This window comes from Lithobates pipiens, unplaced genomic scaffold, assembly GCF_037356315.1.
Source record: "Lithobates pipiens isolate NorthernLeopardFrog02 unplaced genomic scaffold, aLitPip1_a1.2 Scaffold_23, whole genome shotgun sequence".
Lineage (NCBI taxonomy): Eukaryota > Metazoa > Chordata > Amphibia > Anura > Ranidae > Lithobates > Lithobates pipiens.
In genome coordinates this window covers 310521180-310665358 of record NW_027507785.1, presented here as the reverse complement: position 1 = coordinate 310665358, position 144179 = coordinate 310521180, and the positions used below count along the sequence as shown (strand labels likewise).

General features: G+C 44.6%; 2 protein-coding genes across 3 annotated transcripts; one reads left to right on the top strand and one right to left on the bottom strand.

The window, feature by feature from the left end:
- The first annotated feature begins 33299 nt into the window (after window positions 1-33299).
- LOC143926605 (methylcrotonoyl-CoA carboxylase beta chain, mitochondrial-like) lies at window positions 33300-69292 on the top strand. Its single transcript, XM_077450501.1, has 12 exons — window positions 33300-33529; window positions 41387-41583; window positions 44466-44644; window positions 44733-44813; window positions 46883-47061; window positions 53481-53673; window positions 55878-55969; window positions 56327-56483; window positions 59557-59679; window positions 60953-61098; window positions 63683-63764; window positions 68543-69292. Exons 1-12 carry the CDS (start codon window positions 33366-33368, stop codon window positions 68624-68626), a joined length of 1677 nt encoding a protein of 558 aa, XP_077306627.1. The 5' UTR covers window positions 33300-33365; the 3' UTR covers window positions 68627-69292.
- A 6524-nt stretch (window positions 69293-75816) lies between these two features.
- On the bottom strand, window positions 75817-142199 carry RPE65 (retinoid isomerohydrolase RPE65). Of its 2 annotated transcripts, XM_077450499.1 has the most exons (14): window positions 142062-142199; window positions 128222-128304; window positions 126439-126589; window positions 113860-113967; window positions 113528-113669; window positions 108158-108305; window positions 105014-105095; window positions 101595-101727; window positions 94758-94897; window positions 90487-90616; window positions 88774-88888; window positions 86584-86678; window positions 86390-86501; window positions 75817-76594 (listed from the first exon to the last, which is right to left on the bottom strand). In XM_077450499.1, exons 1-14 carry the CDS (start codon window positions 142070-142072, stop codon window positions 76443-76445), a joined length of 1602 nt encoding a protein of 533 aa, XP_077306625.1. In that variant the 5' UTR covers window positions 142073-142199; the 3' UTR covers window positions 75817-76442. The 2 variants fall into 2 exon arrangements, with proteins under 2 accessions (XP_077306625.1, XP_077306626.1); XM_077450500.1 differs by lacking the exon at window positions 128222-128304 and having other exon boundaries at window positions 142062-142163.
- Between the last annotated feature and the right edge of the window lie 1980 nt (window positions 142200-144179).

The window sequence follows — 144179 nt, the reverse complement described above, 5'->3', positions numbered from 1 at the left end:
CGCGAGATGTTAAAAGCTTGAGATATTATTTTATAACCTAACCGTGCTTTAAACTTCTCTACAACTTTATCCCTGACCTGTCTGGTGTGTTCCTTGGCCTTCATGATGCTGTTTATTCACTAAGGTTCTCTAACAAACCTCTGAGGGCTTCACAGTACAGCTGTATTTATACTGAGATTAAATTACACACAAGTGGACTCTATTTACCAATTAGGTGACTTCTGAAAGCAATTGGTTACACTAGATTTTAGTTAGGGGTATCAGAGTAAAGGGGGCTGAATACAAATGCATGCCACACTTTATTGCCACAAAATATTTATTTGTAAACAAAATTTGAAAACCATTTATCATTTTTCTTCTATTTCACAATTATGTGCCACTTTGTGGTTGCCCATCACATAAAAGCCCAATAAAATACAGTTATGTTTTTGGTTGGAACATGATAAAATGTGGAAAATGTCAAGGGGTATGAAAACTTTCTCAAGGCACTGTAGAGCTCTCTAACCAGCCTAATATACACATCAACCACTTTGAACTCATTGACCAATATATACTGTAGTTCTTCAACCAGTCTGATGCATGTAGTGATCGATAACAAATTCTCTAACTAGGGTTATACTCTCCTTGACCAGTGTAAAACTATCTAACTAGTCTTCACTGACCAATACGTCTGATAAGCCAGTGTAGACCAATGTAGAACTTCTACAATCCGTGACCAGTATGAGCTCTCAGGCTTCAGTAAAAGACTTCCAGGGGTGTAGTATTTCTACCATGGATTGATGAATTGTTCTGGGGGTTTGATGGGCTGTCAGCTATTGACTGATAACACAAAAAAATAACCTTCCCCTAATTATTAGCAATAAATGGAAACTACCACGTGGAACATTATTTGTGTTTGTAACGCTGGATGATAAACAGGAAGTCAATAATGTCTGAAGTGAGAAACTTGAATATTAATTCTATGCAAAACAAACAGTTTCAGTTCATTTTTAGCTTCTGTTTAACAGCAGCAGTGTCTCTAACTTTTTGGAGACGTATCCCTAAGCGCTAGGGTGTTTTTTTTAAATGACCTTGATTGTCATTCTGTTAGAAGCCCAACAGATTTATGGGACTTCTGGGTTTTCATAAAGTTTAGGGTTATCCCTTTTAATAATGGTTGGTTGGTGACCCTAGTTTCCAGGCCTGGGAAAAAAATGGCCTTTACCCTTTGCCAGGTTCAGGCAGAGAGGTGGCCCACCTAAGGATTGGATTATGGGGTTACGACAAAGCTTCCAAATAATTTGGTGGAGGGGGATTATGGTGTGTGGGGTTTTTTTTTTTTCGGAGGTTGGGCTTGGCCTCTAAGTTCCAGTGAATTAAACTCTTAGCCCCTGTACACACGGTCGGAGATTTCGACAACCAAATCCGTCGGATTTTGTCCGTCGGATTTTGCCCGTCGGATCTTGTCCAAAACTGTTGCATACACACGGTTGGACTAAGTTGTCGAAAAATCCGATCATTCAGAACGTGATGACGTAATTTCGTTACGATGGGACTACGTTCAGGCTAGTAGCCAATAGCTTTGATGTAGGAATTTGATCTGAGCATGAAAATTCTCTACACATGATCGGAGTATGTCCGATCGAACCAGTTGGTCAGAAAATATTTCCAACAAGTTTGAAAATTGTGTCCGACGGATATTCAGACGGAATCAGTCCGATGCAGACCACACATAGTCAGATTATCCGACAACACGGTCCGATAGGACACATTCCGACGGATTCTCTGACCGTGTGTACAAGGGCTTAAAGTGGTTGTAAACCCTTACAACACACTTTGACCTACAGGTAAGCCTAGATTAAGGCTTACCTGTAGGTCCAAGAAATATCTCCTAAACCTACACAGGTTAAGGAGATATTTGCCGAAAGACAGGCACCACTGTCTACGGCGCGTGCGGTGTAGACAGCGGCGCGCAGGCACACTGAGCGCACCGCCGTCAACGGCGATATGCGTGGCGGCTCCCGTGCGCATGCACGGGAGTGACGTCATCGTGGCTTTGCCAAACGACAGCGGCGGAGTGGCGAGACCCACCGAGAAGATGGATGCGCCGGACTACAGGGGACAGCGGTGACTTCTCTGGCTCCTGTGTCAGGTAAGTGACACATAATGGACTACTATGCGATGCATAGTAGCCCATTATGCTTTACCTTTGCAGGGAATGAAAGAGGAAGTAAACCCATCAGGGTTTACTTCCTCTTTAAGATGTCAGCATACCAAGACATTTTGGACAATTTCATGCGCCTAGGGCAGTGATGGTGAACCTTGGCACCCCAGATGTTTTGGAACTCCATTTACCATGATGCTCATGCACTCTGCAGTGTAGTAGAGCATCATGGGAAATGTATCTGGGGTGCCAAGGTTCGCCATGACTGGCCTAGGGAAAAGTTTAGGGATGGCCCCTTCCTGTTCCAACATGACTGTGCGTCAGTGCACAAAGCAAGGTCCATAAAGACATGAATGAGCGAGTTTGGGGTGGAGGAACTTGACTAAACTTGAACTTGATTCCTGACCTCAACCCGATAGAACACCTTTGGGATGAATTAGAGCGGAGACTGTGAGCCAGACCTTCTCATCCAATATTAGTGCCCGACCTCACAAATACTCTTCTGGAAGAATGGTCAAACATTCCCATAGACACACTCCTAAACCTTATAGACAGCCTTCCCAGAAGAGTTGAAGCTGTTAGAGCTGCAAAGGGTGGGCCGACTCAATATTGAACCCTACGGACTAATGCCGCGTACATACGATCGGAATTCTCGTCGGAAAAGCCTTGGATGTTTTTCTGACGAAATTCCGTCCAAGCTTGTGTTGCCTACACACGGTCAGACCATAATTCCGACCGTCGAGAACGCAGTGACGTACAACACTACAACGAGCCGCCAAAATTAAGTTCAATGCTTCCGAGCATGCGTCGAATTGTTTCCGAGCATGCGTTGGAATTTTGCGCACCGGAATTGCCACAGACGATCGGAAAAATTGAGAGCCTGCTCTCCATCTTTTGCTGGCGGAAATTCTGCCAGCAAAAGTCCGATGGAGCGTACACACGGTCGCATTTTCCGATGAAAAGCTCTGATCGGTCTTTTGCTGGCCGAATTTCCGATTGTGTGTATGCGGCATAAGACTGGGATGCCATTAAAGTTCATGTGTGTGTAAAATAAAATGATAAATTTTATAAAATTTATGTCATTTTGTTTCCCACAGATAGAGCTTTTTTTAGTGGTATTTGATCACCCCTGGGATTAGATTTGTACAAAAAAAAATTCTGCTATAAAACATCACCCCCAAAAATTTTAAAAACCGAATTTCTTCATCAATTTAGGCCAATATTTAATCTACTACATATTTTTGGTAAAAAAAATGAGAAAGCGCAGCGCGATTTGCGCATTCTCAGTAGGAAACTGGCTATGAGGCCCCAAGGCTTCACTGCCGGTTTCCCTTATCCAAGATGGCGGTTCCAGCACCTGGGAGCCAATTCAAACATCAGCTTTGGTGAACCCTTGGCAGGTAAGTAAGTGCCCTCATAGTAAAAGTCAGCAGCTCCGCTTTAACCTTTGGAATAATAAAACTGCAGTTTTATAGCATATTTGGTATTTGTTTGATCTATTCTTTCCCCTGGGGGAATTTATCTTCTTCTTGTATGAATATTTGGAGTGCGCAGCATCTTTTAATCGATATGTGGGTCTCCATTACAATATAGTAAAATGTGTCCAAATGCATTATTTATTTTGTTATATCGTAAAATATCATTGTGATTTTTTTTTTTTATATTATTGCAACTTGAATCGAAAGTACTGCCCTTGTAATGTACTGACCATGCTGACAGTTCTTCTGTCTCTCCTTGATTTAGACAAACTTTATGTTAAAGTGATTTAAAACGATCATCTTGTAAAACAACCCATTCAGTTTAACCACTTCAGCCCCAAAACGTTTGGCTGCTGAATGACCAGGCCATTTTTTTGCAATTCGGCACTGCGTTGCTTTAGCTGACAATTGCACTGTCATGCGACGTTGTACCCAAACAAAATTGACGTCCTTTTTTTCCCACCAATAGAGTTTTCTTTTGGTGGTATTTGATCACCTCTGCGGTTTTTATTTTTTGCGCTATAAACAAACAAAAAAATACAATATTTTATACTTTTTGCTATATTAAATATCCTCATTTTTTTTTTAAAGCAAATTTTTTCTCACTTTAGGCCGATATGGCAATGACAGATTGCGGTTAAAATAGAAATGAAAGGCAAACATTTTTGTATAGTTATATATATAAAAAAAAAATTAGAAATACCTTTTTTTCCCTTTTTTTTTTCTTCATAAGTGATCACATTCCCTCTGTTCTCAGCTGCATAAGAGCTGGAGGGAGGAGAAGCAGCAGCACACTGATCTTCATAGTGAATGGCTGTGCAGCAGGGGTGTGCCAGGACAAATCTGATCATTGGAGGAGAGTACACTGAGTTCCCAGCATAGCTAGAGAACTGGTAACAGTGTGCTCTCCTGCTTAGTGTGGTCAGTTTGTAATAGGAAAGCAGAGGGACTGGCAGGAACACCAGGGATTTTACATAAAGGAAGTAATACAAAGAGAACAGGAGACTTGGTACAGCAGGCTCATATCAGGAATATGAAGTGTTGGGATGACAAACGCTTTAAGATCAATGTCAGTATTGATGCTGCCAGCTGCTAAAGAGGAAGTTACTTGGGGGGTAGGCATGTGCATGACGAAAACATTTGTTTTGATTCGTAAATCTAGTTCTTTCGTCTAGTTAAATTTGGTTGATTCGTTCAATTCGTTTTTGGAATTCGTTTTCAGAATTCGTATTTGGAATTTTCAAATTTTCTTCTAATTTACCGTTTTTTTTTTTTCGATTCGAAACGATCAAATTGATACATTTTCGAATCGGTCGAAACAAAAATAAAATGTTACATTGTTTTCGATTCGAATGCAGCAAAGCATATAAACAAAAGAAAAATCTTCATAAAATGATTGCAATGACTCTTTAAATCACCTTTGGCTTAACCGCTTCCCGACCGCCTCACGGCGATATACGTCGGCAGAAGGGTGTGTACAAGCAGAATCACGTACCTGTACGTTGCCCTTTAAGGGGCGGTGGGGGCACGCCCGTGGGAAGCTCCGTGAGGCAGGTCGCGGGTCCCACGGATTCGATCGCCGCGGGGATACCCGCAATCGCCTCACGGGGAGGAAGAACGGGGAGATGCTAAAGTAAACAAGCATCTCCCCGTTCTGCCTAGCAACAGTGTCACTGATCTCTGCTCCCTCTGACTGGAGCAGAGATCAGTGATGTGTAAAACACAGCCACGCCCCCCTGTCAGGGCTGGCTTAGCCCTTCCTCCTCTGGGCTGGCCGCTCAGCTGTCGGCTAATTGCCAGCTCTCTTCTCTTTCCACAGTTACCAGCTGTTCCCGATGATGCTCGTCTGACCTGCCTATTTAAAGCCTTCCTGCTCACTTTTTTATTTGCCTTCGCGTTGGTCACATCACAGGGAACCATCTCCTGCTGTTTGTTTCAAGACTGGCTTGCTGACATCCCACCTGGCTTATCCTGCTTGTGGTTGCTCTCCTTGGATCCCTGACTCCCGGCCTGGTTGATTACCCGATTTGGTTAATGAACTTTGGACTGGCTGACTACCCGATCTGGCTACAGGACTCTGGCTATGCTTGACTACGCTTTTTTCTATTTACCTTTTTATTTTTATTAATAAACAAGTGTGATTTGATTGTACTTCTGTCTCAGCCTGTTTCATGGTTTCTGATAACCCCACAGTTAGCAACACGCCCCTAGGACACACTTAACCCCTACACTGCCACCTAGTGGTTAACCCCTTCACTGCCAGTGTCATTTACACAGGAATCAGCGCATTTGTATAGCACTGATTGCTGCATATATGACAATGGTCCCAAAAATGTGTAAAAAATGTCCGATGTGTCCACCATAATGTCGCAGCCATGATAAAAATCGCTGATCGCCGCCATTTAAAAATATATATATATATTAATAAAAATGCTGTAAAACTATCCCCTATATTGTAAAAGCTATAACTTTTGCGCAAAACAACAAATAATTGCTTATTGCAATTTTTTTTTTTTTTTACTAAAAATATGTAGAAGAATACGTATCTGCCTAAACTGAGGAAGAAAATATTTTTTTATGTATTTTTGGGGGGATAATTATTATAGCAAAAAGTAAAATATAATGTTGTTTTTTTTCAAAATTGGCGCTCTTTTTTTGTTTATAGCGCAAAAAAATAAAAATCGCAGGGGTGATCAAATACCACCAAAAGAAAGCTCTATTTGTGGGGAAAAAAAGGACGTCAATTTTGTTTGGGAGCCACATCGCACGTGCACGCAATTGTCAGTTAAAGCGACGCAGTGCCGAATCGCAAAAAGGGCTCTGGTCAGGAAGGGGGTAAATTCTTCCAGGGCTGAAGTGATTAACAAAAAACAGCATTATTTCGAAATAGTACTCTAATAAACAGTTTGTGTGAAAATGTAGCACCAATGTTAAATGCAATAACAATCAAACAGTGAAAATATGCAAATCCAAACTGTGAAAATGTATAAAAAATAAATAAATAAATGGAAATGAGTCACAACTATGTGAATGTGGGGACAATGGATGAGTCCCAAATGTGTCAGTCCAAAAAATGGTGAGTCCAACCAAACTGGATAGTAGTTCATATGAAAATGAAATAAACAGTTGAAATGGTATGAGATCCAAGAAAGAATAAAAATGGTTACTCTTGCTGGCATCCAGGTCCATTGGTTCTGGTGACACCAGGTCAATCAAGCATAGATATCCCGATCAATGGTTCATGCAGGAACGATCCAAGGGGTCCTCCAAGGCTAGGAAATCTCTCGATGGTAGAAACAGCCAATAAACCGTAAATGACCAGATGGAAAGGTCAAGCAGGTTGGCAAAACAAACTGTATGCAAAAAACGAAAAAGACTTCCAATGGTGCAGATCAAAAAGGATAGACTTTTTATTTCCACAAAAACCAACATACAGATTAAAATTGTAATCACGAATAAAAAAGCAATATGGGGAGCAAACCCTGCGCGTTTCGTCCTAGTAGAACTTCTACTGGGGCCACTTTTCTTCATAGGGTAGCGCAATAATTCATTTGCACTCTAAGGCCGCGTACACACGGGCGGATTGTCTGCCCAACTTAGTCCGCGGAACCGTGTTTCAGCGGACAATCCGCTCGTGTGTGGGCTTCAGCGGACTTTTTGAGCGACAGTCTGACGGACTTAGTCTTTCGGAATTTCCGTAATTTTGTCCGTCCAAACTTGGTTTCAGCGGACAATCCGCTCGTGAGTAGGCTAGTTCGACGGACTAAGTTTGGCGCATGCTCAGAAAGGATTTACACGGCGAAGGTTGCATTGCAGTGTATTGGACTTCGAATTTCTCGTCCCGTCGTACGTGCCGTACACGTCATCGCGCAAGCTTTCGGCGGACTGTCTGTTCATCGTGTGTGGTCAAGTCCGTTCATTCAAAATTACGACGGACTGTCTGTCGGATTGTCTGACGAACTTAGTTGGGCAGACAATCCGCCCGTGTGTACGCGGCCTAATTCTACTCTAATAAACACACACAGTCTTCGATTTCAGCAATATGTGTAGTGACAATTCGACTGGAGTTCAATGTAAATTTCGATTCGAATTCCAGTCTAAATTTCGTTACGTTATTCGGAGCATTCGATAAAATTAGTTTATATTGTAATTCGGGTATACGGAATTATCCGAATCTCCGAAATAAAGAAAAATTTAATTTGGAACGAAAGGAACCGCACTTGTCTTACTTGGGGGTCCCGATCAAAATTGTGCTATGGGGTGCCATGATTTGTAGTCACTCCCCTGTGCTTCTGAGAAGGTCTGACAGTCACGGAGTCTCCGGATGATTGCTGGATCCTGTCTGCAGTCCTGGGCATATTGGGTTTCAATCCTTGTCTTCCCTCCTGACCTGCAAGGCATGCTTAGGCTTGTAGTGTGCCAGCAGCTAAAGAGCAAGCGATGTGTGATCCCGACCATGCATGTCCATGGCGGAGTTTGCAGCACGTTCCATGCTGTGCACTCGCATTGTTGCAAATTTGGCTCACGTTACCGAAGGGCAGAATTGATGACTGTTTTCTAAAATATCCAGAGCGCTGCAATGAGATCATGTCTGAGACTTATAGCACACATTGTTACACAACACGGGCCGAGGACTCTCTCATCAGAGGTGTCTGCACCGATAAACGGGAAACGGTGTCAGAAAAAACGGTCATGACACGCACTTCAGCAATGTCATCCAACAGGAAAATGATTAAAGGGGCGCTGTCATGAAAGCAAAAAAACATCTGTGCAGCAAGGCTCCGATGGAAGCAGTAGCAAGGTTTCTACCTAGAACTTAGGTGGGAAAAAAAAAAGTAGGCAGTGCACTAAAAATAAATAAATAAATAAATAAATAAATAAGAAAAAGGCAGTATAAAATCACTGAGGGCGCTTCATCCTGCGTTGCATTAAAGCCGCCGAATTTTGAATGGGCCCCAATGCAGAAGAAAGGGTACTATGCCAAATGCTATTACTTCCATGCAATGATGTGAACTGGCAGAGAAATGGAAATGTTGCACAAATGTTTATTATATTTTTATTTTACAGAACACTAACTCTTACCATGGTTGCAAGAAAGGAAAGTTCTATGATTTTTTTTTTTTGTCAGTCATAAATGGTTGCTCATTTATTTTATTAAAAAAATTTTTAGAAATAAAATTAACAAATTTACAGGGGTAAGTACAGGCTGTCGTAGCAAAAAACAAAAAAGTACAAGATCATGTAAATTTATAGATTTTAATGAGTTTTTTCTTTTTTTTTAGAGATAAAATTTACAAAATTACAGGGGTAAAAACAGGCAGTGATGTAGCAAAAAAAAAATACAAGATCATGTAAATATATAGATTTTAATTTTTTTTTTTTTTTTAAAGATACAATTAACAAAATTACAGGGGTAAGTACAGGCTGTGGTAGCAAAAAAAAAAAAAAAGTAAAAGATCATTAAATATATAGATTTTAAAGAGTTTTTTTTTGTTTTTTGTTTTTTAGAGATACAATTAACAAAATTACAGGGGTAAGTACAGGCTGTCGTAGCAAAAACAAAACAAAAAAAAAAGTAAAAGATCATTAAATATATAGATTTTAAAGAGTTTTTTTTTTTTTTTTTTTTAGAGATACAATTAACAAAATTACAGGGGTAAGTACAGGCTGTCGTAGCAAAAAAAGATTAAAAAAAAAAGTACAAGATCATGTAAATATATAGATTTTAATGCGTTTTTTTAGACATAAAATTAACAAAATTACAGCGGTAAAAATAGACAGTGATGCAGCAAAAAAAAAAAATACAAGATAATTAAATAGATTTGAAAGAGTTTTTTTAAAGATACAATTAAGAAAAATTACAGGGGTAAGTACAGGCTGTTGTAGCAAAAAAAAAAAAAAAAAAAGTACAAGATCATTAAATATATAGATTTTAAATAGTTTTTTTTTAGGAGATACAGGGGTAAGTACAGACAGCCAATTAGCAAAAAAAAAAAAAAAGTACAAGATCATATAAATATCTAGATTTTAAAGAGTTTTTTTTTTTTAGAGCTACAATTAACAAAATTACAGGGGTAAGTACAGGCAGACATATAGCAAAAGAAAAGTAAAAGGTTATGTAAATTTATAGATTTTTTTTTTGCTACAACTTTATGAGCCTCTGTAATTTTGTTAGTTACCGCTGAACCCCATCAGTCATTTTTGTTTACTTTCAATAGCTTTGTATTGAGAATTTCTTAGGAGCAGTTTTTGTAGAAAAAAAAAAAAGGTACAATATCATAAAATGTTTTTTTCTTTGCTACATGACTGAAAAATCTTTTACATACAACAATATAAGCTCTGTTTTGTTACTGCTGCCTCAAAAGAAATACAAAAAATAATATATATGTATATATATCAATAAAAACATCTAGAAAGTTATTTTTGTTGACTTAAAATTAATAGATTCAATTTAGAATGTTTAGAGGAGAAATTATCAGAATTACACAGGTTTAAATGGCTGTAAGCACAGTTCTTTTGTAGTAGAAAATAAATAAATAAATAGGCACAAGATCATATAAAATTACAATAAATAAATAAACAATTATTACATAAATATAAATATATATTATATTTAATATATATATATATATATATATATATATATATATATATATATTACATATATATTTACCATATTGGCTTTTAAAATTTACAAATGCAGCAATTTAGAGATCAGATGAAAGGTTTAGCACTGGGAGACACTTTTAGAAAGATAAAAAGTGCATTTTATATACAAATATAGAGATCAGACCAAAATGAGGGACAAATGAGGAGGAAAGAGGGACAGAGGGACATTTCTCCAAATCAGGGACAGTCCCTCGAAATCAGGGACAGTTGGGAGGTATGCATTTACTACCGCTTTCATTTTATCTAAAAAAAAAAAAAAAAATGATGTTTAGGTCATTTTTATAACATTAAACTACAGAAACACTTGTGCTGAAATTGCGCGTTATATATGTTGATGTTACACTGACGATCTGTCACATCAATTATTTATGAAAGTAACATTTTTTTTTTCCCATAAAGTGAAAATTAATTGAAAAAACGCATTTAAAATGGATGAAATCTATTTATTTTCCACTTTAATATGCAAATTACAATTGGGTATATAGCGAGTGGCGGTCCTCGGAGACAGCATTGTATGAGATGAGCCAGGCAGCATTGACAGCAAAACGCCCTTTGAAATTATTCTAAAAAATGATAAATTGGCAGCTGTGGTGTGTTGAAAAGTGTCAGGCAATTCCTGCAGTGATCTGGCCTAATTCTCTCGGAATAGCCGTTCCTAACGATTGCGTTCAGCTAAAAAATACTTTTTTTTTTTAATAAAAAAAAAATATATATATATATATATTTTTTTTTTTTTTTTTTTATTCATTAGAACGTGTTGCGAGTTTTTGCAGCCAATGCAAAGTGATCTGTTTGCATTACGACATGAAGCTTTTTTTTTTTTTTTTTTTTTTTTTTTTAGATCTGTTAGCATTCCGGACCTGACTTTGCGCATGATGAGAGAATACCACGGCTCTGGACTCTTTCCAGGACTTCAAGAGGACACAGTGAGTAGACTCTGCCAAACATTTGCCATCTAGCAAAATTACTCTTTTGTTATATTAGGAAGACCGGCGTTAACCCCCTGCTGGGACGCACAGGAGCGGGAGAGCAGTTATGATTAAACAGAGCAGCAAATGATGAAGTTTTTTTTCTGGCTAATGAGCAAAAGTTGGCAGAGGAGACCTTTGCGGTGGCAACGGCTGGTGACAGCAACCAGACCAATTAGACTGGGTATCTTTGTTATTGCGTGGTTCCCGTCCTTACTTCTTTTTTAATTAAGTCATGAATATTCCCAGTCAATGAGCCCCGACAGAAATAATTACAAGGCTTTCTGAAGGCAAACGCAGAGGCACAAAAAAAAGCAAGGTCTTAGGGGAAATTGTAATTTTCCACTGCGCTTCTTGTTATATGCACGGTAGATGGCACTGCGGCTATATAAAGGCAGGTTGGTCAACCGGTACACTTAAGATTTATTGCAAAAGATGTAAAGCCAGACCTTTTTTTTTTTTTGCATTAGATAATGCGGGAAAGTGGTAGAGTGTCGGGTCTACCCCAACGCAGGTGGTCAGACACTATAGCTGGCTACTGTTTGCTTCACCTATAGCAGCCCCCTTTCCCGTAAGGCAGACAGGCCTACTGGTACTTGGTTGCCCCCCCAGGACTTATACACAATGCTATAGTGCCTGGCCACCACGCCAGGACAGATGTGAACTGAGCAAAGCAAATAGATACTTGCAGTTAGCAGACAGATAGCGTGGTTCTATGACAGTCTAGGTAAAGGGCCGGCTGAGTTCTGGGAATAGTCCAACATCTGATCCAAAGTCATACACAGGGGAATCCAAACTCGCAAAGCAGGACAGACAGTCAGGGAGCTTGATCAGGAACAACGCACATATCACTTTTTATCACAAGCAAGGGACTGAGCGTTTGGCTTGCTTATAACAGGTTACTGACCACATCAATCACGTCGCAGGTGGACACAGACAGGGAGAATGCAATAGCCAAAACCTAGATGCTGGAATGAGGAGCAGGAGCACTTAAAGAGGAAGTAAACCCTGATGGGTTTTACTTCCTCTTTGTTTCCCTGCAAAGGTAAAGCATAATGGGCTACTATGCATCGCATAGTAGCCCATTATGTGTCACTTACCTAACACAGGAGCCAGCGATCTCACCGCTGTCCCCTCTTGCACGGATCGTCCATCTTCTTTCTGGGTATCGTGGCTCCAGCGCTGTGATTGGCTGGAGCTGCGATGATGTCACTCCCGTGCATGCGCAGGGAGCCGCCACTAATGGCCTATTGCCGTTAGCAGCGGCATGCTCAGTGCTCCTACGCGACGCTGTCTACGGCTCATGCGCCGTAGACAGCAGTGCCTGTATTTTTGTAAATATCTCCTAAACCGCGTAGGCTTAGGAAATATTTATTGGACCTACAGGTAAGTCTTATTCTAGGCTTACCTGTAGGTCAAAGTGGTCTGTAATGCCGCGTACACACGACCAGACTTTTCAACATCAAAAGTCAGACGGAACAATTCCGGCAGACCATTCGATCGTGTGTGGGCTGCAGCGGACTTTTGATTTGCAAAAGTCTGACAGACTTTAGAAATGGAACATGTTTCAAATTTTTCCACCAGAACTCCGCCGGACCCAGTTCCTACCGAGAAATCCACTCGTGTGTATGCTAGTCCGATGGACAAAAAAACGACGCGAGGGCAGCTATTGGCTACGTCATCACGTTCAAATCCGTCGGATTTTGGTGTGATTGTGTGTGGCCAAGTCCGTTCAATTGGAAAGTCCGTCAGAACTCTGTCAGAACTCCGTCAGAACTCTGTCGAAAGTCTGTCAGACCTTGTCCCTCGAAAGATCCGGTCGTGTGTACGTGGCATAAGGGTTTACAACCACTTTAAGTGATCCTGACATAGAGGTCCCACCAAGTTTTTATTACTTGGGAAAGTGGATAGAAAGTGATGAAAGCTAGGGTTGTCCTATTGGTATTACAATCGAATAGCATGTATCACCCTCCTGAATAGGTTTTTAGGTAAATCTGGTTCTTTTTAGCTCCACTGTAACCAGTGGAGAAGGGGAAAAGTTTGTGATTGCTTTGGGCTGGTTCTGGGCTCTGCAGGCTGTGGGTTTGATTGCTGTCCACTGTTTTCTGGAGGATTTCAGAATACAGTAGGTTGGGAGGATGCAAACCAGCAGTCTAAATATTTATGTGGTCCCATCCAATCCCTGCGGGAGGGTGCCTAGTAGGTGGCTGAAGAGTAGATAAATAGTCTGGGGCTTGAGGCAGCCCTGTTCTTGTCCAGGAGGAGAAGTTCCCAGCCAGAAGGGCTGGTGCCGGTGCTCATCAAGGTCACAGCAGTGGCAGAGCCCGGTCTGCTAAAATCTCCGAAAGCTAAGTGAGAGATTTCATTGAGCATCTGGTCTGGAAGGTTCACTGAGCAATTGTCTGTCTGATATTGGAAGGAATCCAAGTATCCAGGGACATTGTGAGTACAGACAGTACTCACAGTGTAGGATCCTGGTGACTGTTGCTGCTGTTATCCCTGGCATGTCAATATTAGTGCTTGTCTGGCCTTGGACGTTTCTGAAGGTGTCTCAATGCTGTCCATTTTTCTTGGGCCTTTGCTAGAGGAACTGTCCTGAGAATTAGTAACATAGTGAAGAGTGTCCTCAATTTATTGCTGAGCATTTATGGAGTACCCCACAGCTCCCTTTGCCATATCCAAGTTATTCAGCAATACATTTAAAAAAAGGCAACCCCTAAATTGTTCATTGAGTCGGACGAGTGACTGTTGCAATGTGCCTGGCTGCTGTTACACTAAACTGGAAAAGGAACCTTGCATTAATCAGCGGGCCCTTTTCGGGGGTGAGTGCTACAAGTATTATAATGGTGTTGACATGAGTTGTCCGGTTACAAGGCTGGTAATATCTACACCCTGGAGCAGTCATTCTCAAACCAGGGTTCCACTAGAGCAGGGGTCTAACTTTCTAAACAAAGGGCCAGTTTATTTTCCTTCAGACTTAAGGGGGGCTGGACTGTGGGCATTGGGAGTAGAAAAGGTCCAGACGTTAGTGGGAATAAACAATGCCTCTTTGGTGTCAGTGGAAGGAATAGCGTCCCATTGTTTGTGTCATTGGGAGGAATTGGTCATTGTGAGGAATTTTACCGCTTCATTGGTGTCGGGGGGGAGGGATTATACCCCATTGTTGGTATCAGTGGATGAAAATAGTGCCCCAAGGGCCAGATAAAACAAAGCAAAAGTCCACATCTGGCCCTGGGGCGGCAGTTCGAAAACCACTGCACTAGAAATTGCTAGGGGTTCCTTGATCTGTGGCTGATTGATCCCCCATGTGATAGTGTCTGCAAAATTCCAGAGTCAACACCACTTGCTCAATCTTAGATATGCGGTTTTGCTCTGCAAACCAAGAAATCTGTAAGAATCCTCTAGAGCAGCTTCCTCAAACTTCTTACAACAGAGGAACCCTCAAAGTCATTTCCAGGTCTCAGGGAACCAGAATTAACCCAACGATCTTCAGAGCTGTCTATAAAGGTGGAATTCTGACCAGCACTGTAAGAGGGACACCAATCTAAAGGTCATTTTTCCCACTGACCACCATTGAATATGTTGTGGCAAAGGTTCACTGAGTCCTGAACATTATTATAAGGGTTCCTCTTGGGTAAAAAGGACCAGGAAGGCTGCCCTAGAGGATTCCCACAATTGTAGTGTATAAAATCAGATCTAAGATTGAAGCACCACATAGTTACATAGTTAGTCAGGTTGAAAAAAAACACAAGTCCATCCAATTCAACCAAAAAAAAAAAATAATAATAATACAATCCCATATACACAATCCTTCACCCACAGTTGATCCAGAGGAAGGCGAAAATCTCCAACAAAGCATGATCCAATTTGCTACAGCAGGGGAAATAAATTCTTCCTGATCTCCCGAGAGGCAGTCAGATTTTCTCTGGATCAACATTACCTATAAATGTTATTACCCAATTATATTCTGTACATTTAGGAAAGAATCCAGGCCTTATCTTAAAGCAATCTACTGAGCTGGCCAGAACCATCTCTGGAGGGAGTCTATTCCACATTTTCACAGCTCTTACTGTGAAGAAACCTTTCCGATTTTCAGATCTAAGATTGAAGCACCACATCACAGAACCACTTCAACTTCTTAGTTTCTTTTATAAAATTTTGCAAATAAGTAATTTTTCTTCTTCACTGATGTGCGCTGATGAAACTGGTACTGACAGGCTGCATGGCTGGGCACTGATAAGGCTGCACTGATGAGGCTACACTGATAAGGCAGCACTGATGGGCACTGATAAGGCGGCACTGATAAGCGGCACCGATAAGTTGCACTGATAAGCATTAATTGGCACTGATGGGGCTGCACTGATAATCAGGACACTGATGATGAATGTACTGAGAGCCTTGCCAGTTATCGTCTCTCCTTTCCTTACACAGACACAGTGTATAAGAAAAGGACTATCGATAACCGCCAAGCCTGTTTACATGTGATCAGCTGTGATTGGACATAGCTGATCATGGTAAAGGGCCACTGTGATTGGATCTTTATTGCAGTCTATTATCAGCTGTGTCCAAAAGGACACAACAGTCAGAGAGGTTGCCCCGGGGGGCGTAAGAGGTGGGATTCTAGGAGGACCTCCATACTCAATAGACACTACTTTGAGCTACTTTGTAGCTGCTTTCGGCTCCCCCTACTCCATCCACGTTATCATCCCCTAATAAAAACAAGCCAGGGACTGTTTTCTGAGTTGCAGTGAATGAAGGAAATGCTATGTGACTGGCTGTGCAGCAGTGGAGAACCCTAACTCCAGCAACTCCTACGGGGGTAGTGCTACATTTGTTTATAAATATGTTCTAATCTTCCTGTCCTTCTTATTGCTTCATATGGGGCACTACCATCATAGAGGCTGCTGGTTTAAGTAGTTTTCCCCCAAATAGCACAGAGGCCATCATCCACTCCACAAACAGTCCAGTCACTCCGGCTCTAATAAACAGTCTAGGGGTTTGTCTTTTTGTAATTTATTGCTTGTAGAACTTGTAACAGGAGAGATGGGATACTTCAAAAGGGCTATCAACATCAATGAGAGGACAGTCTAAACCCTCACAGCTGGTTACCATGAGATATCTTCCTGGACAGTCTCAAAGCCTCACAGCTGGGGACCGGGAGGCAAGTCTCTTTGGCACCTCATTACCCTGAACAGTTCCACAGCTGTAGGTAACCAGTGCAACTTCAAGAACACTGCACAGTATGGGAAAGCACTCTTCTCAGGGCTCACGGTCCAAAGACACCATTGAGAACAAGGGAATGGCCAGTGTCTGAGACCATATGAGAGCAGTCTCAGTCATAGAAACATCTGGCACTTATATCCCAAAAGCACACAGTCACCAGGAATCAGTAGAGGGTCATTACTCGCAAATCCCTAGGACAAGCTGCTACCTCTTGGCTTCCTCTGGACACTTTCCAGTGAGTGAGAAACCCTTCTCAAGACCAGATCCCTTTGGTGAAGCCCTGCTGTTCCAGGTTCCTTCCAGGACGACAGAACACATTGGTCCTGCTAGCGACTATAGCCACCAGGCAGTAATCAAATGCAAAAAATCCAACAGGTTGGTTGTGCCCAAGTCGTCCAATCAGCCTGCCCTTATATGGATTGGATCTCAGCCGGTCCTTGCTGAACCGGCCGAGTATCCATCAATGTCTGGTCATAGTCTGCATTAGGGATGAGCTTGGGATCAGCCAAACCTGGAAGGAAGCTGTCAGTGTTGGGCCAGTCAGGTGCAGCCGTGGTTGCCTACACAGGATGCACAGGTCCTCCATGCATTCCCGTGCAGGCAGTCCCATTCATGTCCATTGGGATGCAGTGGGTGTATGAACACAGCTGCTGCTCCAAATTTGACATCCATATGGGCACGTGCGAGCTGACTGTACAGCCAGGGCTGGTGCAAGGATTTTTGACACCCTAGGCAAAACCTCATTTTACCACCCCCCCTTTGGCTCCACCCTGACTCCGCCTCCTTTACCCTGCCCTTGTATACTCCACCTTTTTAATGACGCGCTTATCAAATGCAGCCTACCAGAGCCAATCAATGCTGCCTCACTGGCGCCCATCAAATGCAGCCTACCAGTGCCCATCAAATGAATGTTTGCTTGCTTACATTCATGGGGAATCGGGACACAGACACAGTCCTGCTGCTGTGCCTCTGACACAGGGATGCAAGGAACACCTATGAATTCCATGGGAGTAAAATACAGCCTTCACATGGGTGTACGCTTGAATAAGCCTGTGTGAACGAGGCCTAATACATATACATATATATATGTACACACATATACAGAGTCGGGACAAGGGGTGGGCAGGAGGAAAGGCTGCCCTGGGCTCAATTATATACTGCAGGGATGGGGGCACCGCCATTCTGACTAGATGCTTGACTGAAGTAGTGACAGCGGCATCACTACGCCTGTCAGCCACTGGGAGCAGTGAGGAGAGCAGTAGAAAGCCAGGAGGATGTGCTCTCTATCTCCTCTCTGCCGCCATGGACAGCCCTAGTTCTTGCAAATACTCCAATCTCTTAATAAAATTCCTCCAGTTGACAAGCGGATGACCGCTAGTAGGATGCCCTAAGCTCATATAAAATGGTAGTTGCAGTTTGCCATCTTTGCCCTGGGCGCTGCATGACCTTGCCCTGGCACTGTATACAGGTGCATCTCACAAAATTTGCAGATTATCCTAGATTCGATTTATTTCAGTAATTCAATTCAAAAAGTGAATCCCATATATTATATAAATTCATTACAGACAGAGTGATATAGTTCAAGCATTTCTTTATTTTAATTTTGATGATTATGGCTTTACAGCTAGTGAAAACCCAAAATAAGTATCTCATAAAATTTGAATATTGTGAAAAAGTTTAGTATTGTAGACTCATGGTGTCACACACTAATCAGCTAATTAACTCAAAACACCTGAAAGGGTTTCCTGAGCCTTTAAATGGTCTCTCCACAAGGAGGGTAAGTAACAAAAGGTCATTGCTAAAGAAGCTGGCTGGTCACAGAGTGCTATATCCAAGCATATTAATGGAAAGTTGATGGAAAGGAAAAAGTGTGGTAGAAAAATGTGCACGAGCAACAGGGATAACCACAGCCTTCAGAGGATTGTAAAGCAAAGGCCATTTAAGAATTTGGGGGAGATTCACAAGGAGTGGACTACGGCTGGTGTCAATGCTTCAAGAGCCACCACACACAGACTTATCAAAGACATGGACTTATCCAGGACATGGGCTACAACTGTCACATTCCTTGTGTCAAGCCACTCCTGAAACAAAGACAATGACAGAAGTGTCTTACACGAGCAAAGGAGAAAAAGGACTGGACTTTTGCTCGGTTGTCCAAAGTCATCTTCTTGGATGAAAGTAAATTTTGCATTTCATTTGAAAATCAAGGTCCCAGAGTCTGGAGGAAGAGTGGAGGCACAGAATCCAAGTTGCATGAGGTCCAGTGCAAAGTTTCCACAGACAGCGATGATTTAGAGAGGCATGTCAACTGCTGGTGTTGGTCCACTGTGTTTTATCAAGTCCAAAGTTGGCACAGCCCTCTACTAGGAAATTCTAGAGAACTCCATGCTTTCCTCTGTTCACCAGCTTTATGGAGATGCTGATTTAATTTTTCAGCAGGACTTGGCACCTGCCCACACTGTCAAAACTACCAATGCCTGGTTTAATGATAATGATATCACTGTGCTTGATTGGCCAGCAAACTTGCCTGACCTAAACCCCATAAAGAATCTGTGGAGTATTGTCAAGAGGAAGATGAGAGACACCAGACCCAACAATGCAGGCGAGCTGAAGGCCTCTATCAATGCAACCTGGGCTTCCATAACACCTCAGGAGTGCCACAGGCTGACCGCTTCCATACTATGCCACATTGATGCAGTAATTCATGCAAAAAGAGCCCCGACCACTGAGTGTATACTATACTGTGCATGGACATACTTTTCAGTAAGCCAACATTTAGAATTTGGGGTTTTCCCTAGCTGTAAGCCACATTCATCCAAATTAAAAGAAAGAAATGCTTGAAATATTTCACCCTGTGTGTAATGAATCTATATAATATATGAGTTTCACTTTTTGAATTGAATTACTGAAATAAATGAACTTTTTGATGATATTCAAATTTTTGTTGAGTTATATGAGTTGAGTTTTATATATATATATATATATATATATATATATATATATATATATATATATATATTTATATTACAGTAAAACCTTGGATTGAGAGTAACTTGGTTTGAGAGCATTTTACAAGACAAGCAAATATTTTTTTATAAACTTTGACTTGATATACAAGCAACATCTTGATATACAAGTAGCGTCATATCACAGCTGAGTATAAAAGAGAAGAGAGGCGCCTCTAAGTGTAGTAATATGGTTACATTTAATGAAGGTACAACATTTAGCAACTCACATGGTTGATGATTAAAACAGGCACATCTAGGTATGCAGGCATCCGGGGTAAAGTTGTCCACATAGACCATCCTCCTCACCGCCACCATCGTCATTCCCTTCCACGATGCGATCCAAAAGCGCTTCAAGCCTCGCTTTCAGATCACTTTACTACAGGGTAGTTAGTATTCTTGGTCATGATTGCACACTGACATCGGTGGTAGCTTGCTGTGAGGAGGACGGTCCATGTGGACAACTTTACCCCGGATACCTGCATACTTAGATGTGCCTCTTTTAATCAACAACCATGTGAGTTGCTAAATGTTGTACCTTCATTGAATGTGACCATATTGCTATACTTAGAGGCCATGGGCGTCCGCAGGTAGGGGCAAGGGGGGTCAAGTGCCCCCCCCCCCCTGGAATCAGGGATCAGATCTTAAATTCAACACAGTTCCATCGCTATCGGGGTGCGGGCAGCCCACACCCGTGTGAAACCCGCCAGTGGGGTGACACCATCAAGGTTCTCTATCAGTGTGACTGCGGGCTCTTTTTCCTGCTCAGTCCAGTAGAGAACTTGGCGGTGCTGTGACAGGAGAAAGGCGAGCTGTGGGCTATCAAGATTTCCCCCAGTCACCCCCCCCCTTCTGGGAGAAGAGATGACAGCTCTCACCAGATTCCTCGCCCAGCTTCCTGCCCGCTCTGTTCCTTCCCTATTGGCCATAACTGAGGGCCAATCAAAGGAGACTAGGAGAGGAGAGCATCATGGGACATGTAGTCCCAAAGATTGGCAGCCCCATTTTCCACAGGGAGGAGGCTACAGCTCGATCAAGAGAGAGATTGAGATACTGCAGCCTGGAAAAAAGCTGAGGGAGAGAGTGCTACAGGACAAAGAATGAGGAGTCTGCTGGGCAGAAACCAGAGAGAGAGAGCCACGCTGCCCAGTGCCACCAGAGAGAGAGCTACACTGCCCCGCACCACCAGAGAGAGCCATGCTGTCCAGCGCCACCAGAGAGAGCCATGCTGTCCAGCGCCACCAGAGAGAGCCATGCTGCCCAGCACCGCCAGAGAGAGAAAGATTGAGCCACTGCCAGGGTACAGACATGCTACACTACTGACCGGAATTGCCCCCGGGGAACCCAAAGTGAGCGATCGTCCAGCCGGAGGGATCACTCCTGTAAGTTTCACTGGGTCTGGTAAGAGGGCCTGTTGGCCATTATCAGTTACTTATCCTAGGGATTGTACTACGTCTGCAGTCTCTGACCATGATAATGTGATAATGACATTGTCGAAAAGGGTCGGCGCATGGGTGACCCTAAAATTATGCCCCCCCCCCTGAAAAAAGTTCTGCGGACGCCCATGTTAGAGGCGCCTCTCTTCTCTTTTATACTCTGTAGCTGCTGCTGGATTTTGCTTCTAATCCCCTTGTGGAGGCTTCCATTTATGGATGGACATTTTATGGCTACACATTGCTATAATCTTTTTATATAGACTATAAACTTATGAATAAATGGTTATGGAACAAATCATCTGAGATTCCATTATTTTTTATGGGGAAAATCAATTTGATATGAGAGTGCTTTGAATTACAAGCATGTTTCCAGAACAAATTATCAATTTTTAAATGTACAGTGGTATATCACCATTTTAAAACCTATATGTTCTATTTTCAGACAGTGAGGTCCGTTCTCTTTATTTGCTATCTGTAGAACCTTGACTGTATCCTGAAGAAGCCTAACGGTGAAACGCGTAGATGCACAAGGGCTCACTGCACATTATGTATCAATATACAAGATTTTTAATTTTTATGTACTGTTCTATTCATGTTGTGTATTTTCGAATATATAGTGTTCATTTTCATACCTCTTCGTTGTTTCCTAGTTTCCTATGCCTTCAAAGTCCGACCTAGGTTTACTGTTATAGTACACCTTTTCTTTTTTTTTTGTATTCCCTCAATTTACGGATATGGCTATGTGAGTGCGTTCTTTTCTGTTCATTACTATGGAAAAAATTATGCTCGCAATTCAAGGTTCTACTGTATGTATGTGTATTGTGTATATATATATATATATATATATATATATATATATATATGTGTATATATTTATGTATGTATGTATGTATATATATATATATATATATATATATATATATATATGAGATTTTAGTGATTGAGTTTACATATATTTAGACTTTGTCGCTACTTGGAAATGATCTGTGCTAATGACCTCACACCTCGACTTTGTTTATGTTTGTTGTGTCTGCAGTCTATACTCTATTCAGGCTGCTATATTACCCAATTACCCATAACATAACACAGCTATTTGCATCCTGGGAGCCCAGAGACAGCCGTGGACTGTGAAGCTGTGGTTAGCAGTGGGGAGGTGGATAATGTGCATGGAGGGGGGGTGGGGGGGGGGGTAGAGAATACCAAATAAGTGCAATTGACTCTGCTGGAATGTTGCAGTGCAAGTAATGATGATAAGATCTGACAAGGTGGCTTTCATGTACTATAGCAATATCCCCACTACCCGCTGTGAGGCTGAAAGGCAGAGCTTTCTGTAAAATTCACAGCACTCATCCTGATTAATCCTCAGACTTCCCGCTGTGACTGAATTCATTGAGCTAGGTATCCAGCCCTTTAATGTGAGATATATTCTGATTTTCTCTGAACCCCCTAAGGGCGAAGTGATACGGATAGCGAGGATAGCGAGTAGCTGACTATTGAAATGTTGCAGTGAAGTAGGACACCGGGCCTGCCATCTACCTAAACTGTCCTCCTTGCCTCTCTTTAAAGTTTTGATAAAAATGTACATACAATATAAAATCGCCATAAGAGATCTGGTGTCATTTATTTTCGCTAAACGTATATGGACCCCCCCCCCCCCCGAAGCCTATAAAAGGGTTTGGATGGCGGTGCAATGAGCACAGGCGCTCCTGGTGTCAAATCTTTGCTGCTATTGGAGCTTTTGTCTCTAGAAGTTTTGTATAAGTCAACATGTAAAGCCTCGTACACACGGTACGATCGTTGGACAACCGAGCGTCTGATTTTTGTCAAAAGGGCGTGTGCCAGGATCTTGTCTTGCATACTAACTTTACACAAATTGTTGTGCCACAAACACGCATGTAGTGACGTACTTCAAGGAATTTAAGCTCTTGGGTGCCACCCTTTGGGCCCCTTTTGCTAATTTTGTGTTTGCTGAGCATCGATTCCGAGCATGCGCGTTTCTACTTTCGACTTTTGTGTGACGCATTTGTGTACTTACCATCCAAAAATCTGACGTGGAGCTGTCGACTGACAAAAATTTATTAGCCTGCCATCCATTTGTTGGCCAAAAATTGGAAAACAATTGTTGAAAGGAGCGTACTAACGGTAAGAGCCTGGCAAAGTCAATCCCCTGTGTGCACGAGACTTATGCGTGTACACACGAGCAGAATTTCCGACAGAAAAAGTCAGACGGGAGTTTTTCATCGTATATTCCGATCGTGTGTGGGCCTCATCTGACTTTTTACATCGAAAATTCTGACGGACCTAGAAATAGAACATGTTCTAAATTTTTCCGATGGAACCAATTCCTATCGGGGATGCTGTTCCTATGGACCAAAAACAACACATGCTCTGAAGCAAGTACGAGACAGACGCTATTGGCTACTGGATATTGAACTTCCTTTTTCTAGTCCTGTTGTACGTGTTGTACATCACATCGTTCTTGACGGTCGTAATTTGGTGTGATCGTGTGTACGCAAGACAGCTTCAGTGGAATTCTGTCAGAATTCCGTCAGAAAAACCTTCAGTGTTTATTCCGACGGGAAAACCGGTCGTTTGTACGGGGCATTAATGGAAGTCACTATTAGGGATCTATTTTTTTTTTTAAGAATTTGCTTTACTAATGTGACTAATATTCGTACAGCTGCAATTAATCACTTAAGGATCGAGCCTCTTTTTTACACTTGTTTACAAATAAAATATATATTTTTTTGCTTACTTAGAACCTCCAAACATTATATATATATATATATATATATATATATATATATATATATATATATATATATATATTTATTTATTTATTTTTCTAAAACAACCTATAGAATAAAATGGCTGTCGTTGCAATACTTTCTGTCGCATCATATTTGCGCAGCGGTTTTACAAGCACACATTTTATTTAAACAAAATACACTTTTTGAATTGAAAATAAGACAACAGTAAAGTTAGCCTAATTTTTTTTATATTGTGAAACATAATGTTACGCCGAGTAAATTGATACCCAACATGTCACGTTTCAAAATTGCGCCCGCTTATGGAATGGCGACAAACTTTTACCCTTAAAAATCTCCATAGGCAATGTTTAACCACTTGCCGACCGCCGCACGACGATGTACGTCGACAGAATGGCACGGGCAGGCATATGGGCGTACATGTACGTCCCTGCCTTCCCGTGGGTGGGGGGCCCGATCGGGCCCCCCGCCCGGTGCCAGCGGCGGTCGGTTTTCGTTCAGAAGCGATCCGGGATGAGGGGGCAGCCATTCATTCATGGCCACCCCCTCTCGATCGCTCCTGACGAATGGAAGTGAGGTGTGACATCACTTCCTCTCCTGTAATGTAAACACAGGAGAGGAAGTGATGTAATCTCTCCTCCGTGTCGGTATTTTTCGTTCCGACACCGAGGAGAGAGGATCGGTGAGTTGCACCAACACGACACTTCACAGTAGAACATGCCAGGCACACTCACATCCCCCCTTTACCACCCGATCACCCCCCCAATCACCCCTGCCTCCCCAGTCACAGTGACACCAATAGCATTTTTTTTTTTTACTGTTTTTAACTTTTTTATAACTGTTAGGGCAGTTAGGGTTAGCCCCCTTTAGCTCTAGGGTACCCCCCTAACCCCCCCAATAAAGGTTTAACCCCGTGATCACCCCCCGTCGCCAGTGTCACTAAGGCTGGGTTCACATTGCAGCGGTTTATGAGAACGGATGTGATTCGCACCGCACTGCAGTGCAAATCACATCCGATCTCTGTGCGATTCGAGTTCAGCCATACAGATAGTATGGCTGAATTCGCGTCGCACCCGCCGCACCCGCCGCAAACTCGCACGGGACCCTTTTTTTGGTCCGCAGCAGAATCGGATCGCATGGGTGTTCACACCATGCGATCCGAGTTTGCAGATCGCACTGCGATATGCGAACTGATCTGGGGGTGTCATTAACATTTCACTGACACTCCCAGCAGTTCGCATAGGGCAGTGTGAACTGCCGCCGGGAGGCATGCGATGCGGGAACCCTCCGCGGATTCGTGGCGTTCCCGCATCGCTCCAGTGTGAACCCAGCCTAATAAGCGATCGTTTTTCTGATCGCTGTATTAGTGTCACAGGTGACGCTAGTTAGGCAGGTAGGTATTTAGGTTCGCCGCAGCTTTTTATAGCGCCAGGGACCCCCATATACTACCGCATAAAGCCCCCTGATTGCCCCCTAGTTAACCCTTTCACCAGTGATCACCATATAACTGTTACAGGTGACGCTGGTTGGTTAGTTATTTTTTTATAGTTTCAGGGTACCCGCCATTTATTACCTAGTCTCACTAGTGTACCCCTAAATTTAGGGGTGTCTACTTTCCAAAATGGGGTCATTTGGGGGGGGTTTGTGCCATCTTGGCATTTTATGGCCTTCAAAACTGTAACGCCCTTAGAAAGCCTGAAGGTGGTGCTTGGTTTTCGGGGCCCCGTACGCGGCTAGGCTCCCAAAAAGTCCCACATATGTGGTATCCCCGTACTCAGGAGAAGCAGCAGAATTTATTTTGGGGTGTCATTTCACATATGCCCATGGCATGCGTGAGCAATATATCATTTAGTGACAACTTTGTGAAAAAAAAAAAAAAAAAGTTTGTAATATTCCCGCAACTTGTGGCAAAATATAAAATATTCCATGGACTCAACATGCCTCTCAGCAAATAGCTTGGGGTGTCTACTTTCTAAAATGGGGTCATTTGTGGGGGTTTTGTGCCATCTTGGCATTTTATGGCCTTCAAAACTGTAATAGGTAGTGAGAAGTGAAATCAAAAATTTACGCCCTTAGAAAGCCTGAAGGCGGTGCTTGGTTTTCGGGGCCCCGTACGCGGCTAGGCTCCCAAAAAGTCCCACATATGTGGTATCCCCGTACTCAGGAGAAGCAGCAGAATTTATTTTGGGGTGTCATTTCACATATGCCCATAGCATGTGTGAGCAATATATCATTTAGTGACAACTTTGTGTAAAAAAAAAAAAAAATTTTTTTTTGTCATTATTCAATCGCTTGAGGCAAAAAAATAAAATATTCAATGGGCTCAACATGCCACTTATCAATTTCCTTAGGGGGTCTACTTTCCAAAATGGGGTCATTTGGGGGGGGTTTTGTACTGCCCTGCCATTTTAGCACCTCAAGAAATGAGATAGGCAGTCATAAACTAAAAGCTGCGTAAATTCCAGAAAACGTAACTTAGTTTGTAGATGTGACAACTTTTGCGCAAACCAATAAATATACAGTTATTGACTTTTTTTTTACCAAAGACATGTGGCTGAATACATTTTGGCCTAAATGTATGACTAAAATTGAGTTTATTGGATTTTTCTAATAACAAAAAGTAGAAAATATCATTTTTTTTCAAAATTTGCGGTCTTTTTACGTTTATATCGCAAAAAATAAAAATCGCAGAGGCAATCAAATACCATCAAAAGAAAGCTCTATTTGTGGGAAGAAAAGGACGCAAATTTTGTTTGGGTATAACATTGCATGACCGCGCAATTACCAGTTAAAGCAGCGCAGTGCCAAATTGTAAAAAGACCTCTGGTCATTTACCAGCAAAATGGTCCGGTCTGAAAGTGGTTAAACATTTCTACAGGTTACCAGTTTTGAGTTGCAGAGGAGATCTAGGGCTAGAATTATTGCTCTCGCTCTAACGATCGTGGTGATACCACACATGTGTGGTTTTCATATGCGGGTGCTACTCACATATGCATTCGCATCAGCACCCAAGCTCATTGGGACTGGGCGCTTTAAAAAAGTTTCAGTTTTTTTTCTTATTTTACTTTTAATTTTTTATATTGACTCTGTTTTTTTAAAAAGGACCTCTTAAATATGAGATCTGGAGTCAAAAAGACCTCAGATCTCACATTTACACAAAAATGCAATAAAAAAAAGAAAGTAACCTAAAAAAAAAAAAAAAATTCTCATTTAAGAGCTGTGGAGCCAAACAGTGGCCGTCTTCCCCTCAGTCGGCACCCCGGCATCCAAGGGACAGGACACGATCATCTCCGCCGCTACCGGCATGTCCAGTAAGCAGTGGAGATGACCAGAGCCTGGCAGGAGAGGAGTGGGCTCCTCTCCCACCATCGATAAAAGTGATCTTGCGGTGAACTCCCCTGCGGAGACCACTTTTATCTTTTTTTTTTTTTCCCTGTTTCAATGCGTTTATTGAGCTTTTGGGTAAACAAGAGAATCATAAACAAGCTTGTTGAACGCCTGCACAGGGGCTAGAAACATGTAAAAATTACCAATGATCAATATCGTTCGTAATAAGGAACACAGGTGATAAAAAAAATGAATACTGCATAAAATGTCATGTCCCCAAATTCTTCGCCGAAGGGGAGGCTCTTCTCCAGCAACCCTCCTCCATAAGAGGCAACGGTAGGAACTAGGATAGTGAGAAAGAAAGCAAGAAGATTGAAAAGACATAGATAGGAGAGGGAACGGGAGAACTCAGACTCGGACCCAAACAGGATGCTTGAAGTGTGGGGAACTCTTAAGATATCCATGGTTCCCAAATATTTAGAAATTTGGCGTGTGAGTCATTCACAATACTGGACATTCGCTCCTGAAGTAACATAGCAGTCATGTGTGTCCTCACTCCTTGGAAAGCACCAAGGGGAAGGAGGGGACAAGCGCTGCCAAAATAGAGCCGGATCTCTTGTGTACTCGGCTTGGCGTCATGCCCAGTCCCTCCCCTTTGCCCAGAACCTATGATGGACATAACGACGGTCCAATGCCGGGATGTCCATGCTAGGAGATGTACAGGGGGCGGGACTGAGCGTGACTGCGAGCCGAGCCAAATACATAGGAGATCCGGCTCTATTTCGGCAGCGCTCTTCCCCTCCATCCCCTCAGTGGCAGCATATATCGACATATAACACGCACGTGCGATTTTCCCCCTATTTTCAGGGGAAAAAGTGTGTGTTAAACGCCGATAATTATGGTACTTATTTTTATTATTTTATAATTGCTGGGAACCACGTGCTGTGGGATTACTGTGCATGCCCCCCCAAAAGGTATTTAAAGAGCCTACTTTCTGCCCCCCTTACAGCAGTGTTTCTCAACCTCCTTCAGTCAAGACACCCTTTAAAATTCTAGACAATCTCAAGACACCCTTTAAAATTATGGACCATCTCAAGGCACTGCATTCTAAAATGTAACAGCTATTCTAATGTAGCACTGCCCCCGTAGGGGTTGCCAAGTAAAGTCTTCCCTGGGTCTCTCTCTGATTTTCCTGCAGCCAGACACTTGGGGATTTTTACACTACACCCGCACACTCTTCTGCTCATTATCCAATGATCAGTCTATGGTACTGGGATTTTTTTTTTGTATTTATTGGTAGAGTGATAAATTTCTTCTAAACCAAGAAAAAAACACTGCGCTATCCAAATGTGCAAGATAAAGCTGCTACCACACTAAAAATTTATATTTTAGCAAAAAAGTGCAAATGTTACAAAAGAGAAGTAGCGCTAAAACCTTATATTAAAATAAAATATTAAACAGTTAAACATCTATGTACAAAACCACATAGACTTTACGGAAGAAAAATATTAGTGAACAAGTGAACACTAATCATTGTGCTCGTATATAAAAAACAAATAATTAGAAAGTGCAAATAAAAAGTATTTTTATATCCAGAAGAATATTCGAGTCCCACGTGTAAATGGCACTTCAAATTTGCCGTCTAGTCCCCAAAAGGGTAAACATGCAAACACCCATGTGATGATACCGCCACAACAGATGTAGGCTTACCAGATGGTTATGACCCAAAAGAATGTATATTCTGAGGGTCTTGCAAGCTTTCTATTGATCGTAAGACACTCGGATTTGCCGGTATTGGAATGCCCAATGACGTGAGGGGGGTTGGGTTGATGGCTGTGGGCAGTGTGAAAGAGTGTAACAGACACTCTTAGCTTAGACAACTGCAGCCAGAAACCCTGCTGGGAAGCCATAGATCAGTATAAATAATGTGTCTGAGTTTCAGGCAGTCTGAACCCTGAATGCATGATTCCAAACCCGAACTGTCTGGGTGAATCCTGGACAGGTGGCAACCCTAGCTGCAACTATGCCTATGCCTTCATTTGTAAGGTTTCCTCCCACTGACCAATAGACCACACCTTCAGGCCCTGCCAGGACTCCTGGCTGCAGCTGCCTCTCTCTAAACTGCCCATAACACCACAGTCCATCCTAGTGACTCTGCACCCATCTCAGACTGCAATCTCCCAATCTTCTCAGGCATGCCTCCCCAGTCCTCTCCCAACTGTGTCACCCACCAGCCCTCTTGGCTGCGACCTGTTGTTCCTCTCCTAGAGACTTTGCTTGGCAGTGCTTTCCCGCTGTCCTCTCTCTTGCTTCCATGCCACCTGTCCAGGACACCTCTGTGTGTCATGAAAAGGGGTCCTGTCCACACCCGAGCCCCAGGCCCAATGTCACCCCCCCTCCTCCAGACTGGGGAGCTCCCTCAAAGGCCCTGACAGCCTAGCACTCCATATCCAACTTCCAACCCAAACAACTCCTCCCCAGCTGACTCTGCCAATCCAGGTTGGGGATTTCGTCAGGGCTCGCCAGAACACTCCAGACAGCTCCACCCCCCTCTCCTCCTTCCATTCCAGAAAACACTAGAACATTCTGGAAAGAAGTGGGAGGTCTCGATGATGCTGCTTGTGAGTCACCCAGCTCTGCTCTGAGTAACTCCCAACCCAGATCTAGACCTAGAGGGTGCTACATATATGTGATTATGTGCAGAGCAGTCGCTCTGTAGCTGTAAAGCTGGTTGGGAAGTGGATAAGCACAGGTTGACACAGTCAACTGGCTGAAAGAGACAAAAGGACATTGCGCAGGATTGTGACCCGGATTTTTGCATGAAGAGTGTTATCAGATTCCATTATCCACCATCCAAGACATATAATTGTCAACTCCAAAGAGAATTCCATCCGTCTTGGATGCCAAAGGCGGTCCAACACCATATTAGGTACCAATTTAGTTTTTACCATACTTGTTGCCATTATTTTGTCCAACCCCTGTACATACAGATTTTGAGCCAATGGCTACAGTCTACCCTGTTTGTTTACATCTAGTTCCACAAATCTTCACTGTTCTGGCCACGCCTGCGAGGTCGGAGAATATCTGTGATGGTCTTAAGCCGGCCATCCATGGGTCAAATTCCTAAAGAATTTTCTTTTGAAAATCGTAACTAGGAATGTTCGTTCAAATTTCTGCCCATTAGTGGGCCGCCAGCAACAGACAAATTTCGAGCTGCCATCGAACTTGAGTGATTAGGCATGTTTTTAAATTAAAATTTTTTTTTTCTAATCAATGTTGGGAAAATTGTGCGAGAAATATAATTGAAAAAGAAATGTGCATGAGCTGTGACCTGGAAAGAGCAGAAGATTCCCAGGCACTCTTCTGTAGCCACATGAGGTGATATTGAAGGCTTGGTCGAGTTTAAGGCCAGGTTCACACTGCTGCGAACGGGAGATCCGGACGTAATTCGCACCGCACTGCAGTGCAAATCACGTCGGATCTCCGTAGCGATGCGAGTTCAGCCATACAGATAGTATGGCTGAATTCGCATCGCTCCCGCAGCAAACTCGCACAGGACCCTTTTTTTGGTCCGCAGCAGAATCGGATCGCATGGGCGTTCACACCATGTGATCCGATTCCTGTGCGAGTCGGCAGATCACACTGCGATATGCGATCGGATCTGGGGGTGTCATTAACATATCATTGACACTCCCAGCCGTTCGTATAGGACAGTGTGAACTGCCGGCGGGAGTAATGCGATGCGGGAAAACGCCGCGGATTCGCGGCGTTCCCGCATCGCAGCAGTGTGAACCTGGCCTAAAAATCAATGGTGGCACCATCGGATAACAAAATGAATTCTGAATTTCGACAGAAAAATATTTCTGAAATCGACCCATGTATGACCTGAATAATAGAAGTCTATAGAGCTGCAATGTGCACTGAAGACTTGTGGCACTGGGTGTAAACAGTGTAGGCCATAGCCGTCAGCTGGAGGTAAGTATGTGTCTGGGAAGGGGTAAGGTTGATTAGGGAAGATGACCAAAAGGACAAGTGCATTTTGTTTTCAAGTGCACTTATGCTTTTGACCCCATGTCCTCACCTAACTTAATCCAACCACCCCCTCCACAGATGTATACTTAACCTGAGCCGTTGGCTGCCTACACTGTTTACACCCAGTGCCACAAGTCCTCATAAAACCTGTGAGGCTGGAGAATATCCAAAATGAACTTATAGAAGTCTATGGAGCTGCAATGTGCAGGGAAGAATTGTAGTGCTGGGTGTAAACAAACAGCATAGACCACAGTCTTTGGCTTGAGGTAAATATTCATCTGTGGAGGGGGAGGCTTGGTTAGGTCAGGGGAAGAGTGCAAAAAATGATAAGTGCATTTTGTTTTTAAGTATACTTGTTCTTTAACCACCTCAGATCCACCCCATAGCAGTTTTACTGCTACAGTGCAGCACCTGTGCGCTGGATCGTGTGTGTGTGTGTGTGTGTGTGTGTATGTGTGTATATATATATATATATATATATATATATATATATATATATATATACGTGATCCGGCTCTTCCAGGTATGGGGGCTCGCATGTGGGAACTCAGCGATGATCGAGGAGAGAGGCAGAATGGCAGTCTGCCTATGTAAACAAGGCAGATCGCCTTTCTGATAGGAGGGAAAGCATGGATCCTGTGTTGTAAAGCGCTGCGCAAACTGTTGGCGCTATATAAATCCTGAATAATAATAATAATAATAATCCTGTGTCTCTGCAAAGCAGGGACCAGGATCCATGTCTTCCCCTAGTAAAAGCACATCCTGCACTGTACTAAAACACTGGCTAGGCACACAGTTAACCCTTTGTTCGCCCCCTAATGTGTAACCCCCCTTTCCAGCCAGTGTCATTCAGACATCTCAAGTCTTCCGCAAATCGCAGGAGACTTCCGCATTTGGATGCTGGCTCACGGACACCCGCAAGCGCCAGGTGATCGCCCGGCTGAGCCTTTCACTCAGAAAGGCAGAGCAGCCCGAGCGGTGGAATGTTACTGAGTTGACTCTCTGCCGCTTCCCTTTCCAATGTTGTCAAATGGACAGCACCCCTGGCTTCCCTCTAGATGTGCACTTCTCCGCCACTGGGTGCTGCTTGTATATGCAGGTGAATTGGAATGTGATTTTAGAGTATCCCCAGTTTGCTCTACCCAAGGCTGACTTTTCTTCATGTCCTACACCTAAGGTATGCCACTGTATACTAATGTATATTGCAAATAGAAGTTTTCAGTAGATTATGCCAAAAGTCTTTATAATATTTGATGTTACAATCAATACACTTATTGGGATTTTGTTTACCAAAAATATGTAGCAGAATACATATTGGCCTAAATTTATGAAGTAATTCAATTTTTTTTTCCATTGTTTTTGGATATGTTTCATAGCAAAGTAAAAAGTTGTATATATATTTTTTCAATTTGTTTATAGCACAAAAAATAAATAAAAACAAATACGGCAAGAGGTGATCAAATACCACCAAAATAAATCTCTATTTGTGGTAAAAATATGACATACATTTTTTTTTGGGTATAATTGTCAAATAAATGACCGCAATGCAGTATCACAAAAAAAAAAATGGCGTGGTTATGAAAGAGGGGTAATTCTTCTGTAGGTCAAGTGGTTAAAGCCCTCTGCTTAAAGTGGGGTACCCCTTAAAAAAATTAAATTAAAAGTCAGCAGCTACAAATACTGCAGCTGCTGGCTTTTAATAATCGGACACTTACCTGCCCCAGGGTCCAGCGATGCGGGGGAACGAAGCCCTCCCCCTCGTTCCCCGCTCTGCTCGCGGCGCCGTCATGCATACTGCGGGCACCCACTGCGCATGCGCGAGCGGCGAAGGGCGCCGTGATACGCCGTACAGTCACCTGGGACACGTGACAGGTCCCAGGTGAATGTGCGGCGCAAGGGGAAGTGATGTCACCAGCCCGGGCAATGAAGAAGGCAGACTACAAGGGACCCCCTAGCAACCGGTATTTAGAGGTGAGTAAAAATTTTTTTTTTTTGCCAATTTTTTTTTTTTATGAATTTTAAGCAGCTTTTCATTTTTTGGTGGCAACACCATTTTAAAGGAGAGAGCCATTGTATATAATTGTATATAATTATTTTTGTAGGTTTTGTAAGTTTCATTGCACAATGACCTCTGTGAAAGAAACATTCCAGCGCAGCCTCCGCCATCTGGCGGTCCCCTGAGGGAATGACAACAACAAGGAAGTGCTGTGACGAATCAGCTGCTGTGAATCTGCAGCTGTGTGGAAAGTGCTGCTCTGTGTTTGCCCTTCCCTGGGAGACTTTGCTCAGGGCTGCAGCCATTGCATTTGCTGGCTGATGGCAGCTCTGAGGCTGTACAGACACCTCCTGCAGCCGCCCCAGTGCTGCAGGCTCAGTAGCAGGGCTGCCCAGGCCTTCCCTGTCCTCAGAGGGGACATCCTGCCCATCCACAGACATGTCTATGAGGCTAATTCCAGGAACAGCGACCGCTGCAGGGAAAGGTGAGCCGGATACGACTTCTCCTCATAGGTGACCCTGTTAGGGGACGGCAACAAGGGGTTGCAAGATTAAGACTTCTGCAAACACTTGCAGGTATTACTTTGGTGGTTGAATATTGGAGTTCGCCGTAAGGCAGTGAAGGCGAACCTTGGCACCCCAGATATTTTGAAACTACATTTCCCATGATGCTCAATAGGCATGGGCTCCGGCGTGTTCGCACAGCCCACGTGCAGAGCCCGCCAGGAAGTTGGCACTGCGCTGTGCTAATTACAGGCAGTGAGACATTTTCCTGATGTGCGGCTGCAGATATCGGGAAATGTCTCACTGCCTGTGATTAGCGCAGCGCAGTGGCGACTTCCTGGCGGGCGCTGCACGTGTTTTGTGTGAACACGCAGGAGCCCATCCCTAATGCTCAAATACGCTATGAGCATCATGGGGAAATATAGTTCCAAAACATCTGGGGTGCCAAGGTTTGCCATCACTGTCCTGAGGGCTCATGCACATAATCATATGTGGTGCTATAATGTAAAATACGTGTGTATTTCACTACCCAGGAGCCTCCAGAGTTGTGTACATCCTCCTGAATGACAGGATGTGGCTGCACACAGGCATACTCAGCTCCAAAGGTATGGATATATGCCCCCTGGAAGCAGATTGTCTGTTTGCATCTGGGGATGCTCAGAGCTGGGTATACCTGCATACCAGTGTTAATTTCGTAGACTAAAACATTTTCGTTGAGTAAATGAATACTATTTTGGTCGACTAAAATACAACTAAAACAATTGAGATGACTAAAATACAACTAAAAGAGTATGACTTGGACCCCTTTCACACTTAGGCATTTTAGTGCTAGAAATAGCACCTGAAAACTGCCTCCCATTCATTACAATGGGTGCTTTCACACCCGGGCGGTGCACTTGCAGGAGATTCAGAAAAGTCCTGCAAGCGTTATCTTTGCGGCGGTGCACGCTCCCAAAACGCCCCCCCTGCCCATTGCAATGAATGCCTGAAAAGCGCTTCCGAAGTGCCACAACAAAGGAGTTTTTAACCCCTTTTTTGGGGCTAAAAGCGCCATTTGAACAGCGGTAAAGTGCCGCTAATATGAGCAGCGCTTTAGTGCTAAGGGCCGGCGCTTTCAGCGTGAAAGCAGCCTAAAGCTACTTTCACAATGAGGAGCTTTACAGGCGCTACAGCATTAAAAATAGCACCTGTAAAGAGGCTCTCCTGTCTCTCCAGTGTAAAAGCCCGAGGGTCCTGCAAGCCACATCTTTGTTTACACTAAAGCGCCCCTGCCCATTGAAAACAATGGGGCAGCGGCGTTTTGCAGGTGGTTTTAACCCTTTTTCAGCCGCTATCGGTGGTTAAAACCGCCCCGCTAGCGTCCGAATAGCGCCACTAAAATTACAGTAAAGCGGCACTGAAAATAGCGCTGCTTTACCACCGACGTACCCATCGCCCCAGTCTGAAAGTAGCCTAAAACTAAATTGAAATTTTGACATAAAAAATTAACACTGGTCTGAAGTGCATGTTCAAACCTAAATACCATAAATAATCGATTCGCCTTTTCACTCCCGCAGTATATAATGTGTTTGGAAATTGTAGAGAAATGCTTAAATAGTGCATTACAATTTAACTATATGCATTCGATTTTAGTTGACTAAAATGTATTGGAGATTTAGTCGACTAAATATGACTAAAAACAATGGCAGAAGACTAAAACTAAATCAAAATTTGCTGCAAAAACTAACACTGCTACATACAGCCCTTTCCTGCCATACTTTTGTACAGTACAGGCAGCGGGCACCAAAATTCTGCCGTATTTTACGTAATCGGCCTAGCAGTATAGGCATAGCTTCCAACTGTCCCTGATTTCGAGGGACTGTCCCTGGTTTGGAACAAATTCCCTCTTTCCTCCTCGTTTGTCCCTCATTTTGGTCTGATCTATATAATTTTATATAAAATGCACTTTTTCTTTCAAAAAGTGTTTCCCAGCGCTAAGCCTTTCATTCAATTTCTAAATTGCTGCATCTGTAAATTTTAAAAGCCAATATAAAGGAATAGTAGTGGTAAAAAAAAAAAAAGCACTTGTGGGTTTAATTAATCCATCCTTCGTCATCTTTTTTGTATAGTTCTCCTTTAAGGGGGTGTGTGTTCTATATTATTATTTAAGGTATTTATAAAGCGCTGTCAATTTACGCAGCACTTTACATATATATTGTACATTCACATCAGTCCCTACCCTCAAGGAGCTTACAATCTAATTTACCTAACTCACATTCATATACTAGGGCCAATTTAGACAGAAGCCAATTAACCTACCAGCATGTCTTTGGAGTGTGGGGGAAACCAAAGTAGCCGGAGGAAACCCACACAGGCACAAGAAGAACATGCAAACTCCAGGCAGGTAGTGTCATGGTTGGATTCGAACCAGCGACCCTTTTTACTGCTAGGCAAGAGTGCTAACCACTACACCACTGTGCCGCCTGCCTATACCTCAGTGGTCATCAACTTCTGTCCCCTGGGCCCACTAACAGGCCAGGTTTGCAAGATAACTGAAATACATCAATGGTGATATAATTTGCTGCTCAGTGATTGCAGTACTCTAGTCTGCATCTCCCCAAGATAATACATAAAACCTGGCCTGTTTTAGGACAAGGTTGATGACCACTGCTATACCTACATACTTTTGCTAATAGGTGTCCCTAGTTCCCATCTCAGAAAGTTAGGAGGTATGAGTGTAGGCCTGTGTGCATGAGCCAGGATAACAGGGGTAAAATGAAATGCTGAGTCCGGTGTGGTTGTACGGTGAGTCTGGTTAGTGCAGACCTGACTGGGGTTCTCGGTCACCCTGTGCCCTTAATAGACATAGGGTGACTTACACATAGGAGGGGCTGGGGGAGCTGGACAAGGAGTTTCCCGACCTCTCTAAGGTAAGCTGGGTTCCACAAGCCCCCCACCCAAAGTCACTCCCGTCACAAGCCCTTATAACAGTTTTCAGCATTTGTACTCTGTACCATTTGCACTGGCTGATGTTGCAGGTCGGAGGGTTTGGGCATACACCTGTGGCCAATATTAAAGCTAAACTCCCACTTTTAAAATGGTTAATTTAGACCACGCTGGTCCAAATGAACTAATACCTTTTTACTATGGGCTGTTTCACACTTGTGCCTTCTGAGGAGCAGTTTGCATTCAGATTGCTTTTCAGAGGGCATTTGGCAAGCAGTGAGGAGGTGCCAAATTTCTTTTAATTTTAGGCCAATATGTATGCTGCTACATATTTATGGTAAAATAAGTGTCTATTGATTGGTTTATACAAAAGTTATAGCGTCTACAAACGATGTGATATTTGTATAAATTTTTTTTTAAACTAGTAATGGTGGTGATAAGTGACTTATAGCGGCACTGTAATATTGCGGCGGACATTCTGACACTTTTTGGGAACCATTGACCCTGTGATCAGTGCTAAAAATATGCACTGTCACTGTACTATTGACACTAACTGGGAAGGAGTTAACATCAGGGGCGACCAAAAGGTTAAATGTGGGCCTAGCTTGTGTGAGGTGCTTTTACTAGGGGAAGACTTGGATCCTAGTTCCTGCTTTGCAGAGACACAGGATCCATGCCTTCCTTTCTGTCAGAAAGGCGATCTGCCTTGTTTACATAGGCAGATTGCAGTTCTATCTCTCTGGCTAATGATCGGACATGGTGCCGATGGACATTGAGTCTGCAATACCTGCTGATAGGCTCAGACCGAGCCACCAGTGGCGTGCATTCGTGCCCACCCTACCCGACAGAGCAGGACCCTGTGGCAGTAAAACTGCTGCTAAGTGATTAAACCTTACTCCCACCTAACATTTTTTTATTTTTTTTGCCAGGTTTTTATTTCCATTATTTTTTATCCTTGGGACGCTCGTTCCAGAAGAGGAGCGTTCTGTTGTCACAAGGACAAGATTTCGTAGGCAGCAAATAAAACGTTGTCAGAAGTCGTCACCCCCCCATCAAAAAAAACAAAACTATTTTGTCTGTGTCCCCATTGAAGAGATTGTTCATCAGTTTCGGTTCTGAGCTGAGAGAATTCCCTCCCAATATTTAGAGATTTAGACAGCAATAAAAAACCTGGCGGGGGCTCCAACCCTTTGCCTGTTTTATGCAAACAAAAAAAGCGTTGGCTGGAGTTGGGATTCAATTCATTTGCACCTGGAGTGGAACACTTTTGCAAAAACATTTTTTTCCGTCGGCTCCTAATTGGTGTCATCTAGTCATCTCCAGCAGGTCACCATTTATGACCTGATCTTGTAAATGTTGGCTGTAGATATATTTTGCAGTGTAAATAGCTGGAGTCTCTTTTCCTTTGATTGCACGTTGATGAAAGGTTGCCTATAAAATGATGATCATCTGGAATTTTGCTAATTTATCTCGTTACATCCTATTAAATGGTATGAGGAGGCCTGTGATGACAATAATTGTCGCACTCAGGCGTCTCGTAAAATTTACAAGTCATTCAGCAAGCTAAGCAGGTCTGGGGCCCTATTAAATCAATAACAGGAGCTTTAATAGTGACACGTCCCTCATCTAGATCAGGGGGTCTCTAAACTTTTTCTAAACAAATGTCCAGTTTACTGTCCTTCAGACTTTGAGGGGGCCGGACAGTGGGAGTAGGAAATGTTATGGCATCATTGGGGAAACATGTCATTACTTTGGTATTAGGGAAATTATTGTGTCCCATCATTGGTGTCATTGGGAGGAATAGTGCCCCATTGTTGGTGTCATTGCACAAATTATTACCCCATCCTTGGTGTCAGTGGGAGGAATAGTGCCCCATTGTTGGTGTCCGTGCACAAATTATTACCCCATCCTTGGTGTCAGTGGGAGGAATAGTGCCCCATTGTTGGTGTCAGTGCACAAATTATTACCCCATCCTTGGTGTCAGTGGGAGGGATAGTGCCCCATTGTTGGTGTCATTGCACAAACTATTACCCCATCCTTGGTGTCATTGGGAGGAATAGTGCCCCATTGTTGGTGTCATTGCACAAATTAATACCCCATCCTTGGTGTCAGTGGGTGAAATAGGGCCCCAAGGGCTTGGATAAAGGAAAGGAAAGGGCCACAGTTTGGAGACCATTGTTCTAGAGTGTAGAAACCTTAAAGCCAAATTCTGGAGACTTCTAGAATAATCTAAAATTGTCATTCCTTCCTAAATATCTATTGCTTATTTTTTCTTTGTATGCCCATTCATATCTGACGCTTGACGATTCTCTGGCCACCATGTCTACCATGTCTGATAAGCTTGAGACCTTTTTTACATAGAATTTTCTTTACATAGAATCTTGACAAACTTTTTACAAGGTAGGTCTTTCCTTAGTTCTCTCTAATTTCTTAGCTTGGGAGTGGCAAACAGGATGCATAGCCAATTTGTACACACATGCCAATTAACGTACCACCGTGTCTTTGGAATATGGGAGGAAACCCATGAAAGCACAGGGAGAACATGCATACTCCATACAGATGGTGTCCTGTCCTGGCCAAGATTCCAGGTGAGAACCCCAGTGCTGATAGGCGTAAGTGTTAGCCACTAAGCCACTTTTTTTTATTTTTTTATTACCCCTATGTGATCACATACTGTAAGTACAATGGAACCTTGGTTTACGAGTAACACAGTTAATGAGCGTTTTGAAAGACGAGCAACTTTTTTTCCTTTTTTTAAATTCTGACTCGGTTTGCGAGTGTCTCGCAAAACGAGCAGAATTCAAGCTAATGGGGTGTGCAGTACTGCGTTTGGCCAGAGGTGTGGGGGCGCCGTGGACACTCGGAACAGTTCAGTGCCGTTTGGAAATACTGAGAATCACTAGTAAATACCTGCATTTGGCCAGTCGCCAGGGACACTTGGAACGGTTCGGTGCCGTTTGGAAATACTCGGAATCACTCGTAAATACTTGTAAACACTAGGAATTACCAAGTATTTCCGTTCCCGAGTCTTTCCGAGTTCAGCCAAGCTGTCCTTGAGTATTTCTGAGGCTCTCCGGCACCCCCTACCTTTGGCCACATGCAGTATTGCATGCAATAGAATTATCTTCATTTCCATTGACTTCTTTGGGGAAACTCGCTTTGATATGCAAGTGCTTTGGATTACAAGCATTCCCCTGGAACAGATTATGCTCGTAATTCAAGGTTCCACTGTACAGGCTTTCTTTAGTCTATTAGACCCTTGATGTCTCCCCTGCTCTTGCCTTCACTGAAGCAAGTGAATTGCAGATCATTCACTAATAGCTTCTACCCTGGCTGCTGTGGATGGGGAGATTTACATTTGAACCCAGAAATGATGTAATACACATTGTTTCTGTGTTCTGGGCTTGAAGGTAGGGTAGTGGAGCCTGGAATCCATGGCGGGGCGGTCCGGTGGGACCTTTGTTGGGGTGTAGAAGTGAAGCCAGACAAATCCCTTCCACCAGAGAGCCCATCGCCTGCTGTACAAATGTGAACACTAGAGGCCTGGACTGCGTTTGTCTGTTCTACCAGCCGCCATTTATAAATGTCACTGGAAGACAAGGAGTTAAACATGGCCCCATAACAACTGGCTGTCTGGCGCTCTTTGCTCCAGGACATGGATGGTCACTCCTACATCACCAATTGCCATTCAGGATTACTGGTAATGACTTCACAGAGAAGAAAAGGTGACAAGACCAGTCAGAGACTGGCAAGATGAATGGCTTCAGGGTACCGGTATCCACAGCTGGACTTGTTCTTACTATGGGAGAGAAGTACTAGGCTGGAGGCAGCCATGAATGGGCCTGAGAACCCGACAGGGACTTTGGCAAAGGCAGGGCTGTTTGGCACCAAACGGGGCTGCACGGTGGAGATCACTGGAACAGGGCGAAAGGTAGGCATGTAAACAGGCAGGCTGCACTCAGGAGGGTGTGAGATTCATTAAATAACTCGTACTAACAGTAGAGTTGTCCTTTAATTATTCAAACATTTTATTATATTTACCTGGCAGTTGAAAACATGGGTACCCTGTAAAAAAAATGTTTCCTATAAAAGGTTGGTAGTTGATATATAATAGAAAAAATATGACTTCATCAGGGGATGATGAAGTCACGTGACTGTGACGAACACGCGTCGGGAACACTAGATACCGGAAGTGACGTGGGCGAGCGCGCTGCACGTTTTTTGTTGCCAGTTTCATAATGTATAATGTGAGTACCTGGTTTTTACTTTGTTGCTACTAATAAACATTTTTCAAAAAATACTACACAATCAATCTTCCCTATTGTTCCTATATCAACCCATGCCCTATTTGCGAGGTTCACCCGCTCCAGTGAGTTAAAAGGGGATGCCGATTGTAAACAGGACACATACACCAGCAGAGCCGGAGACGACAATTTGGGATGGTTACCAGGGGGCACACAACGGTTCCATAACAAAGATATATTTATATGCTGTTACCTTACAGCCGTAAGTTAAGGGGATACCCATATACCGTATTTAGCTTCACAGAGGATAAGAAGCCACCTATCACCAGCACTTCACTGCAGAAAGTGACCACCAGTACTTCATTTTTTTTTTATCTGATATACAGTCACTATATATGCTGCACCATATTATATTTTTGGAAAAAATGAATTCTTCACGGACACATTGACTATATTCACTTAGATAAAAGACTTTTATTTAATATTTTTCACAATTTTTTATTGTCGCTGCTATTAATCCTACTGCTTTTACTTAGGAAATAGTAATGATTAATGTGTGATACATGCACTTTTATCTTATATTCAAGTTGGTAGTTGATATATAATTACATTATATGATGGTTTCAGATTAAAATATCTTACAAGAAGTGTGATTGTGTCATTTTGTAGGTACCTGGAGCTTACGGAAAAGGTGAAGTTGGGAGGAGGCGAGAACGCCATCTTGCGCCATACACAGAGGAACAAAAAGCTGCTGGCGCGGGAGAGGTTAAAGCTACTTTTGGACAATGAAAACTTCCTTGAATTATCTCCATTAGTGGGTCTCGGTCTGCCGTACGGGGATGTGCCTTCTGCTGGATGCCTAGCTGGTACAGTTAGTCCTTAACCAGTTCAGCTCCCACTATAGACCAAAGCAATCTTCACATTTCTTCTATGGGCCTGTTTATTCTGCTATAATCTTGTCATTAAGATAACAAAGCAATACATACAATATTATTATTATATATTTTTTTTTAGGACAAACAAGGCTTTATTTTGGTGATATTGCCTTGCAAAAAAAAAAATGTATGCAATCCATAGACAAAAATGTAACAAAATCGAAAAAAAAAAAAAACACCATTTGTTTTTCTTAAGCCTCATACACACGGTCGGACTTTGTACAAAGTTTTCCGTGGACTTTTGTACAAAGGGCGTGGTCCACAAGTTTGTATTGCATACACACGGTCTGACTTTTTGACAATGAACACGAACGTAATGACGTCACAACGTACTGACGCCGCTTCAAAAGAGGACGTTCAATGACTCCAGCGCCACCTTTGGTGAACTTCTGTATTGTAGTCTGATCTTTTGCATTGGTTCTGAGCATGCGTGTTTGTACCTTGTACAAAAGTCCGATGCTTTTGCGTACACACGGTCGGACTTTGCTCCATCGGACTTTTGTTGCCAGAAAGTTTGTCCGTTCGCACAGCCAACAAAAGTCCGATGAAAACAGAAAAAGTTTGTCCGATGGAGCGTACACACAGTCGGATGTTGCTCCAAAACAGCTAATTTGCATGTTTGTTGTCAAAAAGTCCGACCGTGTGTACGGGCCTTTAGTTTAAAAAAAATGTAAGTATTTAACTTAAAATGATAAAATTATACATTTTATTTAGGGTTGCACTGATATAATTTTTTTTTTTTTTTTTTTATCCGCGAGTATCAGTACCAGTAGCAATACTTTCGGTCAAATACTCGCCAATGGCGAGTACCAATACTTTGCGGTGCGATTTGAGTCAGTACAAAATAAATTGGGGAAAATCACACAGGAAAGAATCGCATTCCATTTGAACAGGAATGTAGTAGTTCTTGTCTGAATTGCATGCTATTTCCTCCACTGCTACTGTATGTGCATAGAAAGGGAAAAGCGCAATCTAGTGGGCAGTTTGTTAAAATGTTAGGCTACTTTCACACTGAGGCGCTTTACAGGCGCAATAACGCTAAAAAAGGCACCTGCAAAAGCGCCTTGAAAGAGCCTCTCCTCTCACTCCAATTTAAAAGCCCGAGGGCTTTCACACTGGAGCGGTGCGCTGGCGGGACGGTAAAAAAAAGTCCTGCAAGCCGCATTTTTTCAGCACTGTAGGAGCGGTGTATACACCGCTCCTAAAGCGCCCCTGCCCATTGAAATCAATGGGTAGCGCCGCCGAACCGCCAGCAATGCACCGAAAATCTCCACAAAAACGGTAAATCCCTGCTTTAAATATAGAGGCGCTTTACTGCCGACGTCCTCGACGCCCCATTGTGAAAGTAGCCCTGGAACTCTGCTCAAAGGTGTCCCGCTCCTGCTGATAGAAAAATCACTCCGGCTGGAGGTGCTCACAGGGCTGGAGTAGAAGTTCCAAGACCCCGTATGCACAGGGTGGAAATGATTTCCTCCAGCCCTGTGAGCACCTCCAGCGGCTGTGATTTGCTATCATCAGCAGAGCCAGGACACTTATGCAGATTTTGCATTGAACTGAACTTAACTAAAAAAAATAAAAGATAAAATTCAGCAGCTACAAATACTGTAGCTGCTGACTTTTATAATAAGGACACTTACCTGTCCAGGAATCCTGCAATGTCGTCAACTTAAGACGATTCATTCAGCTTTGGGTGCAGGCACCGGCGCCGGCATTGCAAGTAAGGGAAAGCGTCAGCGGAGTCTTCAGGCTTCACAGTCGGTTTCCTACTGTGCATTGCACGAGTCGCGCTGCACTTTCTGAATGGTCCGTTGTCTCCTGGGACACATACAGGTCCCAGAAGGCAGCGGGGGGAAGGAGGAGGGGCCAGACCCACCAGTTACCCACTCGCCCCCCCCCCCCCCCAAACAGCGAAGCCCTAATAAGCAGAGCCTCCCCTTTTGGGTGTAGTTCCGCTTTAATGTGAGTTCTAATTTGTTTATTAAACTGCTCACTAGCATTGGGGGAAATCGCATGCGATTCGGACAAGAATCACACCGCATTCCTGTTCAAATCGCGTGTAATTTGCAACCATCCATTTTGTATTGGCGCAAAGAAGTACTGAAAAAAAAAAAAGTGGTATCTTTACCGATATCCCTAATTTTATTCTTTAATTTGTCCCATTCAAAATGACACTAATGCACACGGTCGGAAATGGTGACGGAAAAAGTCAGATCGGATTATGTTGTCGGAAAATAAGATCGTGTGTGGGCTCTAGCGGACTTTTTCGGTCAGAATTTCCGCCGGAAAAAGTTTGAGAGCTGGATCTAAAATTTTCCCACAACAAAATCCAATCGGACTTTTTCCGATTGTGTGTAGAGAATTCCAATGCACAAAGTGCCACGCATGCTCAGAAAAAATTTGGAGACGAAAGCTATTGGCTACTGGCCTCTACGTAGTTCCGCCGTATGTTACGAACGTCGCCTCGTTCTGAATGATCGGATTTTCCGACAACTTTGTGCGACCGTGTGTATGCAAGACTAGTTTTGGCCAAAATCCGTTGGAGAAAATCAGAGGGATTTTGTTGTCGGACTGTCTGACCGTGTGTATGGGGCATTGGATTATGATTCTTGAGCAAAGCATTGCAAAGGTATTTACAAATGGAGTAAAAGAAATAATAGTTGGAGAATAGGAAGAAGGGTTAAAAAAAAAAAAAAAACAACCAAAAAAACACGCCCCCTGCTGCTTATGTCTAAAAAGAAGCTACTGTATATACAGTGACTATGTTTTAATCCTTAAATACACATCTTATGTATGTCTTGCATTGTCTGTTGCAGGTATCGGGAAGATTTGTGGTATATGGTGCATGATTATCGCTAATGATGCCACTGTAAAAGGAGGAACCGCCTATCCAATCACAGTGAAGAAGCAGCTGAGGATGCAGGAGATCGCTCTGCAGAACAGGCTGCCCACCGTGTACCTGGTGGACAGCGGAGGAGCCTTTCTGCCTCTGCAGGTACCCCCTGTGCAGCCCCCATGTTGTCTGTGCTGCGGCCTACCCTGAAGAATGTCCTCCACTATCATGATTTCTCTTGTTTTTCAAGGCTCAGCTGTTCCCAGACAAGGAGCACGGTGGAAGGACGTTTTACAATGAAGCCATAATGTCAGCCCTGAAGATCCCACAGGTACAGCAGCAGATGTAGGAGTGATTTTGTAAGGGTAGGCTTGGTTAGGATTGACATTTAGGATTCATGTGTTGATGTGTGTTGTGTTCTGGTTGTGTCCCTGATGGGGAGATTATTCCTCTCTCTTTGGCTCTCTTTGGCTCTCTTCTCTTCCTGATGATCAGTGTCCCTAGTTCAGAAAATTGGAAATCTAACATTTTGACAACAAGTTATGACCAGATTGGGATCTTCCAATGGGGACACCTGTTTTGGTGACAACCATCTAAGCAAGGAAGTTTAAGCTTTTTTTTTTTTTTTTTTTTTGGGATTTTCAGCAGACAAATCAAACTTTTGGGGAGAAAAAGTCCGCTGGAGCCCACACACGATCGAATTGTCCACCAGACTAAGTGCGCCGGATAGTCCGATCGTGTGTATGCGGCATAACTGACACTTTTGATACTTTTTTGGGAACCATTTACATTATTACAGTGATTAGTGCTAAAAATAGGCACTGTTACTGTACTAATGACACTGACAGGGAAGGGGTTAACATCAGGGGCAATCAAAGCGTTAACTGTGTGCCTAGCTGGTGCTTACTAACTGTGTGGGGATTGCTCTGACTGGATGAAGACAGAGACCGGTGTCCCTGCTTAGCAGGATCTCCATCTTCTCGCCTGTCAGAACGGCGATCTGCCTTGATTACATAGGCAGATCAGCGTTCTGCCTCTCTGGGGAATGAGTGTGGGTGGGCGGCGGACATCTGGCCCACTGATTGGTGTCTCCCATGTCCAATCAGCAGGCGATCGCACCTCCGGTGGTGTGCGCGAGCCCCCCAGTGTCTAGTGCACGAAAAGACGTACAGATACATAATTTTGTGCAACAGAGTAGACCTGGTGCAGTAGGCGGTCGGCAAGTGGTTATACTTGTCTGAGCCTGATCTCCATCCAAAGATTTTCACAAGAATAGCAGCTCTTTTCCTCCTCATTGGTTCAGACACAGCAGCGGGAGCCAATGGCTCCCGCTGCTGATCAATTACAGCCAGTAAGGAGGAAGCAGGGGGCAGGGTGGGGCTGAGCCACTGTGTGTGTGTGTGTGTGTGTGTGTGTGTGTGTGTGTGTGTGTGTGTGTGTGTGTGTGTGTGTGTGTGTGTGTGTGTGTGTGATAAACATATATAAAAAAAAACTTTAGTAAAAAAGAAATTGACCTTACAATTGCCCTTTGTTTATGCAGTTTAGGGACGGGGTAAAAAGCTATAAATGAAAGGGAAAATAAAGGCAATAAACTTGCCTCCTCTCTAATGGTCCGGGTCCCTCACTGGTGCCAGCATCCTCTCTCTGAGTGCCGGTGTTCTGACACAAAGTGTCCGCCTATCGGATAGTGTCCGGGCCAAACTGCGCAAGCGCAGCGCTTGTGCAGTACGGGGGTCAAGGAGAAGCTGAACATCTCCAAAGAAGAACGGTGCCTGCGCCCTGAGTCCAGGTTGAAGCCCCACCATCCAAGTGGACATAGGGTTGCTCATAGTAATAGGGCCCCTCGTGGGCTCGCTTCGCTCGCCACACTTTGCTCGCCACACTTTGCTCGCCACGCTTCGGGCACGGCCTCGCTTCGCTTGGCTCATTTATATTCTAACTCTATGTCCACTTGGATGGTGGGGCTTGAACCTGGACTGGAACCTGGACCTGGCCGTTTATCTTCGGAGATGTTCGGCTTCTCATTGTCCCCCGTACTGCGCAAGCGCAGTACAGGGCGAATAGTATGTGATGGGGGACAGTATCTGATAGGACACCGGTCTTCAGGCATCTCTATTGGCCGGCGCGGGATGACGTAACTTCTAAGCACGTGCAGGAAACATTCATCCTGGTGTAAGCCGAGCTGCACACACACAGTTTACATGCTGCAAAAGACTGTAAGCATGCAGGTACTGTAGATGTATTTCATTGCAGAAGAGACATTGGGTTTAATTTATTAAAAAGGCAAATAGACTGTGCACTTTGCAAGTGCAGTTGCACTCATCTTCTGGCAATTCCTAATTATCACTTCAAAAATACTCTTTAAAAAAATAAAATAAAAAAACTTGTTTTTTGGATCAGGTGGCGGTAGTGTGCGGCTCGTGTACAGCTGGCGGGGCGTACATCCCAACCATGGCAGAAGAGACCATCATAGTGGACAGGATTGGAACTATATTTTTAGCGGGACCCCCACTTGTTAAGGCTGCTACAGGGGAGGACGTAACGGCTGAAGAACTTGGCGGAGCCAAACTTCACTCCAGGTAACACAGCCCAGCATGCCTAGGAAGAGATGGCTGACTTTGAATTTCAGATTGTTACCTCTTGACAGGCTTAGGTGTCCCTACCCACCTTTTGTGTATTTTAGCGCCTCTTTTTGAATACTCCATAACATAGAATAAAGTAAAACCCAGCAGGGATGGTGGTAGCCCCTTTATTGGAAACAGCAGGTGCAGACCTGAGAACTTGGAGAGTGTGTGTGTGTGTGTGTGTGTGTGTGTGTATATTATATTCTATACCTCACAAAAGTGAGTACACCCCTCACATTTTTTTGTTTATTCTATCTTTTCATGTGACAACACTGAAGAAATGACACTTGGCTACAATGTAAAGTAGTGAGTGTATAGCTTGTATAACAGTGTAAATTTGCTGTCCCCTCAAAATAACTCAACACACAGCCATTAATGTCTAAACCGCTGACAACAAAAGTGAGTACACCCCTAAGTGAAAATGTCCAAATTGGCCCAGTGTCAATATTTTGTGTGGCCACCATTATTTTCCAGCACTGTCTTAACCCTCTTGGACATGGAGTTCACCAGAGCTTCACAGGTTGCCGCTGGAGTCCTCTTCCACTCCTCCATGATGACATCGCAGAGCTGGTGGATGTTGGAGACCTTGTGCTCCTCCATCGTCCATTTAAGGATGCCCCACAGATGCTCAATAGGGTTTAGATCTGGAGACATGCTTGGCCAGTCCATCACCTTTACCCTCAACTTCTTTAGCAAGGCAGTGGTCGTCTTCGAGGTGTGTTTGAGGTTGTTATCTTTGTGGAATACTGCCCTGCGGCCCAGTCTCCAAAGGGAGGGGAGCATGCTTGGTCTCAGTATGTCACAGTACATGTTGGCATTCTTGGTGCCCTCAATGAACTGTAGCTCCCCAGTGCCGGCAGCACTCATTCAGCCCCAGACCATGACATTCCCACCCCATATGCTTGATTGTAGGCAAGACACACTTGTCTTTGTACTCCTCACCTGGTTGCCGTCACACACGCTTGACACCATCTGAACCTAATAAGTTTATCTTGGTCTCATCAGATCACAGGACATGGTTCCAGTAATCCATGTCCTTAGTCTGCTTGTCTACAGTAAACTGTTTGTGGGCTTTCTTGTGCATAATCTTTAGAAGAGGCTTCCTTCTGGGACGACAGCCATGCAGACCAATTTGATGCAGTGTGCAGCGTATGGTCTGAGCACTGACAGGCTGACCCCCCACCCCTTCAACCTCTGCAGCAATGCTGGCAGCACTCATATGTCTATTTCCCAAAGACAACCTCTGGATATGACGCTGAGCACGTGACCTCAACTTCTTTGGTCGAACATGGCGAGGCCTGTTCTGAGTGGAACCTGTCCTGTTAAACTGCTGTATGGTCTTGACCACCGTGCTGCAGCTCAATTTCAGGGTCTTGGCAATCTTCATAGTCAACTGTGTTGACTATGCTTCAGTTTGTGAATAAACAGGAAGCCACTCAGCACAGAGCGCTTCCCATTCATTCACTTCCAATGCAGCCGAGGCTGCAGAGAAAGGGACTGGGGTACCTCTGTCATCAATCTGCTTTTGTCTCAAAAGTGAGACATCAAGGGTCTGTTTAGACCTCTGATATTAAACGGTGTGTGTGTGTGTGTGTGTGTCAGTGGCGGCTGGTGAAGTTTTTGGATGGGGGGGCGCCAGACCCCGCCCATCATGACCCCGCCCATCATTTTGGTCCCTCCCACTTCTCATAAAACACGCCCCTTATGTAATCTGAAAAAAAAATTGACGTGGGTTCCCCCTCCGAGAGCATACCAGGCCCTTAGGTCTGGTATGGATTCCAAGGGGAACCCCCTACGCCGAAAAAACGGCGTGGGGGTCCCCCCCAGATCCACGCCAGACCCTTATCCGAGCACTCTACCCGGCCGGCCAGGAAAGGGGGTGGGGACGAGCGGGCGCCCCCCCCCCTCCTGAGCCGTACCAGGCCGCGTGCCCTCAACATGGGGGGGTGCCTTGGGGGAGGGGGGGCGTGCGGCCCCCCCCACCCCAAAGCACCTTGTCCCCATGTCGATGAGGACAAGGGCCTCTTCCCGACAACCCTGGCCGTTGGTTGTCGGGGTCTGCGGGCGGGGGGGCTTATCGGAATCCGGGAGAAAAAAAAACACAACACAGGGTTAAAATATTTTATTGCACAGCTCCGGGGGTCTTCCGTCTTCGGGGGTCTTCTCGCCGGACTCCTCCACTATCTTCTTGTAGCTCTTTTGCTAGCGGAGGAGTCCGGCTTTCTTCCTCCCCGCCGGCCTCTTCTTCCGACTTTGGGGGTCTTGTCCCCCTCTTCGGTTCTTCTGCCGGGCCACCACGCCTTCTTATAGCTCTTTTACAGGCGGTGGCCCGGTCTTCTGTCGCCGCCGCCGCCGCCTTCCGTTCTTCTTCTTCTTCTTCTCCTCCAGGAGATGTTGACTCGACGAGCTCTCCGGCCGCAATGCCAGAGCCGCGCTGTGCTGCCACTTATATAGGGACAATGGGGCGGTGTCACATGGGTTGATGTCACATGGACTGTCGCCATGTGACATCAACCCATGTGACCAACCCATGTGACATCAACCCATGTGACACCGCCCATTGTCACTATATAAGTGGCAGCGCAGCGCGGCTCTGGCATTGCGGCTGGAGAGCTCGTCGAGTCAACATCTCCTGGAGGAGAAGAAGAAGAACAAGAAGAAGAAGAACAAGAAGAAGAAGAAGACCGGGCCACCGCCTGTAAAAGAGCTATAAGAAGGCGCGGTGGCCCGGCAGAAGAACCGAAGAGGGGGACAAGACCCCCGAAGTCGGAAGAAGAGGCCGGCGGGGAGGAAGAAAGCCGGACTCCTCCGCTAGCAAAAGAGCTACAAGAAGATAGCGGAGGAGTCCGGCGAGAAGACCCCCGAAGACGGAAGACCCCCGGAGCTGTGCAATAAAATATTTTAACCCTGTGTTGTGGTTTTTTTTTGTACTTTTTTTCACAGGTGAATGGGTAGGGGTACATTGTACCCCATACTCATTCACATAGGGTGGGGGGCCGGTATCCGTGGGCCCCCTTATTAAAGGGGGCTCCCGGATTCCGATAAGCCCCCCGCCCGCAGACCCCGACAACCAACGGCCAGGGTTGTCGGGAAGAGGCCCTTGTCCTCATCGACATGAGGACAAGGTGCTTTGGGGTGGGGGGGCCGCACGCCCCCCCTCCCCCAAGGCACCCCCCCATGTTGAGGGCACGCGGCCTGGTACGGCTCAGGAGGGGGGGGGCCGCCCGCTCGTCCCCACCCCCTTTCCTGGCCGGCCGGGTAGTGTGCTCGGATAAGGGTCTGGTGTGGATCTGGGGGGAACCCCACGCCGTTTTCTCGGCGTAGGGGTTCCCCTTGGAATCCATACCAGACCTAAGGGCCTGGTATGCTCTCGGAGGGGGAACCCACGCCAATTTTTTTTCTGAAATTTGGCGAGGAGTTTCCCTTTCAGAGCTCATTCTCTGATTGGCCACGGCAAAAGTCGCCTGGCCTGGGGAAACCTTTCTGGCTGTGAAGTGTGAAAGCTTTTTTTCCATTCATTCAGCTAAATGCATGAACATTTAACAAAGTAGAAACTATAAGGTCTTTATGCGGTGACTTGACTCACCTCCTGCCTGTCTTGCAGCTCCGCTCGGGCTGAGGAACGGAGCTGCCGACGTCACTTCCGGGTTTCGTAAAGCAGCCGAAAGCCGGAAGTGACGTGCCTGTCTAAGAATGACAATGCTACCGCCCGTAGAATCACAGTGATTTTACGGGCGGAAGCCAGTCGGTGTTCTGCAGTGCGCCGCAAGGCGGGTTTTTAACGCGCAAATGAAGCGCCATGGATGCAATCTTGTGATTGCATCGACGTGGCGCTTCTCATAGTGCACCGTGACCGGCGCCACAGTACACTATGTCAAATTGTTAAATGACATTTTTTTTTTTTTTAAATGTCTTAAAGGGCCCGTTTTTTTTTTTTTTTTTTTTTTTTTTTTTAAACTTTTTTTTTTTTTACACCTGTATGTATGTATGTATGTATATGTATGTATGTATGTTCATGTGTGTGTTTGGCTTTGGGTGCACACCCTAATGAAATATGATGTGCACCAATATGCACACTATTATGATGAAGCAGTGTTTGTGAACTGCTGCTTTATCATGTAATTACTGTCAAATGACAGTGATCACCAACTGATTATCCATGTGGTGGGTTCCGAGCACCATCACTGTGACCATAGCCACTAGTTGCAGCTTTGTACACAGCAAGTATACAGCAGGGACATGTAGTCAGGGGAGGCAGATGAGGCAGAGCCTCACCTGCCATGAACATATAAAAAAAACCCCAAAGAATTACCAAAAAAAAAAAAAAATGAGGGTAGTAGCTCGGCAGCCTGGGGTCACAGAGACCCCAAATTTGGGGGGTAGGTAGCTGAAGTTATACCCCACCACTGGTCAAAATAATTACAAGATGACACACACTGTTTGCAACAGACTGAGAGGATGAGCTCACAGTGCCTCTAACTTCTTGTCAGAAGCACTGAGCTTAATGGACAGCTTGGAGCCCTGGACCAATGGTAAAGCACCATTGGAACAAGCTGTCAATAAAAATGCTGCAGTGGAGGCATGCCTCTCACTGCAGTGTCATAGAAGGGGGCATGTGTCTAAAAGACAAATGCTCCCTTCCAGCCCAGCCCTCTTAGAAGGAAAACGCATGGGTTTATGGGTATAAGATTTACCCATAATTCCATGTTTTTCTCGCACAGTTAAGAGGGAGAATGAGAATCTGCTGCCTACTGCAAAGTTTTAATCAAGCTAAATCATATATTATTATGCTATATGTTATAACATAATTGATCATTTATCTATTTACTGTGAAATTACTGATTGGAAGTTATAACTTCAAACTTCAGTAATTTGTCTGTTAAACCACCAAAATAATTATCATATATTATTTGTATTACTAATGGTAACTTAAAGTAGAGTTCCGTCCAAAAGGGAACTTCCGCTTAATTGCTTCTCCCCCCCCCCCCCCCTTGGGTGTCACATTTGGCACCTTTCAGGGGGGAGGGGACCTGTTTTTGACAGGTCCTCTTCCCCACTTCCAGGAGACCTTGCCCGATCTCCCGGAAGCTCAGCCCCCTCCTCCTTCCTCCACCACCAGAATGCGCTTGCATGTGCAGTAGGGAACCAGGCGCGAAGCTGAGAGGCTTCACTGCCAGGTTCCCTTATGCCGCGTACACACGACCAGACTTATGTCCGACAGACTTTCGAAGGAGTTCTGCAGGAGTTCTGACAAAGTTCTGACGGACTTTCCAAATGAGCAGACTTGGCCACACACAATCACACCAAACTCCGACGGATTCGAACATGATGACGTACGACTGGACTCGAATAAGGAAGTTCATAGCCAGTAGCCAATAGCTGCCCTAGCGTCTGTTTTAGTCCGTCAGACTAGCATACACAGGAGCGGATTTCTGGGTCCGGCAGAGTTCTGGCGGAAAAATTTGAAGCATGTTCAATTTCTAAAGTCTGTCAGACTTTTGTGAATCAAAAGTCGGTTGCAGCCCACACACGATCGAATAGTCTACCGGAATCATTCCGTCAGACTTTGGATGTTGAAAAGTCCGGTCGTGTGTACGGGGCTTTACATGGAATAATAGCGGCTGCACCAGACAGTTGACCCGAAGATTGGCTGGGGTGCCAACATCGCGTGCAGGACAGGTAAACATCCATATAGTAAATTTTTTTTCCCCAAGGCGGAACTCCGCTTTAACCACTTGCCACCCAGGCCAATTCTGACACTTCTCTGTTACATGTAAAAATCAGCATTTTTTTTTTTTTTTTTTTTTATTACTCAGAACACCCAAACATTATATATATTTTTTAGCAGACACTTGGGAATAAAATGGTGGTTGTTGCAACTTTTTATGTTAACGGTATTCGTGCAGCAATTTTTCAAACATGTTTTTTGGGGTTTCATAAAGATGAAAAAGAAAACACCACTAAAATAGATACCTAACATGTCACGCTTTAAAATTGCGCACACTTGTGGAATGGCGCCAAACTTCAGTACTTAAAAATCCCCATAGACGATGCTTTACTTTTTTACAGGTTACATGTTTAGAGTTACAGAGGAGGTCTAGTGCTAGAATTATTGCTCTCACTCTAACGTTTGTTGTGTATGTAACCTGTGTGTATCTGGCTCTGATACTAGCCAGTGCTTCACCAGCCACTGACCTCACCGCACTTCCCAGGTATACAGTCCATGTGAATATGCATACACAGTGAATGCTCCTGGCTGGTAGGAAATGCTGGAACTTGTAGTTCCCAATGGTTGCGTGCAGGTGTCCTATGTCCTGTGTACACTTATGACATTCACTCTTCTATTTTAAGTGTTGTCTCCATTCTCTGCCTAGAGTCAGCGGTTGTGTCGATCATTTTGCAGCTACAGAACAGGAAGCATACAGCTGCGCCCGACTCATCGTTTCTACCCTAAACTTTGATCCGCCACCCGACAGCTGTGCCGACTTCGAAGATCCTCTTTATGACACACGTGAATTAGGGGGGCTCGCACCGAGGGACTACAGCTGTACCCTGGACATAAAACTGGTGAGTGTATCAGATTTAGTAATATAAAATTGAGGAATTTATCATAAATATTATATTCAATGGGCACAACTTACTAAACTTTACTAAAACTGGAGCACTCAGAATCTGGTGCAGCTGTGCATGGTAGATAATCGGCTTCTAACTTCAGCTTCTTCAGTTATGCTTTGACAACAAAACCTGGAAGCTGATTGGTTTCTTTGCAGAGCTGCACCAGATTTTGCACTCTTGAGTTTTAGTAAATCTATTGCTCTGTGGTTCCCCTTAGGGGAGATTTCTCCCTACTGTCTGTCCTGGCAACGCCAATTGTGACAAGGTGTCATCGGGACAGGAAGTGAGGGGATATCATTTCAGTTACAACACAGACCATATTAGGAAACCTAACAGAGGCTTTAACCCTTCCCTACTATTTTCAGAAAAGAAATTGGCTTAAAGGGGAACACTAACCCACTCACCCAAAAACAGAAGTTATGCTACCCCCACCCCCCCTACACATTTGAAAACATTTTTTGAAGGGGGGGCGGCTACCTAGTTCTGACTGGTACAAGCTTCCATTTCCACTGCTCGGAGTGGAAGTTCGGTCCTCCCATCCCTGCCTGCAACCTCCTAGGATACATCACAGATCCCACCCAGGAGTCTGCGGGACCATTCAGATTGCGCAGTGCGGCTTGTGCATGGGCAGAACAAAATGAGAAAGTATCTTGGCAAGACCCATTTTTATGGCTACTAAACAAACCATTGTGAAGGCATGCAAAACCCCTCTCCTCTCTTTTAAGGAGGTGAAGCGACTGGTGCATGGCACGTTGATGTAAGAGAGGCTTATGGCAATACTTGCGGACACTAGGGACAATTATCTAAAAATTTGGTAGCCCTGGTTGGACCAGTTTCCAGCGATGAGCAGCCTTTGCACTTTCTGGACCTATAGGAAATGCTGTCGAGCCTACCGGCAATGGCCTTGGATTCCCTGGGGTGGGGCTTACCTTCTTCTTACTTTTTTATCTGTGACTCCTTTTCCTTTTGGCTTCTTCTTGTTTCTCTTCCTCTTGATGTTTTTGTGGGTTTTTTTCCCCTTTCTTTTTGTTTTTTATTTTCAGTTATTTACCGCTAGATGCCAGTACGCTTAATATGTTAAGTGCTCTCTGGCCATACTTTTGTGGTCAACATTTTTTCTCCTTTTGATGGTATAGCTTATCGGTCTTTTGGGTGGGGGTAGAGCCCTTTTGTGAATCAGGAGGCTTACGAGATGGTTTTCTCTCCTCCCCCACCGCCCTCTTCTTCCCTTTTCTTTTTTTTCCCAGTATTTTCAATTTTTTGGGGGTCCCTGAGAGGATCTCAGACTTTATCCTCATAAATAAACATAGGTCAATCTCAGGTACTGCATGGTATTTTCTACAGGTTTATTTCTAAAATACTGCTTGCTTAACGCATTCTTTAGGCTTTAACCATTCAGAGCCACATGATTCGCTATTATTACCCTATTAGATTGTAATAATATCGAGGTACCTTCACCTGGGTTTTTTGTTTTGTCTTTGTTCTTTCTGCTTATACCATGTAAGAGGCCTGTTAGTTTGTTGTCATTCTTAAACCACTCTTAGCTACTGGCCTTGGCGACTGTTCACTGTTTGTGAGTTTGCCTTTATTCAAAAAAAAAAAAAAATAATATTGCAAAAGAAAAGTCAGATTCTACAGTATTTGTAGCTGCTAATTTCATTTTTTGAAACCTGACTGAAGCTGCACCTCACATTAAAGCAAACATGGTTACTTACATGGGCACACAACAACCAATATTAGCATATGCCTGTAGGGCACAATGCTGGTTTTAGATGTTTCCATTGTGTCCTTGAAAAATTGAAAAGTTCCTCTGTTAGCTATCAATTGCAGGCTGTTGGGTATTGGCACATGAATGTGGGGCATGGAGTATGGCTATGCTTATGCTAACTTTGAGAAAATGGGTGCAGCAGAGGGTCAGAGGCTACCACTAGAGCACCTATGTGTATGCATTGTTTTGTGTGTGTGTGTTATATATGTATATATGTATGTATATGTATATATATATATATATATATATGTGTGTGTGTGTGTATGTGTATATATATATATATATATATATATATATATATATATATATATATATATATATATATATATATATATGTGTGTGTGTGTATATAATGTATAGTGGTTTCACTGAGTAGAACTCTTTGCAGATTCTGAGTCGCCTTGTAGACGGCAGTAAATTTCTAGAGTTCAAAGCCGATTATGGAACAACACTGGTGACCGGATTTGCTGCAGTTGAAGGGTATGTATACACATTTTTTATTTATTTTAGACCATGTTAAATGTGTGTGTGTCTGTCTGTTTTTTTTTGTTTGTTTTTTTTTATAGTGCAAGCGTTTGCAGATAATTTCAGTAGCTGTAGTTCAGAAACATACAGCACTTCATTATGTTTGAAAGGTCATGCCAGTACTTTATTGTTTTCCTTACTGCACTATACCCCCCGCGGGTGACTATTTGCAAAAATGTTGTTGTTTTTATTTTTTTATTACTACAATAAAAAATTCTTGTACCAGAAAGGACATACCAGTTTTTCTTGAGCTTGGTGTTTCACCCAGTGTGTCATGGTGTCAGGGTTGATTTTTTTTATTTTTTTTTCCAGATATTTGGTTGGAATTGTAGCAAGCAATGGTGCACTTACCCATGATGCCGCACTGAAAGGAAGCCATTTTGTACAGATCTGTAACCAGCGCAACATCCCTCTGCTTTTTCTTCAAAATACAACTTCTCAGGAACCCCTTCCACCTAGTCTGTCAAAGGTATGCATTTTGCAGTGCAGGGGTGGGGGCATCAGATTTAATGCCCCCCGTCTCACAGCACTCGGTACTTTCAGGCATAGAGGAACATATGACTTGCTCCCTTTCCTCTCCCAGCCCTCATGTGATAGCACTGGTACAATCACCAAGCACCAGGGCTGTCACATGGAGGTATAGAGACTATCCTCAGCCCTGTGTAGATGCAGATTTGGTGGGGTGATGTCGCAAACTCACTGTGCAGGCACTCTGGATGGCTGCTCAGCATCTTGGCTGTGGTAATGGGTTGCATCGCCCTTTCATTATGAAAGTGTGATTGATTGATATATATGATACATTATATATATATATATATATATATATATATATATATATATATACAGTGGTGTGAAAAAGTGTTTGCCCCCTTCCTCATTTCCTGTTCCTTTGCATGTTTGTCACACTTAAGTGTTTCGGAACATCAAACCAATTTAAACAATAGTCAAGGACAACACAAGTAAACACAAAATGCAATTTGTAAATGAAGGTGTTTATTATGAAAGGTGAAAAAAAATCCAAACCATCATGGCCCTGTGTGAAAAAGTGATTGCCCCCTAAACCTAATAACTGGTTGGGCCACCCTTAGCAGCAACAACTGCAACCAAGAGTTTGCGATAACGTGCAATGAGGCTTTTACAGCGTCCTGGAGGAATTTTGGCCCACTCATCTTTGCAGAATTGTCCTAATTCAGTTACATTAGAGGGTTTTCGAGCATGAACGGCCTTTTTAAGGTCATACCACAACATCTCAATAGGATTCAGATCAGGACTTTGGCTAGGCCACTCCAAAGTCTTCATTTTGTTTTTCTTCAGCCATTCGGTGGTGGACTTGCTGGTGTGTTTAGGATCATTGTCCTGCTGCAGAACCCAAGTTCGTTTCAGCTTGAGTACACGAACAGATGGTCGGACATTCTCCTTCAGGATCTCTTGGTAGACAGCAGAATTCATAGTTCCTTTTATCACGGCAAGTCTTCCAGGTCCTGAAGCAGCAAAACAGCCCCAGACCATCACACTACCACCACCATATTTTACTGTTGGTATAATGTTCTTTTTATGAAATGCAGTGTTCCTTCTATGCCAGATATACTTGGACACACACCTTCCAAAGAGTTCCACTTTTGTCTCATCGGTCCACAGAATGTTGTCCCAAAAGTCTTGGTGATCATCAAGATGTGTTGTGGAGAAATTGAGACGAGCTTTGATGTTCTTTTTGCTCAGCAGTGGTTTTCTCCTTGGAACTCTGCCATGCAGGCCATTTTTGCCCAGTCTTTTCCTGATGGTGGAGGCATGAACGCTGACCTTAACTGAGGCAAGTGAGGCCTGCAGTTCCTTGGACGTTGTTGTGGGGTCTTTTGTGACCTCTTGGATGAGTTGTCGCTGCGCTCTTGGGGTAATTTTGGGCGGCCGGCCACTCCTGGGAAGGTTCACCACTGTTCCATGTCTTCGCCATTTGTGGATAATGGCTCTCACTGTGGTTCGCTGGATTCCCAAAGCTTTGGAAATGGCTTTATAACCCTTTCCAGACTGATAGATCTCAATTACTTTCTTTCTCAATTGTTCCTGAATTTCTTTGGGTCTCGGCATGATGTGTAGCTTTTAAGGATCTTCTGGTGGACCTTACTGTGTCAAGCAGCTCCTATTTAAGTGATGCCTTGATTGTGAACAAGTGTGGCAATAATCAGGCCTGGGTGTGGCTAGAGAAATTGAACTCAGGTGTGGACAACCACAGTTATAGTATGTTTTAACAAGGGGGGCAATCACTTTTTCACACAGGGCCATGATGGTTTGGATTTTTTTTCACCTTTAATAATAAACACCTTCATTTACAAATTGCATTTTGTGTTTACTTGTGTTGTCCTTGACTATTGTTTAAATTGGTTTGATGTTCCGAAACACTTAAGTGTGACAAACATGCAAAGGAACAGGAAATGAGGAAGGGGGCAAACACTTTTTCACACCACTGTATATATAAAATGTTTATCCTCATACTGCAACTGCCATGCTCTAATATATTGTATGTGGATGCCTAACCTTCACACATACCTAATATGGTCAAATGTATGTTGACTGCCCACCAAATAATTGTGTTCAGGTGTTTCCAGTGAAGGGTACAGCATACAAAGATATTTTTGACGATTGTGTTCTTCCAACCTTCTACAGTTTGGGGAAGGCCCTTTTCTATTCCAGTATGAGTGTGCCCCTCTGTAGAAAGCCAGCTCCATAAAGACATGGCTTGACAACTTTGGTATGGAGGAACTTGAGTGTCCTGACCTCAACCATACCGAATGCCTTTGGAATGCCAAGTGCAAGACACCATACAAAGACATTTTAGAGAATCCAACCTTGTGCTAACAGTTTGGAGAAAGTCTTTTTCTGTTCTGGCCATGACTGTGCCTAGTTTACAAATCAGCTCCATAAAGACTTGGTTTGGTGTGGAGGAACTGAAGTGTCCTGCACAGAACCCGGACCTCAACCCTACTGAACAACTTTGGGATAATTGGAACTCTGATTGCGAGCCAAGTATTCTCATCCAATAACTGACCTCACAAATACTTTTATGGTTTAATAGGTACATAGGCCACAGACACACTTCAAAATCCTTCTCCAGAGAGTGATAGCCGATATAGCCACAAAGCGGTGGAAACTCCCTTCTAATGCCTGTAGTTTTGGAATGGGAGGTTCAATAAGCTCTTGTGTGTTTTTATATCATGTTTTTTTCTAGAACAGGGTTTCTCAACCAGGGTTCCATGGAACTTTAGGGTTCCTACAGAGGTTCCTAGGTGTTCCTTGAGTAATTTATGCCACTCAGTTCCAACTAACACCATTGATCTTTTTAGATGTCTGTAATTCTTCCCAATGACCGCAAGTGTAAGGAGCAATCTTCCCACTAACCATCACACTAAGGTATCATGAGTTGTAGATATGTCACTTTTAGCAGCGGTTCCCCAATACCTAAAAGATATTTTAGGGGTTCCTCTGTGTTGAAAAGTTTGAGAAAGGCTGTTGTAGAACAATACTATAACTGTTGTTTTGTTGTCCAGGCAGAAGTTTTGATGAACAGGCTGAAGGCTCAAGCCTCTATGATGGCTTCTATAGCTTGCGCCTCAGTGCCAAAGATCACACTTGTGGTTGGTGGATGCCACGGAGGAGAGAGCTTTGCCATGGTATGTAGCCTCATGATTTCCCAAATGCACTAAATGGTGAGAAATTATCCCCTCCTCTAGGGGGCAGCGCACTAAAAAAAAAACTAAAAGGCCACATCTTCTGTGCAGAAGATGGTGTATAAAAACTATTGCAAAAAAAACCTCAAGAAGAGTTTGGGCTTGTTCACACTTGACTAAATTTCGAATGCTTAACAAAGGCTCCTATAGCGCTTGTATGACATTAGACTAGCGTCAATGAGCTTTGCCAGAGAGCATTTGCTGAGCGTTGCCATAGACTTGAATGGGAAGCTTTGTAGGGCTTCAAATGCCTCCTGACTGGACATGAGACTTCAATTTTGAAGTGATGCTAATGCTTCATGGTTTTATAATGTGAACAATGCTATGTGCTGTCATGCTGTATCATTTGCATAGGCATTTGAGGGGCGTTTTTAATGCCTCCTCAAATGTCTGCTTTTAATGTCAGTGTGAACGCTGCCTTTATAGTCATCCAAAATTCGCACAGACATGGACAAACTCCATGCAGATGTGTCCTTGGTAGGAATCAGAGGATCATAGTGCTGCAATTATGGCTGCTTAAAGGGTTAGTTCACCTTTTCACAAGACAAGACAAAGTGAACTAACACCCTCATAACCCGGGTCCCTGTTGTACTTGCCTTCTTGGATGATTAGCTTTCACTGGCCATGCTAACAGATGTTGGCAGTCTGGGAATGTGAAAGTCGTGTTTTTAATTTCTTCAGGGATATCGGGATGGTTTAAAGAGATTCTCATTGGTCCACCTGGTCACATGACCAATGCCCACTCACCAGTGAGAGCATTACGATGCTACACAGCCTCTGGGTTATGCACTGCATGTTTCAGATGCCCAGGCTGCTACACCGGCTGACATGGGCAGCAAAAGATAATCAAGGAAGGAGATAAGTGCAGCAGGGACTGGGGGTGTAGGGCGGGTGTAGTGAGTTAGTTCACTTTTTCATTTTATAGTGACCACAGGTTGTAGAAAAGAAAAATCGCTTGATTCCCCCATCAACACAGTCCGTGTTAATGCGAGGATGCCTCATGCGGAGCTATTGTGTTCTCCTGGCAAGGGGAGCAGTCCCTGCCGGGAAAACACAATCAGTGTTTTTTTTTTTTGGTTTTGGCTAGAGATGCACCAAAATAATAAACCTTACTCTGTTTGACCAATTCTGTGTTGCCTGAAATCTTTATTCCGTAGGATGGAATTCCCGTTTTTATATAGTTTTTTTTTTTTTTGTTGTTGTTCTTTATCTGCAGTGCGGGAGATCATTTGAGCCAAACTTTTTCTTCCTTTGGCCGAATGCAAGAATTGGTCTTATAGATGCAGACTGTGCTCCACCTAGCAGACTGGAGGAGTGGGATAGGTCAGAAGATGGAGAAGAATTCACTGATTTGCTGACCAGGTATGTAACATCTGACAAAGTTTGACTTGGGATCCAAGAGTTACAACATTGTGTAGGTGGCAGGCACGGGATCTGCCATTCAGTCATACAAGAGATTTATACCGTATGAGCGTGGCATCTATTTTAACCCTTAGGGCAGGGATGTCCGACCTTTTGACTCTCCTGGGCCACATTGGAAGCAGAGGAATTGTCTTGCCCACACATAAAAAAACACTGGGACTCAGTCACACTTTGCAATTTTGAATTGCAGCCAGAATTGCAACGTCTGTAGTCCGATTTGGAATGGCAGGCAGAATTGCAGTGATTCTGCCCACGATTCAAAATCTTGGCATGTGAATAGGGCCTAAAGATAGCTGATGAGCAGAAAAAGTTGGGCAGATGATCAGGTTTCAACTATGTGCTGTGTATGTGCAGTGCAGGGGTGGGAGAAGGCCAGGCACAGTGCCAGGGGTAGAGTGGGGTCGAGGGCAGGGGGCTTTGGGTTGAGCACATCTGAAATACAGAGAGGGGGGGATAGCCCACCCTAGCACCCCCCTAGATTTCATCCTTCCAGATGTCCCTGGGCCCTGCTTATCTGTGCCGGCTGCAGTTGCTGTGCCAATCAGTGAATCCTCGGCATCTCTCCAATTGTGAACTGGCCGCATTTATAGCTGCAAGTTTACAATTTTGGGTTGGGCCCTTTTGGGCTGCAGGTTGGACACCCCTGTGTTAGGGCCTTTGGAAGACACTATGTGTAGAAACTAGGAATTTGGAGGACACAGGAGTGTCACCAATATCCGTTTATTCCATTATCAATATCCAAGGTAAGAACAGCCAACTTGTTTCTGGGGTTTATACACCCCCCCCCCCCTTCATCAGGACTTAAAGTGACACTGAATCATATCCTAATTCACCATACCTTAATGGCCCTGTAATCTCTTTTTCATGAAAGTGTTTCTAACTGTGTTCTCCATGAACTATCGAAACCCCCCTTTTCCCTCTTACATCCATTTGTTTGGAATGAGCAATGTACACTGCTTTGTGCACACTACACATGCCATAGACCATCTGGGGAGCGAGCAAGGGAGGGTGGCTACATTCGGACGTACAGTGGGACCATGGAGAAAGAACAAACTCTAACAGGAAGTCCAATAACCACAGCAAAATAAAGGAATTTGGAGGAGTCTGAGAGCAATAGAAGGGATATTCCTGATTTAAGAATGCAAAGAAACTTGGGTATGGCAAGAGCCAAACACCTACCCCACCGAGCACATATTTGTACCATTGTCAGACACCACAAAAGAGGATGTCGTTAACACCAAAAAAAAACACAGAAAAACCCCCAAAACAAAATGAAAACGCTATTCTAATATTCTTTGAAGATGTGATTTAATGATCTATTAAGTGAAAGTAGTTTGTATGGTTTTCCACTTTAAGGCTGGGTTCACACCATCGCCACATGCGGCTCCCAGCAGGGGTCCAGTGCATCCTGGTTCACCGTTTCAGGTCCGATTTCAGCCTGAATTTTTGGCTAAATTCAGACCTGAAACGGACCAAAAGATGCACAGGGATCCTGTGCAAATTCACACTTTGTCCTCAATCTTACTGTACCTGGCCCACTTCATAATTTGGATTTCAGTTCCTTCAAGCACAGCGGCTCAGCATCACATGTGGGCATTATCTAGAGTGGTTTCCTTCAGACTGACATCTACCCATTAAGGCATTTTGATTTTTGCATCACTCCTCCCAACAGAGGCATAACTAGAACCTTCAGGGCCCTGATGCAAGAAACCACGAAGGGTCCCCCTGACCATTGGGCCCCTTTCCATCAGTCCTGAGGTCCTTTCCTTGGGTCCTAGGACCCTTCCCCCCCCCCCCCCTCCTGAGCCCTTCCCACTGCTCCCGGGGTCCTTTACTCTCATTGCAAGGCCCTCATAAGCCCCAGTTCTCACTGCTGCAACACATAAAGTCACATGACAAGTCAAAATACTTTCATTTTAAGGGATGCCGACTCAAGTCACAGCGTCAAAAAAAAAGTTCCTTTTTTTTTTCTGTGACTTTGGTGGGAGTGCCATAGACTGCAGTGTTAAATCACAAAAGTTGCAAGGAAATCGCAAGCAAGTCACATTATTATGAGGTTACAGCAATGTGAACTAAGCTGGTCTTAGTTCACACTGCTGACTTCTTGGGGGCCCCCTATGGTGGCGGAATGCCAGGGCCTGGTCGCAAATGGTTGTTCCGCCACTGCCACCCAAAATGCTGTGATGTTTTCAGGAAGCTATGTACAGCACCCTGCCGGTCCTTGCCACCAGCCATGACCTGCCTGCTTTGCAAGAAGTGGTGGCCCAGTGAGGGTCTAACATAAATAAGATATATTGTGCAAAACTGTATTATTTTAATTAGTAGGTTATTAAGGGAGGAGAGGAGGAACCAGGGAAGGCATTATATAAACAGATTAAACGTCATCTTTAATTCAGTTATTGCCTGATAACTGAAGACAACATTTTAGGGTAATTGTCTAGCAATTTATTAACCCAGAATTTACAAAGAAGATAATATGCTTGTCATGCAATGCTTTTCTTAGTTTTTTTTTTTTTTTTTTTAGACTAAAGGAAGAAAGTTCAGCATTTTACTCTTCGGCCAGACTATGGGATGATGGAGTTATCCTTCCTGAAGACACCCGACAAGTAAGTTTAGATTCCTGGAGAGAAAGAAAAAATTACTGTTTGAGAAGCCTTTTTCTTGCTTAGACTTTAACCACTGGGCAGGTCTGAACAATTATCGAAAAAGTCCCATGAAATAGCCATAGCTTTCCTTCCTGTAGCTGCCAAGTTGATCCAGTGTTTAGTGACGGGTACAGGTCCATTGAGTTTAAAGTGAGCTTGTCACATGATCAAAAAAATGACCAAAAGCTAAAAGTTTAACTACATTTCTTTTGATGGTGGGGGAGCCTCCAGATCCCAGGCCTGTATTATATAGAAGTCTTTGAATCCTACTAGACCAGGAGATACATCACACACATTCTAGAATATTGGTTTCAGCCGATAAATTAACAATTCAATGTGAGAGCCTTTTATTGTGAGGCTTCCATATTGGATCGTTCAATAATGGGGGCAGAGCTCAGCTACAGGGTGGACAGGAAGGATGGGCTTTAGTCAATGCCTTTACTGTAAGCCTGAGATCCAGTGGTGCTCAAATTCACAGATATCTGTGGGCTCTCTTTACAGCGAGTGCAGAGAATAAAGATTTTCTTCCAAAGAGTTGGGATAGCAAAAAGTTTGGGGTTAGCACCCCTGACTTTTTTCTGGGAGGCCCATAATGCAAACGTTGGAGCATTGTAACCGATTCTCCTGGTCATCTGTTTTCTTTAACAGTAGAATCATTTGCTGCAGAACATGGTGGGTGCAGGCCACTTCAAGCCAGAGGGATTCCTCTAGGTCGCTGCCTCAGGACTCAACCTCCATTACACCACTACAGAGATTCTGTAGGTCTTGTCATAGCAGGGAGACACTTAATTTGACACCATCTATTTTCATAGTAAAGCTAGCTTGACAATTCTATATTGATCCAAAGAATCTTGTCTATACCAACAATCAGAGGTTGAGTTGAGTTGAGTTGGGTACAGTGTCAGCTTGTTTCATTGGAGATGGTGAGTCAGCGTCATGTCTGGAGTCGCCATCTTGGTCTTCGCATCCACTTGCCCACAACCTTAGAATCCCTTTTAGGGGACCTCATAGTTGGTCTGGCAGGATACGGAAGAGCATCTTGCTCCACAAGCAGCTAGACTCTGCTCCAGACTCACAGATGCAGTGCATCCGGAAAGTATTTGCAGCGCTTCACTTTTTCCACATTTTTGTTTGTTACAGCCTTATTCCAAAATGAATTAAATTCATTATTTTCCTCAAAATTATAAAAACAATACCCCATAATGACAACGTGAAAGAAGTTTGTGTGAAATCTTTGCAAAGTTCTTAAAAATAAAAAAAATAAAAAATCCCATGTACATAAGTATTCACAGCCTTTGTCAGGACACTCAAAACTGAGCTCAGGTGTGTCCTGTTTCCACTGATCATCCTTGAGTTATTTCTACAACTTGATTGGAGTCCACTTGTGCTAAATTCAGTTGATTGGACATGATTTGGAAAGGCACACACCTGTCTATATAAGGTCCCCCAGCTAAGAGTGCATGTCAGAGCACAAACCAAGCCATGAAGTCTGAGGAATCGTCTGTAGACCTCTGAGACAGGATTGTATTGAGGCACAGATCTGGGGAAGGGTACAGAAAAATTTCTGCAGCACTGAAGGTCCCAACGAGCACAGTGGCCTCCATCATCCGTAAATGGAAGACGTTTGGAACCACCAGGACTCCTAGAGCGGGCCGCCTGGCCAAACTGAGCAATCGGGGGAGAAGGGCCTTAGTCAGGGCGGTGACCAAGAACCAGTTGGTCACTCTGACAGTGCTCCAGCCTTTCTCTGTGGAGATAGGAGAACCTTCCAGAACAACCATCTTTGCAGCACTCCACCAATCAGGCCTGCATGGTAGAGTGGCCAGATGGAAGCCACTCCTCAGTAAAAGGCACATGACCGCCCACCTGGAGTTTGCCAAAAGGCACCTGAAGGTCTCTCAGACCATGAGAAACAAAATTCTCTGGCACCAGGCACCGCTCATCACCTGGCCAATACTATGCCTACAGTTGAAGCATGGTGGTGACAGTATCATGCTGTGGGATGCTTTTCTGTGGCAGGAATTGGGAGACTAGTCAGGATCGAGGGAAAGGTGACTGCAGCAATGTACAGAGACATCCTTGATGGAAACCTGCTCCAGAGCGCTCTGGACCAAAGACTGGGGCAATGGTTTATCTTCCAACAGGGCAATGACCCTAAACACACAGCCAAGATAACAAAGGAGTGGCTACGGGACAACTCTGTGAATGTCCTTGAGTGGCCCAGCCAGAGCCCAGACTTGAACCCGATTGAACATCTCCGGAGAGATCTGAAAATGGCTGTGCACCGACACTCCCCATCCAATCTGATGGAGCTTGAGAGGTCCTGCAAAGAAAAATGGGAGAAACTGCCCAAAAAAGGCATGCCAAGTTTGTAGCATCATACTCAAAAAGACTTGAGGCTGTAATTGGTGCCAAAGTTGCTTCCACTAAATATTGAGCAAAGGCTGTGAATATTTAAGTACATAGGATTTTTTTTAAATAAAATTTGCAAAGATTTCAAACAAATGTCTTTCACGTTGTCATTACGGGGTATTGTTTGTAAAATTTTGAGGAAAATAATGACTTTAATCCATTTTGGAATAAGGCTGTAACATAACAAAATGTGGAAACAGTGAAGTGCTGTGAATACTTTCTGGATGCAGTGTATCTAACGAAGAATTAATAGAGATTTCATTACCTTGGTGTCTGGTTTAGCTGATTTATTTTTCTAAGCTGCATTTCCTATGCAGGTCAAGTCACAACTTGCTTACTACCCCATGTGGAAGCACTGAGTGCATTAGTGGCCAATCTCCAAGCATCAGCGTGATTAGTGGTTACATAATTACATAGTAGGCGAGGTTGAAAAAAGACACATTAAGTCAAACCTATGGATCTTTAAATATTGCCATACACCATACTAAGCTACCAACAATAGCCAGAGAGGAACTGCTCCTGTTGGTAGGATCCAACCAACCTCAGGGCATGCTGCATGACTGGTCCAGGGTACTTCACAAGGAACCCCCCCCAATCAAACAGGTTAGAAGAACCTTCCAAAACACTATTGTTATCTAATGTTACGCAAGTGCCAGTAACTGCCCTACTCCTTTTGCCAATCTTCCCTACCTTTTCCCATCACCCATGCTCTTCTTCCCTATCGTCCTCTCTCCTATTACTTACCCTCTCCTCCCCTCTCCCATTACCTATCCCCTGCACCTCCCTCCACCTACTCTATGGCACATCTTCCCATCATTTATCCTCTCCCCCATCCTACTATCACCAATCCTTTACTCGGCTTCCTCCACTCTCATTGCTCAGCATCCCCTCCATCTTCTTGCCTCCCTTCCCCCATTGCCAATCCTTTCCCCGAGTCAATACTCCACTCTGCGTTGCCTTGCCTTCCTTCCATATTGCCCAGCCTTTCCCATCACCCACCCTCTTTATCCCTATCACATTGACCATCCTCTCCTACTCATCATCCACCTGCCACTCCCTTATTGCCCCATTCCCCTTCCTACCCTTCCCCGTGCCTACCCCCTTTTCTCCCTTACCCCTCATTGCCCAGCCTTTCCTCCCTTTATTGCCCACCCACTCCTCCTTAATCGCCCATATTATTATTTTTTATTCCTTTACCCCTTTTCCTCCATTGTCTAGTTCTCTTTCCTCCCCTTCGCATTGTGTACCCCCCCCCCCCCATCTCTCATTTCCCAGCCTCTCATCGCACCTAACCCATATTTTCTACTCCCCCCCCCCCCCCCATTCCTTTTTTCTATTGCCCATCTTCTCCCCTCTCTACATTAAAATAAACCTGTAAGTTCAGCTACCTTTTAAGAAATGAACAGTAGTGATTGGAACAGTGGCAGCCCGTAATGCAGGGCGCTAATCTACATGCGGGGAGCCAGACGCATGGATTCCAATGGGATTTTAAATTTTTTTTTTGAAGCATGTGATTAGAGCCAGAGGCTCTAATAGGCTTCAAAAAAAGGGTGGACTAGGGGTGCAGAGCACTGTGCTCCGGGCCCACCTAGTTGGGTGACAATAGAGAATGAATAAATGCTATTGCCACACTGATCCTTCACTGATGCAGGGGAGGAAGAGACGCAGGGGAAGCTGCTGTCCATGACCTAGATGGGATAAGTGCGGCACCGACCAACCGCGTGGGGGGGAGGGCGTGGCTGGCGGGTTGCAGCGAGTGACCGGACTAATTGGAGGGGGGTGCTGCTCCCCCCCCAAATAAATAAATAAATACCACAAGCCGCCACTTGATTGGGATGGATTTTCTAAGCTGTGGTCACTTCTCCTTACTGCCAGTTGATGGTGGGCAGCATCGGGTTGAACTCAGGGACAGCTAAATTCATCATCTCATAAACTGGCTATCTGTAGCCAGGCAGCAAATGCACCAAAGTGTCCGGTTAGTCTGATTGCAGTTACACTCTGGTTTGACCAGAAATGTTGGAATGATAGTAATAGAAGGCCAATTAAAGTCCAGCAAGTTTAAACTAATCCAATACAATAGATCCAGAATAACTCCGCAACACAAAAATCTGAGTGAGGATTTGTGCAAAATATCCTCCCTGTAGGAAGACTACAGCAAATATTGAAAGATCTTCCGTGCCCTTGTACAGATACCAGGACCTTGTAAGGAGGATGAATTAAATAGAACCCGTCACACTACACAGCGGAGGCCGCCGCATATGAGTACACTGCATTTGTATTCCTTTATGAAATTGTTTTTTAATTTTAATTCTTTTTTTATTTGCCAGGTTCTCAGCAAGTGCCTTCAAATTATTAATCAAAGGAAGTATGAAAGGGCCACCTTCCACTCGTCTCCGGTGCTGAGAATGTGACACACGTCTGTTGTAAATCAGGGATCTTTTTAAATTGTGTACATATTCTATATATACAAAAAAAGTATTTTCTAAACTAACAGGCAAGCTTTATTTAAATTGTATTAATTTTATAGATACCATAAAAAAAAAATACAGCTGCAATATAAAAAAAAATTGTCTCTTGTTAATGTTTTCATTCAGATTTAAGAAGGATTTCTGTTCTGTGGTGTGTCTGAGACCAGAGCTGTCACCTCTCACTATCCCTGATGTGCCCCTGCTGGTGAAAATGGGTTTTGCAGTTTGGCCATTCAGATTAAAGAATATTCAAATCCAACATATTCCTGATATGTAGTGTTAATTTTGTCGATGAAAACGTTGGCAAAATTAACACTATTTTAGTCGGCTAAAATACGACTAAAACTAAAACAATTCAGATGACTAAAATACAACTAAAACTAAATTGAAATTTGACGTCAAAATGAACACTGGTTATATATTACAACAGCTAAATCTGTGTCTGTAGTGCGTGTTCAAACCTTATTACCATAAATAGCAACATATTCGATTTTTACTCCAGGAGTATACGAGTTTGGAAATTCTAGAGAAGTGCTTCAAGAGGAACTGCAGTCTGGCTAACATAACTTGTAATAAAAACATATTTGCCATTCTGAAGCTTCCCTCCAATCACTTTGCATATTATTTTATATACGGTGATTCTGTACTTGACAAATATGCTGCAGAAATCTCCCTCCACTGAGTCTGGCTGTAGCCATTTTAACTGTGGGCAGCTGAAGCTGCTGCCTGTTCACTTCCTGGATTTACACCCCTGCAGCTCTCATTGCCCCTCTTATGCCTCATCACCCCTCACTTCTTGGCAAACTCTCACAAGAGTGAGATAGAGAGCTGTGCACGATGTCAAAAGCCTAGGCTTTTTACCAGACAAACAGGAAGTGGGCTGTATAAGGTATTTACTGGCAGAAAAAAAGATATACTATCCAAAGTTAAAACAACAAGGGCAGAAGATTTAATAGATGGAAAGATGACTGAAGGTCCAATTTAAATAATGCAACAATGGAACTTCTGCCTATTTGCTCCCCCCCCCCCCCCTCCGGTGCCACATTTGGCACCTTTCAAGGGGGAGGGGGGAACAGGGACTTCCTTCCTCCACCGCCCATTAGAAGGTGCAGCGTTTTTCATGCATGCGCAGCAAGGAACTGTCTATGAAGCGAAAGGCTTCACTGAAGGTTTCCCTTAGTGGAGATGGTGGCGGCAGCACCCGAAAGCCAATCTGAAGATCGGCTGGGGTGCCAACATTGCAGGACTCCCTGCACAGGTAAGTGTCCTTATATTAAAAGTCAGCAGCTGCAGTGTTTGTAGATATTAAGTTTTTTTTTTTTTTTTTTCCGCCATTCTGGAACACCGCTTAACTAAACCCATTCTATTTTAGTCGGCTAAAATGTACTGAACTAGTTGACTAAGACTAAAATGGCATTTTAGTCAAAAGACTATGACTAAAAACGAAATTGACATTTGATGTCAAAATTAACACTGCTGATTTGTGCCTGCCGTACCATGTACTTGTATGAAAAAAGTCTCCTGTTCTCTTTGTATTGCTTCCTTTGGGTGAATCCCCTGGTGTTCCTGCCAGTCCCTCTGCTTTCCTATTAAAAACTGACCACACTGAGCAGGAGAGCTCAACGTCAGTTTTCTGGCTGTGCTGAGAACTCGATGTGCTCTCCTCCAATGATCAGACTTGTCCTTACCTCCCCCCGCACCCTCACAGCTATTCACTGAGAAGACCAGTGTAGTGTTGCTTTTCCTCCCCCAGCTCGTATGCAGCTGAGAACAGGGGGAATGTGATCACTTATAAGAAAAAAAAGGGGGGGGGTCAAAAAGTATTTATAATGTATTTTCTTTTTCTTATATCTATGCACAAATATTTTGCCTTTCAATTCTGTTTTAACCTGAATGGGTTGTTTTACAAGGTGAGGGTTTACAATCACTTTAAGTGGAGCTGTATGAGTTTCCTTACATGTGAGCAGAGGCATCGCTAGAGGTTGGCTATTGGGTCTATAGCCCCCCAAATCTGGAGCCCAGAGTCTCTTGGGTCAGTGTCCCTGCCCAATCAGCGGGCCACAGTGGGAAGGCTGGCTGCATGATAGAGGAGAGGAGAGAAGCAAGCAGGCGGACGAACGAGCATAGAGGACATCATCTCTCTCTGACCGCTCCACATCGGCGCTCTTCACAGCCGGGCCTCTTCAATGTGGGAGCCAGGTGCAGAGAGATGACATCATCTCTCACTGCCCGCCACATATCAGTGCTCTTCCGCCCTCACAGCACCGGAAAGTGAAGATCACGTGCTTGCTGTCATTGGTGGAGCTCCACTCTGCAGCCACACCCCCTTGCTTCAATGTCGAATGAGATCATCTCTCACTCTCCGCCCCACCGCTCTCCTGCCCTCACTAAATGGACCAGTGCTGCCAGCCTGCCACCAGTGTAGCGTCAATGCACATTTGGTGGCACTGGCTGGCATGGCAAGTGACAACCGACATCTGGTAGCAGCCGACATTGGCAAGTGACACGCCCAGGGCTCCCACTGATTCTGCATTATGGTGAGTTGAACCACTTGCTTACCACCGGTGTGCATTTGAAAAAATGGTGCCACCTCGGCTGGGAAGCCGAGATCTATTTTTTTTTTTTGTTTTTTTTTGTTTTTTTTTGTTTTTTGGACTTCAGGCTTACCAGCCTAGAGGTGAGATGTGGGGACTTATTGTCCCCGGATCTCACTGTAAAGAGGACCTGTCATGCTTATTCCTATTACAAGGGGCGTTTACTACTAACGCTGTAAGCTCGCCTATGGAGTTTAAGTACTGTAGTTTGTTGACATTCCACGAGTGCGTGCAATTTTAAAGCGTGACATGTTGGGTATCTATTTACTCGGTATAATACAATCTTTCATATTATATAAAAAAAAATTGGGGTATATGTTTTTTTTTTTCCTTAAAATTTATTTTTTCCCCAAAAATTGCATTTGAAAAAACTGCTGCGCAAATACGCCATGACATAAAAAATTGAAACTATCGCTTTTTTATTCCCTAGGGCCTCTGCTAAATATAAATATATATAGATAGATATATATACACACAGTGGGGACGGAAAGTATTCAGACCCCCCTTAAAATTTTCATATTCTTGTTATATTGCAGCCATTTGCTAAAATCATTTAATTGACAGAAAAACACAGAATTGTTGACATTTTTGCAGATTTATTAAAAAAGAAAAACTGAAATCTCACATGGTCCCAAGTATTCAGACCCTTTGCTCAGTATTTAGTTGAAGCAGCCTTTTGATCTAATACAGCCATGAGTCTTTTTGGGAAAGATGCAGCAAGTTTTTCACACCTGGATTTGGGGATCCTCTGCCATTCCTCCTTGCAGATCCTCTACAGTTCTGTCAGGTTGGATGGTAAACGTTGGTGGACAGCCATTTTTAGGTCTCTCCAGAGATGCTCAATTGGGTTTAAGTCAGGGCTCTGGCTGGGCCATTCAAGAACTGTCTTGGAGTTGTTGTGAAGCCGCTCCTTCATTATTTTAGCTGTGTGCTTATTGTCATTGTCTTTTTGGAAGGTAAACCTTCGGCCCAGTCTGAGGTTCTGAGCACTCTGGAGAAAGTTTTAGTCCAGGATATCCCTGCACTTGGCCGCATTCATCTTTCCCTCGATTGCAACCAGTCGTCCTGTCCCTGCAGCTGAAAAACTCCCCCACAGCATGATGCTGCCACCACCATGCTTCACTGTTGGGACTGTATTGGACAGGTGATGAGCAGTGCCTGGTTTTATCCACACATACCGCTTAGAATTAAGGCCAAAAAGTTCTAACTTGGTTACATCAGACCAGAGAATCTTATTTCTCACCATCTTGGAGTCCTTCAGGTGTTTTTTTTTATTTTTTATTTTTTTAGCAAACTCCATGCGGCTTTCATGTATCTTGCACTGAGGAGAGGCTTCCGTCGGGCCACTCTGCCATAATGCCCCGACTGGTGAAGGGCTGCAGTGATGGATGTTCTACAACTTTCTCCCATCTCCTGACTGCATCTCTGGAGCTCAGCCACAGTGATCTTTGGGTTCTTCTTTACCTTTCTCACCAAGGCTCTTCTCCCCCGATAGCTCATTTTCGCCAGATGGCCAGCTCTAGGAAGGGTTCTGGTCATCCCAAACGTCTTCCATTTAAGGATTATGGAGGCCGCTGTGCTCTTGGGAACTTTAAGTGCAGCAGAAATTTTTTTTGTAACCTTGGCCAGGTCTGTGCCTTTCCACAATTCTGTCTCTGAGCTCTTCAGGCTCGGTTCACACAGGGGGCGACACGAGGCGACACGACTTGCCGCGCCGTGACCTGCCGCGACCTCAGCAGCGACTAGCAAATGACTTCTGTATAGAAGTCAATGCAAGTCGCCCGAGGTCGCCCAAAAGTAGTACAGGAACCTTTTTTCTAAGTCGGAGTGACTCGAGTCGCTCCTCTTAGAACGGTTCCATAGTACAGAACGGGGGCGACTTGTCAGGTCGCGGCACGGCAAGTCGTGTCGCCTCGCGTCGCCCCCTGTGTGAACCGAGCCTCAGGCAGCTCCTTTGAGGTGTGTGGCTTTCCTAATCAAGTCCAATCAGTATAATCAAACACAGCTGGACTCGAAGGTGTAGAACCATCTCAAGAATGATCAGAAGAAATGGAAAGCACCTGAGTTAAATATATGAGAGTCACAGCAAAGGGTCTGAATACTTAGGACCATGTGATATTTCAATTTTTCCTTTTTAATAAATCTACAAAAATGTCAACAATTCTGTGTTTTTCTGTCAATATGGGGTGCTGTGTGTACATTAATGAGGAGAAAAATGAACTTGGCATTTTAGCAAATGGCTGCAATATAACAAAGAGTGAAAAATTTAAGGGGGTCTGAATACTTTCCACCCCCACTGTGTGTGTGTGTGTATATATATATATATATATATATATGTATATATAAATTTGTTTGGTGGTTATAAGTCATTTTCTAGCAAAAATACAGATTTAAAGGGTAACTCCACTTTCCTGGAGAATTTTTTTTCCAAATAATGAAAAAATAATATAGCGCATATAATTGCGACCCAGTTATATTGTAATTGAATTTTATTAAAAATGACCTTTCCCTTTCAATCTGCAGCCTCTGTAACTTTCTGAGAATGCAATATGGCTACCTGGAGGTGTTCTGTACACAGAATGTGTACTGACCACTCCCCAGAAAACATAATTTCCTGCTTGTGTGATTGGTTCACCAATTTTCTCAGAAGTCTGCCTCAGATACAAGTTGGATTTCAGGCATCCCCTGCGACAAAACTTTCATTTTTGGACAGATACTTTTAATAGGAAAACGCCTAAAGAGATGCAGGCCCAACAGATTTCCTCATTAGTGCCCTACAGCTGATTGATAATTATGAAACCTCTCCTATTAGACCCACTCAGTACAGAGGAACAGAGAAACGCAGAGAGATTTCTTCAGAATAACAAAAGGTAGGAATCTGCAACAAAGGTTGTTATAATCCTTGCAATGTACAGAGATCACCCAGGGGGAATGTTTTTTTTTCCCCTCAACAAAAGTGGAGTTGCGCTTTAAATGTGTAAACAAAAAACGCCAAAGAGGGCCTGGGTCTTCATGTGGTTAATGGCACTCAAGCACCTCTGCTAACAGCAGTGTGCTTTTCTAGGCGGGTGTGGGAATGCGTGTGTTTGCACGCAGCCCTGCACCATAGCTCCCAACTGTCCCTGATTTGGAGCAATGTCCCTCTGTCCTCCTCATTTGTCTCTCATGTTGGTCTGCTGGTCTATAGTTGTATATAAAATGCACTTTTTATCTTTCAAAAAGTGTTTTCCAGCACTAACCCTTTCATCTGATTTCTAAATTGCTGCATTTATAAATTCCAAAAGCCAATATAAAGGAATAGTAGTGGTAAAAAGCACTTGTGGGTTTAACCAATCTTGTTTTTTTTTTTGTACAATTCTCCTTTAAAGGAGGTGTGCCCTATGCCTGCATACTTTTGCTGATAAGTGTCCCTCATTCCCATCTAGGCATGTACTGGCCATTGGGACTACCGGGAGTTTCCCGGTGGGCCGATGGCTCAGTGGGCCACTTTGAGTGACAGCATGTCAAAGTAATGGTTCCAACAGGATCACAGGAGGCCCCATGATACTCTCCTGTTCCCCCCCATGCTGCCCCCTCTGTCCCCCACCCCCCACTGTGTCCCCCTGTGTCCTCCTCCCTCACTATGTCCTCCACCCCTCACTGTGTCCTCCTCCCTCACTTGGTCCTCCACCCTCCACTGTGTCCTCCACCCCCACTATGTCCTCCCACCCCCCTGTGTCTTCCACCTCCCACTATGTCCAACTGTGTCCTCCACCCCCCACGGTGTCCCCCTGTGTCCTCCTCCCTCACTATGTCCTCCACGCCCCACTGTGTCCTCCACCCACACTGTGTCCTCCACCCCCCACTGTGTACCCCTGTGTTCTCCACCCCCACTATGTCCTCCCACCCCCCTGTGTCTTCCACCTCCCACTATGTCCAACTGTGTCCTCCACCCCCCACGGTGTTCAACTGTGTCCTCCACCCCTCCCCACAGTGTCCCCCTGTGTCCACCACCCACACTGTCCCCCTCTGTCCTCCGCCCCCCACTGTGTCCTCCACCGCCCACTATGTCCAACTGTGTCCTCCCCCCCCCCCCCACTGTGTCCCCCTGTGTCCTCCACCCCCACTGTGTCCCCCTGTGTCCTCCACCCCCACTATGTCCAACTGTGTCCTCCACCACTCACACTGTCCCTCTGTGTCCTCCACCCCACTCCCCAACAGCATATATATATATATATATATATATATATATATATATATATATATATATATATATATATATATATATATATATATACTGTTTTTGTGCGTGTTTGCAAAATTAAAGTGGCCCGGTCTGGATGAAGTCCAGGGCCAAATTTTTTTCCCAGTCCAGCCCTGTTCCCATCTCAAAAAGTCAGGAGGTATGCTGCACCTGAACTTACCCTAAAACATGGACGTAGCTTTCATGGTGGGTTTAAAATATTTCCTGAATCGCATAATCCTGTCAGCAGGGGGCACTGTTTGTCCATCAGACTCTACTATAGACACGCTTGTGAGTTTATTGACAGTAAAAGTTCGTTGAGTGATATATAAAATAACTTTATTGACAAAAGAAAAATGTAACTAAATAACATTATCTGGCACAAGGTGCATTTTATTTCTGTGGTGGACTACGCAGGTTGGATACGTTTTTCTGCTTGTCATTAATACACCCTGAGCTTGACAACCCATAAGAAGATTCTGTGAGTGTCGGTGGGTCTCATTACACCGAGCTGTACACACATTCACAAACGTGATGCAACATTTTTTTTTTTGGATTGATAATTGATATACCAGATTTTGAAATTGTATTATTATATTTTGGGTTCAGTGTGTATGATGTCTTGTAGTGTTTTGTTTGGTAAGAAAATTAATTTAAAAAAAAAAAAGGACCAATTTGTGTTCTCCATACCAATCATATTCTTTCACGGTGGGGAAAGGGAGAATCTGATTGGGTGCCATGTGTAGCCAGGACTGTTGCACTTACAGGCACCATCCATTGTACAGTATTTCACCGGAGAAACAAACATTGAACTGTGGGGGGGTCTGCTTATAAATGTTTTCACTAGGATTCACACAATATTCACCCAAGAATGTGTGAAAGCTGGGTGAATCTTGGGGAGGGGGCGACATTTAAAAATTGACCCTTTGATGCTATCATGCGTTTAGGCTTTCTTGAACATCCCGTGAAACGTGACGGGAATGTTGATGTCGACTTCGGCTCTGGCGATTTCACTCATGTCTTTGGCGTCCAAAATCAGCATGAAAGATGGTTTGTGCCCCACAGCTGGGCAAACAGCGATGCTGAGCAACACACCTACCAAATAAAAAAAAAAAAAAAAAGATGTAATAAATTAAATTGGTTTAAAGAAAGTTACAGTAACACATTTCATAATATCCTCCAGTGACAATGCTCACTCATTGCACTGCATCTATGGAGGAGCAGCAGCACTGTTGCTATAATGCAGGACTACAGAACTCCCCATCTCACCATCACCACTACATGTGGGGGAGGTGTGCTATAGTTTAGAGAGGATTGAGAACAATGTAGCTGATTACACTTTAGTACAGTGAGCACAGGAAGTTGTCAGCTCACTAGATTTCTGGCAGGATCAACATTTTTTTTTTTTTGCGCACTTAAAGTGTTACTAAACCCACAACAGTAAAATCAGTCTGTATATGCAGTAAAGCATGCTTGTTATACTCACTGTGGACCCTAAGGGGTTTATCCTCCGCATTGTGTAAAAAGGCTGTTGGATTCTGTCTTTTCTGATGCTCCCCTTCTTCCACTGTCCCCAATTCATCTGCTGATAGAACAGAGCCTTGGGGGCACTCTGCACATGCTCAGTTTGATGTATATTACTGGGAGAGTGCATGTGATTGGCACAGGTCCAATTGGCACTGTCCAGAGGTTTAGGAGCCATGCAGCCTCTTAGGGCAGTCAGAAGAGAAAAAGAAGCACGGATTAAGAATGAAATGATATAAGGAGTGCTGGACATGACAGTGTGGATGAGGGACACAGAGGGTTAAGCTTTATGGGTGGAGTTGAGGAAAAGGTTTGCAGGAAACAAGTTCAGTGTAGGGGAGGGGTCATATAAAAGGGAGGGGTGTGGCTTTAAGGGATCATTCGGAGCCCAGTGTGACACAGAGGAGGCAGTTTTTCGCTGCTCCTCTGCTATGGCGGATCTCGAGGGACTCTTCGCGCGGCTGCGACGGGCGGCGGAGGTGCACGGAGCGGATTGGCTGCGGGAACGCGTGGGTGACCTGGCGGACGGCGATGTGGACGGCGGCGGGACAGGTGAGGTTCCACTGCGCGCGCGGAGGTCTCGGCCTCCGGCGCGTTTTTCTCCTGGGCCTACTCCTCAGCCGCCTCGTGACTCCCGGAGCCCGGGGGAGGACCGATCGGTCCCCCCGGCGAAACGGAAGGTTCTCGGTTCCCCCCGGTCCGGGCGGTCGTTGCGCCGCCGACCGGAGGGGGGCGGGGCTTCGCGGCCGCATGGCAATGGCGCCGGGACTGCACGGGGCCCGGTGGAGGTGGGGGGGGTGCGGATGGATCTGGGTTTGAGGACCAGGGGGGGGGGTGCACGTGGCGGGGGATCCGCGGCATGCTGGGTCAGGGGCCAGCATCCGCGCGGTGGGGGGGAGGGGGGCGCACCGGGGGGGTCGCATGCTGGAGGGGGGGGAGGGAGGGTCGCAGAAGGCCGCCAAGGTGCCTGGCAGGGCTGGTTTTATACGCCGGCATGCCGGGGGCGGAGGGGGGAGGAGGACATTGCCTGCAGTCCCAGATCGCAGGGACCGGACGGACCGCTCGGAGCACAGGGGGATGGCTGCGTCCCCGGTGCGTGCTGGTGAGGTCGGTTCGGAGAGCGAGCTGTCCCAGGAGGAGGAGGTGTCCTTTTCTGCACCCGGAACGGTACCGGTCGCCGAGGCCCCAGGGGGGCCGGGTAAGTTGCGGGAGTCTACGTTGCTGGCGGATGCTTTGCGGGATCTGATGGGGGTGGCGCAGGGGGGTGCGGTGCCCACGGGATCCCGGGATGTCTTGGGGGGGGTTTCGGCTGGTTCGTCGCAGGGGGCGGGGCCAATGGCCCCGGGGGGGCCGTCAGGTCCGTTGCAGGAGCTGTTGGAGGGGCTGCAGGCCCTGGTTGGTAAGTTTGCTGGGGGCTCGGGGTCGCCGCAGGTGGCCCCCTGGTTGGGTACTGGGGGGGGGGCCGGGGGGGCGGAGGCTATGCCTGCGCGGGATGCACCGCCTGCTGCGGTGTCAGGGGGCCTGGATGCGGGGGCTGTGGGCTCGGGGGTCCCCCCGGTGCCCGCGGACCCGGGGGCGCGGTCTGACCTGGTTAGGATCGCGGATGCTGCCCGGTGCGAGGTCTATGTTTGTTTTGAAGGCCCGTTGGGGGCGCATTTGAAGCAGGAGGTGCGGGACAAGATAGTCAAGGGTGAGTATGTGGAGATTTTCTCTTTGCTCCCCCTCGAGAAATTTAATTTGGACAGGGTCAAGCCGGACAGTTCCAAGAAGGACGACGAGGAGAAGCGGAGGTATCGGCTGATCCCACGCACATTTACGAATTGGCTTCAGGCGTTCGCTATCTTGGCTAGCGTGATAGGGGAAAAGAACCCCGAGCATTGCTCGGCGTTATTTTGTTACCTGGACGCGATTGGTGAGGCTCATCGGGTGTACGGAGGGCTGGCGTGGCTGCGCTATGATGAGCAGTTCCGTCAGCGCAAGGCAGTGCGGGCTGACCTGCGCTGGGATCACAAGGACATAAGCCTCTGGATGAGGCTTATGTCTGCCCCGCGGATGCCCACTCCGTTTCTTCAGGGGGGGGCCGGGAGTGCGTCTTCCTCGGGGCTGCCGGCCGGAAAGAAGTGGGGGGTGTGCTGGCCCTTTAATGAAGGGGCTTGTAAATTCGGGGGCGCGTGCCGTTTCAAGCATGAGTGCTCCGGGTGCGGCGGCACCCACCCCCTGTCCCGCTGTTTCAAAAAAGGTCAGCGCGCCGGTGCCGCCAGTCACAAAAGGGATGACGCCGGTGAACCTGGGAAGGATGCTTCCTTTCCTAAATAGGTATCCGGATGGTGAGGCGGCGCGGGGGTTGATTTCGGGTTTTCGGGACGGTTTTAGGATTCCCTGTTCTTTAGGAGGGGTGCCGCCGTTGGCCAAGAATTTGCGTTCGGCTTTAGATCACCCGGGGGTTGTGGATGAAAAATTGGGCAAGGAGGTGGCGCTGGGCCGGATGGGCGGGCCTTTCGAGGTGCAGCCGTGGGGGGACCTGGTGGTCTCCCCGTTGGGTGTGGTTCCTAAGAAGGAACCGGGGAAGTTTCGCTTGATTCATCACCTATCTTTTCCGAAAGGGGGGTCGGTCAATGATTTCATTGACCCGGAGGCGTGTACGGTTTCTTACACGTCTTTTGACGCGGCGGTACGGTGGGTCAGGCGGTATGGTCGTGGGGCTCTCATGGCCAAGGCGGACGTGGAATCGGCGTTTCGTCTTCTGCCGGTCCACCCGGACAGCTTCCGGCTGTTGGGATGCCATTGGCGGGGCAAGTTTTATGTAGACTTGTGCCTGCCCATGGGTTGTTCCATTTCCTGCGCCTATTTTGAAGCTTTTAGCTCATTTTTGGAATGGGTGGTGAGAGATGTTTCGGGCCTGGAGTCGGTCATCCACTATTTGGATGATTTTCTGTGCGTGGGCCCGCCTGCCTCCAATGTGTGTGCGATTCTTCTGTCCACGTTGCAGCACATTGCGGGCAGGTTCGGGGTGCCGTTGGCGGGGGATAAGACGGAAGGCCCGGTGACGGAATTGAGTTTTTTGGGGATCGTGATTGATTCTCTGGCAATGGAGTGTCGCTTGCCAGAGAATAAATTACGGGATCTGCAGGCGGAGTTGGCCGGTATGCAGGGCCGGCCGAAGGTTCAGCTTCGGGCCCTGCAGTCCCTGTTGGGCAAGCTGAATTTCGCTTGCCGGATCATCCCTATGGGCCGTGTGTTCTGCCGACGGCCGTCGGGGGCCACTGCCGGGGTAACCGCCCCTACCCATTTTGTGCGGTTGCGAAGGGAACACCGGGAGGACCTGCGGGCTTGGCATGAATTTTTGGAGTCGTATAATGGGCGGGCTATGTGGATGTCGGGGCCAGTGAGCAACTTCGATGTGGAGTTGGTTACTGACGCGGCTGGCTCTATGGGTTATGGGGCATTTTTCCGGGGCCGGTGGAGTGCGGAACCTTGGCCACGCTCCTGGGAGGTTGCGGGGTTGTTGGGTAATTTGGTTCTGCTAGAATTGTTCCCGATAGTGTTGGCATTGGAGCTGTGGGGAGTGGAGTTTCGTAATTTGAAGTTGCGCATCAATTGCGATAACATGGGGGTGGTTCAGGTCATCAATCGGATGACTGCTTCCTCCCCCCCGGTCATCCGGCTGCTGCGACAGCTGGTCTTTCGCTGTTTGCGGCTCAATGTTTACATTTATGCTGTGCACATACCTGGGGTGGAGAATTCTTTGGCTGACTCGCTCTCTCGTTTTCAGTGGGACAAGTTCCGGCAGCTGGCGCCGGGAGCGGAGGAGTCGGGGGCGCCCTGCCCCGGGTGGATGTGGGAGCTTCCCTTGGAATCGCCGCAGGTTGGTTAAAAAGGTCGTTGAGTGAAGCTACATGGTCCGCTTATTCTAGAGTGTGGGCGGAATGGTGGGCGTTCCTGCGGGAGGTTGGAGTGGCTGGTCGGGGATCCGACCGGCGCTGGGTGGTATTGTACTGGGTGGCCCGGAACATTGAGACGGGCCTGTCTCCCGCGTCGATCGAGCGGAAGCTGGCGGGGTTGGCCTTTTTGTTCAAACTGTGGGGGGAGCCGGACGGGACTAAGGATTTTTGGGTGCGGCAAACGTTGAAGGGGTACAGGAGGGATTGGAAGGGTCGGGATGCGCGCCGGCCGGTGTCTTTTGACAATTTGGTGGCAATTTGTTCTCGGCTGGTGGACGTTTGCTCGTCTGCTTACGAGACCGTTCTGTTTACGGCAGCGTTTTCGTTGGCGTTTTATGGGGCGTTTAGGATAGGGGAGTTGGTGTGTCGCTCGAAACGGGTGGCTGGGGGTCTGTTGGATCAGGATGTGCAGGTGGTTGCGGATCGGGTGAGTATACGGTTGCGTAGGTCCAAGACTGATCAACGGGGCAAGGGAGTAGCAATTACGCTGCTCGCCCTTCCGGGCTCGGTAGTGTGCCCGGTGGCGGCGGTACGGGCTTTCCGGGCGGTACGGCCCGCGGGGGCGGGCCCCTTCTTGGTGCACGCGGAGGGCTCTTTTTTATCCCGGTTTCAGTTTGTGTCGGTCTTTCGGCAATGCCTGAGGGCGGTGGGTTTGGATGAGCGGGACTACGCGTCCCACTCTTTTCGGATTGGGGCGGCTACGGAAGCGGCTCGATGTGGGCTGGAGGAGGCGGTGGTTCGCCGGATTGGTAGATGGGAGTCCCGGAGGTTCCGGTCCTATGTCCGGCCGCAGTTGCTACTGGGGTAAGGTGGGTGCGGCTGGGGGTGTTGTTTGCTGTTGGTTTTATGGGGGGGAGGACTGTGCTTGTAACATTCCTTTGGTTGTTGTGTTATTTCTCTTGTTTTCATTCCAGATGGAGGTTCTCAACGCCTCGTTTGGATCCTGGGGCATTCGTACGTCTGCTGGGGGGCCAGGAGAGGTGATTCTCTACCAGCAGGCAGGCAATTGGGTATCCCCAGGCGGGTAGCTAGGGTGATGTGGTTGGGTTTCCCGGGCATGAGGTGGGAGCGTGTCATGAGGGAGGTGGAGCGCTTCGCTTTGAGGGATAGGCCCCCGGATGTGTTGGTGGTTCATGCGGGGGGCAATGACCTGGGAGTTCGGAAGGTTAAGGACATTTTGGCGGATATTAAGGCTGATGTGTTGCGCATGCGAGTCCTTTTCCCGGGCACCATTTTGGTGTGGTCGGACATTGTGGCCAGAACGGTGTGGCGTGGGGCTAGGTCTTTAGCCAGCCTTGAAAAAACTAGGATTAGGGTTAATAAGGTAGTTGGGCGGTTTGTAGTGCAGAACGGGGGCATTGTGGTTAGACATCGGGAATTGGAGGTGAATGTGGGGCTTTATCTTCGGCGGGATGGCGTTCACCTATCGGATGTGGGGATTGACCTCTGGTCCTTTGGCTTACAGGAGGGGATACAGAAAGCTCTTCGGGTGTGGGGTGGCCCTCAAGGTTGAGGGGGTCACCCTTTCGGGCTGTGGCGGTGTGTTTTCTGGTGGTTTCTGACGGTAGACAGGTACTCAGAAGGGATCTGAGGGTGTGGGGGGCTCATCTAACGATCGGCCCCTCTGGGTATTCCTGAACGTTGGAGGGAATACGGTTATGTTCACTGGCGGAAGTTGTCTCCGACCGGTCACAGGTGGAGGCCTTTGGGAAGTTGGTCAGGTGTACCGCAGTGATTTGGTATTGGCTTAAGTGGGGTCACCGTCAGAGATCACCAGAATGGGCAGTTAATGTTATTTAATGTGGTTTAATGTTAATAAAGTTATTTATATTTATATATTTATATATATTTATATATTTTCATATTTACAAGTTATTGGAGTGAATTTTAGTTATGTTTAATAAAGGCTGTTGTGGCCAGTTTACTCCAACCTATGGTGTGGTCTCGTTTCTAATAGGTAAGGAATAGTATAAGGGGAACATTCAGACTACACTAGTCATGAAAACTCCTCCTACAAGCTTTAACCAGACATTGATAGAAGTTAAGACTGACTGCTATGTACTGCTGATGAGAGAAGATATTTATACGTTTATATTTACTAAAATAATTGCATCTCCATGTTCTGTGTACTGTGGGAGACGAGATATAGTGACTACAGGGTCCTGGGTTTAGTAACACTTTAACAGCGGAGCCAGCTGTCAATCAGGCAGCAGAGGTGGATCTCGACAATATTGTTGGGTTGCTTCCCGAGGCCGGAGCGGCTCTGCTCTATCAGCTGATGGCGGACAATAACTGGCTACCAACCGATTCTGGATCACAGGAGAAGAAAAGAAAGTGCACTCATGTCCCACAAGAGAAGTACGGGCACAAAAGCTTTGGCCATACTTCTCTTTTAATGCAGTTATATTTTTAAAGTTCTCATGTGTGAAAGTGTCTCTAAAAAGTTCCTCCTAATCATGAATTAGATTCAAACATTCAGGTTCCCGCTATCTTTTTAAATGACAGGTTTGACTCTGATTGGTGGCAATTAGAAAATAATACAGGATCTTATACTCATGATTCTGTGTTAGATGGTAAACTCCTCGGGGGCAGAGCCTGAATCCACGGGGGCGGGGGGGGGGGCACAGGACCCTGTTTCAATGCAAACCTATGTGAACACTATTGTATCTGAGCAGCCAGATTCAGACGTTTTTTTTATTTTTCTGCATCAAAAACGCATAGAAAGTAGGTTATATGGTTTTCAATGGTATAGTTCACACCAGTCTTTGCAGTTCCAGTGCGTTCCAGAACAAAAAAAAGTTGAGCATGCTGCATTTTTCCTGCACTGCACTGTACTGGAACGCTGTGAAAAGCATCAAAAACGCACTGGAATGCACAGAAACGCACCAAAATATGCACTGGAACAAACACATGTTCTTGGGGCCAGTTCACACCACATGCAGTCCAGTGCGTTTTTGTTCTGCATCAAAAACGCATGGAAAGTAGGTTATATGGTTTATAGGTTTAGTAGGTTATATGGCATAGTTCGCACCAGTGCAGTCAGTACCAGGGCTTTTCAGTTCCAGAAAAAAAAAGTAGAACATGCTGCATTTTTCCTGCACTGGACTGTACTGGAATGCAGTAAAGTGCATCAAAAAATGCACTGGACTCCAGCATAGTGAAAAAAAAAAGTACAGGAAAAAAAGCACCCGGAATGCACATGGAAAGGCATCAAAAATGCGTTAAAAATGCGCATACAGAAACCGATCTGGAATGCATTTTTGTGGTGTGAATCGGCCCTCATTTAAAGTTCAGAAAAAGAGGGGTAAAATGCACTGGACTGCATCAGAAATGCACCAAAAATGCACTGGAATGGATCTAAAATGCGTCAAAAACGTGCATGTAGAAAAGCATCTGGAACACAACCGGACTGCGTTTTCTATGGTGTAAACTGGCCCTGAAAGAACTGAAATCCAAAGAATGAAAGGCGCGGGGCCAGAGACTGTCTGGCTGCCGGGGACCAAACCTAGACCTAGATGATGCCGAATGTCCTCCAGCCAGGAAATGAGGGCGGGGCTCTATCTGACTTGCCGCAGCTTCCAATGACGTGTACACACGATCAAACAATCCAGTGGACAATCCCCCCGTGTGTAGCCTCCGGCGGACTTTTTTTACCCAAAAGTACGGCGGACTTAGAAAGTAGTTTTGCACTCCAATCTTTCCGTCGGACTCGCATTTTGGCGTATGCCAGTCCGCCGTACTTTTGAAATTAACGGACTTTTCCCGCCCGGAGAAAAGTCTGCTCATTTTGAGCGCGTCTCCGGGTAGCCGGGGCCAGCGAAGTAGGCGCCGCTGGCCCCGTCACCTGGTATGGACTTAAAGGGGAACCCCTACACCGAAAAAAATCGGCGTGGGGGTCCCCCCCAGGTCCACATCAGACCCTTGTCCGAGCACGCTACCCGGCCGGCCAGGAAAGGGGGGACGAGCGAGCGGCCCCCCTCCTCCTGAGCCGTACCAGGCCGCGTGCCCTCAACATGGGGGGGTCCCCCCCAAAGCACCTTGTCCCCACGTTGATGAGGACAAGGGCCTCTTCCCGACAACCCTGGCCGTTGGTTGTCGGGGTCTGCGGGCGGGGGGCTTATCGGAATCCGGGAGCCCCCTTAAATGAACAGAACGGACAGAACAGAACGGAATCCGGGAGCCCCCTTAAATAAGGGGGCCCCCGGATACCGGCCCCCCCACCCTATGTGAATGAGTATGGGGTACAATGTACCCCTACCCATTCACCTGTAAAAAAAAGTAAAAAAAAAAACATAACACACAAGGGTTAAAATAGTTTATTGCACAGCTCCGGGGGTCTTCTGTCCGTCTTCGGGGGTCTTCTCGCTAGACTCCTCCGCTATCTTCTGCTAGCTCTTTTGCTAGCGGAGGAGCCCGGCTTTCTTCTTCGCCGCCGCCCTCTTCTTCCGACTTCGGGGGTCTTGTCCCCCTCTTCGGTTCTTCTTGCCGGGCCACCGCGCCCTCTTCTAGCTCTTTTACAGGCGGTGGCCCGGTCTTCTGTCGCCGTCTTCTGTTCTTCTCTTCTTCTCTTCAGATGTTGCCTCGTCGCTCTCTCTGCTCACAATGAAGGGAACCCCATACTCATTCACATAGGGTGGGGGGCCGGTATCCGGGGGCCCCCTTATTAAAGGGGGCTCTTGGATTCCGATAAGCCCCCCGCCCGCAGACCCCGACAACCAATGGCCAGGGTTGTCGGGAAGAGGCCCTTGTCCTCATCAACATGGGGACAAGGTGCTTTGGGGGTGGGGGGGGCCGCGAGGCACCCCCCCATGTTGAGGGCACGCGGCCTGGTACGGCTCAGGAGGGGGGGACGCTCGCTCGCACGCCCACCCCTTTCCTGGCCGGCCGGGTAGCGTGCTCGGATAAGGGTCTGATGTGGACCTGGGGGGGACCCCCACGCCGATTTTTTTCGGCGTAGGGGTTCCCCTTTAAGTCCATACCAGGTGATGGGGCCAGCGACGCCTCCTTCGCTGGCCCCGGCTACCTGGAGACGCGCTCAAAATGAGCGGACTTTCCTCCGCGTGTGTGGGCGAATCTGTTCATTTCAAAAGTACGGCAGATAGTCCGGCGGACTTAGTACGCTGTATTAGTCCGCTGAAAAAGTGCCGTGTGTGGGCAAGTAGCTCATTCGGAAAGTCCGGCGGGAAGTCCGTCAGACTAAGTCCGCCGGATAGTTGGCTACGTGTGTACGCAGCATAATGCACATTGTGAGATATGTCGTTTCCGTACAGGAGAGGAGACGGTATAATTGTGCAAAACTGCCAGGGAAGGACGGAGCTCCGTTTTGAAAGTGGAGAACCCCATGAATTGCTTTCACTTTATAGATCACGCCTACAAATCTTATCATAATATACAGTTTTTGTTTTGTTCTTTTGTTCATTATTACCGTCATCCTCCTCTGTGGCATCTGGCGATTCTACAAATATCGGCTCGGAGGGGTAGGTGTTTGGCTCTTGCCATACCCAAGTTTCTTTGGTTTTGACATTCAGTTTAGTGAGCTGCAACAACATAAAAATCCTGTTAGTAGAGCTCCGCGGAGGCGGGGCCTACAAGGCAGGGGCAGTGATGAGTGGCGCTTACCCTGTCTGGAATAAAATTGTTCAGACCCAGTGCGTAGGCGAATGAGTAATCTTTTCCAGCGTACTTCTTATAATTTATCTGTGGGAATTCAAAGGCTGTAAAGATAATCATAGCATTCAGAAGAAGTTGTAGTAATAAAGGAAATACATTTCATATTAAGGCAGAAATGTTTTTTCATGACATACACAGCCTCTGCTTCCTTCTCAGGAGTACTGCACAGCAATCAAGTCTTGCAGATCATCTTATCTCTGCGAGTCTACAAGACGGGGTCTGTCTCACTGTAATACAATAGGCGGGCCATAGATGGTAGACATGTGCAATTCGTTTTGTTCGGAATTCGTTCAACGAATTTCAGCAAATTAGTTCATTCGGAAATATCCAAATGAATGAAAAACCGTTTAACAAATTTTTCCAAATATTCGTCAATTTGAAAATTCGAAAATCGGAAATTCGATAATTCGAAAATCGGAAATAATAACTATTAAATTATAAGTAATGGATTTTCCTTTCAAATTTGGCTGTTAGTGAATGTAACAAATACGAATTTATCTGAAGTTACGAATTATCCAAAATAACGAATGCCGTATCTAAACAAATGGAATGGAACGAATTATTAATAATAATAATAACACTTTTTATTATTATTGTTATTTATTATTATTAATTAGTTACGTTGAATGAATGAATGAGTTACGTTCCATTCATTTAGATGCAGCATCCGTTATTTCGGATGATTTTGGATAATTTGTAACTTTGGATAAATTCGTATTCGTTAAATTCACTAAAAGCCAAATTTGAAAGGAAATTCCAATATCTATAATTTTAATAGTTTGTTATTATTAGTTAGTTAGCTATTATTTCAAATTTTCCGATTTTTGTTCTTTCGAGTTTTCGGATTTTCGAATTTCTATCATATCGAATGACCCGAAAAAACAAAAAAACAAAACAAAAAAAAAACAAATGTAACTATAACTAAAACTTAATGAATTTTTCAGCAGTGCACATGTCTAATAGATGGAATCTCAACCAGTTTCTACTGAACCGGCTGAGATTCGAACCATCTGTGGCCGGCCTAAGGCTAGCATTGCATTATGCAATTTTCATTCCTTCGACCACAAGTTGAAAGAAAGAAAATTGCTCGCTTTCCCCATCAACAATGTCTGTTTTGATGGGGGGGATTCCTCCTGCAGCACAATTGTGTTCTGCTGGCAGGGAACCTTCCCCACCTTCAGAATACAATGATCACTGATGACAGCTATGGCACAAAAAACAAAAATAAAAACGGTAGATTGACTTCAGTACAACCAACCTGACCATAGATGTATTGAAATTCGGCTATTCAGCAGGAATATCGATCCATCTATGGCCGGCTTAATGATGTAAAACACCCCAAGTGCCTGGACAGGGTAGAGAGATTTTTTGCCAATGGGGTTGTAGAGTATGTATAATAATAATAATAATAATAAAAAAAAGTAGATCACTTAAAATCAACTAAACCAAAATCCAAAGTTTCTGGAAAGAAACATATTTTTACACAACAAACACATAGGGGTCTATTTATTAAAAATTTGCTGTGCAAATGCCTCAACATTCGTAGGAATAATCCCAGCAACCTGTCTTATATTTTTATTTCCTATGATCCCTAGCTCCATCCAGTGGCCATAATGTGGTATTTTCCTAAAAAACACCTCAATCAGGAAAAAGGCTGCCTTGCGACCACTAGATGGAGAAATGTTAGACACATTACAGGAATTATTTGTGGCAGCCATGCGAACGGCGTGACATTCACACAGCAGGTTTTTTGTTGTGTGTCCCTCAGGGGAGATCTCCCTTCACCTCCCCGTCCTGGAGATGTAAGAGGAAATAAGAGGAAATCTCCCCAAAGCTTAGACAGTTGTCACCACAACATTTGTCCCCCTTGGTTTGGTGACAATGGCCACCAGGACAAATAAAAAGGGTGGATTCCCCCAGTGTGGGTGGAGACAGCAATAACAACTGGGTAGAGGGTCCAACCCTTCCCTACTCTATCCTCAAAGAAAAAAAGTTTTGCCTTCACATACACTTTACACTGACCATGTTCAAAGAATATCATTACCATTTCAAGTTCCAGGCTGTGAAATAATATAATAATAATTATAATTATAATATAATAATAATATAATATAATAATAATTACAGGAAAGCACAAACCTTGACGTGGCCCTGAGAAGAGAACCTCGGGCTCCAGCCAGATGGTGTCATCGCTGCGTAGGGTCGCTGTGGCGGTTGTGTACGGTAAACTGACCAAGTTTTTTCCCACATCATTCTGCGCATCAAAAAAGTAGAACGTAAAGATGTTATATGAAAAGGAGGTCTATAGCATAAATCTTTATAGGCACAAAAAAAATAAAAAATTTAACTGCATATACAGCCAGTGAGGACGAGCTAGAAAAGGAGTCGGTGACCTTTCCTACATTGTGACATATAAGAAAACAAGCATAGCAGTGAGCAATAGTGTGTATCTAGTCTTTAGTTTATTTTCAGCTTTGCACTTGTAGCTCTACTGCTAATGGTAAAGTGAATGGGTTCCTCTGCGGCGCCGGCATTGTCCTTGTGGGCGCCCGGCTGTGGCTTCACAGCTGGACACGCACCGCGCATGCACAAGCCGCGCTGCACGCTGTGACTGGCCGGGCAATCATCTGGGACCTGTGACATGTCCCAGATAACTGCAGGGGGGAGAGGAGAACTTGCTTCCGGCGCTGCCGAAAAAAAAAGCCATGCCAAATGTGGCCTGTCAGGGGTCACCTTCACTTAAAGCGGAAGTTCTATTTTTGGGTGGAGCTCCGCTTTTCCCAAATATACAAAATTAAAAAAAAAAATAGTAAATTAGAAAATTTGTAAATTCAAAAAAAATTTGGGAAATCCAAAATCTGAAATAATAACTTATAATAACTTAACTTTTACTAACTATTAAATTATAGGTATTGGAATTTCCTTTCAAATTTGGCTTTTAGCGAACGTAACGAATACGAAACTATCCAAAGTTACGAATTATCCAAAATAACTAATGCTGCATCTAAACAAATGGAACAGAGCTAATTAATAATGATAAATAACAATAATAAAAACGTTTTATTATTATTGTTTATTATAAAAAAAAATTCCGTTCCATTTGTTTAGATGCAGCATTCGTTATTTTGGATAATTCGGAACTTTGGATAAATTTGTATTCATTACGTTCACTAAAAGCCAAATTTGGAAGGAAATTCCAATACCTATAATTTAATAGTTAGTAAAAGTTAAGTTATTATAAGTTATTATTTCAGATTTTGGATTTCCCAATTTCTTTTTGAATTTACAAATTTTCAAATTTACAATTTTTTTTTGAATTTTAGGTTTTTCCAATACCTATAATTTAATAGTTAGTAAAAGTTAAGTTATTATTAGTTATTATTTCAGATTTTAGATTTCCCAAATTTTTTTGAATTTACAAATTTTCAAATTTACAATTTTCTTTAGAATTTTCGAATTTATGTATATTTTGGAAAAGTTCATTAATTTAAATAGTTCAATAATTTTATTAATTTCAAGTTTCGAATTTACGAATTATTTCGAATTTATGATTTATTTCAAATTTACGAATTGCAAACCTAACGATTTAACCGAAAAACAAAAAAAAAACTGGATGAAACGAGAATGAAAAAACAAACACATTTTTCGACAGTGCACATGTCTACTCATTGGACTTTGTATATGTGAATTCATCGAATCTGGGCCTTCTGTTTGGGGAACACCCTGGTTTTGTTGAAAGCATCCTCACCGGTGGCCACTGCACCTTGTCACAATCTGATGGATCTACTGCTAATCTCAATCCAGTGCCTCACTTCTAGCTCCTGGAATAGCAGCCGTTCTGGAATACTCTACCTTCTGGATATCGAGAGGCAGGACATATCGGCGCGCTTCCGGCTGTGGTGCTTTGTCCGCGAGCCTTTTGATCTCTTCCCAGTTTTCACGCAAGTTGGCCAGATACAGATAGTTGTAGATGAACTCAAAGCTGCAAGAGAAACAACCAGACATTTTGGTCAACTTTCAGAACTGCTACAGAATGGATGACGCCGTCTGGCAGGGCTGCTGATAGAAATCTAGGGGGTCCCATATGGCCTACCTGCCAAAAAAGATCAAATATAAAAGGCCACATCCACTATACCAGTGATGGCGAACCTTGGCACCCCAGATGTTTTGGAACTACATTTCCCATGATACTTATGCATTCTGCAGTGTAGTGGAGCATCATGGGAAATGTAGTTTCAAAACATCTGGGGTGCCAAGATTCGCCATCACTGCACTATACTATGCTTCGCAGCCATGCCAGAGATGATACCCCTGTCCAACAAGACCCATTCAAGTGAAAATTGCTGCTCTGTAAGCGCCCCGCAATCTTGTGCAAAGCATGCGTTTGCGGTGTGCTAGTGTGGGGTTAATGCAGGTGGCAAAGAGGATAAATGGGCACCCCAATAGATAGGCACTGATCGCTCACTGTGTTCATTCAGGAAAGGTGTGTTAATTCCAGATGGTGACCTCTCCATCCTAAAATGACCCCCCTGTGTGTCCTCAGCAGCCGCCAGTCGGAGCGGAAGATGGTAGCACTGTGGGGGAGGCACATAGGGATCCCAGACATCAGAGAGATGCAGATACTAGAACCGATCCCCCTGCAGCGCAGCTCGAAGGAGAAAAGAAAAGTAGAAGCCAGCAGTGTTACAAGAGTAACAAGTGTCAGCAATAAGGCGGTACAGCCGGTGTAACGACATATTCAGCGACCCATCGTAGTTTTCTACGGAAGTGACGTTCCGTCGCCGCCATCTTGTTACACCCCACACTCGTCCACAGTAAGGATACACTACGAAGGGGGAAAGCGGACATCTTGTTACACCCACCAGAGTTTTGCATTTTACACGTATTTATAACAGTAAAGTGAATTTTTCTATAGTGAGATACAGGACTTAGAACTCCATCTGACTGGTTAGATGTTGAATTTTAAAAGCAGCGAACTTCTGTCAGATTAGAAGACCTGTGAGATGAGCAGGGTTGCCGCTGCTTTTAAAATTCAACATCTAAGTAGTCAGACGGAGTTGTAAGTCCTGTATTTCACTATATAAACTGACTTTACTGTTATAAATACATGTAAAATGCAAAACTCTGGTGGGTGTAACAAGATGTCCGCTTTCCCCCTTAGCGTATCCTTACTGTGGACGAGTGTGGGGTGTAGCAAGATGGCGGCGACGGAACGTCACTTCCGTAGCAAACTGCGATGGGTCGCTGAATACGTTGTAACACCGGCCCTCCTACTCAGCAGTTGACCCCTTTTGAACTGATGGGGCCTCGGACCAGTACAGGAGGGCAGGCTGTACTGCCTTATCAGCGGCCCTGCTGTCTGGTATTAATACTTAGACCCGGGGATCATGGAGTCAAAATTTTAAATGCCCAAAAGGTGCAGAAAAGCTTTATAGAGGAACTCAGGGAAAACAGCTAAACGAAATGAAGAAGTACACATACTGTATTGGTAGGGTTGCCACCTCATCCATTTAAACCTGAACACATATGAATTACACAGGTCCTGAGGATAATTTAATGTAGATAAGGCAACTAGTGAGTTTAATTACCACCTTAATCAGTCACAGAACCTGTGTAATTATTATGTGCTCGGGTTTAAAGGGATGAAGTGGCAACCCTATGTATGGGGCTGTTTTCCCTGCCAAAGAGTTTGTATTTCTTTGTCCTAAGATTAAGGCTGGGCTCACACTACCGCATGGATCGGCTCACAGCAGGAGTCCAGTGGGTCCCCGTTCACCATTTCAGGTCCGATTCCAGCCTGAATTTTTGGCTGAATTCGGACCTGAAAAGGACCAGAAGAAACACAGGGCTCCTGTGCAATTCACCTTGGAGCCGCTGCGGAGATGTGTGAACCGGCTCCATACAGACCCCGTCACAATCTCCTAACATGCGAATTGGATGCGGTAAAAACTCACATCCAATTCACAATAGTGTGAACCCAGCTCGGCACAATCCTGCCAGACAGAGCAACCCTGCCTGATAGAACGGGAGACCTGATTTTTCTCTGCTGCAGGTAACTAATATTGTGAGAGGTAATAAATACCTAGGGTTACATTGAATTAGCATGCATTATCTTAAAGTAGAACTATACACAAAACTTTTTTTTTTTTCATTTTGGATAGAGTTTTAACCCTTGTCAGATTTTTTTTTTTTTGCCATCTGTGTCCCATAGCAGAGATTTTCTTTCGCTTCCTGTCCCATAGCCAAACAAGAAGTGAGAGGAAGTCCCTGCAAATTTGGGGACTCCCTTGGGGATCCCCAGGTCATCAGAACTAGTGTCCCCATTGGAAGATTTCCCCTCTATTACTGTTCTGGGGACAACCCAAAATCTGGGATTTGCTTTTACTTTCTCTTTCAATGATAATGGTAAGCAGGACTAATAGAGAGGGGGAATCTACTTAACGGGGACACAGACAGCAATAAAAACTGACAGGGGTTCTAATCCCTCTTCACTCTATCCAGAACTAAAAAAAATGTTTTGCCTTTAGTTATAGTTTAACATAAAAAAAAGACAGACTCCAGTAATATAACCACTGTCCTGAAATGACTTGGGCAAATAAACTGATCCAACATGGGGATTGTGTACTGGTATCCTCTACATGGGGATTGTGTACTTTGTCCTCTACATGGGGATTGTGTACTGGTGTCCTCTACATGGGGATTGTGTACTGATGTCCTCTACATGGGGATTGTGTACTGTGTCCTCTACATGGGGATTGTGTACTGGTGTCCTCTACATGGGGATTGTGTACTGATGTCCTCTACATGGGGATTGTGTACTGTGTCCTCTACATGGGGATTGTGTACTGGTGTCCACTACATGGGCATTGTGTACTGGTGTCCTCTACATGGGGATTGTGTACTGGTGTCCACTACATGGGCATTGTGTACTGGTGTCCTCTACATGGGGATTGTGTACTGGTATCCTCTACATGGGGATTGTGTACTGGTGTCCTCTACATGGGGATTGTGTACTGATGTCCTCTACATGGGGATTGTGTACTGGTGTCCTCTACATGGGGATTGTGTACTGGTGTCCTCTACATGGGGATTGTGTACTGATGTCCTCTACATGGGGATTGTGTACTGTGTCCTCTACATGGGGATTGTGTACTGGTGTCCACTACATGGGCATTGTGTACTGGTGTCCTCTACATGGGGATTGTGTACTGGTGTCCACTACATGGGCATTGTGTACTGGTGTCCTCTACATGGGGATTGTGTACTGGTGTCCTCTACATGGGGATTGTGTACTGATGTCCTCTACATGGGGATTGTGTACTGGTGTCCTCTACATGGGGATTGTGTACTGATGTCCTCTACATGGGGATTGTGTACTGGTGTCCTCTACATGGGCACTGTGTACTGGTGTCCTCTACAGGGGCATTGTGTACTGGTGTCCACTACATGGGGATTGTGTACTGGTGTCCACTACATGGGCATTGTGTACTGGTGTCCACTACATGGGGATTGTGTACTGGTATCCTCTACATGGGGATTGTGTACTGGTGTCCTCTACATGGGGATTGTGTACTGGTGACCTCTACATGGGGATTGTGTACTGATGTCCTCTACATAGGGATTTTGTACTGTTTCCTCTACATGGGGATTGTGTACTGGTGACCTCTACATGGGGATTGTGTACTGATGTCCTCTACATGGGGATTGTGTACTGATGTCCTCTACATGGGGATTGTGTACTGGTGTCCTCTACATGGGCACTGTGTACTGGTGTCCTCTACATGGGCATTGTGTACTGGTGTCCACTACATGGGGATTGTGTACTGGTGTCCACTACATGGGGATTGTGTACTGGTATCCTCTACATGGGGATTGTGTACTGGTGTCCTCTACATAGGGATTGTGTACTGGTGACCTCTACATGGGGATTGTGTACTGATGTCCTCTACATAGGGATTTTGTACTGTTTCCTCTACATGGGGATTGTGTACTGGTGACCTCTACATGGGGATTGTGTACTGGTGTCCTCTACATGAGGATTCTACAGATGGAGATACAACTATTCCTAAATGGTTTGATCCATCAGCCCCCTCCTAATAGGATGAGAAAAAAGAACACATTACCCTTTCCAGCAGCACACATCCACTATTAGATATCCATTGTCTTCATAGGTGTTTATGTGGTGGAAAATGTTGAACGGTGAGGTTCTGTATTTTATATTAAGATATTCCCCGGTGTGCTTTTCAGCTACGTGCATCCAAACCTACATAACACAGGAGAAAAGTATATAGTCTATCCATACTTACACAACACCATCCATGCCTACAGGACACAGGAGAAGAGTATATTATATGCTCTATCCCTAACTACATATTACATGAAAAGAGTACGGTATATGTTCTTTTCATACCACCATAATACAGATAAGTGTATGTTCTATCCAGATATAAATAACACAGGATAATGATATATACTAGGGGTGTCCAACCTGCGGCCCATGGGCCACATGCGCCCCAAGACAGCTATGAATGCAGCCCAACATAAAATTGTAAACTTGCTTAAAAATGTAATTTTTTTTTTTTAACTTAAAGCGGGATTCCACTGTCTTGATCGTTTTTTTTTTTTTTTGCATACTGACAATCATTATTATAATTAAATCTAACACTTACTTTTTCGTTTTTTCCATCCAGCAGCATGCTTTTTTGTCATTAAAAAAGATTTTATAAAACCGTCTCCTGACGGTTGTCATTTTGCCTGTGGGCATGTGAAGCCCACAGGCATCCTCTTCCGGGAGAGTGCGCTGATAAAAGACCAGCATGCACCACCCGTTCGATTAGATCTCGCGCATGCGCAGTCAGCGCTATATCGAGCGCCGTTGTAGTGTCATATTTTGCTGCCTGTTGGAACGCACGGCGCGAGTGTTTGGAACGCATCGCGCATGCGCAGTACGCAATTTCTGGCGGCAACGTCACTTCCGCAGCATCCTGTGATAGGCAGCAAAATATGACACTACACCCTCGGTGATGCCCAAGGCATCCTGGGAAATGGTGACATACTTCTCCCAGGAGCCTTAGCGAGCCGGGCTGCCGAGGGAAGTGACGTTTTTAGCCCGGGCAATGGAAGAGGCAGATTTCGTGGGACCACCTAGCAACCGCAAGAAATAGGTAAGTAAAAATTTTTTTATTATCCAATTAATTTTATTAAGACCCTTTGCTGCACATACAAGTTAGGTTATATTTTTGGTGGCAACACCCCTTTAATGTCTCTTTACTGGACTTTTATACCTTTTATCTTGCCAAAGAAAAATCCCCCACTCTTCACAATCAGGTGTTATTCATGTGTAAATGATGATGTTGCGCTGTGTAAAATTACAAAGCGTGCACAGAAGGTGCAAATAACAGAAAGCGTGTACTCATAATAATCAAACATATAAATCAGACATAATATAGAATAACCTGCAAATAATCAAATGAAAAAAAAAAAATAATAAAAAAAATAATCAAATGCAAAAAAACAAAGTGACAAAGTCCATGTGGAAAAAAATGAAAAATCAAACGATGAGATCCAGCAAATAAGTTTGTGGCAATATAAAAATATGAAAATATATTTTGCATACAAAGTGAATCCCTCCACCAATATTGGTAAATGACAAGTGATGAAAAAAAAATCTTCAGTGATAACACCTTGTGTATCTGCAAGCCTCTCACCTAACTGCTGTAAGGTATACAGCATGAGTAAATCACAGGTGGTGGTATTCCGTAATTCCCTTTTAGTTAGTCCTTCTTGGATGATCTTGATAAGCCAGATTTAAGCGTAAAAAAAAGAGAAACAAAGCTCATAGCGTGATTCCATAAAAAGAAAAGGAGGTGGATGTGGCCGACCAAAATGATTCCACTAACTTTTCAAGTGGTTGTATAGTCAAGTTTTTAACTTTTACCTACAGGTAAGCCTAAAATAAGGCTTACCTGTAGGTGAACAAAATATCTCCTAAACCTGTACGGTTTAGGAGATATTCCCCTCGCAATGAGCCGCTGACTGCAGCGGCGCATGCATATCGGGGATTCTCGGTAGATGCCGGACCTTGCCGGAAAGAAGTGCTGACAACATTGCGGCTCCGGGCACTCACAGTGTCGGAGCCGTGATACCCGTTAGACACGCCGAGGGAACAAATCAGCTCCCTCTGCGTGGATTGGGTGAGATGCCGGCACCTCATTCTAAGGTAGGTATTTCATAATGAGCTAGTATGTGGTGCATCGGGTTTACTACCGCTTCAAAATAAGAGCATAGAGGACAATCCACGAGCACCGAGCTCGTACACTTCAATGCAATCCTGGTAGAGCCTTTTATGCAGAGCCCTTATAATGTGTGTTTCTCGGTATATGGGGGTTTTAAAATTGGGAAAGAGAGATGTCCATAGCGTAATCCCATTTTTAAAATACAATTTATTGAGTAACGACAAGGTAAAACAAACTCACGTTTTTGCAAAATGCAAACCGCAGCAAAACTATTTTCATATTACTGGGTTTAGTAACACTTTAAGCCCTTGTACACACGGACGGAGATTCCGACGGAATGTGTCCTATCGGACCGTTTTGTCGGATAATCCGACAGTGTGTGGTCTCCATCGGACTGTTTCCGTCGGAATATCCGACGGACCAAGTTTTCCAACTTGTCTATAAAATTTTCCGACAACATGCTCCGATCGGACATACTCCGATCATGTGTAGCCTACTCCGACGGACAAAGTGCCACGCATGCTCAGATCAAATTCCTAGACCAAAGCTATTGGCTACTAGCCTGAACGTAGTCCCATCGTAACGAAATAACGTCATCACGTAATGTACAATCGGATTTTCCGACAACTTTGTCCGACCGTGTGTATGCAACAGTTTCGGACAAAATAAGTCGGACAAAATCCAACTGATTTGGTTGTCAGAATGTCCGACCGTGTGTACAAGGGCTAAGACATTTTAATCCAGTCACCATGGAATGTGTAGATGTTGATTACCCAACAGGATGGGAGGTGTAATGCCCCATACACACGGTTGGACATTCCGACGACAAAATCCATCGGATTTCTTCCAACGGATTATGGCCCAAACTTTTCTTGCATACACACGGTCGCACAAAGTTGTTGGAATTTCCGATCGTTCTGAACGAGGTGATGTCAAACACGTACGTCGGGACTATAAACGGGCCAGTAGCCAATAGCTTTCGTCTCTTAGTTTATTCGGAATCGTCTACACATGATCGGAATTGAAACGATCGGATTTTGTTGTCGGAAAATTTTAGGTCCAGCTCTCAAACTTTGTGTGTCAGAAATTTCCTGACGGAAAAAATCCGATGGAGCCCACACACGATCGGATTTTCCGACAACACAATCAGATCGCACATTTTCCGTCATAATGTCCGACCGTGTGTACGGGGGCATAAGCTTTGTAAAATCACCTTGTTCTAGTTACATAATCTCATCCTTGGTGTCAGGTAGACATGTGCATTATGTTTCTAAACTCGAATTATATTTTCGTTATTCGGAGTTTCCGGATGTATCCGAATTTCTGAATCGCAATAGTGACGAATTTCAACAAATCCAAAATCTATTATAACCCCACAAAATAACGCGATAAAATAGCAACTTATCCGAATTACAAAATTTGAATTAAAAAATTTAAGCATTTTGCAATAAATACAGTAAGGTATAAAAGTGAAATAAGATTATAAGAATAGAAAAGAATAAAATAGAAAAAAATAGAACAGATAAGAATAGAATAGAATGAATATAGCCGCCTTCTGAAATTCAAATAGATTAGAAAATAGCGAATATATATTAACTAAATCCAAATATATAAAACAAAAACAAATCAGTCTTTTAGAACTTGCTTCTAAATATCATCACATAGGAGACTTTTTGTCCCCTATGTGATTGAAAAAAAAAGTAAAAAAAATAAAAAAATTAAAAATAAAAAGTTTCCCCCGAAAAAATAAAGTTACACCCAAGCACACCCCCTAAAAAATCACCACCACATATACGCACATAGGAATGTAATCGCATGTGTCGGGGGGGGGGGGGGGCTACGTCTAAAAATGTGGATTGTGAGACCCATCTTACATATCGCCACGCACGCCGGAGTGAGAGCAATAATTCTACCACCAGACCTCCTCTGTAACAGACAACTGATAACCTATAGGAGGCTTTTAAAGCATTGCCTATAAAAAAAAACTATAAAAAAATATAGTGTACTGAAGTTTGTCACAATTTCATGGGTGCACACAAATTTAAGGTTTGACATGTTGGGTATCTATTTACTCGGTGCAACCTCAACTTTTATATTTTACCAAAAATCTAGGTGGTTTAATGTGTTTCTTTGCCCTAAAATTCACTTTAGTGTGTCTTTTTTACTGTAAAAAAGAAAAAGTAAAGTACTGCGCAATAAAAGCCTCAAAGTGACTTAATGCAACCTAGCAGCTAAAACTGCTATAGACCAAAAGCATCGAAGTGAATGTGTAGCGCTATATTGCAATAAAAAATTCCACAGTGTGAACATAAACCACTATAAATCTTACATATAGTGACACAATATAAACGTGAACCTTACGGACACTAAATTTAAAACAATATTCAATAATCAATAAATAAAATCAATAAATAAAATCAATAAATAAATAAAATACCAAAAAAAAAAAAAAAATCACCAGAACAAAGTGAATTTGTATACAATGAATCTATCGGATAAGTCCAAAAAGTCTTTTGGTGTACATTTCTGAAGATGCACAGTGTTATTCGAATCCACGTAACTTCATAAAAATACGTGAATAGATGAAAAAAGTCATAACATGCGTGAATAAGTGTAGTAATTCAATCCCAAGTGAAGTTCTTTCAAAGCAAGAGTGTGTGTTTTTTACTGAAATTTTACGTTTCCTAGGCCTTTCCCGTAATATCATGTGAAATTGGAGCTACCACTATTTTGTTCTCTAGGGTTTCTACTGTTAGAAAATATATAATATTTTGGGGGTTTTGTGTAATATGCAGGCCTAAAATGATTTTATAAACGTGTGTAAAAAGATGCAAAAATGGCTCCGGCAGCAAATTCTTCACATTTACATTCAGGCCAAGCTATCCAGCAAAACTAAGCCCTTGTACACACGGTCGGAGATTCCGACAACCAAATCCGTTGGAGTAATTCCGACGGATTAATTCCAGAAGAGGTCCGGAAGTGATGTTGCATACACACGGTCGGACTAAATTGTCGGAAATTCCGATTTTACATAACGTGATGACATTATTTTGTTACGATGGGACTATGTTCAGGCTAGTAGCCAATAGCTTTGGTCTAGGAATTTGATCTGAGCATGCGTGGCACTTTGTCCGTCGGAGTAGGCTACACATGATCGGAGTATGTCCGATCGGAGCATGTTGTTGGAAAATTTTACCGGCAAGTTGGAAAACTTGGTACGTCGGATTTTCCGACTGAAACAGTCCGATGCAGACCACACACAGTCGGAATATCCGACAAAACGCTCCGATAGGACACATTCCGTCGGAATCTCCGACCGTGTGTACAAGGGCTTACAGTAACAAGAGTTGGAACTAATAATAAAGGTGGTTGAATACATAAAGATTTTTTTTTAGATTCCGAGGAATACGAAGCAGTCATAATACTGTAACCTCATTAGTAGTGGCGGCCCCTCCCTTTAAAAACAGAAAAAATAAAAAAATATTTTTCGGGCGCCGGACACAGTGCACTATGGGAAGCCCCACGCCAATGCAATCACGATATTGCAGACGAGGCGCTTCATTTGCAGGCTTCTGACCTGCTTTGTGGTGCATTTCAAAGCGCCGAGCAGCTTCGTTATTCTAGTGAAGAGGTTACTTCCGGTTTCCCTGTTTCAGGGAACCCAGAAGTGACATCAGCAGGTCCGTGGAACGCATGGCACGAGCGGAGCTGCCTGTAAGGTAAGTGAGGCTCAGGGCTGCATAAGATGGGGCACAGTAAGGCTGCATTAGATGGGGCACAGTGAGGCTGCATTAGATCGGGCACAGCGAGGCTGCATTAGATCGGGCACAGCGAGGCTTCATTTGATGGGGCACAGCGAGGCTTCATTTGATGGGGCACAGCGAGGCTTCATTTGATGGGGCATAGTGAGGCTTCATTTGATGGGGCATAGTGAGGCTTCATTTGATGGGGCACAGTGAGGCTTCATTTGATGGGGCACAGTGAGGCTGCATTAGATTGGGCACAGTGAGGCTGCATTAGATCAGGCACAGCGAGGCTGCATTCGATCGGGAATAGTGAGGCTGCATTTTATGGGGCACAGCGAGGCAGCATTTGATGGGCACAGTAGCTGCATAAGATGGGCACAGTGGCTATATATGAATGGCACAGTAGCTGTCTTTGATGGTGCACAGTGGCAGCATTTGATAGCACAGTGGAAGCATTTTATATGGCACAGTGGCTGCATTTGATGGCACAGTGGTGGCAATTGATGGACACAGTGGCTGCGTTTGGCACAGTGGCTGTGTTTGATGGTACAGTGGCGGCAATTGATGGGTACAGTGAGGCTGCAATTGATGGGGTTTTTTCCTGAATTTTTCAGTTTGTTTGCACCCCCCCAAAAATGTTGAGCACCAGAGGACCACTGCTCATGAGAGATTGGATTGCAGAGGACTGGAGTGTCTTTGATTTCACCTGCTCTGTATTCCTCGGGAATCTTCGTGCAAGGACGGTGACATCATGCCAAGTCATGTGGAGGACGGGTTACTGCAAGTATAAATCTAGCTTCTTCTACAGGTACATTTTACACCTAACGTTTTATTGGATTTTAAATTTTACTGAAAGGTCGGCTTTAAATGAGAAATAACAGATTAAAAGGAAAATCATCAAACTCCTTTGCTAAGAAGTTGTGTTCAGTTCTGATTCTCTTTGCCTTGGACTTCTAGCTTCTATAGTGCTCAGACTCACCCCCATGGTCTCATGGGACTCGAAGCAGTCCATGTAGTTGGCCCCCCAAATACTCCATGCCGAAAGGAACTTAATGAGATTAATCTTCACCGGCTGTTCTACGAAGACTATATAATTTGGCGTCAATCCAAAACTGCAAAACAAGTAACAAGAGGTGATCAGTGTACTGTAGCGCTAGTTGGAAGGCCTCATTCACACCATGCCTGCATACACTATATTGTCAAAAGTATTGGTACGCCTGCCTTTACACACATATAAACTTTAATAGCATCCCAGTCTTAGTCCGTAGGGTTCAATGTTGAGTTGGCCCACTTTTTGCAGCTATAACAGCTTCAACTCTTCTGGGAAGGCTGTCCACAAGGTTTAGTAGTGTGTCTACGGGAATGTTTGACCATTCTTACAGAAGAGCATTTGTGAGGTCAGGCACTGATGTGGACAAGAAGGCCTGGCTCGTAGTCTCCGCTCTAATGCAGTGGCGGCTGGTGGCATTTTTTTTGGAGGGGGGAGGGGTGGTGGCAAACAATCCACCGTCGCGGTCAGTTGGGTTGGCCACAGGCACCCCCTCACCCAGTCGGTCGGTCCCAATCCCCACACTTACCCCATCTAGGACGCAGGCAGCCAGCACTTCCTCCGGTCTGCGTCTCCTCCTTCTGGTGCTTTGCGGCGGCTTTTCCTGCGTCTCCTCCCTCCTCTTCCTTGACGCCAAATAGGATCGCTGCTCCTTTCAGCCCATCAGGACTGGCTTCCTGATTGTCCGTGAGGCGAATCAGGAAGACAATAGCAAACGTTCACTATTATCATACAACAGCACCCTGAGCCCACCTTTTTTTGAAGCCTATTAGAGCCTCTGGCTCTAATCACGTGCTTAAAATTTAAAAAAAAAAAATAAAAAAAAACCTATTGGAGGCCAATGTGTCTGGCGCCCCGTATGTAGATTAGGGGGCTAGACGCATTGAGTAGGGGGGTAGCACCCCTGCGCCCTGCATTACGGGTGACCACTGCTCTAATTCATCCCAAAGGTATCCTATCGGGTTGAGGTTAGGACTCTGTGCAGGCCAGCCAAGTTCCTCCACCCCAAACTCGCTCATCCGTGTCTTTATGGATTTTGCTTTGTGCACTGGTCCAAATCATTAGGTGGAGGGGGGGGGGGGGGTTATGGTGTGGGGGTTGTTTTTCAGGGGTTGGGCTTGGCCCCTTAGTTCCAGTGAAGGGAACTCTTAATGTATCTGAATACCAAGAAATTTTGGACAATTTCATGCTCCCAACTTTGTGGGAACAGTTTGGGGATGGCCCCTTCCTGTTCCAACATGACTGCGCACCAGTGCACAAAGCAAGGACCATAGGAACAAGGAGTCCTGGAAGTGATGGTTTGGCCCCCACAGAGCCCTGATCTAAACATCATGGAGTCTGTCTGGGATTACAAGTACAGACAGATGGATTTGAGGCAGTCTACAACCACAGAATATCTGTGGTTAGTTCTCCAAGATGGCTTGGAGAACACCTGCCTGCCGAATAGTAAAGAAAGGGACAAAGGGGTAAACAAACCCTGGGACTTTTAAGGTGCTTGGTAACACACAATAGATAAATATTCACAGAGTATATACCATAAAATAACAGATTTTTATTTAATTTACAAAAATGCAAAAAATTACAATTTATTAAAAATTATTATCCATGTCAGTATTATACAATGTAACAGTTTTCGAAGCAAAAAAATACCAATCAGAGTATACCACTCGACATGTTTCGCTCATCTGAGCTTCCTCAGGAGTTTAAGGTACACTTTGTGGTAGACCAAAAGATGCCGGTTAAAAATTGGACTGAAGTGAATAAAACAGCCATCAAATGTAAGTGATCTTAAATCTGGATTCTGAACCCCATAAATGCTCGAGTCAAAGTGGCCACAGGAGGACACAAGATAAAGATAATCTACACGCTGCTTAGGGTGAGATAGAATCAGAATAATTCCTATATCAGAGAAAAATCCTCATATATATATATAGATGTGAACCTGAATGTCAATGAGCACAGGCATATCACAGTTCACCAGAGAAAACAAGGGAAAGGGGAAGAATCCCCAAGGAATCGTATCTGTTAATATCCAACAGTAAGGCTGGTAGATCCCCGGGCGATAAGTGGAACGACCCCACCGATAGTCCCTGTCAGCTCACTATCGGGGGGGGGGGGGGGGGGGGGGGTCATTCCACTTAATTCACTATTTTTCCCCCTAATACCAAAGATTGTGTATTGTTTCCTCCCACTGGACACAGCCCCCCCCCCCAAGTCTGGCCCTTTCTTTAGAAAGTTTGGAGACCCCTGGGGATAAGTTTCCTTTGACAAATGTGCTTTCTGTTGCCAATGTTCTGGCAGATATACACTATATTGCCAAAAGTATTGGGACACCTGTATTTACACACATAAATTTTAATGGCATCCCAGTCTTAGACCGTAGGGTTCAATATTGGGTTGGTCCACCCTTTGCAGCTATAACAGCTTCAACTCTTCTGGGAAGGCCGTCCACAAGGTTTAGGAGAGTGTCTATGGGAATGTTTGACCATTATTCCAGAAGCACATTTGTGAGATCAGACACTGATGTGGGCAAGAAGGCCTGGCTCACAGTCTCCACTTTAATTCATCCAAAAGGTGGTCTATCGGGTTGAGGTCGGGAAATGTGCAGGACAGTCACATTCCTCCACCCCAAACTCGCTCATCCATGTCTTTATGGACTTTGCTTTGTGCACTGGTCCAAATCATTTGGTGGAGGGGGGATTATGGTGTGAAGGTTGTTTTTCAGGGGTTGGACTTGGCCCCTTAGTTCTAGTGAAGGGAACTCTTAAGGTGTCAGCATACCAAGACATTTTGGAAAATGTCATGCTCCCAACTTTGTGGGCCCCTTCCTGTTCCAACATAACTGCGCACCAGTGCACAAAGCAAGGTCCATAAAGACGTGGATGAGCGAGTATGGGGTGAAGGAATTTGACGCCCTGACCTCAACCTGATAGAACACCTTTGGGATGAATTAGAGCGGAGAGTGCCCCCCCCCAAAAAAAAATATACCACCAGCTGCCACTGAGTTAGAGCAGAGACTGCGAGCCAGGCCTTCTCATCCACATCAGTGCCTGACCTCACAAAGGCGCTTCTCAAAGAATGTTTAAACATTCCCATAGACACACTCCTAAACCTTGTGGACAGCCTTCCCAGAAGAGTTGAAGCTGTTATAGCTGCAAAGGGTGGGCCAACGCATTACTGAACCCTACGGGCTAAGACTGGGATGCCATTAAAGTTCATGTGCGTGTAAAGGCAGGCGTCACAATACTTTTGGTAATATAGTGTATGCAAACATTTTGTTTTTGTCAAAGTGCATAGCCAGGTGTGCAGAAAATCAGGATCACATATATATATGTGAAAGCTCGGCTCACCTGTGAACATAGGATGGCATAAGTCTGTCACTACAAGGAAATTGGACAACAATCTTGGATTTTGTGACGGGATCTTCTTTGTCTGAAACATAAAACAGGAAATGTTTTAAAATATATACATTCTTTACTCTACAAAGAAACATGTCAAACTAAAGACTAATATGCCTTTATTTTGCCGTCCCTGTGTTCTCACTCCCTCCTCATTAACATGCTAATTCATTTTTTTTTAATAAAACCTTTCAATTCTCATTGCATCTCTTATTTTAGATCCAGTGACATCTATTTTGTCCCATTGGGGTGATTTGCTTTCACTTCCTGTCTTGTAGATAAAACAGGAAGTCAGAGGGAATCCCTTCTTAGACAGTTGTCACCAGAAGTGTCCCCTTTGGAAGGTTTGCCATCTCTATTTTTTTCTGGCAACAACTTATTATTTGTTGCAGGCATTTATATGGTGCCAACCAGTGGCGTCGCTAGGGGGTGGCTTCTGGGGCTATACCCCCAAGTCTCTGCAGGGGTCCCCAACCACTGGGCCGCATGACAGAGCCGCCGGGCAGCACAGGGGAGCAGAGAGTGGGCGGCGGCATGAGAGAGCCAGCCGACGGGACACACGGGAGAACCAGAGAGTGGGCGTAGCCTGAGAGAGCCAGCCGGCCGGACACAGACAGGGGAGAACCAGAGAGCAGGTGGCAGCATGAGAGAGATTACATCATCTCTCTGATGCCCGCCCTCTCTCTGGGGACCCTGATGTAAGTGGGGGGGGGGAATCTCTGAGAACCCTGATGTAAGGGGGGGGGCTCTCTGGGGACCCTGATGTAAGGGGGGGCTCTCTGGGGACCCTGATGTATAGAAGGGGATCTCTGGGAACCCTGATGTAAGGAGGGACTCTCTGGGGACCCTGATGTAAGTGGGGGGGGGGCTCTCTGAGGACTCTGATGTAAGGGGGGGTTCTCTGGGGACCCTGATGTATGGACGGGCTCTCTGGGAACCCTGATGTAAGGGGGGGCCCTGATGTAAGTGGGGGGCTCTCTGAGGACCCTGATGTATGGAAGGGGCTCTCTGGGGACCCTGATGTAAGTAGGGGCTCTCTGAGGACCCTGATGTAAGGGGGGGGGGGCTCTCTGAGCACCCTGATGTAAGGGGAGGCTCTCTGGGGACCCTGATGTAAGGGGGGCTCTCTGGGGATCCTGATGTAAGGAGGGCTCTCTGGGGACCCTGATGTATAGAAGGGGATCTCTGGGAACCCTGATGTAAGGGGGGACTTTCTGGGAACCCTGATGTAAGTGGGGACTCTCTGGGAACCCTGATGTAAGGGGGGACTCTCTGGGAACCCTGATGTAAGTGGGGGGGGGCTCTCTGAGGACTCTGATGTAAGGGGGGCTCTCTGGGGACCCTGATGTATGGATGGGTTCTCTGGGAACCCTGATGTAAGGGGGGACTCTCTGGGGACCCTGATGTAAGGGGGAGGCTCTCTGGGGACCCAGATGTAAGGGAGGCTCTCTGGGGACCCTGATTTATGGATGGGCTCTCTGGGAACCCTGATGTAAGGGGGGACTCTCTGGGGACCCTGGTGTAAGTGGGGGGCTCTCTGAAGACCCTGATGTAAGGGGGAAGCTCTCTGGGGACCTGATGTAAGGGATACTCTCTGGGGACCTGATGTAAGGGAGGCTCTCTGGGGACCCTGATGTAAGGGATACTCTCTGGGGACCCTGATGTATGGAAGGGGCTCTCTGGGAACCCTGATGTAAGGGGGAAGCTCTTTGGGGACCCTGATGTAATGATAATATATATATATATATACACACACACACACACACACACACATATATATTATATACATGTGTATGCCCACCCAAGTGTAGGACTTTCTTTACTTTGCTGCTCTGAGCTCCACCCCCAGATCTTTTGTAGACCCAGCTATGCCCCTGGTGCCAGCAATTTACGCAGCACATTACTGTAAATGACATCGGTCCCTGCTCTCTGCTCTCAAGGAGCTCCCAGTCTAAGGTCACTAACTCCCATTCACACACACATACCAGGGCCAATTTAGATTGGAGCCAATTAACCTACCAGCATGTTTTTGGAGTGTGGGTGGAAATCGGAGTTCCTGGAGACAACCCACATCAGCAGAGGGAGAACATGGAAACTCCATGCAGATAATGTTCTGGCTGAGAATTGAACTGAGGACTCCAGTGTTGTACGTTGGATCACCATTACAAATCATGGGGCTCCATTCAGTCTACCTGGCAGAACTGGGGCCTAAGCCCGCCATCCCCAGCCCGCAGGCATTTAGCAGAGAAGGAGGCGCCATGGAGAAATTTGGGTATGGCAACAATATACTAACAATAGGAAGGGTTTCAAATTTGTAAAGAGCACAGGGGTAAGATATGTGTAACATACAGAGTGCAGGTGTCAGGTGTATAGAGCGTACAAAATGAAGGTGACATGAAAATGCAATGTACAGAGCACAGGGGTAAGATATGTGTAACATACAGAGTGCAGGTGTCAGGTGTATAGAGTGTACAAAATGAAGGTGACATGAAAATGCAATGTACAGAGTGCAGGGGTCAGTGGTATGTAATGTTGACACTGTAGGTGTCAGCAGTGTGTACTGTACAGTGTGCAGGAGTCAGAGGTGGATAATGTACATAGCTTAATAGTCAGAAATGTTTATTGTACAGAGTGCAAGGGTCAGGAGTGGGCAATGTAAAGAGTTTAGGGGTCAGGAGTTTGTAACATACAGAGTGCAGGGGTCAGGAGTGGATAATGTACAGTTTAGGGGTCTGGAGTAGGTAATTTACAGAGTGCAGGGGCTAGGAATTTGTAACATATAGAGTGCAGAAGTCAGGAGTGGGTAATGTACAGAGTGCAGGAGTCAGGAGTGGGTAATGTACAGAGTGCAGGAGTCAGGAGTGGGTAATGTACAGAGTGCAGGGTTCAGGAGTGGGTTAAGTATACAGGTACAATACATAGTTCAGATTTTAGGAATATGTATGATTTTTGGGTACAGGCAGAGTAATTCACTGGAGGAATTGCTGTGCACACTTTTTGTCCTTCAGTTTCTATCCCAGTGAAGACAGAGTGCATTTTCCATCCGTCTACCAGAGCAGACCCCCCCATAGTCGGTAGCACTTATTGGGGACGTACCTGCCTGCAGAGGGGGGATTTTGATCACATTATAAGCGATGGCGAAATGCTTCCCAAAACAATTCCCGATGTTGTAGACCGTGCCGTCGTTCTCGATGTGCGGATGAGCCGTCACCCCGTTGATGGAGATGTAGTTGCAGAGATCTACCTGAAAGTCAGACAGGAAGTGACAAGGTTATCGATGACTAATCGCAGTGACTCACGCTGCAGAATCCGCCCGTGATTCAATGACATTTCCAGAGCCATCCGCATATGTTTCCTTCTTCCATCATAAAACGGTCGTTTAAATTCACAGTCACGCTCCGGTTCACATTACTTTCCTAATTAGTGTGCAAACAAATAGCCCATAATTCTGGAAAAGGTTAAAATGAGTAATGACAAGGCTTAAAGGGGACGTGGGGGTCTCTTCAAGGAGTCTTTCAGATATATGGTAAAGAGACCCTGTCACATGACATGTAAAGCAATTGCTGCCCTGTTACAGCTACCCTTGGGCTGTGGTCTGAATCCGAAAAGTTAGCTGTCATTGCTGAGCCATTGAGCTGCTGGCAGGAGGTTCCCCATCCCCGGCCTGGGCAGGGATGCTTGTGACATCATTGACCCAATGACATTGGCCCGATAGGGTCATGTGGCCATCATAGATCAAGGATGTCATGAGCATCCCCATCCATACAAGGAGGCCAGTGAGATGCAGGCGGGAGATTCCCTGACCCCCAGTACAGGCAGGGATGCTTATGACATCATTGATCTAATATGAGCACATGGCCATGTTAGGTCAATGATGTCATGAGCATCTGAGGATCTCCATCCAGGCAGAGCCGTGGGCAGGAGGTTCCCCATCCCCGGGCTGGGCAGGGATGCTTGTGACATCATTGACCTAACATGAGCACATGGCATTGGCCATGTTAGGTCAATGATGTCATGAGCATCTGAGTATCTCCATCCATACAGAGCTATGGGCAGGAGGTTCCCCATCTCCATCCACGGCCTGGGTAGGGATGCTTGTGACATCATTGACCTAACATGAGCACATGGCATTGGTCATGTTAGGTCAATGATGTCATGAGCAACTGAGCAAATCCAATCATGCAGAGCTATGGGCAGGAGGTTCCCCATCCCCGGCCTGGGCAGGGCTGCTTGTGACCTCATTGACCGAATGACATTGGCCCAATAGAGTCATGTGGCCATCATAGATCAAGGATGTCATGAGCATCCCCACCCATACAAGGGATCTAGTGAGCTGCAGGCAGGAGATTCCCTGACCCCCAGTACAGGCAGGGATGCTTATGACATCATTGACCTAATATGAGCACATGGCCATGTTAGGTCAATGATGTCATGAGCATCTGAGTATCTCCATCTGTGCAGAGCTATGGGCAGGAGGTTTCCCATCCCCGACCTGGGCAGGGCTGCTTGTGACATCATTGACCCAATGACATTGGCCCAGGTAACTTCCTGTCTGAACCCAAAAGCTTTTATTGCTGGGCCAATGAGCTGCAGGCAGGAGATTCTCTGACCCCAGTACAGGCAGGGATGCTCATGACATCATTGACCTAATATGACCACATGACCACATTAGGTCAATGAGGTCATAAGCACCCCCGCCTGTGCAGGGAATCTCATGCCTGCAGCTCATTGGGCCAGCTAACTTCAGGTCCAAGCCCATAGTTTGCTAGGCCAATAAACTGCTGGAAGGAGATTTGCTGTCCTTCTGAAGGGCGGGGATACTTATGACATCACTGTCGTAATATGACCACATGGCAATGACACTTCCAGTCCAAGCCCAAACCTTAGCTGTCACTGTAGGACCAATGTGCAGTGGGAGGGAGATTCCCCGCCCTTCTTCAGGATCGAGGATCCTCATGACATCATTGACCTAATATGGGCATGTCGCTAAATTAGATGATTTATGTCACATGCAGCCCTGCCCACTCAGGGGGTCAGGAAATCCCCCCGACCCCCCGGAGCTCATTGGCCCAACTAATTTCTGGTCCAAACTCAAACGTTGTCATTGCAGGACCAATGAGCTGCAGGAGGGAGATTCCCTGCTCCCCTGCAGGGGTGGGGATGCTCATGACATGGCCATATTAGGTCAATGACAATGGGTGAGAAATTCCCTACCTCCCTACATGACATTGAGCCACGTGCCCATATTAGGTCAATAATGTCATGTATACCCGCCTCTACATCACCTGCAGGGCGGAGAATCTCCCAGCTTATTGGCCCAGCAATACCCACCAGTTTCCAGGTTCAGATGAACTTGGTTTCGGACCAAACCTAAGCTGTAAACACAGCTGTTTTGCTACTTCCACACTGCTGTAGGTATTCCACACTTCCCCTGCTGTGCACTTTGGGTCCTGTAACAGAAGAGACCTTTTACAACCTTTTCTGTGGCCTGTGTGTTGACATGCTGCCACTTCACTTATCTCCAGCCGTTGCAGGTATTCAACCCCTTAGGTGTGTTGGAAACCTGCTCCCCCCTGCTGCATGCTGTGGTTCCTCCCACCGTCTCATACTCCTTGTAGTAATGTAGCAGCTGGCCAAAGGAACCACAGCATGTAGCAGGGGGGAGCAGATATGCAACACACCCAAAGAGTCAATTACTGTACCTACTGCGGCTGGAGAGCAGCAAATCGTCAGAATTTTAACATAAGAGCCACAAAAAATGTTAGCATAGTTCTCTTCTTTTACAGGGTGGGTTTTTTTTTTGAAGCACATGATTACAGCCTGAGGCTCTAATTGGCTTCAAAAAAGTTTATGTGACATTATAAAATGAGTATTCACTAAAGTCTTCCTGTTTCTCTTCCCAGCCAACCAGGAAGCGGTTGCTGAGACCCGATTGGCTGGGAGTCCTAAGACCCCATAGGCAAGATTCCAGGACTCCCGATAGGCCAGGAGGAGACCACCGGGACTCAGGACCGGGACTCGGGGAGAAAGACGCAGGAATGAAGGTAAGTGCAGGGCTGGTGGGCGATGAGTGAGCAAAGCAACGATTGACGGGGGGGGGGGGGGGGGTGAACGGTTTGGTGGTGGTCGAATGGATGGATGGCTGGAGGTGGGTGGTTGGCTGGGCCCCCCCCCCCAAGAAATTTGAGCACCAGCCACCAATGGGGGCCTTGTGTCCAATGAGCCTGTGCTACATTCAGCTTGGCATATAAACCTTAGCAATGCATGCTCGTGTTTTAAAAGCATTTTTTATGTATAGTTTGTAACTATATACTGCACGTTCATAGGGATAGTCAGTGGCGTTGCTAGGGGGTGGCTACTAGGGCTATAGCCCCAAATCTGGGGCCCATAGCCCTGAATCTCTTACCTAGGGTTGGCTCTGGGCTCCATCTGCTCAGCTGGTGGCCGGGGGATGAACATGACTAGTTAATGTTATCAGGTACAAGTTCTTATCTATATTCAGCAGTCCCAACAATTGAATCATTGTCCTGACATCCAATTCTATACCAATCTGCCGGGCAATGTAATTGTTGGGAACCGCAGCCCCCCTCTGATGTAAGGGGAGGTTCTCTGGGGACCCTGATGTAAGTAGGGGGGCTCTCTGTGGACCCTGACTAAGGGGGGCTCTCTGTGGACCCTGATGTAAAGAGGGGGACCCTGATGTAAGTGGGGAGGCTCTCTGGGGACCCTGGTGTAAGGGGGGGGATCCGCATTCAGATATGTATCGATATTATATGTATACACACACACACACATATATATTATATACATGTGTATGCCCACCCAAGCGTATGACTTCCTTTACTTCGCTGCTATGGGCTCTAGCCCCAGATCTTTTGTAGACCTAACAACGCCCCTGGGGGTAGCCATACCATCGTTATATATTCTGGCTCTGCATTCTGCTTTACAGTGCTACACTGGTTGTGCTTTATAGCTCCCTCTATACAGTAAATCTGAATCATAATTTGAGCACAGGGTGGGTTGTGGGTGCGGCAGCGCAATTATGTGTATATTTGTACTTTGATGCACTTCGCAGTTATCAGTGTACAATTTTGAGACATGCTTACAACCTTTCTAGTGAACCGACTCTGCGGATCGTGGTTTAAGTTTGTGCTGTATGTTGAGTTTTCAATAAGCTAATAAATAAATAACATTTTTTGATTTAAAAAAACACACACACACACACACACACACGCTCCCTCTACTGGCCAATCTACAAATCATAAATATGGAAGAACACTTTAACCACTTCAGGTCTTAAAGTGGGAGTCTGCCAGGACTCCGCGTTTTTTTTTTTTTTTTTAAAAGCCAGCAGCTACAAATACTGCAGCTGCTGACTTTTAAAATAGTGACACTTACCTGTCCAGCGCGCCCGCGATGTCGGCACCCGAAGCCGATCTGTAGATCGTTTCTCGGGTGCTGCCGCCGCCATCTTGGGTATGGAAATCAGGAAATGGAGCCTTTCGGCTTCATTTCCCGGTTCCCTACTGCGCATGCGCGAGCCGCGCTGCGCAATAAGGACGGTCCCCGCTGCCTCTGGGATCCGTGTGTTTTCCCAGCAGGCAGCGGGCACTTGCGGAAAGGGGCGGGCACTTGCGGAAAGGGGCGTAATATACGCCCCTTTCCGCAGAGAGCTATCCCGGAAGTGGGTGCAGATACCTGTACTGTACAGGTATCTGCACCCCCCTCCCCCCTGAAAGGTGCCAATTATGGCGCCGGAGGGGGGGAGGGTTCCGATGAGCGGAAGGTCCACTTTAGGGTGGACCTCCGCTTTAAACATGTACACTCCTTATGGATCAGTGCAATTTTTACATTTTAACTGTAGGCCTTTTTAGTTGGTGATAACTGTAATCATTTTTTGACAGCATTGTTTTGCAAAATCAATTTTATTTTCTATGTTTGGCATCTTTGCCTCGGGTGCTGGATGACCCAGGTAATTTCCAGTAATGGGAAACGGCATAAGAGATGCGTCATAAGAACTTTGCTGGGTTTCTTAGGACTTATCTCTTATGTTCAAAATTCTAAAATTGTTAAAGTGTTTAAAAAAGCAAAAATAATTGATTTTATCTGTGATAGAGTAGGTTATTATTGTTTTCATCTGTGTTCCATTTGGGAGATTTTCCTTTCTGTCCTGTAGACATAGCAGAAATTGAGACGAAATCTCTCCAAAATGAGTGAAATCCCCTCTTGGACAGTTGTCATTACAACAGGTGTCCCCTCTATTCTTGTTCTGTTGGCAACTCAGAATTTTGGATTTTCCACTACTTTCAGCTCATGTTACACTGGCCATCGAGGAAAACAGAGAGGGTATGATGGTCACAGATGTTCACAGACTTTTGCCCATATTGTGTATGTAAACTAAAGGGTGTATACACTGTATATATATATATATATATATATATATTATTATTATTTTTTTTAAAGTACCTTTTTAATGGTCTCTAGCGTTTCTGGATCCACCTTTGTGATGTAATTGGTTTCTGTGCAGGCGTAAAAGTCCTCGCCCACGGGGTAGATGTTGACCAGGGCATTGTCCGTCACCTCTAGCCCTTTAAAGTAAGAGAAAAACCTGCAAGACAACATCGGAGTCACTCGCTCTCCATAGGAGGTAATCCATTTTTAATTTTGTCCCTGGTTTGCACTAAATAGTCAATATTGAATTAAATATTATATATATATATAAAAAATAATATAACATTAAAATAAAATAGAATATAAAATTGAATAGCCAATAGTTTGACATCATTTATCCCACTCACCTGGAAAATATGTTTTTGCAGGGATCAGGGTAAGCAAACGTTCCAAACTCTGTGATGACAATTCTTTTCTCAGTCATGGCCCTGACATATGCATCAGTCTTTATAAATCTGCAAAATAACATTAAAGAAATATTGAAGCATATATATATATATATAATTTAATGAAGAACTAAAGGCAATGCTTTCTTGTTTAATTTTGAATAGAGTAAGGGATTACCCTGATAATAACCTTGTTGAAGTCACGTGACGGTGTGACAAACCACCTCGGGGGTGGAGCATGTGACATCATCTCTCAAACCCAGAAGTGGGTGTGTGACTTTCCCATGATGGAATGCCTATCAACTAACTTTAAGGGGGCAATACTATATATATATATATATATATATATATATATATATATATATATATATATATATATATATATATATATATATATATATATATATATATATATATATATATATATATATATATATATAATTTATATATTTATTTATTTTTTACAGAATAGCTGTATATATTTTAACTGGTCATACTGCAGTGTATGGTTTTAAAGTGCACTAATACACGTGAGTGCATATTCATTATTTTTAACTAGCGGGAAAGCATGATGATGTATTTTATTCTTTTGTGTTGAGGAGCTCATCATTTGGAAAAAAGGTATAACCACTTCTGATGTACCCGGCTGAAGGATTTATCCAGGGAGTGTTTTCTGGTGGTAAATCTGGGAATATCCCAAGGAGATGCTGGATGCGCCTTAAAGGGCAAGGTGCATTATGACCTATTTATATATGTAGGTTGACATCTTCAGTTGAGCGCGCAGAGTGAAAGGTGGTGGAGCTCTCTTAGCACATTATGGCTGAAAAGTGTTTAAGAGCACATAGGTGGAGATTAATTTAATTACACGGTTAAAGGAAAAAAAGACAATACTCTATTGATTGCACATTCGCGTGTATTGGACACGAATTAAATAAATATACTAAATAAATACTATAAATAAATAAATACTAAAATATAATAAAATATAAATATGAAAATAAATATGAAAATAAACAACAAATAAATAAATATATGCATACTAAAAAAATAAATACACTAAATACATACTATAAATAAATCAAAATGAATAAAATATAATATAAAATATAAATATAAAAATAAACTATAAATAAATAACTAAATATGGAATTTTGTATGGAATATATGTGTTAGTACAAAATACTTTTTTTTTTTTTTTTTTTTTTTTTTGCGGTTGCACTGCAATTCACAGTTTATATATTAGAGGGTTATAACTGTAAGGGAACATAGCCACCCTTACTCATGTGCCTGGCACCATAGCCCACTATGCATGATGCTCAAAAATGCACAGGTAGTTCAGAACCCCAAGAATGGCTTACTCCTCAGCTCCTCCTCTAGGAGTTGACTGTGATGTGCATTTTTGTGACAATTACAGTCTGCCCCTCCCCTAACAGGAAGTTTAGGGAAGCAGCACTGGGAGAAAAGTAGCAAACAACTTTTATGAAGACAAATAGTAAGCGACTGGAGGCATCAATAAACATTGTGGTATACAGTATGTTTGTTTAAGACATTCATGTAGAAAAATGAAGAGGGTTTAATGCTACTTAAAATTTACCATTGGAAGGGTTGGGTTATATCTGTTCAACAAATGCAAAACACATCCTGTTGATCCTGAATTCCGCTGCTGTCCTGTGCACTCCGCATCATTATCACAAACAATGACCAGCCTTGTCCAGTTCTCCTCCATGAATTCACAAAGTGAATTTATATCCTTTTTTTGGCTACTGAGAAATATATTTAACCACTACAGCCCCGGAAGGATTTACCCCCTTCCTGACCAGACCACTTTTTGCGATTCGGCACTGTGTCGCTTTCACTGACGTGTGACGTGGCTCCCAAACAAAATTGATGCCCTTTTTTTCCCACAAATAGAGCTTTCTTTTGCTGGTATTTGATCACACCTGAGGTTTTATTTTTTGTGCTATAAAAAAAGAGCAACAATTTTGAAAAAAACACAATATTTTTTACTTTTTGCTATAAATATCCCCCAAAAATATCTAAAAAAACATTTTATTTCCTCAGTTTAGGCCGATACCTATTCTTCTACATATTTTTGGTTAAAAACAAAAATCACAATAAACGATTTTTATCGTGACTGCGACATTATTGCAGGCACATCGGACAATTTTGACAGATTTTTGGGTCCCACGGGTGCGGTCACGGAGCTCGCGGCAGGCACGCACGCGTGCGCGGCGGGGAATTCAAACTAACGTACGGGTACGTTACTTTGCCCAGCCGTGCCATTCTGCCGAATATTTGCTGACAGCGGTCGGCAAGTGGTTAAAGTGTAACTCCACTCATTAAAATGCAAATCAATTCATAACTTTTTTGAAGTGCGATTTCTGGATAATTGTTGTTGCTATTCTGTCTCTCACTGTTAAAATAAACCTACCATTAAAATGTTAGACCGATCATTTCTTTTGTGCGTGGGCAAACGTACAAAATCAGCAGGGGATCGAATACTTTTTTCCCCTCACTGTAGGATAACATGCTGGGGGGGAGTTTACTGGCTGCTACGCTGTAAAAACGTCCAATGTCCATGAGGCCTCCACTAGCTGTTGCACTTGCAGGGTTCTAATGAGTAAAGTGGCAGTGTCTGTATCTCTTTAGACGTGACTATCTCACCAAAAATGACATTTTTGTTGCAGGGGATGCCCAAAATCTGACTTGCATCTTAGTGTAGACGTCTGAGAAAATCACCAAGGCAAACACACAAGCAGGAAATGGCTTTTATGGGGGGGTGTTCTGTATACCATCTGTGTACAGAACGCCTCCAGGTTGCCATATTGCATTTTACAGAAAATTACAGCGGCTGCAGATTGAAAAGAAAAGGACATTTTTAATAAAATTTAATTACAATATGACTTGTGTATATGCTATATATTTTTTTTATTTGCTATTTTTCCCATGAAAGCGGAGTCACCCTTTATTAAAAAAAAAAGCGCTACAATGGAGGCAAACTAATTTATTTCAGGTCATAAGATCAAGCTGCAGCATTGTACCAGCCAAAAAAAGGAGAATCAAAAAAACGTAGAAGCTTTTATTCCATTTTACAGATTGCACAAAACTCTATTTTATTTTCCACAGCTGGGTTTGTGGAAATCTGAAAAAAAAGAAAAGATTTTTTTTTCATTGCAGCGGTGATTTTTTCAGAATAAAAGATGGTCAGGTTCAGCAATGGAGTAAAATGATAGGAAATGTAGAGTGGGGGGGGGGGGGGGGGCGGGGCACCCAGGGCAGGCTGTACTCAGAGATAGGATGAAGCCGGCAATTATACAGAAAAGGATTCTGGGTAAAGCAAAGCAACAGCGATACAACGACACGTGTGTGATGTCCGGCGGGGTCAGCCGGCTGCTCTGCTTTGTAGAACTTTCAGATGAAGCTGACCGTGAAAATTATAATGGGCTGCAAAAATAACATACAGTTACATACCGGTAGTTAGGTTGAAAAAAGACACAAGTCCGTCTAGTTCAACCATAAAAATAAATAAATAAAAAATAATATCAAACAATCCCATATACACAATCCTTCACCCGCAGGTGATCCAAAAAATGTTGCCGAAAAATGTTTTAAAATAAATTGAGCGCGCCGATTCTATAACTAAAAAATGTCAACTTCACATTCTCAATCACGAAAAGGATTATTTATAAAGTAAATGCTGTAATGCTACTACTTGAGTAGTGAGAAATGAACATCCTACAACTCCACACCTCAGATCACTGTCCCCCCGCACATCTGCCTAAACCTCTGTATCCCCCCGCACATCTGCCCCACATTTGTACCCCCCTGCACATCTGCCCCACCTCTGTACCCCCCCTTCACATCTGCCCCACCAATGTCCCCCCACCACTGTACCACCCTGCTCTTCTGTCCCACAACTGCAACCCCCTGCACATCTGCTCCACCACTATCCACCTGCACATCTGCCCCACCTCTGTACCCCCCGGCACATCTGCCCCACCACTTTAACCCCCTGCACATCTGCCCCACCACTGTACTACCCTGCACATCTGCGCCACCACTGCAAACTCCTGAATATCTGCCCCACCACTGTACTACCCTGCACATCTGCCCCACCACTGTACTACCCTGCACATCTGCCCCACCACTGCAAACCCATGCACATCTGCCCCACCACTGCAAACCCCTGCACATCTGCCCCACCACTGTCCCCCCTGCACATCTGCCTGTACCCCCCTGCACATCTGCCCCACCACTGTAACCACCGGCACATCTGCTCCACCACTGTACTACCCTGCACATCTTCCCCATTACTGTACCCCCTGCTCATCTGTCCCACCACTGTAACCCCCTGTACATCTCACCCACCACTGTACCACCCTGCTCTTCTGTCCCACTACTGAAACCCCCTCCTCATCTGCCCCACCACTGTTACCCCCTGCACATCTGCCCCACCCCTGTAACCGCCATACCCCCATGCTCTTCTGTCTCACCGCTGAACCATCTTCTCATCTGTCTTAACACTGAACTTGTCTGCTCATCTGCCCTACCACTGTAACCCCCTTTCTCATCTGCCCCACCACTGTACCTCCTTCTCTTTTGCCCCACCACTGTAATCCCCTGCTCATGTGTTCCACCAATGTACCTCCTTTCCCGTCTGCACCCCTCTGCACATCTGCCCCACCTCTGTACTCCCCTGCTCCTCTGCCCCACCGTTGTAACCCCTTGCTCATCTGTCCCACCAATGTACCTCCTTTCTTCTCTGCCCCGCTACTGTACCCCCCTGTACATCTGCCCCACCTCTGCACCGCCTGCTCTTCTGCCCAACCACTGTAACCCCCTGCTCATCTCTCCCACCAATGCACCTCCTTTCACAACTGCCCCACCGCTGTACCCCCTGCTCTTCTGTCCCATCACTGAACCCCCTTCTCATCTGCCCCAACACTGAACCCCCCCAGCTCATCTTTCCCACCACTGTAACCCCCTGCTCATCTGCCCCATCACTGTACCCCCCTGCCTTTCTGTGCCACCGCTGAACCCCTTTCTCATCCCTCCCACCCCTGTATCTCCTGCACATCTGCCCCACCACTGTACCCCCTCGCTCTTCTGTCCCACCACTGTAACCCCCCTGCTCATTTACCCCATCGATGTACCCCTTTTCTCATCTGCCCCACCACTATACCTCTCTGCACATCTGCTCCACCGACGTATCCCAATGCTTTTCTGTCTCACTACTGAATCACCTTCTCATCTGACCATACACTGAACCCATCTGCCCCACCACTGTAACCTGCTTTCTCATCTGCACCAACGATGTACCTTGTGCACATCTGTCTCACCTCTGTTCCCCCTGCTCTCCTGCCCCACCAATACACCTTCTTTTTCATCTGCCCCACTGCTATACCCCCCTGCTTTTCTGTCCCCCAACTGAACCCCCTTCTTATCTGCCCCAACACTGAACCCCCCTGCTCTTTTGTCCCACAGCTGAACCTCCTTCTCATCTCTTTATACCCCCCTGCTTTTCTGTCCCACAGCTGAAGCTCCTTCTCATCTCTTCCACCACTTTACCTCCTGCACATCTGCCCCACCACTGTACCCTCCCGCTCTTCTCGCCCACCTCTGAACCCCTCCTGCTAATTTTTTCCCATCGCTGTACCCTCCTGCTCATCTGCTCCACTGATGTACCCTCTTCTCATTTATGATGTGCTTGATATGCAGAGTGGTAAAAAAATATAGAGAAGAGAAACATCTACCTGTCCTGGCACACTCATCCTGCTGATCCACCTCTCACATCCAACCCACGTGCTTGTATGTGATGTATGTGATGTATGGGATGTATGTGATGTATGGGATGCAGGGGAGTAACTATAGGGGGTGCAGCAGTCGCAACCGCAACTGGGCCCTGTGCTGCAGGGGGCCCATGCACCTCCCTCTACATATGGCTGGCAGCAGCATAGGCAGCTAGGGGTACCAGTGCACCATGCACACGGGTGGCTGGAGGTGGAGGGTGACTAGCAGAGCTCCATGCTCGACTATCGCACTGGCTGCTCTTTAGTTGTGCATTCCCCGCATGACCTGTGTCCTCGGCTGGCTCCTCAGAGTACCCCTCTCCTGCTCCATGCATTGCCGCTCAGTCCGATGTCTGTTCTCCCCAGCCAGAGTCCAGCCCCCCCCCCCCTTCGAGTCCGGCCCACACTGCACTGCATACTTCTGCCGGGTAAATAAAATTTAAGCACACAGATGCAATGCAGCCCTATGAGAGCCGGCTCCCCGGAGGACACTGCAGGCTTGTCTGCCAGTCCCCCTCCTCCCCCGTCATACACAGATGATGAAAGGTCTTTCTGGGAGATATGCTGATTGCCCGTCCAGCACACTGGATGGAGCCCAGGCCAACATGGATGAGTGCGCGGCCTGCAGCTTGGTCATGGTGAGTGAGAGGACCCCACACACCATTGTGAACAAAATGGCTGATAAACAGCGATTATTAAACTCCGCGCCACTAAAAATAATCGTGAATTTGATCAATAATCAGTGAAAAATAAATAACTAATAGCTGCTCCCTAAAAAAACAAGGAAAAACTTGTCATACTGGAAATATACTAATGATAGGGGCGCTAGTGCAGATGTAAATAACAAAAAAATGTGAAAAAAAGTGACAATCATAAAACATCTAAAATAATCCACACCATATCACAAAGCTGCAATAAACAACAAAAAATGCAAACAAAGTAAATAAAGTCCCACATTCAGGTAATGGAACTCCAAAGTCCAAAAATAAATGTGATTTTTTCAGTGAAAAACTCCTTCTGAATCCATAAATCGGAAAAAATTTGAAATCTTCTATAACGTGATAAACCGTCCCTTCACCAGACAATTTATGAATAAGGAAAAACAACACCCCACTTTTAAAGATAAAGATGTCTTCTTACCAGATGCTGTTGACTACTTTAATTAAAAAGATAGTCAGATAGGCTTATGCAGGTTGATTCCCTGCTGACATGGAATGTGATGGACCTCGTATGGACAGAAGCTTCTTCCTCATAGGCTCAGATAGGTCATAAAAAAAGCCAAACAAAATTCCATAGCATAATACCGTTTAATCATAAAATCAATTTAAAAAACATAAGGCCAAGTGGCTGCTTACATGTGTAGGTGCCCAACCTGGCACTGGGGCTGCTTGCTTAAAACAACAATTTCGTAATGGATACGTAGTTCCTCGTGGTGTAAGGCGAAGCGCTTCCTGATGACGTGTCAAACGAAACGTACGTCGAGGCGGTATCCAGTCACGTTCGTTTACGTCTAGTTCCGGTCGTCTTTGGTCATCGGCTGCCCTTCGGTGGAACGCACGCCTTACACCACGAGGAACTACGTATCCATTACGAAATTGTTGTTTTAAGCAAGCAGCCCCAGTGCCAGGTTGGGCACCTACACATGTAAGCAGCCACTTGGCCTTATGTTTTTTAAATTGATTTTATGATTAAACGGTATTATGCTATGGAATTTTGTTTGGCTTTTTTTATGACCTATCTGAGCCTATGAGGAAGAAGCTTCTGTCCATACGAGGTCCATCACATTCCATGTCAGCAGGGAATCAACCTGCATAAGCCTATCTGACTATCTTTTTAATTAAAGTAGTCAACAGCATCTGGTAAGAAGACATCTTTATCTTTAAAAGTGGGGTGTTGTTTTTCCTTATTCATAAATTGTCTGGTGAAGGGACGGTTTATCACGTTATAGAAGATTTCAAATTTTTTCCGATTTATGGATTCAGAAGGAGTTTTTCACTGAAAAAATCACATTTATTTTTGGACTTTGGAGTTCCATTACCTGAATGTGGGACTTTATTTACTTTGTTTGCATTTTTTGTTGTTTATTGCAGCTTTGTGATATGGTGTGGATTATTTTAGATGTTTTATGATTGTCACTTTTTTTCACATTTTTTTGTTATTTACATCTGCACTAGCGCCCCTATCATTAGTATATTCCCACACACCATTACTTACCCGCTCCATCTCCCCTGGGGACAGGGACCCCTTCTCACCTGGGGGCAGTAACTTCATCTGCCCTGGAGAAAAGGACCTCATCTCTTCTGGGGACAGGGACCCAATCCTGCCTAGGGACAGTCCCCCAATGGGACACCTAAAAATAAAATAATAAAAAAAACTACTAATGCCAGTGGTGGAACTACAGGGCTCACAAAGGTCATACCTGTGACCACGCCCTGGAGTTCCACCGCCGGAGGGAAGGACCCTGGCTGGGATTCAGGGGGGCCCTTCATGGTTTCTTGCATCTGGGCCCGGAAGGTTCTAGTTACGCCACTGGGATGTATGGGATGTATGTGATGTATGCGATGTATGTGATGTCACATACAAGCATCTGGACTGGATGTGCAATGGTGAGCTCAGGTCAGGGGTATTTTCAGAAAGCAGGGGGTCTATGTGCAGGATCATAAGTTGAGCCCCCACAGCTGAGAAAAAGTTTGGCGCTCTGCACCACAGCAAAAGTTGGGTGTGGTTTTCATTGCGCTGAATACTGGCTGTGGCTTAAAGGGACACAGAGTGCCGGGGTTCAGTAATAACACAAAGGTTCAGGAATAATTTCAACAAAGTTCCCAGAAGCTCAACAGTAATTCCACAAACTGTCACCTGATTGGTTTTCTCAATAACAGTGAAATCCCTTCTTTCTGAGATTGGTAGTGGCAACCAAGCGAGTCAGGGCGGGGCTAGCAGGACTGTGATTGGCTTCAGCAGTAGCCAATGACAGTCCTCCTCCTCCTGGAAACAGAGACCACCCCCCTAGCAGAGCTGCACCCAATCTCTTCCCTGTCACAAGAGCTGACGATCGCAGCTACAGAAAAAGTTAGAGAGCCAGACAATGATTCCCATCATTTACAATGTGTGGGGGGCGCAGTGCCTCCCCCTCAGTGCGGTGTGGGGAATTCTGAAATTGGAATGCATTTGTGTCTCACTGACACTTCCCTGCGCTGCTCTGCTAATGGGGAGGAAGTCGAGTTCTGGCAAAAGAGGCTTTGTGTGCTTCTTGCGGCTCCAGTGCCGGGGGTTGCCTACCCCTGATTTAAAGGATAAGTGCACTTCTCTAGTAAAAGGTGCAATACGCTTTCCTCGCATTATTGTTCAAAACTTTTCCTTTAGTGGTCCTGTTAGGGTGATCTCCCTTGAGTCACCAGTACAGGAAGTGAAGCAATCATCCCAACGGGGACACGGAGAGCAATAAAAACCTGGCAGAAATTCTAAGACAACCCCCATAAGATACTCACCAGGGGTGATCAGAAGTGTAGACAATCCCTGAACATTCCATTTTAAACTGAACCTCAGGCACAAAACATGAATTTACATTTATTCCCCTGAAAGCCAAAAAGGATATAAATCCACTGTGTGTGTGTGCAAAAATTACCTTTGCAACCCCAGACTTATCGTATAAAAATAGCAGTGACATCATCATTGTCCTGTACAGAGAGCAGAGCTGTGGGAGGGGACCAGCAGGCTCCACCCACTACAGGTAGCCTGAAGAAAATTACAGGAGGGGGGCGGAGACAAGACCAGTCACCCTGCACAAGGAGAGAGAGCAGCAGTCAGAGTGGGGTGGGACCCAGCAGGCTCCACCCTCTACAAGCTGCCTGCAGAAAAAACTACAGGAGGGGCGGAGACAAGAGGGGGCAGACCAGTGGTATATATTTTTGGGCGGGTGCAAACAGCGCACCCACACCCTCTCCAACCCCCCCCCCCCTCCAGTTGGTTACCAGCTCCGCACTTACCCTATCTAAGGCTGGGGCATCGCTTCCCTCAGGGCGGCGGCTTCCCCAGTGTCTTCTCGGCATCATGGTGTCTTCTGCCGTGCATCTCCTCCTAGGCCAATAGGATTGCTCCTCCTTTCCGGCAATCGGGAACTGGGTCTCACGACCCGCTTCCTGATTGGCCGGGAGGAGAATCAGGATGACAATAGTGAATAAATGAGCCTAATAGAGCCTTAGGTTCTTTTTTGAAGCCTCGTGCTTTAAAAAAAAAAAAAACCCTGATTGGAATCCATGCATCCAGCACCTGCATGTAAATTAGGGGGCCGAATGCATGGATAAGGGGCGGGGGGGGGGCGTGGACCGTACACCCTTGATTATGGGCCACCACTGCCAGTCACCCTGCACAAGGAGAGAGAGCAGCAGTGATCGGTCTTTATTACAGGAAGCTTCTAGGCAGAGGGAAAGCCTCACACTGGATTACTGCACAGATCTGGAAGAAATACACAAAGTATACCGAGATTTAATGAGAATACACATGACTCTTAGGCCGCAACTGTTCCAAAAAAATTCTCTAAAATTTGGGGGCCTGGGTCCATGAAGAACAATTACCCCTGGACTAGGGGCAGAGGTTGCCCCGCTTCCCAGGGGAGATGCGTACAACTCTAAGGTACCCTAAGGGCTATCTATGTTGCCCTATTAGGGTCTTTCCAGGTCAGCTCATCTGACTATACAAGGATATTCTAAATATATATACCAAGGTATGTGGCTGAAGATATTGATTAGAGCCCGGTCCTCTCCCCCCCCCCCCCGACCATTCTCATGTCCCTTCTACAATTGTAGGATGTTCTGACCGTTAGAAACCAACTGCATTTTACTTGAACCTATCGTGATTGTGTTCACCGCACAATGTATGTACATCTTTTTTCTTTCCTTTTTTTGTTATGCCTTCGGTTGCTATAATGGTTGTTTTATTGCAAAATAAAAACCTTTTTATTAAAAAAAAATAAAAATCCACATGACTCTTGTATTCAGCAGTGGCGGTGCGTCCATTAAGGGCACATAGGAGCCGTCCCCTCTCACCCCCTCTCTCCAGCCACCCCCTCTATGTATCATGGATAGATTCATGCAAAGCACAAATCTATGTTTTGAAGCACCTGATTAGAGCCAGTGGCTCTAATAGGCTTCAAAAAAGGGTGTACTCATGGCGCAGAGCATTGCGCTCGGAGTCCACCCAGATGTGTTACACTGAACACTGGGTGGACTCCGAACACAATGCTCTGTTACCCATCCCCTTTTTGGCTGAAGGCACAAGCAATCCCATTGGCCGTCCAACAGAAGGCAAGAAGAGACGCACGGAGGATACCAGAGCCGCCGCCTGACCCACAGCTCGCCGCCGTCACCCGATACCACAATAGGGTAAGTTATGGGCAGAGTTGGCTGCATATGATGGGCAGAGTTGGCTGCATATGATGGGTACAGTAGCTGTATATGATGGGCACAGTTGGCTGCATATGATGGGCACAGTGGCTGTATATGATGGGTACAGTTGCTGTATATGATGGGCACAGTTGGCTCCATATGATGGGCACAGTTGGCTGCATGTGATGGACACTGTGGCTGCATATGATGGGCACAGTGGGCTGCATGTGATGGGGCACAGTGGGCTGCATGTGATGGGGCACAGTGGGCTGCATATGATGGGCACAGTGGCTGTATATGATGGGTACAGTTGCTGTATATGATGGGCACAGTTGGCTCCATATGATGGGCACAGTTGGCTGCATGTGATGGACACTGTGGCTGCATATGATGGGCACAGTGGGCTGCATGTGATGGGGCACAGTGGGCTGCATATGATGGGCACAGTGGGCTGCATATGATGGGCACAGTGGCTTTATTTGCTTGGCTCAGTGGATTGCATGAGATGGGGCACAGTTGGCTGCATATGATGGGCACTGTTGGCTGCATATGAATGGGCACAGTTGGCTGCATATGAAGGGCACAGTTGACTGCATATGATGGGCACAATGGCTGAATTTTCTGGGCATAGTTGGCTGCATTTGCTGGGCACAGCTGGCTGCATTTGCTGGGCACAGTGGCTGCATATGATGGGCACAGTTGGCTGCATATGATGAGCACAGTGGCTGCATTTGCTGGGCACAGTTGGCTGCATATGATGGGCACAGTGGCTGCATTTGCTGGGCATAGTTGGCTGAATTTGCTGGGCACAGTGGCTGCATATGATGGGCACCGTGGCTGCATGTAATAGGCACGTTGGCTGCATATGATGGGCACAGTGGCTGCATATAATGGGCACAGTGAAGCTGCATTTGATGTTTTTGTTTCAATATTTTTCAGTTCGTTTGTGCCCCCCCAAAAATTTTGAGCACCAGCCGCCACTGGTATTCAGACAATATTGGCTTATCCCACTTTAATAAATGTATGCAGCAGAGATGGGGAAAAGTGAGGGGACAATCCCAAATATAGCCTATCTGAGAGCATGACAATGCCAAGGAGATACAACATACCTTCCAATACCTTTCCCATGACCAGTCAGTATGGGCATCTGGAGAAGCTGCAGAGTGCCCATAAGACAGAATTGGGGGCATTTACTAAAACTGAAGCCCCTTAGAATGTGGTGCAGCAGTTAAGCTTTGACAATAAAACCTAGAAGCTGATTGGTTACTATGTGGAGCTGCACCAGATTCTGTTTGCAACAGTCTTAGTAAATCTCCCACAATGTCTACATTCATACTTACAGTGCTAGGTGCACCGTGCACACTTACCGCCGATGGTATGTCACATGACCGTCTTTAACCTCAAACTTGTGGAGGAGAGCCTGACCATCGAACAAATGATAAAACTGCTCGGAGCCAACTTCAAACAGGCCGGGGCCACATCGCAGGAGACTGCCGGACAGCCAAGGGGGGAGACGGCCTGTGGAGTATATAAACTGTATAAGTATGGAGAGATCGATAGATACTAATAGATAGATAGAGAAATAGACAGATAAAGTGTAACTAAAGGCAGTTTTGGATACAGTGCAGAGGGAATAGAACCCCAGTCAGGTTTTTATTTCTGTTTTTGCCCCCATTAGGGAGATGCACCCTCTGCATTTATCCTGTTTACTGTCATAATTGAAAGTGAAAGTAAAAGAAAATCCCAAATTTATATTTGACACGAGAACAGTAATGGGGGGAAATCTTCCAATGGGGACACCTCACTTTGGATGGATTTCCTCTCACTTCCTGATTTGGCTATGGGACAGGAAGTGAAGGAAAAATATCTCAAATGTCATACAGATGCCCAAAAAAACTGATAGAGGCTATAACAACAGGTTATTAAAAAAATAGCCTTGGTATATGGAGTCAGCAATGACCCCCTGCGGTCTGTATCACTGTTTACTGTTACTTGATATACACTGGTTTTACTGCCGTTATGATGAAGTTTGTGTATTACAGTGTCAACTTCTGGTCTATTTATCTGCTGTGATGATTAATAAAAACTGTTATTTGGAAAAAAAAATAGGTTTGAACATCTCACGGAGCTCTGTTAAATCCATCATCCGAAAATGGAAAGAGTATGGCACAACTGCAAACCTACCAAGACATGGCCGTCCACCTAAACTGACCGGCCGAGCAAGGAGAGCATTCATCAGAGAAGCAGCCAAGAGGCCCATGGTAACTCTGGAGGAGCTGCAGAGATCCACAGCTCAGGTGGGAGAATCTGTCCACAGGACAACTATTAGTCGTGCTCTCCACAAATCTGCCCTTTATGGAAGAGTGGCAAGAAGAAAGACATTGTTGAAAGAAAGCCATAAGACGTCCCATTTGCAGTTTGTGAGAAGCCATGTGGAGGACACAGCAAACATGTGGAAGAAGGAGCTCTGGTCAGATGAGACCAAAATTGAACTTTTTGGCCTAAAAACAAAACGCAACATGGGGAGGAAAACTAAAACTGCACATCACCCTGAACACACCATCCCCAAAATGGTGGTGGCAACATCATGTTGTGGGGATGCTTTTCTTCAGCAGGGACAGGGAAGCTGGTCAGAGTTGATGGGAAGATGGATTGAGCCAAATACAGCCAAAGTCCACAAATCCAAGAAAACAGCCCCTCCAGGAATGGAAAAAACCAAGGTGTAGGCACGGCATATACTTGTTGCAAATAATTGAAGAACTCTGGACGGCCGCACTCCAAGATAAATTCGAATGCCTTTTATTTATGAAGAAGAATCACACAAAAGTGGGTCACAGCAAAGCACAATAGCTAATAGCTGAGCAGCTATGGGTAAGCACTCTTGGTAGTGTGAAACACGTTAGCTATTGTGCTTTGCTGTGACACACTTTTGTGTGATTCTGCTTCACGAATAAAAGGCATTTGAATTTATTTTGGAGTGCGGCTGTCCAGAGTTCTTCAATTATTTGCAACACGGCAATCTTAGAATAAAACCTGTTAGAGTCTGCAAAAAACTTGAGACTGGGGCGGAGGTTCACGGATAGATAGATAGCTACGGAGAGATAAATAAATACGGATAGATATGGATAGATAGATGGATATATGTCTAACCTGTGACATGCACACTCATTGGTGTAGCCAGCTCCTCTACTGTCTCGAACAGTTTCTTGTACCCTCCGGCGGGGTGTTCCACCCTATAAGACATCTCAGGTTATCTATGTCATCGGGGTTACATTGAAATATTCTTAAAGCTTTAGCCATGTTAGAAAAATCATATACAGACCACAAATAGTATTTCTAGGAGGGTTCATTTGGCTACGTTTCTATATAACACCAGAAACCCAACATGGCCGGCTTGTGTTGGGTACTAGAACTATAGATAGAAATCCCTGATGATTGTGACATGTGGTTTCTCTAGAGGTAAGCTCTGTCGATGGAGTGTTATGTGCTCAGTGGGAATTGCTAAGACTGAGGTGGGGAAGCGTTTTTTGGTCCAGTGTTATGTAATCTGTACTATATGTTTAATGTCTGATTGATCTTGACATATGTAGGGCCTAAGCCCAGTAACTAATAACCTTAAATCACTACCCAAACACTACCCCTTATTAACAGATGACTCGACAAGGTGTGGAGTAAATGGCCAGCCGGCCTTTTATTAATACAATATATAACATTTAATAAATAACTTTTAAACTTTTCACCGTCACTTCAATTTCCTATAAATGGGTCATGATGAATAAGGGGCAACCACCAACCACTGGTCACTGTGAACAACTACCTTGAACTTTGAACTCTTGCCTCCAGTCGGAAACCCCGGACTCGGAGGCGGTACCCAACGTGTCACAGTGACCTACCCTTTTTAACCCTTCCGGGTTAACCCCTCTTAACCCGGAAGTACAATAACCACCTCCATCCCATGGATGGGTACTACATGTTCCATACATGTACCTCTCCTTCTCCTCTTCCAGCGACCCAAAAGACTGCCTTAGCTTAAGAGCCCCTTGTTAAAACAAATATCCTCTTGAATACAGGACAGGTGGGTGGGAATCTCTTCCTCCCCTGCTTGAGACTGACGTCACTTCCTCCTTCCTGCACTATACTTTTTTGCCTGCGCACTGCCCAGCCCCTAGACACTCCCCCTCTCTTAAAGCTCTGACTTCCATCCCTTAAAGCGGTGACTGTGCTATTCCCAGCACTGTCATGCCGTCCCTCCGCCTATGTCTCTCTGCCTTCTGCCCCGGGACTCTCTATATAATGGCATGTGTAGCTTAAAATATGAGATCACATACTGCGAATGTAAAGGTTCTTATGGAAAAGAGATGACGGTTGCTAGGTGATGATATATACTCCAGTAACCCCTTTACATCCCAGTAACCTGTGACAGAACTGTCCAGCACCCAGCTTGGGTGCCTCCATCAAGATATAGCTTCCTCCAGTCTGGAACCAGGAACCAGATATTATAGATGAATATTGCACCCAAGAATCTAGCCAACACTAGCTTAGTTGGTGTGGAACTGGAACTTTATTGTAAACTCACACAGAATTTATATACCACACAGAAATAGCTTGATCATGTTTTGCAAACAGTAAGATAATTAACATAGTTAAGGAACAGCCAACATAAACATAGAAAATCCCACAATGGTTCGATATCAAAGTAAAGTGGTCACAATATTGATCACATCTCCAAGGGACGATCAGACAGAAACAATAGGTGATTCAATTAACAATGGAGATGCACACCTAGGAGTTAGACAATGGGGAAATTATACGATGGGAGAAAGACGCTTAACACGTAACACCTTAAACAGATTATATCAGGAGACACCCGAAATCAGGTTACTTTAAGCTGATTATATTAACATCTGCTCTAAGCCCTTGTACACACGATCGGAGATTCCGTCTGAATGTTTCCTATTGGACCGCTTTGTTGGATATTCCAACTGTGTGTGGTCTGCATCGGACTGTGTCCGTCGGAATATCTGACAGACCAATTTTTCCAACTTGCCGGTAAAATTTTCCAACAAAATGCTCCGATCAGACATACTCCGATCATGTGTAGCCTACTCCGACGGACAAAGTGCCACGCATGCTCAGATCAAATTCCTAGACCAAAGCTATTGGCTACTAGCCTGAACGTAGTCCCGTCGTACTGAAATAACGTCATCACGTTATGTACAATCGGATTTTCCGACAACTTAGTCCGACCGTGTGTATGCAACATCACTTCCGGACCTCTTCCGGAATTAATCCGTCGGAATTACTCAGACGGATTTGGTTGTCGGAATCTCCGACCATGTGTACAAGGGCTTAGTATCACAATCTCAGCCCCTGTTCCCACCTATGCAAATTAGATGCTTACACCGCATCCAATTCGCAGAACATTTTAAAATACATTCATTTGAAAGCATCTGGTTCACATATGTGCATTGCATTCGCACTGCTCATTGCATGAAAAACATGTGCATTTTCTGGGCATTGCGGTGCGAATTACAAGGCCATTATCTTCTATGGGAATGCATTTCATTCGCAGATGTATTCCGTTCTGAACAAAAATTCTCTCCTTCTCCTCACTACACCTCCCCCTCTCCCCGCTCACTGATCTGCAGCTAAAACCATATGTGCAATGGCAAAAAGCTGGGCTTTAATGCCCACACACCGCACACATGCATCAATTGCCAGGCTATAGTAAAAGATTATGGCTATGATACAAGAGATGGTCAGAGACTGTGTGTGATTAGGGAGCAGTGGGCTGTGGGGGGGGGGGGGGGGGTGCAGAAATCACACAGTGCCTGAGTAGCTTGAATTATGTATTGCAGAAAATTCCAACAAGGTATAAATAGGCCTGGCGAGTGAGAACAACCATCCAGAGTCATTTATGAAGTCTGTAGTAACAATATTTAAGCTTGACTGGATGCCAACTGCTTCTGCAACGAGGAGCGGGATTGCAGCCTGGCTGGTCTGACCCAACTGGGAGGTTTCCTAAATGAAGAGTAGCGTAGTCCCTACACTGTCCCTACTCCCCTGGAATTTCTCCCTAACACTAGATACTGTCTCTAACAGACGGGGCTCCTTACCCTACGCCAGGGATTCGCAATTAGCGGATCTCCAGCTGTTGCAAAACTACCCATCATGCCTCTGCCTCTGGGTGCCATGCTTGTGGCTGTCAGAGTCTTGCTATGCCTCATGGGACTTGTAGTTCTGCAACAGCTGGAGGTCCGCTAATTGCATATCCCTGCCCTACGCTAACCACCCACAGAGTGCTTGCCAAGTCAAGGGGGCCGTGCCTTAAATAAGCAATGGCCTCACCCAAGATGGCTGCTAGGTTCACACAGTGCAACAGCGTCCAGTTTGACAGCTGCTCCTTCGATGACCCAGGAAGTCATAAAGGAATCAAGTTCCTATCAACTTCTCCTTTCTGTATTGCTGCTCAAGTCATTTGCCACCTACAGAGGGGGGTGCAGACTGCAGCTGCCTCCATGTGCACATGATACAAGTGATGGTCATGGATAAAACAGATGGTCAGAGACTGTAGACATGATACAAAAGATGGTCAGAGATTGTAGACATGATTCAAGAGATGGCCAGAGACTGTCAGACTATGGACATGATACAATAGATGGTCAGAAACTATAGACAAAGTTGATCTGAGACTGCAGACATGATACAATAGATGGTCAGAGATTGCGGACATGATACAAGAGATGATCAGACTGTGGACATGGATAAAAGAGATGGCCAGAGACTACAGACATGATACAAGAGATGGTCAGAGACTGCAGACATGATACAATAGATGGTCAGAGACTGCAGACATGATACAAGAGATGGTCAGAGACTACAGACATGATACAAGAGATGGTCAGAGACTGTGGACATGAATACAAGAGATGGTGAGGGACTGTGGACATGATACAAGAGATGGTCAGACTGAGGAGATGATACAAGAGATGGTCAGAGACTGTGAATATGGATACAAGAGATGGTCAGACTATGGACATGATACAAGAGATGGACAGAGACTGCAGACATGATAAAAGAGATGGTCAGACTGAGGAGATGATGCAAGAGATATTCAGAGACTGAGGGCATAATACAACAGACAACATTGCAGCGTTGTTCACAGGGGAGATACAGAGATACAATGTAATATTGTTCATAGAGGAGACAGAGAAAGAATGTAAAAATTGTTTCTTTTGTATCTTTTCTGTTTCATATTTCTGCAAATCAATGTAACCCTTTATTATGGTGGCCACACACGCTTCAATTTAATTATCTGATCACTGTGTGTGCAATTCAATCAAAATGATCGATTCTGCAAACAAATGAATGGCCATAACTCCCCTTCCAATAGATTTAGACTACATTTCTGTAGTACCGAGATACTGTGTTCATAAATATGATCGTATCTTGATTAACCAGAGTATAAGATTACATGGTGGAAGCAGAGAGGTGATCAATAATTTATGATCATAAATTATGATGGTTTCTTAACTATAAATAGAAACCCACTTCCCAGTGTGTGGAATATTGATAAAATAGGTTGTTGATTTTAATATTCCTATCAGAAGTGATCAATTGTAAAAGAAACTGATTATTTATTGGAGCGTTTATGGCCCCCATGTACCCTAAGTATGGATCTCATGAAGCCGCACATCAATGCAGACACATTGATTAGCTGCCAATCGTGTATTTACCTCCCCCCCCACGCGCTTGGAGTCTCCATCCCCATGATTAAGCACTGAAGGGAGGGGTGAAACACGTTGGGGGCGTGGTCTGATGGGAGCACAGGCTGAAAGTGCCACTCATTTCACGACCAGTGGGTCTGCATGGATGTGCGGCTTCATGAGATTCATCTTTTGCTCAACAAGGAGCCGAGACAAGCTCCTTCCCTGTATCCACAGGACCGCTTTCCCTCTTGTAGCCAGAGCGGCACACATTTTCCATCATTAGTTAGACCGGCCATAGATGGTTGGAATCTCGGCCTGTTCAGCGGGAACCATTAATGGGCAGGCTGAATGTACCAAGTTGATCGATCGATCAACTTGGGTACAACCACCCTGCCGGATTCACTTGCGAGTATCGCAAGCAGCTTCTATAGCCTCTAGGAAAAATCACTGTCTTCTCCCGGCAGGGGTGGCTTCCCCTACCCACCCATTCCCCTACTGGGTGAAGACAATGACTTGCCAGGAGCAATTCCCATCAACATTGTCTGCGTTGATAAAGGGAATTGAGCAAATTTCTTTCCTGCAACCTCAGTCATGATAAAAATCACTGATCGCCGCCATTACTAGTAAAAAAAAAAAATTATTAATAAAAATGCCATAAAATGATCCCCTATTTTGTAGATGCTATAACTTTTGTGCAACCAATCAATAATATATATTGATAATATTTTTTTTTTTACCAAAAATATGTAGAAGAATACATATCGGCCTAAACTGAGGAAAAAAAATGTTTTTTAATATATATTTTTGGGGGCATTTATTATAACAAAAACTGTTGCTCTTTTTTTGTTTATAGCACAAAAAATAAAAACGCAGAGGTGATCAAATACCACCAAAAGAAATCTCTATTTGTGTGAAAAAAAAGGACGTCAATTTTGTTTGGGAGCCACCTCGCACGACTGCGCAATTGTCAGTTAAACCGACGCAGTGCCGAATCACAAACAGTGCTCTGGTCAGGAAGGGGGTAAATCCTTCCGGAGTTGAAGTGGTTAAGCACTGATCACTGTATTAGTGTCACTGGTCCCCAAAAAGTATCAAAAGTGTCAGTTAGTGTCCGATTTGTCCGCCGCAATATCGCAGTCCTGCTATAAGTCGCTGATCACCACCATTACTAGTAAGAAAAATGTTTTTAAATATCCCATAGTTTGTATAACATTTGCGCAAACCAATCAATATACACATATTGGGATTTTTTACAAAAAATATGTAGCAGAATACATATTGGCCTAAAGTGGTGAAGACATTTTTTTTTTTATTGGATGTGTTTTATAGCAGAAAGTAAAAAATATTGCTTTTTTTTTTTTTTTTTTTAATTGTCGCTCTGTTTTTGTTTATAGTGCAACAAATAAAAACCGCAGAAGTGAGTGAATACCACCAAAAGAAATCTATATTTGTGGAGAAAAAAAAGGATGCCAATTTTGTTTGGGTACAGCGTCGCACGACCGCGCAATTGTTAGTTAAAGGGACGCAGTGCTGTATCGCAAAAAATTGCCTGGTCAGGAATGGGGTAAAACCTTCCGAAGCTGAAGGGGTTAACCTAATCATCCCTAAATAAATCCAGTGATTGTACCATCCTGTTCCCCCTTCCATAGTTATAAGCCTGCTTAGACTGATGACGGAGGATGTGCTTTATGGCTTATCCTGTATTTGATTCCCCCCCAGCAATTGTTCAGTAGGAATGCTGACTGCGTTATCTTATATGTAGGTACACTGCAGCTACTACAAACCTATATACTGTCTCTCTCCTATCTATTTATCTATCTATCTATATATCTATATAATATATTGTGTGTGTTGTGGCAGCACGCAGGTAAAATCACCTGGTTGTATTCAGGATGGGAAATATGTGTGTCCTAGATTCAGGTTTTATGCAGACTTTTACAATTAGAGGGGAAGAGTTAATGAGCCCAGCTGTAGTAAGTGGGCTCATTAAGACCTCTACAAAAAACCCCAGCATGCATAGGGAGATGCTCCATCCTGGAACCAGTTTTGTGTGTATAGACTGGGGAGTCTGAGATCTGTTCTGTGCGGTGAGTTAACGCCTGTGTGGCAAACCCCTACAATAGAGACAGGGACTGGGGCAGCACAAGGCTGCACCCAGTTGTTAGACAGGGAGTCTACGTGTGTAGTTAGAGGTCAAGCTGACCAGGATTTATTTTCCTGTTTTATTTTGTTTGGCTGTTTATGTATCACTGCATGTAGCAGAAATAAACCGGATCTTTTGTTTTTTGAACCTACACCGCTGTCTGCTGTGCCTGACTTTGTGTTGTGAACCCATCCAGGGGGTCACACACACCCGCTACCGAGCTAACCCCTCACAGTTGGTGGAGAATTTTGGCAAGTTTTTTTTCAATTTTTTTTAAAGGCCAGCAATGGAGGAGATACTGAGACAGCTGGCTCTAGCAAATGCAAACCAGCAGCAAGCAAATGCAAATCAGCAGCAAACAAATGCAGCTTTACAAAAGAGCCTTGCAGCTCAACAACAAGCCCAGCAGCAGGCAAATGCAAATCAGCAGCAGACAAATGCAACTTTGCAGCAGAGTTTGGAAGCTCAGCAACAAGCCCAGCAGCGATCTGAAGCCCGCTTCATAGACCTGTTGCAGAAGCAAGAGCAGAATTTTCAACAGCAAATCGAGACATTGATACAGCAACGTCCGCAGACCAATGAAGCAAGTGGGTACAATAATACCGCATCCTTTGGTGTGAGCCGTTTATTGACAAAAATGACTGGAGAGGATGATCCGGAGGTGTTTTTGACCACATTTGAAAGGACTGCTGAAAGGGAAAAGTGGCCTAAGGAGCAATGGGCTGGACTGGTGGCCCCTCTGTTAACTGGGGAATCGCAGAAAGCTTATTATGACCTAGAGCCTGACCAAGCAAAAGACTATGTGGTGCTAAAAGCAGAAATATTGGCACGGCTGGGTGTCACCCTGGCAGTCCGGGCTCAGCGTGTGCATAACTGGACTTTTCAGGTTGGAAAACCTCCCAGGTCTCAAATGTATGATCTCATTCACCTGAGCAGGAAGTGGCTGCAGCCAGAGATTTTGACCGCACCAAACATTGTGGAACGTGTGGTTATGGATCGTTTCCTGAGAGCTCTTCCTACTGCCATCCAAAAATGGGTAAGCCATGGAGACCCAGAAAATGCAGATAAACTTGTGGATCTGGTTGAGAGGTACTTGGCTACAGAGAACTTGACCACCTCTTCCAGGGACTCACGGACTTTCCCCCCTAAGACCAGATCATCCCCAGTGGCGGGTAAGATGACTCCAAGGGGTGAGGGTGGAGAGAGTGAGAGGGTGGCAGTTCTACCTAAGGTCTGGCGGGAGCAGCCCAGGAAGCCCATGCTGCAAGAGGCAGCGAAAAAAATTATTTGCTACCGCTGCCGGCAAGAGGGACATATTGCAGCCAATTGCCCAGTTGTGGATGAGCCTATGCAATGTGACTTTATAAGGGAGAGACGTCAGTCGCTGTTTGCGACAGTTGCATGCACTGCCATTCGGGGACCTGAGAGACATTTATGTAAAATGTGTATTAATGGTAGACATGTTGATGTGTTGCTAGATTCAGGTAGCCTGGTAACATTGATAAAAGCTGAATTAGTTACTACAGAGGTCTCTGGGAAGAACAGGGTGGCTGTTATTTGTGTGCATGGGGACACCCGAGAGTATCCTGTAACTTCAGTGTTTTTTGAGACCCCCAAAGGTAACCTCTCTCATCAGGTGGGGTTAGTGTCTCACTTACCACATGATGCTATTGTGGGAAGGGATTTTCCAAAATTCTGGGAACTCTGGGATTGTCTGGAGCCCCCATTGGTGCCCCTATAGACCAGGAAGATGACCAGAATTCCTCTGGGAGTGGTGAGGACTCTCCTGAATTTCCCTTGTCGGTATTGGCGGGGGAAACTCGAGAAACTGGGGAGGAGCCAACATCCTCAGTTGAAAACATGCCGTCTGTGGAGTTTTCGGATCTTGAGGTTCACAGGGAAAATTTTGCCACAGAACAGTTAAAAGACCCCACCCTAATAAAGGCACGGGAAAATGTGGTGAAAATAGATGGCGAGTTAGTGAACCCAGATAAGACTTGCACTTACCCGTACTTCACTGTGGAAAGGGACCTGCTGTATCGAGTGGCTCAAAGGGCAGAAGAAACCATTGAGCAACTTGTAGTGCCCAAACCTTACAGGAAGTTGGTGTTAGAATTGGCTCATGGACACATTCTGGGAGGTCATCTGGGGACAGAGAAAACCAGAGAGAGGGTATTGCAGAGATTCTATTGGCCTGGGGTCATGAAGGAAATAGAAAAGTATTGTTCCTCCTGCCCTGTGTGTCAGAAGTCGGCACCTATGCCACATTTCCGTAACCCACTGGTACCTCTTCCTATCATTGAGGTCCCCTTTGAGAGGATCGCAATGGATTTGGTAGGTCCGATAATGAAGTCTGCTAGGGGGCATCAGTACATTTTGGTTATATTGGACTATGCCACCCGTTATCCGGAAGCAATTCCTCTCCGAAATACCTCGGCCAAAACCATAGCCAAAGAGCTATCCCTTGTTTTTAGCCGCGTGGGTATTTGTAAGGAACTGCTTACGGACCAAGGTACACCCTTTATGTCCCGGGTTATGAAAGAATTATGCAAGTTGTACAAAGTGAAGCAATTGCGTACATCTGTGTATCACCCCCAAACAGATGGGTTGGTTGAAAGATTCAACAAAACCCTAAAACAAATGTTAAAGAAGGTGGTGGATAGAGATGGAAAGAATTGGGATTGTCTAATACCCTATCTGATGTTTGCCATTAGGGAGGTACCCCAATCCTCTACGGGTTTCTCACCCTTCGAGTTGCTCTATGGGAGACACCCAAGAGGGCTGCTGGATATCGCCAAGGAAACTTGGGAAAATTAGAGTTCTCCTCACAGGAGTGTGATTGAGCACGTCGCCCTGATGCAAGATAGAATTGCACAGGTAATGCCAATTGTAAAGGAACATTTGACCCAAGCGCAGTTAGCACAGCAGAGAGTGTACAACCGTGGGGCCAAGACCCGTACTTTTTCCCCGGGGGATAGGGTCTTGGTGCTAGTCCCTACGGTTGAAAGCAAATTTCTGGCCAAATGGCAAGGTCCATATGAAGTAATTGAAAAAATTAGTGAGGTGAACTACAGGGTTAGACAGCCAGGAAGGCGAAAGCCGGAGCAGATCTATCACGTCAATCTGCTGAAAGCCTGGAGGGATAGGGAATCCCTAGTCGCAGAGACTTTGTCACAAGTACAGCCTGATTGCTTAGTTCCTGAGGTTGGAATAGCAGACACCTTATCGAAACCCCAACAACAGGAGGTTAAAGAGTTTGTACTTCGTAACAAAGAGATTTTCTCTGAGCTTCCGGGACAAACATCTGGCGTAGAGCATGACATTATCACCCCGCCAGGAGAAAGGGTAAAACTAAAACCTTATAGAATACCAGAGGCCCGACGGGAGGCAATACGTGGGGAGGTTCAAAGGATGCTGGAATTGGGTGTGATAGAGGAGTCCCAGAGTGACTGGTCAAGTCCTATTGTACTAGTGCCCAAACCTGATGGGAGCTGGCGGTTTTGTAACGATTTTAGACAATTAAATAAAGTTACAAAATTTGACACCTACCCCATGCCACGTATAGATGAGTTGATTGACCGGCTGGGAACAGCCCGATATATGACAACTCTTGATCTCACCAAAGGGTATTGGCAAATTCCCCTGGCCGAGTCGGCCAAGGAGAAAACTGCGTTTGTAACCCCAGATGGGGCATTCCAATATAAGAGAATGCCGTTTGGGTTACAGAATGCACCGGCAACATTCCAGCGGAAAATGGATAAGATTCTGAGGCCCCATCAGAAATATGCTGCAGCTTACCTGGATGATGTGATTATCCATAGCACAGACTGGGTCTCACATTTGCCAAAAGTACAAGCAGTCCTAGACTCTATCCGGGAAGCTGGGTTTACGGCCAATCCAAAGAAGTGTACCATTGGACAGGAGGAGGCCAAATATCTTGGGTACACTATTGGGAGGGGGGTGATAAAACCCCAAGTCAATAAAGTCGAGGCCATACAGAGTTGGCCACGTCCCAACAGCAAGAAACAGGTACGAGCCTTTCTGGGAATCGCTGGCTATTATCGACGATTCATTCCCCATTTTGCTTCTCAGGCCGTGCCTCTCACCAACCTGACAAAAGGGAAAGAGTCTGTCATGGTTAAATGGTCCCCAGAGGCTGAGGAAGCATTTCAGTCCTTAAAAACAGCCTTATGTAGCCAGCCAGTGTTGTACTCACCAGACTTCTCTAAGGACTTCGTGGTACAAACTGATGCATCAGACGTTGGGTTAGGAGCAGTGTTATCCCAGGTCTGGAACGGGGAAGAGCACCCAGTCATTTACCTCAGCAGGAAGTTGAAGTCCCATGAGGTAAATTACTCCACGATTGAGAAGGAATGTTTAGCAGTGAAGTGGGCTCTAGATTCCCTTCGGTACTATCTGCTAGGTAGGCACTTTGACCTGGTGACTGATCACGCTCCTTTAAAGTGGATGGCTCAGAACAAGGAGACCAATAGAAGGGTAAATAGGTGGTTCCTGGCCCTACAGGAATTTAACTTTACAGTTAAGCATCGCCCTGGTGTTAAAATGGGGAATGTGGATGCTTTGTCTCGGATACATGCGTGTCTTTCTGCTTGTGTTACAACCCCAAGGTTGAAACAAGAGGGGGGGGTATGTGGCAGCACGCAGGTAAAATCACCTGGTTGTATTCAGGATGGGAAATATGTGTGTCCTAGATTCAGGTTTTATGCAGACTTTTACAATTAGAGGGGAAGAGTTAATGAGCCCAGCTGTAGTAAGTGGGCTCATTAAGACCTCTACAAAAAACCCCAGCATGCATAGGGAGATGCTCCATCCTGGAACCAGTTTTGTGTGTATAGACTGGGGAGTCTGAGATCTGTTCTGTGCGGTGAGTTAACGCCTGTGTGGCAAACCCCTACAATAGAGACAGGGACTGGGGCAGCACAAGGCTGCACCCAGTTGTTAGACAGGGAGTCTACGTGTGTAGTTAGAGGTCAAGCTGACCAGGATTTATTTTCCTGTTTTATTTTGTTTGGCTGTTTATGTATCACTGCATGTAGCAGAAATAAACCGGATCTTTTGTTTTTTGAACCTACACCGCTGTCTGCTGTGCCTGACTTTGTGTTGTGAACCCATCCAGGGGGGTCACACACACCCGCTACCGAGCTAACCCCTCACAGTGTGTAAAAGTGAAACAGCAAGAATGTGAAAATGAAAATGGCAAAATGTGTACAGTAATTAAACGCTATAAATACATTTTATTTTTATTTTTTGCAAATACATAAAAATATTAAAGTATAAAGGAGGGGTTAGAAACTCTGTCAGATTTTTATTGTCGTCATTGCCTCTGCTGGGGAGATTCATCCCTCTTTGTTGTCACAGAGGAACTCAGTCTGGGAGGGGGAACAACTAGGAGCAAATCAGTTGTGCTGCATGCAAATGTAACACACTGGCAGGAGGAGAGAGCAGAGAGATGAGCTCATCAGTCTCCTGCTGCTGTTGCTTCATTATCCAATCACAAGCTTGGGGGGAAGGGAGGGGACCTAGCTGTATCTCTTACCTGCACTAGAGAAATTTCAGATCACCCGTCTATCTGTCTATCTGTGCTGCATGTTATAGATATAAGTTTTGTGACCGAATGTACAGAAATATCAATATTTTGGCAGATATCTAACGATAGATAGAGATAGATAGAAATAGATAGATATAGAGACAGATAGAGATAGTGATAGATAGAGATAGAGAAGAGATAGATAGATATAGAGATGGCGATAGATAGATAGATAGATAAGTCTCATACACACGATCACACTTTAAACAAACTTTCCCGTGGATTTTTGTACAAAGGGCGTTGGCCGTAAACTTGTATTGCATACACATGATCAGACTTTTTCAGCCAACTTTCACCAAATCACGTGGTTTTTCTGCTCTTTACCGCCACCTTTTGGTGTTTGTAAAGTCCGATGGTTTTCTGTACACACGATCGGACTTTGCTCCATCGGACTTATGTTGTCAAAGTCTGTCTGTTCGCACAGCCAACATTTGTCCGATGAAAACCGAAAAAGTACACACGGTCGAATGTTGCCTTAAAACAGCTAATTTGCATGTTTGTTGTCAAAAAGTCTGATCGTGTGTATGGGCCTTGAGATGGAGATAGAGATAGAGATAGATAGATAGATGATGTGGGCCATCAGATTGAGGACATCTAGTGGCAGAAGAAAGTACTGCAGGGAAAAATCTCTTGATTGAAGCAAAGCATTGCAACAATAGTTGATATTGTTATTTTATCTTTTATTGGGATGCTCATTTAAATCGTTCTGCTTTGACTGAAGGCACATAGCTATATCAAAAATGTAAATGTATGAGATTTTTTATATATATATATATATATATATATATATATATATATATATAAAATCTCATACATTTACATTTTTGATATAGCTATGTGCCTATATATATATATATATATATAAAAAATCTCATACATTTACATTTTTGATATAGCTATGTGCCTTCAGTCAAAGCAGAACGATTTAAATGAGCATCCCAATAAAAGATAAAATAACAATATCAACTATTGTTGCAATGCTTTGCTTCAATCAAGAGATTTTTCCCTGCAGTACTTTCTTCTGCCACTAGATGTCCTCTGTCTGATGTCCCACATCATTTATACCCACTTCCTCTGAGCCCAGGTCACCCCCCCCCCCCCCCCAGCCTGTGATTGGACTGTGAAAGGAGAAGCAGCACAGTAGTGAGCTCATCTCTCTGTCACTCTGCTCTCTCCTCTGATCGGCATGCTTGTTGTCAGCACATGAACTGATTGGCTCTTTGTGCTGATTCTTCTTCCAACACTCCAGCCCTGCTGTACAAGGACTTCAAGAGGCTGATAGCAAGTCACATTCTGCTTGTGTTTAATTTTTTTTTTTTTTATGTAATAATGTAGTAATTAATACTGAGCTGCATTCATTTGTATCCATTTTTTTTTTATCTGCTTGAAGTTCAGCTTTAAGCTTTAACTTGACCCTTCCCCATCCAAAACTAAAAAGAAACATTTAGGATTAGAATGGCGATAATGATGAATTTTATTGTTAACGCTTCTGTGATTTGCTAGTATTTAGGCAATTAGAAGTCCACTTACCGACTGACCATGGTGCCTGTTCCCGGGGACCGGCTGTGCAGACAGTAGGGTCGGATATCCGCAGCCCGGTGCTATTTATAGGGATTTTGATTTGTTTCAACAGAATAATCTCCTTATAAAAGCCGCAGCAGCCAATCAGAGGGGGGAACCGGGAACAGAAGTCCCTTTCAGTTCTTGGAATTCTCTTGAAGGCCTTTTTTTTTTTTCCCTGAGTCTTCAGCGCCTTTGCTCTTCTCAACAAGGAGATTCTTTGAAAAAAATGTTCCCTTCTAAATCCTTTCAAGCCACCAGTGGATTAAATGAAAGAATTGCGGGAAAGAATTCGGTCACGCAGCCGGACAAATGTTTCCACATACTGATATACTTACAATTGGCGAAATAGACTGAACTACAATGGGGCCCTATAGACGCATCGCGACACTCAGCCGCTGTGTCCTATATTCCGGGCCGAGGTCCATCTTAGTCTAATGATGCTCCTTTGCCAATGGGCTCCATTTTTTTTTTTTTTTTGTTTAAGGGACTCCAGAATTCAGTGGAGCATTGTCCAGAGCCAGATATTTAAAAAAAAATCATTAGAAAAAGTCATTCTAAACAATTATTATAAAAAAAATCTATAAATTATAACAAATAAATGTAAAAAAAGTATAATAAGTAATATAATAAGTATAATAATAAGTAATAAATAATAAGAAATATAATAGGTATATATATATATATATATATATATATATATATATATATATATATATATATATATATATATATATATATATATATATATATATATATATATATATATATAAAGATTATAATATAATAAATAATAAATAATAAGCAATATAATAAGTATATAAGTACATAAATACATTAAAAAAAGATTATAAGTAATACATAATAATATAATAAGTATATAAGTACATAAATATAAATATATATATAAAAGGTAATATAATAAGTAATAAATAATAAGCAATATAATAAGTATATACATACATAAATAAATAATTAAAAAAAGGATTATAAGTCATATAATAACTAATAAATAATAAGCAATATAATAAGTATATAAGTACATAAATATAAAAAAAGATTATAAGTAATAAATCATAAGCAATATAATAAGTATATAAGTATATAAATTAATATAAAAAAGGATAATAAGTAATATAATAAGTAATAAATAATATAATAAGTATATAAGTATATAAATGAATATAAAAAAAGGATAATAAGTAATATAATAAATAATATAATAAGTATATAAGTACATAAATAAATATAAAAAAAAGGATTATGAATAATATAATTAATAAATAATAAGCAATATAATAAGTATATAAGTACATAAATGAATATAAAAAAAGGATAAAAAGTAATTTAATAAGCAATAAATAATAAGCAATATAATAAGTATATAAGTACATAAATGAATATTAAAAAAAAGGATAAAAAGTAATTTAATAAGCAATAAATAATAAGCAATATAATAAGTATATAAGTACATAAATTAATGTAAAAAAAGATAAAAAGTAATTTAATAAGTAATAAATAATAAGCAATATGATAAGTATATAAGTACATAAATATATAAAAAGTTAAAAAAGTGTAATAAGTAAATACATAAATGAAATACAAATAAAGTAAATCAATAAATAATACATAATATTTTTTTTATTATTATATAAAATTATGCTTCCAGAATTCAGTGGAACGTTGTCCAGAGTTGGCTACTAAAAATTATGTAATTAGAAAAAGTCTTTATACATAATTATAACTAGTAAATAAATAAATGAAATATGAATAAAATAAAAAATAAAGTCAATTCTAGTTGGTCTACCTGACCGTGGTTTGGTTTCAACAGAACCCCTCATTTTCCACTTCTTGATTAGAGTTTGAACACTGCTGATTGGCATTCTCAATTCCTTGGATATCTTTTTATATCCCTTTACTGTTTTATACAGTTCAACTACCTTTTCCCGCAGAACCTTTGACAATTCTTTTGCTTTCCCCATGACTCAGAATCCAGAAATGTCAGTGCAGCACTGGATGAAAGATGCAAGGGTCTGTCAGGAGTCCAGAAACTCATTGAACTTTTATACACACACACTAATTACAAGC

Excerpts from the sequence above, each read along its gene's own strand:
- RPE65 (XM_077450499.1), bottom strand. Across the intron at positions 113,670-113,859 it reads TGCAAAAACATATTTTCCAG|GTTTTTCTCTTACTTTAAAG; the intron begins GTGAGTGGGATA and ends GTTGTCTTGCAG. Across the intron at positions 88,889-90,486 it reads TGCCTCTCGATATCCAGAAG|AATGATGTGGGAAAAAACTT; the intron begins GTAGAGTATTCC and ends TTTGATGCGCAG.
- LOC143926605 (XM_077450501.1), top strand. The coding sequence starts at position 33,366 with ATGGCAGCTCTGAGGCTGTACAGACACCTCCTGCAGCCGCCCCAGTGC. Across the intron at positions 41,584-44,465 it reads TTCTGCTGGATGCCTAGCTG|GTATCGGGAAGATTTGTGGT; the intron begins GTACAGTTAGTC and ends TGTCTGTTGCAG. Across the intron at positions 55,970-56,326 it reads GGATTTGCTGCAGTTGAAGG|ATATTTGGTTGGAATTGTAG; the intron begins GTATGTATACAC and ends TTTTTTTTCCAG.